We start from the raw sequence: 108438 nt of genomic DNA on the forward strand, positions 1-108438 counted from the left end.
TGGTGCCTTGCAAATGCACACACAGGCAGCCTGGCACTCTGCCCTTGGCCGAAACACCAGCAGGCTCCTGGGCTGGGGCAGGCCAGCTGGCAGTGCTGTGCAGCCTGCGGCGGGCCTCTGCTTGTCCCCGCACCGCTGCTGCTACCACCCGCTGCTCGGCCAGCCCCAAACAGCCCCTCTGCTCGGCCAGCCCCGCTGCTCGGCCAGCATCTCAGCCCCACTCCCCCTAGCAGCATCCCAGCGTGCTGGTTTCATTCCCACTGGCGTCAACAGCCAAAACCCTTTGGAAATACTCACAGTGGGTGAGTACGTGGTGTGAGTAGGGCACATTTTTGCCCTCTGATTTTATTCTGCTCCATCCAATTTAGCCTGTGCAGTGGTTAATCTCCTAAACTCTGTTAGGGTACTACTCGGTTTGCCTGTTCTGAGGAGACTGGCAATTGAAAAATGGAATTGATCAAAAGGGGCAAAAGTTATCCTGAAGAGCAGGTTGGCTGATAGCTTTCCCTCAGCCAGAGGGGAGCAGGACAGCATATTTAACACAGAGAGAAAGATGAAACACCAGTTTTGACACTGCAGCAACAAATGCTCTTCCACAATGCTTTCCATCCCAAGGGCTGGTAAGATTCCTGCTACAGAAATGAAGTGGAGACCCTTACCCCCACCTTCTTGTCCCAGGGCCCAGGATTCCCAGCGCTTGATGCCTGGGTGACTGTTTCCTATAAGGCACCGTTTGGCCAGACTTTGTTCAACACCATCCTGATCCCTGTGGTCATTTCCCCTAGGATATAAGCCCATTACAAACCCTAATTACAGAGCCCACTTTAGCTCAGACTGGACAGACACAAGTTTTCCAGCAGAGGAGGCCTCTCCTTTCAGTCCTGGGGGAACTGGCCTAGACAACCACTGCCACAAAACGAGCAGAGACAGATTGTGCCTTTAAGGCCTGGGACCATATTCTCCACCAGGTCACTCATGCAAACACTGTGTGGAAGGGAAGGTGAGCAGGGAACCTGCAGCCTCAGGGCCAAGTCTGTACAGCGGTGTGGCCATTTCTCCCCCCTACCCACCCCATCCCACAATGATTCAATGGTGGCTCACCAGGTGTGTTAGAAAAAACTATTTGACCCTCACTGAGGAAAAATCCCCTTGCCTCTGATTTAACAGATCTAACATTTTCAGCACAGAGATTCAGGCTCTTTGTCCATTTTACATTTCCACTTAGTTCTTTGAGAGTTTACCTATGTAAAGGCTGAGAAATTAACTTCCACTGTAACCCAGTATGTACAAAATAGGCTCCACTAAGAGCCATGGGAGCACTGTTACTGATTTTGCTTGGGCCATCATTCCACACTTTTTCTATTGACAGAGGAGAGAGAAAGCCCCCACTTTTTCCCCTGCCCCCATTCTCACTAGTGCTTGCATGTTCTCCAAATCTACAGCACAATTTGCACGGGAAATTCTTTGTTATTTTTCCTTTCCTGTAGTAGCACAGATTTGACATGCAACAACCTTGGCCTTTTTGATGTCAGATATGACTCATGAGATAGACACTGGCTTTACTGATTAATCTTACTTATGCACATGTCTTATTTCTCCCTTATGACTTGCCAAGAGCATTTATTTCTGCTACACTAGGAACAAAATCTCAGCAATGTCTCCGGAGCATTACATATTGCAGACTCTGTCTCTTTGGCCCTCTGCATTAATTTTCTTCAAATGACACCAAGGGGCCAATATGTTAAGTTTGCACTATTGGTCTGACAAAATTTTGGCTTCTATTTATAATCGTTTGTGTAAAATGCATCAGTTTGGGTTAGCTTAGACCTATTGTGGAGGGAATTGGTCTAGCACAGATCATTCTAAAATTGCTTTCACTTTCTGTACTTGCTGAGGTTTGTGTTTTTGATACGGTGCAAATTGTATCAGGGATACTGACAACTCTCTGATGTGCAATTGGAGGTGTACACTAGAAGGCTCTATTAATACTAGCTTTGGTCTCCTCTCCTTCTTAAGAGGATTTCTTTATAGAATTAGATATTGATCCTGCCCTGGTTATTGAGGTGGATTCACAGCTGCATGACTCCATGGCCTATTGGCATAAACAGCCTAAAATCAGATGAATACTATAAGCAACAATATAAGAGATGCAAGAAGGGCAATTTCAATTACAGATGTGGGGAAAAAATCACAGAAAGGATAGTCAAACATTGTGGCAGGGATCTAGAGGGGCCCAGGAATCTCCATCCCTGGGGATATTCAAGGCTCAACTGGACATGGCTTGGATCTAATAATCTGCTTTGAGCGTAGATAACCTTCAGAAATCCCTTCCAGCCTCAGCTATTCTGTATTATGAGAAGGGCCCCTTAGTTAAATACAAACTGGAGTGTATTAGGCAGTGTATAACACCTCTGTTCCACAACAGCGCTCAGTCTTTGTAGTTTTGTCATCTCTGAGGAAGGCCCATCAGATGTGCAATCTTTATAAACATGTGCCATCATACAGAACAGGGAAGACCCAACTCCCCAGATTTTCAAGTCATACACCAATGCACATACCAATTCCTACTCCTATGAACCACAGGTTACACACCTCAGAAGGCTCTGCACACCTCTGCACTACAGCTGGACAGTGCTGGGCTGAGAGACCAACAAATACAAGAGCACCCTCTGCCTCAAGAGCCTCTGCTGGCCTCTAGGCAGATGAGGTCTTCAGGCACCAGCACAGCCCTGCAGCCAGTCACACAACATAAACCCCAGCACAGGAGTCAGGCCTGAACCACTTGTATGCTGCACAGAGGCTGGCGATTCCCCACTGCCTGAGTAAGACTGCTCTGGAGCAAAGCAGTGCCAGGCTTTATTCAGATTAGAAGAAAGACAGGGTAAAAGAAACAGATTTGGCAAATATGCTGTATTTAAAGATAATATTTGTTCTATTTTTCTTAAGCATCCAGGTACAAAAATCTAAGATCACTCCTTACACAGTCTTCTCCCAGGTTTGGGAATATCTTATTTGTATATGACCCATGCTGCAGGGCTTCTGACATTTCTTTAGGCTAACTAAACTCTAATAAATTTAGCTGTATTGAAGTTCTTTGATATTTAGTCTAAGCTTTGTTTTTGTTTCACTTTGTCGTAACACTTCTGATTATAAATGAATGCTGTCCCCAGATATTCTACAGGGAGAAGGACTGTAAAGCAGTGTGTTTTTATCCAAAACATTAGGAGAACACCAAAGTTCCCTAACAGATAGAGGTACAGGTTGGATCCGATTCAATAACAGAAAAAAATCCTCTCCTCCTTACATGGTTGTTTCTGGATATGTCGAAACAAGTCTTGCAAGCTTCCTCTTGTTGCCAGAGCTGTGAGGAATTGCAGTCAAGTAGATCAGATTGCTCATCTTGTGGACACTTCCAGGACAATTTATTCAGACCATTCCTGGAAGAAACTTGGAAGCCTGCTGAATGCTGGCAAAGTCATACTGGTGTCAGCAGCCTACCCACGGACACTTTCTCTCCAATACTTCTGTACAGTGCATGTGAAGTGCTGCCATCTGCGCTAACCCAGCAGTGCTGGGAGCACTGTGTTTCCAGCACTGCCGGATTCCCTGATGGTAGGGAAAAAGTTGTGCCATGCTACCATTCCATTACACAGAAAGGATACAAATAAAACATCAGATAAAAACCTTGGGCTCGGTAAGCCAATCCCAGATCTACTTTCAATTATTCTTGCTACAAGATGTAGGAATGGTGAAGAGTTGTGCCAAAGTCCTGAATGGACTGAATAAAGACTTATATTTTAATACAGAACTTAACGGCTTACAGTTCCTACTATGTGGCCAGACAGAAAGCAGAGCAATATCTTTTGTATCCAACTAGTCAAAGACGCTACTCTGCCTTGCTTTACTTAACCAAATATCAAAATACAAACCAGAGCTCCTACCTCCTAGAGGTATAAGACTGTATACCCTACTGTTTATCGGGAATTAAACAAAGTAAATCTAAGTTAAAAACATGGGACTATTCACTAAGGAATGTTGATCTAAAGCTTTGTCTTTTGATCACTTCACAAGTAACTAAGAAAAGAAACTGAAGAAGTAAGTGATTGATCCATGTTCGGAAAAAATATTGTATTTATACATACAGCAAGAAAATATAGCCACACTAGAACTCTCCCTTGCAAAAATATACTGACATGGACAGGGTACCCAACACCTCACCCCTTCGTCTTTCTTGCTACATCATAAATAATATTTGGCAGCTTTTGGTATTTAGGAAATAAAAGCTTTTATACATGTGCTTATGAAAAGCCCAACAAATTTTTGGAACTTTTAACTGGATCTTGCCATAACGAAAAGCCTCTTAGCAGAGACTCTATAGAGCCTGGATCTACTCCAGTGAAGTCTATGGAAGGTTGCTTATAGAGTTTAACTCTCCAGGATCAAATCTAAAAAGATTCATTCACACAAAGAGCCTCAGTGAAGCCAAATAACTAGGCTTAATCTAGGCTGCCCTGAGATATTTCATTATAGATGTGACCAATTCCCTTTGAAGATAAGGGGATACTTTAGCTGATGGACTCTATTTTGCTTTTGGCTAGATCTGTGTAAATCTGGAGTAATGACATTGACTTCATAACAATCTCAACCCAGATTTACAGTGATGTCACCAGGAGTGGCATATGAGCCCTGGTGGATTGAAAACGAACACTGAACCTTTGAAATGAAACAGAATCATAGAGTAACAAATGGGAAGATATTTTCTCAATTGCACTTGTGATTATTTTTAATTTGTAGTTAATTATTAATGTAGCCACTAAAGTCTAAGCATTCAAATAAATCAGCATAATTTATGTGAGGAGGTGACCATAGCTAATTAACTCCAATCGTTGGTGTGTTTTTCTTTCCTGGGTAACCAAGGCCCCTAATGCCTGGGTGAGCCAGAAAGTCTGGTCTGCTTTGATATTATTTAGATATTTGGAATTTGTAGCATATTGAAAGGCCCACATTTTCCTCATTATAGGTCTTTACAATTCAAAAACATCCAAAAATGAGGTGCATGGAAAATTCTGCTTTTTCTTAGGTAGACTCCTAATATTTTTTTCCAAATTGTTTGAATTTTTGAACAAAAAAAAGCACCAAAAACATATGGAAAGAGAAAACTTTAGATGTAAAATGTCCATATCCTTGAAAAGTCTCTTCTTCAGAGAGAAAAGCATTTCTGAGATACCTTTTTTCCACCAGATTTGTAATGCCAAATTATTAAGCCAACAGCGAATATGTTAGGGTTATGCCATACTTCTGAATGTTATTTAATGTACCATTAAGAAATCACTTGAGTTCCTGGCAAACTCTACTCATTCCTTTACAAAAGTTCAAGGTTTAGGGGGACCATTATCATAATCTAGTCTGATCTTCCACTAAACAGAGAGTCAAGCATTGAGAGGGAATATTTTGTGGATATCATTAGTAGTGAGGCTTTGTATACCCAGTCTGGACATTGAAGACTGCCTAGTGCCATTTGGAAGTTGTACTATTCTTCTACTCTTAACCTACCAAACTAAATTGGTGGTGATTCTTACAGTAAATTTATTTACTCAGTCATCTTAGGAAATTAGACGATAGGGAGCTAGAATTATACAACAGAATAGCCATTTACCTCATGGATGATCGTCACCTTTTCACCCCACTCTAACTTTAATCAGATACTGCCTGCCATTAGATCATTGCCTCTAGAGGCACTTGATGGAGGTATGGTACCTTTTAAACCTCCCAATACATGTAGTTAAACCTCTAGACTGAGTGAGATCCCTCACTGAGGCTCACCTTGGGTCATTATGGCACAGAAGGCAGTCTACAAGGGCATTACTATTTCATCAGAGGTGTCAGTAGCCAGGACATTTACCCAGATCCTATTTCAGCCTCCAACAGACTCTTTGCCTCAGAAGATGTCATGGTGTCAGGAGATCCAGGGAAAAATCCAGAGCTGAGGAGAAAGCCAGCCTTAGAACAGATCACACAGGGGCGATACCAAACACATTCTATCACAGACAAAAATATTAGCAAGCCATTGTAAAGCAGCAAGATAGAAGATGTTTCCCAATTATTCCTACAACTGATATTCTGGGCCTAGCCTGTAATCATGAGCTTTACAACAGTTTAATCAACCTCTTGGCCTCATCCTTCTAATTCCAACTTCATGCCCCCAGATTTATTTTAAACAGTCCAGCTGAAATGATTTTCTTGGCCTGTTATTTGACCATGTCATGTACATTAAACCTGAGCCAAAGTCAGATCCAGTTCCAGACTGGTTTTAGGCCCAAAGAATGCTTGTGCTTTCATTAGACAGAACATTAACAACTAATAACAATGCAATAGTTTGCAATAACTAGTGAGCTATTCAAAAACACAGTCACAGATGAGGCAAAAGAAGGAACTAATCCTCTTGCTGATATGGGCTTAGAATTGATATAGTATGAAAACAGTTTGATCATCAGAGACATGCAGACTGATCCAAAATGCAGCAGGGTTTGTTTGGCACCAAGCTTCCAACTTTGACTTCTTCCTAATGAAAATCAGCATTGTATATATTTCTGTATCTTTCCCCTAGCTTACATAAACTGATTTTAACCAATTTAAAAAACAAAACCCTCTCAAACTACCAAAGTTCAGGGGCCTCTGTTTTTGCAGCTCCAACATTTTTACTAAGACATCTCCTACTTTGTGACATTTTAATTATTCACAGCACCAGGGCTCTGCAAGAGGAACATGCGGTGTATTCTCCATTCACTCATTCATTAGTTTTAATTAAACCCTTTAATTTTATTTATGCTGTCATGGACTGATTAACAATTTGCAGCACAAACCAGGAAGTTTTAAACAGCACCTTGAGAAATCTTCCTTGCTCTAAACAGAGATCCGCTATAATAACTACAGATCTGCAGGATTGTGTTCTGAAAGGGAAAAGGAACCACATCAGCAGCTTTCCCAGCACAATTTTCTTTTAGCTGTTTAACAAAACATATCTCAAGGCCTTGAGGTGCGAATCACAAATGATGAGGTGTCCAAGGAGTTCCACAGAATGAAACTGCAGACAGGTGCTGTGCAAGCTCCTTTATTAGAAGCAGTGGATGGCTGAGTTGGCGCAGCAGGATGCGTCAGGAACAGTGGATGAAGCCCCACTTCAGCAGAGACTCAGGACATTTTAAGCGTTGCCAAAAGGACAAAGAGCACTGCCTGGAACTTGTTAAAGGATAAATTCAGACAACAACATAAGACACTCTAAACAGGATCTTGATAGCTGTAACTTACACATTTTATTATTCTTTTAAATTCCTGCCATCCATTTGAAGAGTCTGTAACTTGCACCTTCTGACAACAGACCTGTCTCTTAAGACCTTCACTGTAGTGATCTTAGAGCACCTGGGCCCATCAGCATGTATGCTATACCTCACTACAATTCAAAGACTTAAATCTACTGAAAAGAGCCACCCATATACCTCCGCACTGCCCTGCTCAGCAATTAATTCTGGTCCCCAGATCCTGTAGCAGCCCTTCTTTCAGTCTTCACATCTGTTCTCCCCTCTCTGGCCACATTTCGTTCTCACAGCTGCTTCTGTTCCCATTTGTGCACCTCAGCTCTGCCTCTCTTGGTTCTTCAATGGTGTTTCATCTCTGCTACCTGCCTGGAAAATACTACCTCACGGCACTTCTTTCCCCCTTTCCCTGCCAGGAGTAGCTGTGTTCTCCAGCTGAGGGAAGGGGATATAAATGTAGGAGAACAAAAAAAAAGCATCTCCATTGAACTGAGCTTAGCAGATAGTTTAGCTCCTGGGATTTTCCAGCAAAGCTACTTCCCTTCTCTATGAACCATCTTTACTCCTGTGAGAATAATGCGTGAGGGAAAGGAGACGCAATCATACTCCCTCCCCACCTTGGTGGAATTAACTTGTAGGATTTTTAGCTACCTTACTTTACTTTACTCCCTTACTTTAGAAATGCAACTCTCCACTCGGCAAAATACATGCCTTATACCCCACTACGTTACACCCACCGCTGTGAAGCCCTCAGATGAGTATTTAAATTTTTGTGCGGTCCTTTCAATCGGCCTAGCAGTATGTAGTGTACAGACGAGGAAGCAGTCCTACTATGGGTGAGGAAGCCATGCACTATCTACCTCTTACATGGTACAGAATCTGTGCTGTAACCGGAGGAGCTAATAGGATGAAAGGGGAGAGGGAAAGCCTCCTTAGGGACCACAACAATCCCCACCTACCCACCTCCATTAAGTCAATCACTATAATTTTGCGTAGAGTCTTGCAATTAGGGAGAAATAAATACAGAGCGAGGCACAGACATCTCATCTTCTTGGCCTCTGCTTTGAGTACAAACCGAGGCCAGACAGGGAGATCGGTTTGAGTGTGTCAGTGTAAAGTGAACTAAAACAACACAAGTCTTTATCCTCTGGCACAGCCTTCAAAATCCGCTCACACAAGAATTCAGCAACGAGCTATTTATAGAGGCTGAACTACCTCCAGGCCCTCTGCATACGGCTCTCCCGGGAGCGCCCAGCTAAGACAAAGCAGAGCAGGGCGAGCTGAATCTGCCTGCCTCATCATGAAGGTTGAATTTCACTCTGGCCGAGAGCATTCTGGGCAACAAATGAGGCCTCCCATAATGTATTCCAATAAAAACAGAGGCTTTAAAAAGAAATCAGTGTTTTGTTCCTTTCCAAGAGACATAAATCGTTGCAAATTGCGCTATTTTAGAAGCCTTTGTGATTTCTTTTAGGCGATGACTCCCTCTAGTGTCAAAGCAGGCAGATGGATGGCCTCTATTGGGTCTGTCTCCCAGCCTGGTTTTGGAGGTGACAGAGTTACCTGAATATCTATACCCTTCTCTTCCTGACACCATTTGAGAGTTCAAACATGGTCTCAGCATGTACTTAAAACTAATATATGTTTTCTTTTTATACAGGGCCTTAAAAAGTGCTGAGAGCTATAAAAGATAGAGAGCAAAGACAAAACATGAACCAGTGACCTGGCTGCAAGCTCAGGAATGTTCCTCTACAAGATGATTTGGCTAGGAAGTCACTTGTTCTCTTCCCCTGCAGAAACATGCAGCCCAGATAAGCAAAAAGATGGAGTTTTCCTAAAAATCTGTTATTCTCAAGAACTTTATTTTTATGTCCCGCAATGGACATATATTCCAGCAATGCCTGGTGGTAACATATCCAGGAGGAAATACAGATGAGCAATTTAACTAGGGTAAAGTAGTAGGAGAAACCTTGACTTCTGGAATTTGTTAGGAGCAGATTTCTGCTATTTATTTCTTAAATACACCACAGTAGGAAGAGGAGGGAGAAAAAAAAAAAGAAAAAAAAAAAAAAAAAACAATAAAAAGATTAAAAAGTTGTATTTCTCTGCAATATAAAAAGCAAAAACTACTGTTGCTTGCCAACTACACAATTATTTTCAAAGGGCTTAGCAGCTCTCTTAAGTTGATATATTAGCTTTATTACACTGGTGTGGCTCTGAGAGATACTTGCCACTCAACTTGCTGGTACAAAGAGATCCAGATGCTTTATTACTGTGGATGGAATTCCCATTTCTGCCAATGCTGCCAGCAATTCTGTGTCCTCCTGAGAAGTAATGCAGCCCCTAAATCATTTATTATCTATTTCCATCACAACTCCACAGTGTTAGCATTTTGTTTTAAAAGTGTCAGTGGGCCTCAGTGTACAGCATTTTCACCGCTAGAACAGAAACCTCCTAAGGTGTTGGCTCAGACCCACAGCTGATAGTTCATCGAGAAAGGACTGAAAACTAGAGAATCTAAATCAATATGCACTAAAATCTGCCACTGACATCTGTTTTTTAAAAGAACAGTGCTGCCTTTGTGCACTAGAATACTCCATACCTGCCTAACCGAACCCTTTAGCATAGTGTTGGGATTTTCAGCTTTTAAAAGTTGTCTCAGGAAGGACAAGTGTTCCCAGGTGATCATCTCAGCTGCAGTGGCAGCATTTCTAGGAACACGCACAGCACAGATAACTGCTCAGAGAAGTTCCAGCTGGAACCATGGGTGTCCATGCCACTGAAGACCTCTAAGCAAGTAAGGGAAAGTTTGTCCCCCTGAAATTCAGCGTCAATATTTTACAAAGTTGCATTTGAGATTTCTTTTAAAATTCCATTTGAGTTTTTCCCTCTACTATTATTTAAAAGGCCAACCTCTCATTTAAGCACACTTTTTTTTTCTTTTTTTTTTTCTTTTTTAAAATCTGCTGTGTTTCAGGCTACTTGAAGTGTGTTTTTCATAGCAAGGGGAATTAGTCCCTAGATTAACTTACCAAGACTTGTAGCGGATTTTCTGCTGTTCAGTGTATTGAAATCAAAATGTCATGTCTTGCTAAGCCACGTGTGCTACCTCCACTCCAAGACACAGGCTTGATGTAGGAATTACTGAGTGAGAATTTTTACTGTGTGTCATAGAAGAGGTCAGAAAAAATGATCTAATGGTCCCATCTGGCCTTAGGCTCTATGAATCTATGAATAAATGAAAATCTTAGGCCTAAGCACTCTGGGACAAGGAAGGTCTTTAAATATTTAGCAAAGCACTGCCACCACTGGGACTGCTCCATAAATAGGAGTAGCAGTCGCATGCCTGAGGCTCAGCTATCTCAGATCACCTTAATGCATGTATACAGTTGTGTGATGACAGCTCAAAGAAGATGTTCAAATGCTGGGGTCACGTAATTCTGAAAATATAAAGGTTCAGATTAACTTTTTATTGGCTGGTCAGTCAAGCCTTTCTGTGTGGTGGCTCCTTTGCTATTAATTGTAGTTCATGTACAGGATTTCCTCAGAACAAAATAAATATCATGTCCTGTCCCAAAGTCCTTCCTTAGTCTTCAGTTTAGCAAAATATATACTGAAATCTGTGAAGGAAAGGCCTAATTAAAAAATCAAGAATGATGATTTGGCCAAGTGTCAGCAGGGCACACCCTTAACAGCATAACCAGGCCACTTAGGGACCTGAGAGGACCATCGCCTGCTAGGAACCAGGGGTTTTATACACAGCAGGTTATTACTGGGTATGTTAGGTACATTGCTGGAACATGTATATAGGCTGGGTGGTGAGTGGGTGGAGAGCAGCCCTGTGGAGAAGGGCTTGGGGGTACTAGTGAATCAGAAGCTCAGCATGAACCAGCAACAAACACTTGCAGCCCAGAAAGCCCGCCATATCCTGGGCTGCATGGCCAGCATGGCCAGCAGGGCGAGGGAGGGGATTCTCCCCCTCTGCTCTGCTCTCATGAGACCCCATCTGGAGCCCTGCGTTCAGCTCTGGGGCCCCCAGCACAAGAAGAACGTGGACCTGTTGGAGTGGCTCCAGAGGAGGGTCACAAAGATGACTGAAGGGCTGGAGCACCTCTCCTATGAAGAAAGGCTGAGAAAGTTGGGATTATTTTGCCTAGAGAAGAGAAGGCTCTGGTGAAACCTCATAGAGGCCTTCTAGTACTTAAAAGGGACCTACAGGAAAGCTGGGGAGGGACTTGGGGAGTGTAGTGATAGGACAAGGGATAATGGTTTTAAACTATAAAAGGCTAGGTTTAGATTAGATATAAGGAAGAAAATCCTTACTCAGAGAGTGGTGAGGCACTGGACCAGGTTGTCCAGAGAAGCTGTGGATGCCCCATCCCTGAAGGTGCTCAAGGCCAGGTTGGATGGGGCTTTGGGCAACCTGGTCTGGCAGGAGGTGTCTCTACCCAATGCAGGGGGATTGGAACTAGAAGGTCTTTAAGGTCCCTTTCAACCAAAACTATTTTATTATTCTATGATTCTATGTTTCTTATAGTATTCCCATGCCATGACTCTCAGGATAACATTTTAGAATAGGAAACTGAATAAAAATGATAGAATAAAAATTAAACCACTGCCCCTTTCCATCTCATCATTGACAATAGACTACAGAACCTGTTTTTTCATTACCCAGTTCAGAATCACAGAAAAAAATTGCTTCCTTTCCAAGTTGTTATTCTGTTTGAGCTTTCTTGGAAGCCTAGTTGCTGGTCCTCACAGACCACCAGAAGTGACAGCTGAGCACTGAGCTCTTGCTTTACAAACTCTGCCAGGATCCTTTCCAGCCAGTAATCCTGCAAAGCTGACAGAAAGGAAGGAGGTCCACACAGTCTAATTTGCCAGCCGTACCAGTTCAAGTAAAAAAGCCTAATTACTGTATATCAAAAGCTGCCAGAACCAGCTCCAGCAAGGATTAAGTGTCATCATTAATGCTTTCATGCTAGAGGGGTGAAGATTTGGACTACATTAACAATATTTTAAAAACTAACCAAACAAGCAGAACTTGTCCAGCCCAAAAAAACACACTGCCAGTGATTTAGCAGAGTAGCTGCACTGCAGCTAGCAGTTGTTTACATGTAAAAAAAAAAAAAAAATGAAGGTAGATACAATGGAATGCTATAGTAAAATACTGAGAAACATGGATGCATGGGACTCCACCTGCGACTATGTGAAAGGATTAGAAACCACATATGTATGTAGCTGACAGCAGAACTGAACTTGTGGTTCATGGGAGGATAATTTTCTCTGTGAAAATGACTACATAGGAAATATAACTTCAAAGCCATTCTGTTATATAACACTGATTTTGTAGTTTTTTAAAACCTTTTTAGAGGACAGCTCCAGGAAATAGTTGAGGTTGGGAACACATTAAAGCTACAGATCTCACCTGTTTAGGCAGAACTATGTGTTAAGGTAAGAGAAAGAAAGGCATAGTGTTGTAAATGCACCAAGGATGAACCACCACAGAATGAACTTCAAAGGTCTATAGGAATCTATCCTTTCTATGACTTTAATGGAACCACATTGATTTTCAGCTGCTGGGAGACTTGGTTTCGGCAGACTTCAGTCAAACAGACTACATACACACCACCTGGGAGCATGACTCAGTTTGCAAAAGACTAGTTGCACAACAGGTTTATTAATATGCTTATTAATTATATGTCATTGCCAGCATATATGGCATTTCACAGACAGATGACAGTGATCAGTCTCTGCCTGAAAGGCCTGCTACATTTTTATACCATGGTTTCAGAGCACTCTCACAAAGACCATATATCCCCTCACTTACAGAGCATAATAGTGCTCTCGATGAGCAAGCTCTACCAGGGATGTTTGGAGTCCTAGTCAGGACAACAGCATAACTGTTTTGTTCTGCAAGTACCTGCCTCAAAGCCATAGTATTTAATGTTGGATTATAGCCTCCCGCTTCTGGACTTAATACTAAGAACATCAGCAATCCGTGAATATATAACAAAATCTTTACTCATTTTCCTCTCAAGCTTGAGAAAGAAGCAGCTCTTCATTTGAAAACTCCTCTCCTGGCAAATAATACAACGCTCTTATTTTATTATTCCACGACAACTTGTCTTTCCCCCCTCACTAATCAGTTTCTGGAGAACTGAGCCTACCCCTCCATAATGCAGTTTAGTTTTGACAACAGTTTGATGTTGCTCTGTCCTTAAATGTCCCCCGGTTGCTGCCTTTCTCACTCTGCTGGAAGACTTTGCACTCCACATTTTCAGTTGTTTCAGCAATTACAAAACATCATTCCTTGTATTTAGAACACGGCAACAAAGGTTAAAAATAAGCCTCCTCATTCAAGTCTTTAAATGCTAAGTAAACAATTTTTGCAGTAGTAGCATATTTCAGAGCAAAAGAAACAAAGGAGTATTTAAATTAAGCACTTTTTTTTTTTTTTTCCTGCTGACCTTTCAGGTCTTGGCCTTATAGACCTTAAACGACCAGTTCTGTCGAATTCCGGAGAATTCTGGAGATTGGGAACAGGATGGAATAAGGGAATAGAAGGATGGGAAAGGAACATCTTCAGTCAAGGTCTTGTAATCTTTGTTCAGGATAAAGCCAGGCCAACAACAACTTTGAGAGTTATTCATTCAAGAGAGTTATTCATTCAAGCTTGACACCAGTGGCTACTAAAGGAAATGGTTTAATTTCACATAGAGCGGGCACGTGGAAACTCAGTAGGATGTAATATTTTTTTTATGCAGCTGTCAGTGCTGGTGATTTATGAGAAAAAGCAACAGAACTCCTACTCTTGGAGCTAATGTGTAGGGACTCTGTGGGTGTGTTAGATATGCGACAAATTTGTCAAAAATGTTTCAAGGACATTTGAAATGCTTGAATCACTCGGCACTTCATTTATCAACAGAGTTTTACCACAGCAGTGGTAAAACGCAGCTCCATCAACACGCTGTAGAAACATGGTTGAGAAAATGTCAGACAACAATTGCCTATAGAGACTAGGACTTTCCCAGTACAAGAGACATCATGGAGCCACTAGAGAGTGTCCAGCGAAGGGCTGTGAAGGAGATGGCTGAAGGACTGGAGTATCTCCTGTGAGGAAAGGCTGAGAGCTGGGACTGCTTCGCCGCAAGAAGAGAAGGCTCAAGGGTGACCTTATCAATGTGTACACCCTAAAGAAAGGGTGTAACGAAGACAAAAACCCAAAGTCTAATGAATATCTTCTCTCCCTGTACATCCTATGTCCTTAAGCATTCATGATTAAACATTATGTCATCATGCACAAACATGACTTTTGCTACTCCTCTAAACTACTGTAACATTTCTACAACCCAATCTTGACAATCTTCTACACGCAGGGTGACCAATTGGTAAGAACCAGGATTTGTTTGGATCAAAGGTGCACTATAAATGCATTTCCAGTACCAGACAAGCTTTCTTTCCCTGCTGGTGTGTAGCATTTTGTTGAAGTTAAGTGTGGGAAGGATAAGGCATTGTGACTTACTTTTACCCACACCTGAAAAATTTACAAAAGAATATTTCTTTAAACATCTGCATCATTTCAAGTCACTGCAAAGAGACGACACTAAGTACACACAGAGCAGGGCAACTAACGGGCAGCCAAAGAAAGAAATTCTGTGGTCGATCTGAATGGCAAATTGTTCCCTGAAGCTGAGTTCAGCTCTTAACTGCTTCAGTATGTATTTACCAAAAAAATAAATATCCAAATCTACTACGTATTTGTCCTTTCTCAGTTGGCCCAAGGCTGAGAGGAAAATAAGTATATAAATAAATGAGTAAATCGGTCCTGCTGGCCAAAAGAGGAGGAGCTGGGTGCAGGTCCCTCACGGCACTGCGGTGGGGAGTCTGAAGGAAGGGGAAGAATGGACAGAAAGCCCAATGAGCCCCCCAAAAGGTTTTTATTTTCTGCTTTTGTCACTGCCAGAGGATCAGGGAGAAAACGGAAGGGCACGAGGAAGATAAAGGACACCTTCCCCCTACTATGGCTTTCTACCCCCCCGGCTCCCTGCCGGGGCAGGCCCGGCAGCGCGGCGCAGGCGCGGCCGGCTGAGGAAGTGACGGCAGAACGGCGGCAGTGGGCGGCTGGCGGTGGCGGAGCGGCGGCGGCGGGAGAGGTGAGCGCTGCGCCCGGGGGCAGGGGGGGAGCCCGGCGGGGGCGGCGGGGCCGGGCCGTTGCGTGTCCCCGGGGCCGGTAGGAAGAAGCGGGGGGAGGCCGCGGAAGGCCGCCTGCATGGATAAGGTCTGCGCGCAGTTGAGCGCGCCCTGCGCCCGCCCGGAGCTGAGCACAAACGCGTCCTGGCGCAGGCTGGAGGGCTGCGAGCGGCGGCAGCGCCGGGCGCCCCGGTCCCTGTGCCGAGGTGTGCCGTCGCCTGTGCGGGCTGCTGCTGCTCCGGGCCGGTCCTCGGGCTGCAGCCTGCGGCGGCTGTCAGCGGTGCTGGGCTGGCAAGTGCCCTGGTCGGATGTTCAGGTACCTCTGTCTTCCCTTGGCTGCGTTTCCTTGCGTTGCAGCACTGGAGGTTTCTCTCTTCTCCAGTCGCTTTCTTTGGCTTCTCCCTCGTAGTTTCTTGTCTTGTCAAAAAAGAGGCTGTAAGAGATGGACGTGGGTTTCTGGCTGTATTCTTACCATCAGCAAACAGAGAAACACAACCGCTTTTCCATTTAGGTTTGACGCGTCTCCACGTCTGCCTCCAAGAGTCAACTTGACTGTTTTGCCATTCCGTCCCGCTGAAAACTTATGTCAGGCTGTTTCACATGCTCAGTAAATGTCAGTGGGGTTGTTGTTGTTTGCTTCTTGGTTGGTTGGTGTTTTTTTAAACTAGAGTCTTATCCTGTTTTGAATGCTTATATTTTTGGTTTTGGGGTATGTTACGTTGCACGTGTTTTGTTGTAGTCTTCTGGAGCGTGACCGTTCAGGCAAGACTCAGTTCACTCTCTGATAACGAAGTAGTAGTTGCAGGCAATCTTCTTAATACAAGCATTTTCCAGGACTATTCCATGTTGTACTCTTATTTAAGAAGTTTAAGAATTTCTCAGAAAGAAATATGCATATTGTTTTGCTTCTATTTGGTCGTAACCTTTGTGAGAAAGTGTGCAAATATTCTTATGACAATGTGGTTCTTATCATTCTTTGTTGCCTTTGAACAGAGGATGCCAACAGAAAACAACCACCTAGCAGACAATATTCAAGAACAAAACAGTGGTACTACTGTAAGCAATAATCACCTCCATAATGCTGAAGAATCAGGAACTGAACAAGAAAATGGCGTGTGCAACAGTGACCTGGGTAATAGTTCTGGAATTCACAACTCTCCCAGCCAACCATCCACTTCTATGGCGGTTCCTTTGGAGGTGCCCAGAAGAGGACAACCCCTGTTACATATCAACAGGCAGCAGATTCAGTCTGTTTCTTATAGCGCACAGGCTGCTGAACTCAAAGGTTTAGGAGTTGATGTCTATGACCAGGATGTATTGGAGCAAGGAGTTCTTCAGCAAGTAGATAATGCAATTAACGAAGCTAACAAAGCAACAAAAATAGCTGATGCTGAGAAGGAGTATCAGTCGGTGCTGGATGACTTAAGGTAAGTTTTGTGTCCTTACTTAATGTTCTTTTCTGTTACTGGCAATCAAATGAGGCCCAATATCTCATGTTTTAAAAAATCAGAGCATAAAAAGGTGTTTTCAAAGCACTAGAGCACATGTACTTTTCTGAATCATCCACCTTTTGGAAGAAAAAAACGCACATCAGAACAGTGAAGCATAGCTCTTATTTGACTCGTTCAGTCATGCATCAAGGCAGTAGAGACATATGACATAGAGCGCATCTCCTTTTTCTGCTTTGTTGCCTACCTTGCCAAGATACATGTCTGTTTCCTGGCCAGTGGAGAGCTGCATTATACTCTGTTATTCAAAGTAATATTCAGAAAAGTACCACTTCTTCAGTCCTGCATGCTTCATGTGGTTACCCGCTTCTGGTTGCTTTCTGTAACTTGTTACAGTTATTTTCCATAGCTTGGATGAATTGGTAACATCAGTGTACTGCATCTAAGACAACTTTACAACAAATGTTTGCACAAAGTACTTAAGGACACCTTCAAATAATCAAATGCTTAACTAGGAGCCACAAGTCTAATAAGATTATCCAGTCACTGAAAGAGGGATGCACAGCACTGTTACTTGGTATTGTCTTGATTTTCTTTAAAAAGTGTCATATAATTTTTTTCTTACCCCTCTATTTTCAAATTCCATGTACAGTCTTAAAATTAGATTTACATGAGGATGCAAATGGTTTGCACAGACCTGCAGAACCACTGCTGTAGAAGAGTGCAAGTCTAAAAGTTGATTTTGAGGAAAAAAAGCAGAGATATAGCTGACTTGTTGAATAGAGGGACCAACAGAAGTGAAAATGTGAGTAGAGCATGATAGAGTTGATCAGAGTCCTCTAACGCTGAGTGTTTTTTTTTTTGAGTAGTTGGTATAGAGTTCATAGTAGAAGCAAAATTTGTGTGAATGTTATCTCATAATGTAAGTAGATGAAGGAGAAGAAAAAAGTTGGAGTTAAATCCCGCAGTTCTGTTAAATAACGCTTTGTGGAAGAGGATAGTAGCAGTAAGTGGTAAGAGATCTTTGGGCCAAGGAAGCAAAGGCCAATAGGTCAGACACCATCTGCAAAAGGATGCTGTACCTAAAAGCAAAAAAAAAAAAAAAAAAAGAGGAAAAAAAAAAAAAAAAGGTGTGCAGAGCACTGATACTGAGAAGGGGCATTTCTTTAAGGCAGCATACAGGGGGAATTACGGCTGCTTTACAGGTGTTGTTAAGTTTTCTATGATGTTTTTCATAATGCTTTGAGATGCTTATTTGTATATCTTTCTTAAATATTCTGCTGTTTCAGTCAACAAGCACAGGTTTATTGCTTCTGACAGTGGGGCGGTACCTCATTCTTGCAAACAAATTCAGCAGCAGTAACAGATTATACTAGATTTTAGTATGTGGTTCAACTGGAATTTCCTATTGTATGGAGAGAGATGGAAAATGGTTGTGCATAAATAAAAAAAAAAAAAGTTTAATGTACATGTGCTGTTAATTCTTTCAGCTAGTTTGTCTTCCTGAAACTGTATAGGTAAAACAAACGGGCTTCCTATATAACAGCGTGGAACTATTAAAACAGGTTTCCAAAATGAAAACACATTATTTCCCATTTAGATTATTTAATGGTATCATAGAATCATGTAGGTTGGAAAAGACCTTCATGGTCATCAAGTTCAATCATCCATCTGACCTACTGAGTCCCATTACTAAACCATGTCTTTCAGTGCTACATCCACAGTGTCAGGACAATGCACGGAGTGGAGGGAGCAAGCTCCAGATCCATCTACTGAGTTCAAAAATTCATTTAATATTAAGTCCTCTCATCGAGAACTTACCTAAGAGCAGATACTACACTTGATCTTAACTGATCCTGCGCCACTTCCATCCCTGGCACTTGTCCCTGCAACCTGTGTTTTATTGCATTGTATTTTGTTTATCTTTAATGATGAAATCAACCACTGTCACTTCCTTGTGAGCATTATCATATTTGTAACTTTTGAATACTAAATATTGCAGTGGTTTGTCCTTTCTTTTGAAATTTTAGTATAAGCAAAACTTTGTTTATGAATATTTAATGATGTGAAGTTTTTAAAGTGTTCAGTATTTCTAGTGATGTTTAACTATAAGATGCTTATTTAGAAACTTACCTTTAGTCTTTTTTAAATCTTCCCTTGAACATTCTGGAATTTCTGAACTGTCTGAATTGCAGATGTTCTATTTTTCCTTAGTAGAGCTGAACAGTACATTGCAATCTTTTTGTTTTTCAGATCATGCACATCATCTCTGAAACAAATAAATAAAATTATTGAGCAACTTTCACCTCAAGCTGCCAACAACAAAGATATAAACAGAAAACTAGATTCTGTGAAACGGCAAAAATATAACAAGGTGATTAGATTACATTAATTTCCTGCTGACAATACTTACATTTGACTTAAGTTTTGGCTTATGTGATATACTTCCTTTTTAATGATAGATGATCAGAGTCAATCAAAAATTGCTGTTCCTTCCCTTTGTACGTGGTTTAATTTTCTACCAAAAAATGTAAATAAGTAAAGATGTGAAAGAGAGAGAGTTCTTTTTGGGGGGGTGGGGCAGGGTGGGAGTGATTGTAAATTTCAGATCAAGCTGTAAAGCTGATGTTCCAGGGCTTGCTTGGATTTCTGATTTGCATTAATTTTAATTAATCCTTCCCAGTAGTATTTAGAGAAATAGCAATGCATTGTTAGGGTATGATGTAGTTGATCTAAATCTCTGCTCCCATGGTCTTCGTCCCCCATCTTCCTTTCCCTAAGTCCTCTCTCACTGTCTCTATCTTTCCTGTACAATACACATCATTCCCCTCTGTGAGCTGTTCTGACTTACTGACTTGGCAGAAGCTGCTCTAGATTTTTCCTGCCAGAATAGTAAGTCAAAGGAGCTTGTAGAGCAACCTAGCAGGCATCAGTGTAATGTGAGCAGTAGACCTATACAGCTGTGAATAGGAAGGAGACTTGAGAGAAGGGGAACTTGTCCTGGTCAGGAATATAGCTATAGCTCTTAGATCTGCTCACTGTCTCATGGAAATGCACCCTAATAATTTCTCTAATGACCACCTAACTGAAAAGCTTTCAGACACTTCTTCCCACTCTCAGGCCACCTGCCACTGACTCCATTCAGTGTTTTTTTTATATTTTATTATTCTTTTGATCATTTCAGAAACTTGGATAATGTAGTGCTCACAACTTGTCCGTTAAAGAGAGTGAGGGGGGACTGTACTGAATAGCGGTGCAGGACTAGAAATGAGTAGCTGGTAGTAGCAGAAAGAGATGCATTAAACTGCACTTAACCTCTGAAGTGTTATCAAGTAATTGTACGCTATTTTCTTGTTTTCATATTACTTGAGTAATTTATGCAAGTGTTGGTTGCAGATGAAGTTCATATCTCGTTGGAAATCCATTGTTAGCCATCTTTGGAAATCCATTGCTAGCCATCTCTAATGGCGTTTGAACGGTAACTATCAATCCCTGTATGAAAACTAAAATCTGTAAAAGTGGTTCCAGTAACCTCACGAGTCTGGTTAAATTACAGTGTGTTTGAAGGCAGGCACTGTATTTGAAGCTGGTCTCCGACAACTTGCATGTGGAAGTGACTTTTAGTACTTGTCCTTTTGTAGTATATTGTAGTATAGAAGAATACACTTACACTTTGTGGTTTGAAAAGTACTACATAAGGGCATGGGAAGGCTAGTGATTCTTTATTCACACAAAAAAAAGTACTCTTTGTGCTGTGAACTTCTTTTTTTTACCTCAATTATGTGCCTATGTAGGTGAGGAAATATTTTGGGAGTGGAGTTACACATGTGGAAAGTTGCATTGGCTATGTCTTTGTTTTACTGTTTGGAATTTCTTGTTTATAAATGAAAGTTAGCAATACCAAGGAATTGCAACATTGCTAGTAAATACCCAGTTGAGGATATTGCAATCAGATAAAAGGTGTAGCAGAAGAGCTAGGTATGAATCATTTTCTTAGTGTTAATGAGCTGTGCTTTTTAAGACATCTGTAATGTTGAATTTTTCACTTATTTTTCAAAAATATTTAACTTTGTGGGTTTTGCTGTTAAATTAGCTGTGATCGTTCATGAATTAACTATAGAAATGTATATTGACTGATGGATTTACATTTTCCGTTTCTAAGCAAACATTCTAAAACTTCTGGGATGATAAATAAATCTTATTAAATCTTACAGCTGATTTTAGTGGCTGATTACCCAGTAATCCAGTCTTGCAAATCATGAACAAATTATTTGATATTCTCTGCATATCTCGCAAGTGCAATTAATGGGCTTCCTTTGCTAGTATCAACATAGTTATAAAATGACTTTGAAAGATGGACATAAAAATGCGTAACGAACATGTGAAATCTGTGTGTTAAATAATCTGATCATACTGCATGTGTATTCAAAGGTAAGTTACTCACAAAATTGTTTGTGTTCTATGAGTCAATGCCCTACAGACACATGGTGACAATTTTTTGCACTTTTTTTAAAATTGAATACTTTGAACATTTGAATATGACTTTCTGTTGGAAAATACTGCAAATATTCTAACTTAAGTATTGTTTAAAAGGATAGCAGGTCTATGAATCAGACTAAAAATTAAATGATGTATCTAATTCTCATTCAAGGAGCAGCAGCTAAAGAAGATCAACGCAAAACAAAAACGTCTCCAAGCAATTCTTGGTAGAACAGAGATTCTTGATAAAATAAATGAGATTGAATTTGAGGATGATGAAGGTATGGGAGAAAGCAGGAAGTCCTCTTTTACTTTGGTGTAATGCCTTTTGTTGTTTGAAGGTAACTTGCAAGATCCTTGTCAATAAGGACATAAATTTCAGTGGTTTGTTTTCAAAGAGAGACTTAAGAACGCTTATTCTCTGCACCTGCAGAATTGCAGATCTTGGCATATTCATGTGGGGAGTTTTAAAAAATGGATGTTAATCCATGTTCAGCTCAGTAGGGATGGCTGATGCACATTAGAGTATTGGGCTTAATAAATTGGAAATCTTAACATTTTTTTCACAGCTAATTTGATAAAGATGACTAACATCATGATTGAATTACATTTTATATGCTGTATGCTATCAATCAGCATTAACAAAATTGTTTTTTCTTATTGTTGGGAAACAGCATTAGAAATGGAGGGAGGAAGTGTTTCATTTTTTTCAGGCTGCATTACATTTAGGAATAAAATAAAAGAAAGAACTTCTTCCAGAACAATATATTTGTTCTCTCAGTGTTTCTTATGCAAACGATTTTCACTGTTTACTTTCTCACTGCCCTCTGCAAACTGAGCTTGGATTTTGTAACTCCAGCTTGGCTCTATCTTGCCCACCACTGTTATCTGCAGTATTCGGCAGGGCAAGCTTGGACACATACAGTGTTGTTGCCCTGTGCATTTACCCCCCTTCAGCTATCCTGTTGCAGAGGTGTAACACCTGTCTGCTGTGTGTCCACCGCAGATGTGGATTCCAGATCTCACAGAGCTCTTTTTTTCTCTCCTGGCTCAACAAAACTTACTGGGTGTGAAAACCTCAGTAAAGTTTCTTAGCAGAAAATCATCTTAAGCCTTTTTTCTTGTAGCAGGCTCATGCAGTAAGACTCAGGCACCCAGTGTGCTGAAATGTAGTTAGAAAATGAATGGAGTCCATGACAGAAGAAGTGGGGTTCAGCAGTTCCAGGGATTCAAGAAACTGAGGGGCTGGAAAGGAAGGGGTTTCATACCTGATGCATTATTGTTACTCATTAAACATGCTTTGGTGATAAATATGGTGTTTTTAATGGGACAGTAGCATGCCATGCTGATGATTCTGGTATAGCTACTCTGGAATTTTAGACCTTTAACACGTTTCAGGCTGGAATTTCCTTTCAGCTTCTTGAATTCAAGAGATTTCATTCCTCTATAACCATATGCTTCAGATACCAGTTATAACTTCAGTTAACTGTGTTAATAAGTATAGTAACTGTGTATGCAGTTTAACTGAAGCGTTCTTTTATGGCAATGCAATATGCAGCCAATCTGACTTTTAACGTCGTAATCCTAACATTAGCCTATTAGTATTGTAAAGTAGGAAGATAGTGTGTTGTTGGTTGATTGGTTTGTTTGTTTGTTTTGAAGCATGTGGGAAGACAATCTTCTATGTATACCTTAACATTTGTGTCTCTGTCCTGGTATGGTTAATGGAAATGTCAAATTTCAAGTTTATGAATAGGACTGAAAAGTCAGTAATAAAAATAGAAATGGACAGTGTTGCTCTGTATGCAGTCTGTGGTTTCTTGCAGTGAACATGATATGTTGAATTGAAAGCATAGGGACACATTAGAGTTCATGTGGTGTTGAGGGTTATTCATTTATGGTTGGTTTTGCTGCTGCTGTGGTAGTTCCAACGGTATTAGCATTTTGATAGTGGATGTAATGTTTCCTATAAGAATTTTTAGAAGAAGTTTGAAGTTAAAAAAAAAAAAGTCCTTTGGCTTTCTGTTTTATTGCTTTCTGGCTTTTTTGAACTTCTTCTATTGTATGTTAGCTTGGAGTTGTGTATAAAAGCGGAATGGATTTAAAGTTTGAAAAAAAAAAAGTTGTTACTGTGTTTGAGTTATTCAGGACACGTGAAAGGTATGGTGGATGTTCTGATTTTTTTTGTTCCAGAACCTGGTCCATCGTCTCTTGGCAGTATGCTTATGCCCGTTCAGGAAACAGAGTGGGAGGAACTTATTCGTACTGGCCAGATGACCCCTTTTGGAACTAAAATACCTCAGAAGCCAGAGAGGAAGGCACGACGATTAATGCTAAATGAAGCATCTGATTTCGAGAAGTATTTAGCAGACCAAGCTAAGTTGTCATCTGAGAGAAAGAAGTTATCCCTTCACAAAGGAGCAAAGAAGAAAGTTCAAGCCAAAAATGTTCAGTGCATAGCTCCCACGTCTACTACAAAGGAAAAAAAGGGTAAATCCCTGTCAAAAACAGATAAGCGGTTAAAAAAACACTTGAAGAAACTTCAGAAGCATGCCCTTCAGATTCAGTCAAAAGCAGGGATTCCAAAAGAAAAGAAATATCCTGAGACCAAGAAGTTGAAGCGTGAACAGGAGGACGATAGTGGAGAGTCTGAGTATGTACCTGATGAGGAGCTCTTTGATCCAGAAGAAGTCGAAGAGGAGGAAGAATGGGTACCTTCTCATGCTAATGATTCTGATTATGAACTCAAGAATTTGTCAAGAAAGGGAAAATATTTGGTGAAGAGAGATTCTAAAGAAACTGAAGAGGATGCTGACTACTTTCCAAGTTCTGAGGAGGAAGAGCCTACAATAGGGAAGCGCAAAGTAAAGAGATGGAGAGATGATGGAGATGAAGACTATTATAAACAGAGACTAAGGTTAGTCCTAGACATTTTATTAGTAACATTAACAAATGATATTGCACATGTGAAAGGCAGTCTATAATACACAGGTAGGAATTGGAGTAAGGAAAAGGAGACGGTCAGAAGAATCATAGCCTTCCAAAAAGGAATCAGGCTTACCTCTTAATTATAACGACTTTGCTATTTAATTTTTCTGATTGTTATAGGGTCCTTCAAAAATAAGTTATTTCAGTATTCGATTTGTTTGTTATTTGCAGAGCTGTGAATGTGCCAACAACAAAGTGTATATATAAAGCGACATTTACTTGGCAGCGTTACTGTTTACTTAAGTGGTGCTTTTGTCTGCAGGTCTTTATATCTACTTTTCAAATATACATGATTTGTTCTGTTTGATAGGCAAAATTACATGGAGACTGACCTTTCAGAGGGAGAGCACTTTTACAGTGTGAGAGAAATCTTTGGCTTGGTTTGGGATGAGGTGTTTTTTTTTTTTTTTCCAGCTTTAGTTAACAGCTAGTCAAGAAGAAATTCCTTGAACAAGTCATGATTATGTACTATTTTTGTAGAATCCATTCGTTTATTGAAATATGAGGCAAATATGTATAGTGTATCTGGCTAACAGGTTTTTTGAACATCAGTATAAAATGGATCTTGAATTTAAACTTGTGAAAATTCATACTAGAAAGGACATCATCTGCATTATTTGATTAGCAAGTGATATTTCTTGCATAGTTTAGGTAAGTAGTAAATGGATATTCATATTGCTATGACTCAAATCTAAGAAGAGCTGCCCTGTTTGACAGTGATTTTTACCTCTTCTTGCTCTTAATGAGGGTGATGTCCTTATCTAAAGAGGTAGTGGAAATAGTAGTAGTAGTTTTCTTTTGCTACAATAACCTCAGGTTGTAAACTGTGTAAGATTTATAAGGTAAGTCAGCATCTTCTATTAAATAGACTATTATAATTAGGTGGTTAAGTGTAGCTAAAATGTCAGGAACACAAGTTACTTCTGAAAATGGCAGTTGAAACACCAGCTGCTTATCTGTAGTTTATGAAATTTATATAGCCTGGGTGTCAATGGTTTCTCTGTAGCTACAGTGTGCGGATGAGATGTCTTCTCTATGGATAGCATAGCTGTTGAGTTCCTAACAATAAGACTGCAATGTTTCCATTTTCACTACTGCTCGGAAAACATTTTTAAGGGCCAACAAAGTGATGTGTAGTTTGTTAAGCTCTTAAAATGCTAACTAGACATGCCAGTAAAGTTAAGGAATAGTTTCTACACACTGGGAGCCAAAAGATCAAGATCAACTAAAACAAATAAAACTATTTTAGTGTTCTCTAACTGCTGGCATGTTATGTCTTTTCTGCTGTAACTGTTGAGCTTCATATAATGAATGTCAGCCTGTTGATAGCATGCTTACTTTTAATTCGTTACTTTTTGTGAATGTCCTTCAAGTAGTTTATAGCCCTTCATAAAAGCATAGATTCCAAGCTGAAAACAGGTGTCCTACAGTGAAAGGAACAATAGATATTAGGGCTGTTGGTGCAGAGTGACTGATGTAGTGAAAAGGCATAGCATAATGCCTAGTTAACGGTTGGGAGACTTAAATTTTACTTCTGTAAAAATATAAAACCCTACAGAGTTAAATGAAGCTGTATCAGAGAAGCAGATGTATAAATATCTATCTTTTCATGTTGTGAGAGCCTGAGCTGCTTGGAGGAAGAGGTATATTCTGATAGCAGAAGTACTTGCATGTTTCAGAATTGTTCCTGGTGACAGAACTGTAAGTAGGAAGAGCCCAACTTGACTTTCACATCTGAGATTACTAAGGCAGATCAGGAGCTGAGATGAGGTGTTAGTATCCTGGGATTGCCAGCCTGCTTTTCAAAGTTAAAGCATAGTTTTATTGCTCTTGAATAGAAGATTTCAACAGGACCCTAATCTGAACAGTGTCCATAGGGTCAAAAAGAAATGTGTTTTTATTCGATGCATTAAAAAAAAATTAATTGTATTTAATTGGTAAAATATTTACTATTTTATTGAATAAAACTATGTTCTTCACATTTGAATTAGACCAGTATTAAATCATTTTTAATTCAGTGTTTTCATCAAGAGTAATTTATTTTGATTGAAAGTTTTAATATGACTCTCAGTTTAAATTCATTCAAACACGTTTTTTAATAACGTTAAGATTGTGACAATTTATCCTTAGCAAAGTCATATCATAGACTACATTTCTTTTGGTTACTAAAGTTACAATAAAAGCCTAAATGAATTTTAGAAATATCAATAACTGTAATTGCCACCAAAACACTACATCTCTTAAAAATTTCATAGCTACAGTTATTGTGGCTGTTAAGCTGCAGCTGTCCACATTGACGTTTTTATGCTGACACCCCCAGGTAATCTTCATTATGGGAAATGCCATGAGAAAATAAAGTGTAGTGAATTAAGAAACATATTAAGAATGCTATAGAAATTCTGTCATTTGCTTACATTTATGTCTTATTTCACATCAGTTTTACTTTTGAATGCAAATGAATGGGTGAGATTATGGTATATTTTACCCCTGAGATAGGCAAGGGAAAGTCCTTTAGGATTACTTTAGTCCTCCGAACATCTAGTCTTGTGCTTGGCGCTGAATAAAGTCCTACACTCCTAAAGATTGAAAATGAGTTTCCTTAACATTAAAACTTTTCAGGGATGGGACTTGAAGAGATTGGTCTGTGTCAAGGGGAAAATACGGTGATGTTGTTAAAGCATGATAATTAGCTAACTGCAGGACTGCTCAGCTTCTCCAGAAGAGACTGACTGCTTCCAGAAGAGGAGCTGGTGCATCTGCAGGAAGCAGGGCGGGCAGGAGAGCGCCCCGTTCCTTGCTTGCCTCCTAAAGGCAACTTGCAGCAGTCAGCGTAGTTGTTGCTCAAAGCAAGGCGTGATCAGTGGAAAGGGAAAAGGCTAGCTTTTCACTAGCTTTACAGTACACATACTTAGTAATTTAAATTCTCTTCCCTTGCATGGGTCTTGCCTTTGTTTGCTTACCATTACTGGAGCAGCAATGGTGTGCAGAGACACAGGGAAAAATCAGAGGATCACAGAATGGTCTTTAACATCCCTTCCAACCCAAACCACCCACTTCCAACCCCCCTGCCACAGACAGGGACACCTCCCACTAGATCAGGTTGCTCAAAGCCCCATTCAGCCTCACCTGAAACACTTCCTTGCCTTAAACACATCCACAGCTTCTCTGGGCAACCTGTGGACAACTACAGTGTCTCACCACCCTCTGAGTGAAGAATTTCTTCCCTTATATCTACTCTAAATCTCCTCTCTTTTAGCTTAAAGCCATTACTCCTTGCCCTATCACCACACTCCCTGACGAAGAGTCCCTCCCCAGCTTTCCTGTAGCCCCCGTTAGGCACTGGAAGGCTGCTGTAAGGTCTCCCTGGAGCCTCTCTCCTCCAGGCTGAACAACCCCAAATCCCTCAGCCTGTCCTCACAAGAGAGGTGCTCCAGCCCCTTGATCATTTTTGTGGCCCTCCTCTGGACTCGTTCTAATATGTCTCTGTCCTCCTTGTGCTGGGGGCCCCAGAGCTGAAGGCTCCAGGTGGGGTCTCACAAGAGCAGAGCAGAGGGGGAGAATCCCCTCCCTCGCCCTGCTGGCCATGCTGCCGTGTGGTTGACCATACCACACAGCTTGCTGCCATCAGCAGACTTGCTGAGGGTGCGCTCAGTCTCACTGTCCATGTCACCAGCAATGGTGTTAAACGGTGCTGGTCCCAGTGCTGACCCCTGAGGAGCACCACTTGTCACTGACCTCCACCTGACAACTGAGCTGTTGACTGCAACTCCTTGAGTATGACCATCTGGCCAATTCCTTACCCACCAGGTAGTCCGTCCATCAAATCCCTGTCTCTCCAATTTAGAGACAAGTATATCATCTGGGGGACAGTGTCAAATGCTTTGCACAAGTCCCGGAGGATGATGCCAATTGCTCTTCCCCTATCAACCAGTGCTGTACCCCCATCGTAGAAGGACACCAGATTTGTCAGATTATTCTTTGTATTATTCTTATTGTCAGATTATTCTTGTATTATTCTTTCAAGGTTTTACAGCTGTGGAAGCTGCAAACGACGCAGGTTTTTTACATATTAATCAACATTCTCCTTTGCTGTATTAAAATGGAAAGTGTAAATATGATCAAATAATTTTAGGTCCTTTTATGTAGTTAACATGTTACACTGTTAACATCGCTAATACAATAGCTGCATGAGGCAATAGCTTGGAAATAAAAAAAATAATAGCGATCCTAAGGTCACTGTTCCCATAGCAGCTGCCAGCATGTATAAGCCCACTGCTTCAGGGAAGGAATTATATCTCACATTGGGGGAGATAAGTGCCATATCTATGTTTTCTTGTGTATTTTGTATAGTTTTTGGAGTACTGTTATCTGAATAGCTCTTCATTCAAGTGCTGTCAAGTGCTGCGAGGAAAGGCTAGAAAAGCTGCTTCTTTCCATGTCTCCCAAGTGACATCCAAGCAGCTGAGTTGCTGGAAGTTGTGGCTATCAGTGCACAAAATAGTTGATAAAAAGAATCAAAGAAAAATAAAATTAGCTAAAAAAATAGGTTGTGTTTTTCTCAAGTCAGATCAGTTTTTGTATGGTAGCTGTCTTTGAAGTATCCGTATCACTGAATCTCTCATTGTTTCAGAGTTATAAATTTAAAAAGGATTAAATATTACCTTTTGTGGAAGACATTTTCTTAGAGCATCCTAACTGCTCTTTAAAATGACAAATCCAAGACACAAATGAAGATATATTTTGGCTCACTCACTGAGTACACCTTTCATTCTAAGCTCAAGTGTGTAATTGTCTACATCAGTCTTAATTTACTTGCAGAGACTTGTGGTACTAACTGCATTTATTTCATCTGTTAGGACGTACCAATTAAATCCACCCATACAGACCATAAAAAGTTAGATCAGAAAAGTAATGCTGAATGCTTCAATTTAGCAAATTAGAATAATCTGTAAGGGGTTCTTAGCTGTCTAAAATAGAAAACATATTGTGCTTCAAAAATGCAAACTATATTAAACACTCAGCTTGGTTCCTGACTGTATTTTAAAAAGAAAAAAAATCAAATTGTGTTCATTACTGTTTTGGATGCAGAATTTCTTTCTAGGGTATTGCAATAAGTGGGAAATGGGCTTAGTATCTGAATGCAATCTTACAGTAAGGAAGATTTAATTGTATGATATATGGCTTTGATACTGTACTTGCAGGATGAAATTGTACTTACATTAGTGACCCATGGACAGCATAAAAGTAAATTTCTCAAGGGTCATGCTTCTGTTCTCAAGAGACTTTGGTGATACAATAAAACCTATGTTTCCTGATTGTTAGGCACGTTAATGAAATTTAACTGAGATTCATAAGGATATTTTTAATTTTGTCAATATATTACGTAGTAATTAAGTCAAATTATGAGCTACTGCTGTTTCTCCCTCTAAAGTTTGACTTAAGGGAAAGGGTACAGAAGCAGACTCGCCAACTGGTATAGCAAATACTATCTTCCCATTTCGTTGCCCATTTAGAATATTTTCACTTTCCTAAAGAAAATAGTGAAATGTTACTGTAAAATAGCTTAATACAATATCTTGTATCAAGTTCACAGCTTTTCAGAAACTGAATAACTTCTTCAAACTGCAGTTTATTATAGTGGTGGTAAAAAAAAAAAAAAATGCTGCTTTCTCTTTAAACTTAGGGGAAAATATCAAAAACCTCCAGACCTTTAAAAGAGATGCTATAGCAGTCTTTTAATTCTACAGTTTGTGTTATTACACGTTTCAGTAAGGTAGCAAATACAATGTGTATAGAAAAGGAAAATTTGGGTCAGAATTTATTAGTTCAAATTCTAGATATACTTATTTTCTAGGTATCTAATGATTTCAAGAGATATCTTGACATTGGTCAAAATTACTGCAGAAAATGTTGGTGGAATTCCTGAACGGCTTTGAGCTTTTTTTTAACCTGAAGAAGTTTCTTCTTGGTTGTTTGTGGATCATTTTTTCTAACATACACTAGAGGGCAATCTGCTTCTTCCCAGGGGAGACTGAAGCTCTAGCGTTGGCTGGTGGCGATTCTGACATACAGAATTAGAGGCAGGCTCTTGTACAAAATACTGCTTCGCTTGTCAGTTGTATTCGATTTGAATTTAATATGGATTCTTAACCCAGCTGTCACTTCAGAAGCTTTGTGATTTGAAATTGTTTTCGTCGTAGTGTGATAAGTAGGTGTTTTCTTTCTTGTTTTGAGTCTTATCTTAACGCAGTCAGATAAAGTAACCCAGTTCTGACACGTGTCAGTTGTTTCTGGAGCTCAGAACAATAATTGATAACAACTTCATAGTACTGGACAAAAATAAATGTGTTTTTATGCTGTGCCTCTAGAATGTATCAGCCTTTTTGGATGAGTTAGCCCGTGAGCATGAATGCTGTTTTCCTGAATCAAGGACTAGCAGACTGCTAGTCTAAGAGAGAGATTTTCGTTCCTATGCTAGGCTATTTATGTAAAAGTATTTGTGGTGAAAAATTTCTTACACTTTTAGTAAGTTTTTTTTTTACTACTTCACTGGGTACATGATTTCATGTAATGAAATAACAACCTGAGAGCTTACAAATAAATATTTGCAACTCAGTCTCTAATCAGAAAACTGTCAACAGTTCCTCATATTTTTCCCTGCATATGCTGCTTTTGCATATGCTCCATCACAATTTTTACTTCTGAAGGTGACTGAACGTAAGAGATCAAAACACATTGCTGTAAAGCTGGCTCTCTGAACTTGTCCAGTATTGTGTTTTCCTAGTTAATTCCTCAGTGTAATTTTTTTTTGCAGTTATTGTAACTTTCATGTATTTGGAGATGGTGGTATTCATTTTCACTTCATAAAACAGCACCACGGTTCCGCGTTTGGAACTGCTTCCATAAAGGCAGGCTGTAAGTATTTTCCCAAGATATTGGTATAAAGCTGATTTAGAAAGCTACCGTAACTACCTTTATCCCATGAGAAAGTATGTGATTGCTGTTTGTGTATCCAGCGTTGAATTTCTTCCCTGTTCCTAATCTGAGGTTTTTATACAAATTTGAGGGACGCGGAAGCCTTTAAGTGAAGCACCTGAAAGTTTTGCCAAAGTAAGTGGTCAGAAAGAGAGAGAAACTTACTAATGCTGCCCCTAGGGAAAACACAGCTTGAGGTTAAGTCTTGCTATGAGCTCACAGGTCCTGCGGGAGACGACTATGAATGACCTAAGACGAGCCTCTTTTACGGTTTTCACCTTATTTAATACTGGAAAATGCAGAATAATGTCCCTAGGAAGGCAGGCACCACTGTTTTCCTTGCCCCCAAATCTGCTTATTTGTTAAAATAAATAAATAAAATACAAGGGGAAAACTAGTCCTTCATTTTCATTTCGTTTTTTCTTTCAGTCACTAATCAAATTTTATCTTAAACTGTTTTAACTGGGAGGGTTTTTCGCTCATGGAGAAGGCATTTCTCATATCAGCTGGAGGGTGTCACAGTACTGTACGTGTCATTGTGCCAATAGTGTCTGCTCTTAATGTGATAGAGATGGGTAGCATGGGTGAAGTCTTAAAGACTTAGAGCAATGTGTGAAATGTTTCATAGTGTCTTCTGGATTATTTTGCCAAGTTTGAAGTGCAAAATACCAAGAAAGAGCAGCAGTTTTATGGGCAGTTGTTTGAGAAGTTCTAATGGTAACTTGTGTCTCCATCCTTTTGGGTGGTTAGGTCAGGATATAAATCAAGATAATGACAGTGTGTTTAAATTTTGTTTCTGCAGCTGATGATACTGCCAGCTATGGGACAGAAATTAACCAACGGCTTTAAGATTGTTTCTTTTTTCCTGACATAGATAAAATTGGACCAACAGCTTTGAAAACGCTCACTTAACCCATAACCTTAAAGTGCATTGTGTTGTGTAGCAAGGCTGAAATTAAAATACTCTTTACATCTCCATTGATGCAGTTTATGTCCTTTCAAGTATTCAGCTTTGAAGATTATATACATTTTTTCTCTCCCTAAAAATATGTACTTCTTTTTTGCATATATTTTACAGAAAAATCAGAATTAATAACTTTAAAAAAAAGGTAGTGAATCTCCTCACTTTTTAAAATAGCTCATAAATCCTTCTTTCCAGAAGATGGATTTTTCTTTAAGAACTCTGATAGTTCATTTACCTTGCCATCCTTCTGCTGCTACAGCTGTCCAGCCAACAGCAGGAGCCTAGGCCGTTTTTGTAACGGGTAAATGGGAGACGTAAGTTGTTACCAGGAGGGAAACAGGACTGTGCACTCAGCTGTAATGTTTGCCATTTGGAAACTGGAGGTGTACTGGAAAACTGCGGCATCCCACTAAGCCCTCCTCCATCTAGATATTGCAGGATTGTTCTGGAGTGTATTCTCCAGGGTTTCTTCAATGTGGAGTTAAGACTGGACAGATGAGCTTCTCATCCCATCAGTGCTATTTATAGTTCTTTGGGACCTGAACAATTTCCATCCTTATATTTTATGTTTGAGATGCTTTTCGACTGTCAAGGCTTCTCTTTCTTCTTCAGCCTCATTCAGGCTAACACCTTTATGTGTGAATTAATTATAAATATGGGAAAAGTATTCAAATAATGATGGCTTAAATTGGAGTGCACACTTGATTTGAAAGTATTTTGGCTGGTTTGGGAAGGATGAGGCTGTTCACTTGGGAGAGGGTTTCAGTTAGAAGAAATTTTACTGGTCCATATATCTCGGGTATCTGAAAGGAGGTACACAAATCATTTCATCCTTACAGATGCAACGAACTTTTTATTAGATGAAATCTGTCTGCTTGCAGAGCAGTAGCACAAGGACATTTTCCATCTGTTCTATAACTTACACTTTCTGTAGGGATTTTGTCAGGTTATACAATGTGTTTGTATTGTCTGCAGTGAATACACTTTCACGGGAGAATTCCAGCAAAATCCAAGTTGTCTGTGAAGTGCTGTTGGTGGTTTGGTATTTACTTGTTTTGGTACTGCAGTCATTTCCTCCCAGCTGGCAGTAAGCATGCACTTTGCTATTACAGGTAGATGGTTTTTGGGGGTCGCTAAAACAAATGCATCTTGGACGTTGAAGATCCTTTGGTACCCTTTCTAAAAGGGGGCACAGGGTGGGAAGGCAATTCTGTAGCCTGCCTAGAGTCCAAATACAGCCGTCAGGCTGCATACCATAAATCACTCTGTAATTTCAAAATGTTAAAATACTCAGTGACTACTTAACAGCTTTTAGAGCACATCATCCCTAAGACAGTGATGTTTCCAGCTGAGTCCTCTGTATACAATTATATGTTGCTAAACATTTCTCTAGGTGAAAGAAACCATTTTAAATATTTGTTTAAATTGAGAAAAATAACTTCAAAGTACTTCAGCTTTATTGCTTTTTTTGTTGTTCTATTGTTGATTTTGATGGTTTTTTTTTAAATGGAGGTTTAGGAATTTAAGGTAGCCAGTTTCTTTTAATGGTGCTGTTGATTATATTGTATTTAGTATTTCTGTCTGTAGATGATTGTAACTAGCTATAAAACTCTGAAAGCTTTTAACTAATCAGGATTGCATGAACATTTTCATGTAAAATATTTTGAGTTGCATAACTCTGTCCTCCAATGGATTATTATTTCAGATCATCACATCTGAGAGTGTGTGTATATATATATATTTAATTTATTGTTTTCTACTCAATGCAAAATTCTGTGTAGTATTCACATAGGTTTTTTTCTATTCCGTGTGTAACTCTAGGAGATGGCAAAAAGAACGCCTGAAGGACAAAGAACATCAGGTCTCTGAGGAAGTTTCTGATGAAAGCGACACTGAATTTGAAGAGGGTTTCAAAGTTCCAGGATTTCTCTTCAAAAAGCTTTTTAAGTATGCATTGTATACTTTATTTTAATGTTAAGTTGCCTTATGCTGTTAGTAATGATATTAGTAACAGTGATGCTGATTTCCAGATACCCTTTGCTGCAACTTCTGGTACAACTGTTTCTGTTAAAAAAGCTGCAGGAGCAAACCTCAGAGGTTATTTATTGTAAGCACAAAATGCAGCTTTATGAAAATAGAGTTAATAAGTGACTTGTGAGCATTGTGTTTATTAGCCAAACTAAGGATTGAGAAGCTCTCCTCGTCTCTTTTTGTAAACTTTTTATTAGCTTTCTTTTAATCTGTGTGCAGAGTGATAGGAGAATCACTTTACTTTGAAGATGCAGTGTTGGCAAATTGTGATAAATGAAAGCAAGGAATATAGGTGTTTCTGTGATTGGGTAGAGAGTGATTGAAATTTTCTGCCAGCAAAAAATATAGTCAACTTTTTTTATGAGTAGTTCTATGATCATATTATAAGATCTTTAAAACATTACTGTGGTGTCCAATGACGCTTTCAAGCAACTCATCTTGATCTCAAAAAGCTGTATACAAGAGGCAGCCCAAACAAGTTAGCAGCTGACAAGTTAACTTTATCCATAATCTTTCCCTAACTTTCAAGCATCATTGGCTTGTATTCATTTTTGTTGGCAACATTTCACACAGAAGGAAAACCATCTCCTCTTTCAAAAGCTAACTCTGAAGTCTTATAATTAGTCCAGTAGAAAGCTATGGTTTCTAACAGGCACGCATGGAGTCCCTTCCAACAGGACCACTTAGTCTTAACCTCAGAGAAATTATTACTGTTGTCCTGCAATTCTTCAGAAGGAAAGCACTAGCTCTGAAATGGAATTGAATTAATGACTTGGTTGCCAGGACCATACACAGCCAATATGTGGTTTCCAGTTGTTTATGCGAAGGTACTGCAGGAGTAATCATCCTGAGAACGGATGTGTGGTCTGAGCAACCCAAAGGGAATCGAAATAAGGCAGACAACTAGAAATTAATCTTAGAGATATCAGCCTCACTAATGAAGGGTATCCCTGTAAGCATGAGTCAGTTGGCAAAACTTCCTAAGTGGTTAGAAAGATCAATTGAGTTGAATGATTTTTCTGACTTCTAACTTAAATGCTGAAATCTCCAGCGTAGGAAGGCCCATAGTCGATAGGCATTAAACTTTTGAGTTCTGAACAAGTTTAGTAGAAAACATGGAAGTATATTGACCCAAGCAGGAGGTGTATAGCACTATTCTGTTAAGTGACCTTTCTGCATATTTGAATGGAAATCCAAAGAAGTTATATCACAGTAGAAACAGTAGATCTTTAAGTTTGTTGTCGTGGTGGTTTGGTTTTGTTTTTTATTAATGCACTTCTCTCTGCTTTGAGGAACATTCATCAAGATGTACTTAGCTAGTATCAGTGGTGCTACTATGGAGCAGAACTAAACACAGTGAGCAAGACTGACTTAAAAGCATCGCCTTACACTGTCTGCACTTAGCCTGAGAGAAGTCTGTGCAAACATGAAACAAGCTTTCTTCCTTACATGCTTTCAGTGCATGATTTCCCTAACATGACTACTGCAATGCAATTTTGTCTCAGCAGCAATGCAAATAAACACTGTTAGCTACAGTAGTAAATTTTGAGGGATGCATCAGAGGGTAATTGCTGATGTGAAATGCAATGCAAACATAACTGTCTAGAAAACTGGGCAACATTTTTCTTCGACTGTATTTTTTCAGTGAAAAACAAACAAAAAAAGTCTAATGAAAGCATAAGATTAAAGAGAATTGATTATCTCTCCATATAACTGTAAAAAATTATTTGGGAGAAACTTTTAAAGTTTTTCTTAACCTTTTCAATTGTTGCAATTTTTGCATGCTTAGATGTTTTTACAAAGAATTGGCATAGCAAATCACCTTTATGTGTTCCTCACAAGCTAATATTAATGTTTTTCTGTGTACTTTCATAGCCATTTAAATTAATGTTCTGTCCCTGAAAAAAAAAAAAAAGAGCTTTAGAAATGTATTTACAGGACGTTATTTAAAAGTATGTTCCTGTTTTTGTTTGTTCCATGTTCTAAGATACTTATCTCTGGCCTTAGCATACAGCATTCTTGTGTAGGAAAGGTTCTGGGAGTTGAAATCATCTATGTAGCTTCATGAATGCTGTTTAGTATCATATCCAGTAAACAGAAAATAAAAATCTATGCAATTAAAGTTTCATATTTAAGTAGATGCTTGAAATCTCGTGTAGGGCATTGTTCCTGTGTAGGGAGTGGAAAGACACCATAGGTGGATACTGTATTTCCTTAATGATGAGTAATATTCAGAGCTATTGAAGTATGAAAGGTTAGAAGAAGAAGAAGAAAAAAGTCTTAAATTACTCTTCAGGCTTGTTTGGAAAGCCTATCTAAGTTTGTCTTAGTGCATGAGATTGACTTAGGAAAGGGAAGCACTTTGTGACCCAGAATGACTGAGAATTTCATTTCATTGCAGAAAGTTGTGTGATTTTTTTGCTATTATCTTTCCATCCTTTAAAAAAATAAAGCTTTTGCTTTTTTTAATCTTCAGGGTCCAAAGGTTTTCCTGGTAAATTTTAATCTATTATTGTGCCTGTTTAAACCTGTTACGGTTAGTAATAGCTAATAATTTGCTCTTCACATTTTGTTCATCTGAATCTGTTTGGTGAAAGCGCCTGTGTCTTCTCTATTTTTAGATATCCTTGGAGCAGAATTTCTCCCAAACTTTATAAACGGTATTCTCTTTCTTTTTGAGAAGAAAGGGGAAGATGGAGAAAAATGCTTATAAATGCAGCTGACTTTTAAACACTAGATGTAATCCTAAGAAATAATACAAAATAACATCAGGAAATTATTGAGTAGTTGTCCTCTGAAGATATATGCTGAAAATTAGTCTGGAGTAGCTTCTGACTCAAATTAAGATTCTTTTTTTCTACATTTTTTCAATATTTCCATAAGAAAATGTTCTGACCTTTATAAAATATTGTAACAAGTAGCATCTTCACCTGGTTATGGCCAATCCTGAAAACAATTTTGTAGTTGTTTAATTTAGATTCCTGCGTTCATTAAGGTGAATTCATCCCTAATAAAGGGATTTTTAAGGGCTTCTTGGTATAATGCATTTGAGATATCAGCAGTTAGAATGATGTCTGAACCATTAGATGTGTTCTTTGATCATCTTTTTCTAACTACTCAGGCTGTTTGTTTGTTTCCTTTCAGCATTCATCTAAATCCATACAGATCACAACATAAATTGATTTTAATAGGGCATTGTAGATACTGGTGTCATTAGCTGTCAGTACTCCTAAACATTCTTTGTTGAAAGAAAAACACTTGAAATATGCATACAAGAGAATGCCCCCAAAATGACCAATTCCTATTTTACAAAAAAAAAATATGTTTTGCTCTTTGCTGTGCTTGGCACTCCAGCAATGCATGCCATCAAGAAAATAATACTGGTAACCTTGGTCTTCTAAATTACAAGACACAGAAATGCTGAAACATGGATTTTCTTTGAAATTATTTAAATATGCTGTTGCTTCACTTTTTTGTTGTTTTCAATTTAACCCCCTTCCCTTTTCCAAAAGGTTCTATTCCTGCTGCTGGCACTATTTCGTATCATTGTAAAAAAGCATGTTTTAAAATTATTCTCAGTCCAGCACCCTACCTCCACCTTTTTAGCTTGCCGTTGTAAATGTTGGTTTCTAATCTACTGCTTTTAACTAGAATGTATTTAACATTGTTGCTTGTACAATTTCCAGTGGGTGACTGGGAATAGAAACTACCCTGATATTCTCACACGATAACACACTGCAGCATCCTGTTCACTGGAATAGCTTCTATTGTTTTGCCTTCCTAAACGTTTTGCCTTGTTGACTTATTTATTCATTAAAAGAGATTAAATGTTATTAAATGAATTTACGTAAAAAGAAAGCGTAGTGTGACAGATATGATCAGTTTTGAGAGTGGAGAGTGAAGTCAAGCTGTAAGTCAAGCTTCTCCTTCAGTTTAAGGTATATGTTCCAAATAATATAATTCATGAGACCCATGCATGTCTCCTCGTCTGAAAAGATAATTATGCTTTGTTAAGAGTAGCTTTCCAAGTTACTTTTAACACTTAAAATATACATGAAATAAAATACCCTCTAATTACCATGACTATCAGTTTAATTAGAAATGTTTTAGCATTGCATAAAGAATGAAAGTCACATGTAATGTTTGAGCACATCAAAAATGTATGACCTAGTAAATACAGCACTCATGTAAAACATACATCCAGCATGTTACTGTAACTAGTATAAGAACCTTGCCAAATGATTAATTCATGAGTACTTTCTGTTACGATCTGTATTATCAAACATTTGCTATCTTCTTTTCCTTGTTTTTAGGTACCAGCAGACAGGTGTTAGGTGGCTCTGGGAATTGCACTGCCAGCAGGCAGGAGGAATTCTGGGAGATGAGATGGGATTGGGCAAGACCATCCAGATAATTGCCTTCTTGGCAGGTCTGAGCTACAGCAAGATCAGGACTCGTGGTTCAAATTACAGGCAAGTGCTCCTCTGCAGACTGTCAGTCTGTGGAGCTCAATTAATATTTCATCAGATGTATTGCTGGTGGAGGAGGGTCCTGTGAATTATTAATGACATTTCAATTACAATATTCCTTTAATTCTTTTAGTGGGGGACATCAAAGGAAAAATTTTACGAGACAATGGAGCTGTAGGGCAGGAAAAATTAAACATGTAACACTTTTAATGAATTCCAGGCATTGATGCTTCATTTTGCAGATGAGCCGCACTAGATATTTTGGGTCAATACAGTGTCTAAGGTTAGCTTCCACAAATGGATTGTTTACAAACTCAATTACATTAATATCAATAGTTTACACAATATGGAATTTTAAATTAGATGTAATACCTTTAGTTTCATTTATTAAATTTTACATTAAAATATTTGTTCTGGCAAGACACCAGGTGAATGCTTTACAGGAAGCAGCAAGCTGATTTGCGATGAAAGTTAGAGTTTCTGATCGGCAGGGAATTATCTATGCCAGAAAAATAGTAGTAGTAATAAAAACTGTAACTTACACAGAGGAATTTCCATCTTTGTTGTTTTCAAAACTATATTCAAGTGACTGGCTTACAAAAGCTATCATATTCTTTTTTTATTATTGAACAATACTATGAAATTCTTTCTTTATAGGTGAAATTACCGGAAAGGATACTTGTTGGCATTCTTGGATTTACAAATGCATGCATGAATAATACTTGAATTTTCTAGTTTTGGTGGCTCTTTATCTGATGTGAATTACGACATGCAATTAAGCAAATATTGCAGTACTATACGGAACAAAAATGTTAACTATATATAGAGGGACATTCAGATTATGTTCAGCATGTACTTGAATTGTAAAATAATGCTTTAAAGAGAAAACATTACTGTCTTTTGGAAGAATTGTATTCTCCATTTGCTTTCAATTGTAGCCTTTCTATACAAAACTGCCATGCTGTACTCCATCACTCAAGCCAGTTGATTTACTTTGATATGACTGCCTGTTTTAAGGATGCTGCTCTACAGATGACTTTGTGCAGGTATATTACCTGCCCTAGTTGGAGGCCCACTGAGTTGATAAAATTCCTTCAGGAACACCTCTTGACATGGTTACACAGTTAGAGTCACTAGGACAGTGCAGTGAGACTACAATGAATCTTTGAAGAGGCCAAAATATAATTAAACACCTACGTTGCAATGTTCTTTCTGCACATGAAAGCATGCGTTCTGTTCTTTCTGGTGCATCTAATTAGCAAGTCCACCACCAGAGTAACTCCATGGAAGAAAACAAGCTTTTTTTTATTATTATGAAACTTTTTATTCTCATTTTGCCTGTGTGTCTAAACAATTTGGTCTTTGCATGTTCAAGTAATTTCCACAGCTGCACTCTGAACTAGGAAAGTACTAACACTAGGTGGTTAGCTTCTGTCTGACAGTTGTGTAGTCTAGTAAGCAGAAGACCTCCTGGTCAGTGTGGTTGAGAAGCAGGCTTTGTTAAGAGTGGGCATAGTTGTGTTGTTAACATGTCCAAGGGACTTGATACCTCATTGCCTTGATGTGTAGAGGGAGCTAGTGTACTGCTGTATGAATCTGGCACTGCAGCCTTTCCTGTAGTTTCTCTCTGCCTCGGCTCTCATTCTGTAAAATGGAGACGGTCGTAGTGTTGTTACTGTGCAGAAGAGCAAAGATTGTTGTATTTGGTAGCACTTGGCTATTAAGACAATAGGGCCATTTTGGAACGTTCGAAATACACGGCTATATTTTTTATTCATGAAATTTTCTGCAGAAATATCCTTCAAAATAAAGGAGTAGAAATTTCCTTTTGTAAACTGATTCTGATTCTGAGATTTATAGAGGGAAATGTCTTCTATTGAACAAGTTGAGGTAGGTGCAAGAAGCAAGGGGACTTTCACACCAATGGTCTGTTCACAAGAACAAAACACCAGCAAGCTTCGCATAACCCATTTCTAGCTGTATTTAGATTGAAATCTGTTGCTGAAACCTGATGAACAGCTTATGGGTCCATGAGCTTGAGTGCTTTTTTCCAGGTACATTATTGTGTCTAATGAAGAGATCGCCCTTCACTAGACCCTCTTTCATTTATATGAGAGATCAGATGAGAAACTCTGCCATAAAGTTTAGACATGGATTGCTTACTCATATGTGCTCTTCAAGATACTGAGATATATAAACATTAAGGCTTGATATGTACTATGAGTGACAGAGAGATTGATTTCCACAATACTGATACTGAAGTAAATATGACACAATACTGACACAATACTGAAGTAAAAGTCTATTGCCCCTGATTTTTTTTATTACTATTTTTTTGCTCATGTTGCTTGTTCTTTGAGTACTTGTAAACACAGAAGGTTTACAACTTTCTTTTTCTTGGTAGTAAGTTGCAGGAGTAAATCTTATGTGCAACTTTAGGTAAATCCAGTTAAATAAGAGCTAATAAAGAATACTAGCTATGAATTTGGCTTTTATAAATTAGAAGCAACAGAAGAAGATTTGAGTATTTTTTGCGTTTCCAACTTTTAACCTCCCCTTGGATTGCTGGGATTTCTCATCTTTAATTAGACTTTGGAAAGCTTTTGTATAATACTTTTTTTGATGATTAGAGAGATGAACAACATCCAGGTTGTCCTGCGCATGTATAAGCTTTTAATAATCAAGATTATTTCTAAATGTCAGCAGTTTCTGAAGGTGCTAACAGTTTTGTTTTGTTTTTTAAAGCAGAGCATTGCAGGTGTTTGGGATTTTTTTCTTTATTGCTGTATGTACGTGATCTTTAATTTAAACTGTGATCGTTTGAAATGCTTGTTTACTACCACTTGAATAGTGCATAGTTGGCTCGTGACTATTTTGTATCATATGAAGACACAGACCAGGATGTGGTAATTGTAGCTATTGCCTTTGTTTCCAAAGTCATTTTGTTCTAGTTTTTAAGCAGCAAGTATTTTTGAAAAATAACCAAGCTTATATTTTTGTTCCTGCTCTAATATACTTCCTGCATGGTTGATGGTATTTGTTCCTGATGGTAATATTTCTTGTTTGGCTGTCATGCAAGAGATTTTGTCCTCTTTTTAACCGTAAAAGTGTCTCTGAAATTTACATACAGAAAGACTTTATTTCAAACATTTCCTCAGTGAATCTCAGAAACAGTTGTATGAGTATGAGCAGGAAATGGATGAGATGGTTTTAGCCCAGCTCTGACCTCAACTTATTTGGATGTTACATTCTGTTTCTTTATAGTCCTTGTATTATCTTGTGATCTGTAAATTGTGATGATAATAGTATAGTATATTATCACCATGAAGCAAAACACGTTTGAGACCATATGTGCACTTTTTTTGGGTGTAGAAGTAATAAAATGGTTGTTAATAATTTCTTTTTCTCTTAAAGAAATATAGTCACCAAAACCTGATTTGTATTACCATGGGATGCAGTATGAAGTTCCCTTATGCCTTATTGTTTGGAGCTTTTCTGTTTCTGTGTTTATGTTGATAGATTTTATCCATTAACTGCTCACTGCATTCAATAGATAGGCTGTTCTAGCTTTTTCCTTGTTATCTACCTCTGGAAAAAATTATAGAAAAAGAGTGCCAGTTAATTTCCGTAGCTCTTGTATTCCACTCGAATAATCAAGTGTGTCAGATTATTTTAACATAGGGTATTTATTTCATGTTGAAGGTTTGGTTTTTGCTTGTGTGCTTTTAGGTACCAGGGATTGGGTCCAACGGTCATTGTTTGTCCAGCTACTGTGATGCATCAGTGGGTAAAAGAATTCCACACTTGGTGGCCTCCATTTAGGGTCGCCATTCTCCATGAAACTGGTTCTTACACCAACAAAAAGGTAATAATTGACATACATTTTGTAATTCCAGAAACTTGTATTTTTATGTGCTAGCCAAAAAAAAAAAAAAAAAAAAGAGTATCCTCTGTTCCTGAATGTTTCTGTGCAAGCTTGTGATCTTCCTCTGATTATTTTAAAAAGTTACAAAATTCACCGCCTTGTACAGATTTGTTAGGAAACAGGACAAAACGGGAATTGTCATTCCTGGAGTACAATTACATTATAATACATAATAATGTTACTTGAACAAGTTAAACGTAACAGGTTTGTTGTTCAGAGCACTTTGCTTGTGCTGAAATCCACGCTGCCATGACTAGACTGCTTGTAAACCAGATTGCAAGTAGTTCAAGCTTGCTATGGGGCCCCTGCAGGGTTAGACATAGCTCAGCTTTTTATGGAATTGAAGTGCATAATTGTTTTAACATGTTATTTTCCTTTAAAAGTCTATCCATTTATGGTAGCCAACATAGTATGATATCTAATCTACTTTTACAGTGGTGCTCGTGTGCTAGTAACTGCCGTACATGATTTGGTGTGAGAAGGTTTTTAGTCTTTCTGCTGAAGGTAGACAAGTCAACAGTAGAGTTGGTAACTGAGAGAGCCTCTCTGAAAGAACAGAAAAGCTTCAGAAGACTTCTTGAGTTTAATGAGAACTTTACTGCTTTATCTCAATTTCCATAAGGCTTTCCTTGCCTACTGGTTATTTAAAAGCATGTAGTTTCTGCTAGCCGCCTTTACAGTTCAGTGAAAATTTAAGCCCATTTATTCTGTAAATAAATAAATAAAATAATTGGATGCAATCTGTAGTTTAGATACTTAAACCAGAAAGATGCTATGTATCCTCAATTCTCTGAATTCATTGTGGAGAGCCCTCTATACTATTGATTAGTTTGCAAAGCTTCTCTGTAAATTTCCATGAAGTTTCTCTTCACTATGTCTCACTGTCACTCAAAGACATGATCCATCTATTCTTAATGTCCACGTTATAATTATGAAGCAGTTTGCAGTATTATCAGCTGCTTTTGCTGCAGCTGATCAATGTAGGAACCTATTAGTATACATATATGCTTCTGGTACTGGTGAATTCTTTCCTTGCACATTCGTGATATTGATAAATATTTAATACTTTCTGTTTGCACAGGCAAACTAATTTCTTTTCAGTTGACCAATATGTCAGTTAATATCACCTGGTCTCCTTTAATGATAGTGTTACTTTGTTGGTTTTATTTTCCTCAAGCAGTGCCTTTTCCGGCTTTTAATTCTATTGGCCAGTGTCTTTATATGCGTGTTCTTATTCCATTTCTGAAGTTGAAGCTTCAGACAAGTCGGGATTTTCAACCCTTGGTACCTTGCTTGAAGAAAAACAAGGAAAGCTTTTTATTTTTTTCTCTTGGCCTCATATTTCAGGTACTTAACTGGATTTGCAGGATTCAGCAAAGCATTTTTTTTATTTCTCTTTAAATGTTTATTGAATTTCTTGTAATAACATTAAAATGATATGGTGCTTAATTGCACTTGATTAAACATATCGTGAGGTAATCGATGCAGTTACAGCGCATGGCAAAAAAGGAATAGCACACTCTAATGTGCTAATGGCTTCCTGATGTTCAATTAACTTGGTATGTCTTCAAGCCCTAAAAGTCTGTTGACCTCAATAACATGCTTGCACATCTTCCTAAATAAAATTAGTGTGCATGTATTTTGGGGGTATTTGTCAATTAAAGAACTTGACAAACCGAATCTAATTTTTTCCGTCTGTGGGAATAGTCAGGTTTTCATAACTTTACCTCCCCATTGTGCTCCTACAAATACCTACTCAATAACTTAAAGAATTTGGATACCATACGATCACTTTAGATAGGTTCGGTTCTCTTATCCTGCCCTTTTGACAACTGCAACAGGATGCTTTAAATGAGAGTCACTGCTAATGGGGTCATCACCTCATGCACATTTATTCAGTTATTTCTTAACCAAAAGAGGCAAGGCTTATGACTAAAGTAAATTAAAAAAATAGGATCATTAAATGATCTATGTCAGAAAAGACCTTCAAGATCAAGACCTTCAGGTTGAAGGTTGGACCTTCAAGTCCAACCATCACCCTGATCTACTGAGTCCCCTTGCTAAATCATATCTCGTACTGTCACATCCACATGTCTCTTAAATACCTCCAGGAATAATTCCCTGGGCATCCTGTTCCAATGCTTGACCACCCTTGCCATGAAGAAATTCTTCCTAATATTCAGTCTAAACCTTCCTGGTGCAACTTGAGACCATTTCATCATGTCCTGTCACTTGTCACTGAGAAAAGAGACTGACACCCTCCTTGCTGCAAATACTTTCCCATCCTAGTAGTCGTCTTCAGAGATAGCTTGAGGCCATCTGGAAGAAATGTAACACTTGATTTTATTTTATTTTTTTCTGCTTGTGGTCACAGAAGATCGTTTGGTTCTTCTGTGATGATTAATGTGTGTAAGTTTAAAGTGGAGAGAAGAATCAAACTGAAGTAGTAGTCCTCCACCATGAAGTCAGCTTTCAGTTTGAGTATGGTACAGCAATTGTGGCTGAGTCCTTTGGTGATGTTTTATACTATTAACCTCTCGCAGTAGTTTACACTCAAACCTGATGTAGCTTAAAAGTGACTTGCAAATACCAAGTGCTCTGACGCCTCTAAGAATGTGAGAAAATAAAGAAGTAAATCCAGCTTCTTGGATTTACACAAAGACAACATGAACTTCAGTTATCTTGGCTTAACATCTCAAATGTGGGAGGTGGCTGCATTGCTAAGATCAAGGCTGAATTTTTAATATCTTGATCTTTAGAACAAGTATCATTGTGGTTAATTATTCTTTCTGGTGGTAATCAGATTCAATCTGTAAAGCCTTAACTACTTATTTATTCTAGCCAAATGCTGGACAAAATGCAGCCCTCAAAAGCAATTGTCTCTTCATGATGCTTGCACCTATGGAGCCATCTGTTTGAAGATGACTTTGCACACCGTAGATTTTAAGCCTTCTGCCCTCACAGTAGAGTACATAATCTACATGCAAAGAAAATAAACTCAAGAGATTACAGTTCTTGGCATGACTGGATATAGAACCTTTATTTTAGCCAAAGACTCTCTTTCTGTGTTACAGATCAAACTTGGATAAACTTTTTATTATGCCACAACAAATAACATTCCTCCTAAATATGTAGTAAGTGCTCTAGCTTTTTTTATTGCAACATTTACATTATTAAACATTGTAATGTGTTCTTGTGAAGCTTCTTCGTGGTGCCATTTAGATTGTTTTGTTGGGGGCAGGGAAATGATAAAGAGGTTTTATAGGTTGAATTTATGGATCTCTGGACTTAATGGTTGGTTATGAGATAGTGAAAAGGCTGCTGAACAATGCATTTTTGATTGACAAATTATATATAGTTGTGTAAGTGACCAGGTAGGTATCATCTTGGTGAGTTCACACGTGCCTTAAAGGCATCTGAAAGTTTAGAGAATTTCATGGCTATCGTTAGTTAAGTTCTTTAAGTTCAGTCTTACGTGCGTGTTTCTATTTAAGAATATTACCATTATAATGCATAATGAGTACAGGTTCCCTTAATTATTCTTTTAAAAGGACTACTTTAGCTGCTAAAAAGATAAATATTATTTCTCTATGCGTTAACAATTGTGGGTTTGTATCTACAGCAAGGTAATCAACAGGAAGAAAAGGTTTGCTTAAAGGCTTGTCTGTAGAAAACATCAGTGAATTTTTTTAGCCTTAAGAAATGGTACTTGCTGAAAATCTTTTAGCCTTTGTATGTTGCGTGTGTCACAGTGAAGATGGAGCAACACAATCTATGTAATGACCACAATGTTAGGTGAAAATACTGTCTGTAAATTGCAAAGGCCTAAACTATTGTGCTGAACAAATCTGTAAGATCAGCCTTATTCCATTCATTTGCATGTTCCTGTGTTCATTAGGAACACTAGGTCTTCTTTTTAAAGACCAGAGTTCAGAATTTCAAAGCTCAACAACAGCTGTGTTCTTTTGTCATCAGTAGGATTTGTCTCTAATCTGAACTTATTTTTATTTTTTTTTAGTTTAACAGCGTATGCCCTGAAATACTTCATTGAAGTGTATCCCTAAGAGAGAAAAATAATAATAAAATAAAATTTCTGAGTCTAAACAAATGGTAATTGTGAATTAAAGACTACGTCATAAAATATTGCAAATTCTGAAGTGACATGGTATTAAACAGCATGTCCAATATTAAATCCATTATCATATTTTAAAAGATCTGTAATTATTCCAATAACTGCAACTAAAGCTAAAGCACCCTCTATCAAAGTCTCTAGTACAATAAAATGATAGTTAATAGGTGTTGTAGTGTGAGTTGTTAAAATTGTGGTGTTGTATTTCTTCATTGTCAGCACAAATCCTTGTTTATTAAAAATTTAGCTTGAAGGAAACTTTAATTAATTACAGGTTCAGTAAATCCTGACTAGGATTCTGCTGTGGTGTGTTTACAGTGAATGGCCTTCATGTGCCTGCGTTTCACTTCTGTTCTTTCTGCTACCTGACAGCGTGATTTATGGCTGTTGTTTTCTGCTAGTCCACTGCTTGCCCTCTAGGAGGGATTGGTCTCTTGAGCCTCCATAATAACAGCAGCACTTTCACAAAACATCTTTTAATGACAACAGTGTAGCATTCTGTAAGTCAGGCTAATTGCAGACATACCCTATTAATTGCAAAAACTAGGAGAGGTTACATATTTTACAAGCTTTTAATTTGAAATCGCCCGAGATGATTTGTCTTAAGTGTTTGGGTAGAGATGCCTACGATATTCTATGATAGGCCATCGCCGAGGCTCCAGGACACTGTTGCAGACTGTGGGCAATGCACCAGCTCGAATTAAGGTTTAGATGTTCACACCTGCCTAGAACTCCTGCTATGTCTGTAATACATTTTGTTGTAAAGGTTGCATATCCTCTTGAGAATCACAGCATTGACATTAGATGATGTGTCATGTTTTTACCGGGAGATGATAATCAGAAAGTAAAAGTTTTTGCACAGTTAAATGCAGAAAAACATTTTGAATCTTGGGTTATGTCTCTGAGCAAGAAGTCATGGTAAGAAATTTTACAAGATCATGTACTCTTAACACCATATGATTCTTTCAGAAATAGTTTTTTTTTTCATTTAAAGCACTTCTAATAAGTGTTCTTAATGTTTTTGAATATGCAAATATTTTAGGAATGTGATTTTTTCATTGTTGTCGTTCTTTCCTTTAGCAAATTCTGCAGTGGTTCTACTTTAAAAAAAATAAATATATATTTATTTATTTATTTATTTTCTTTTTACACTCACTGTACTTGTTTAATACAGAATTGCCCCCCAGCTCATCTTCTGCTTTTGCCCCTGCATGCTGATACGGCGTACATTAAATCAGTGATAAAACTCCCATTCATTTTGCTCAGGTCCTATGTCATGGACTAATACGTGCAGCTCTTGGAAAACTACTGAATAAATAGTCAATGTACTCTAGGAGTGAATTCATGTGTAAAATAGGGTATGAAATTCATGAAACTGTAAATACGGAATGGGCTTGAGCTTCCACAGATTTTAAGGTAGTTTTGACATCCTCTGACTAAAAGCAGGGATTAATTCTGGGTGCAGCTTGACTATTTTGAGAGTAATCTAAAGCAAAAGTTTAGAATTGGTGGTTACCAGTTTATATATCTTTCACACGTATGGGATTGATGCTTTTATTTTTTATTGGCAATAAGGTAGCAGCTAACAATAGTCCTATTTTCCTGTTTGCTGTGTAAACACAATATAGCAGAAAGGAAGATTATCTTCATAGTTAGGATGCCCCTCTGGGAAAAAGGAAATTTGGTTTTGTTTTCCCTTCCCTATGTAAGCTTCAGTGACCTCATTTATGTCCTGATATGCAAAGATGCTTAAGCACCTAATTCCAGTTGATTTCTGTAGCAGTTAAGCACCTTGATCCAAATAACCGAATCCATCCAAATAAATAAATAAATACAAATTGGTCTGTGCTCTTTCCCTTCCTGTATAGCAGAAGATAATATCAATCTTCTATTAGATTTATATGTTGAGGACAAATGCAGGAAAGATGCAGTTCTCGAATACTGTGGATGCTGTGAAAGTATTCAAGGAAGGTGATGTAGACTGCTCCTGCCCTAGGTAATTCACAGCTAAAAAGGCTAGTTAAAGACATGGGGAAAGGATATAGCTTACAAGAGAAGCATGCAATTTGGTGGTTAAATAAGAAATTATTAATTCTATTAATGAAAAGAGTAGGACAGAATTTAGGATTAACCAGATAATTTTTTGTGATTGTTTTTGTTTTTCACTTTATTTATTTCTAACATTCTATTATATCTTGGATGCAGTACACAAAGGTAGATTTGTGATGTGAGTATAGGAGAACTTGAAGAAACTAGTTATTTTGATCAAATTTCATGTTTGAGTTTCATACGCTGCCTTTGGAAACAAAAATACTGATTGCTTCTTACCAGGCTTCAGGTCAAATTCTGATCTGTTATACCACAATATTCAGGTGCTTCATTCTTTTATAGATAAGTTGAGAGTCCTATGATCAGTTTATTTTACAGTGATTTTCTTTGCGAAATAAATTATTTGCTCTTTCAAAACTTTTTAAGCATACCTTGGACAGCAAACCTGTACTTATGCAAGTCTGAATTTTCAGTCTTGCTCTGTTACTGACAGCATGCACTTTTTGCTTTTAGGTGAAACTAATTCGTGAAATTGCTTCATGCCATGGAATTTTAATTACCTCTTATTCATACATTCGACTGATGCAGGATAACATCCACAGCTATGACTGGCATTATGTGATTTTGGATGAGGGTCACAAAATCCGAAATCCAAATGCTGCAGTAACACTTGCGTGCAAGCAGGTACTTTATCAAAAACAGGTGAAAGATTTTCAGTGTGGCGGGGAGGAGGGCCAAGATCTAATAGCCTTATTAAGTTAGCATAAAAGCACACATTTGACCATTAAGTTAGAATAAAGCATAAATCACAATGTTCTATATTTGACTATTTAATTTACGTAATATTTTAAATGAGTTTACATCATTTATAGAGATTTATAGAGAAAAACATCAGAAATGTTAAATGGAGTAGGAATTTACCATTAGGAACAAATGTTAAATTAATGTTAGTCTTTATTTTCTGCTAACAGTTTGTGGGCAATATATTACAGAAGGTTGTGTATTTCAGTAGCGTGGGACCATATATTATAACATGAGAATTCATTGGTGGTAGAATTGAAAATCCTCTGAAGCAGGAATCACGTTATACCATAAGCCATGAAAATGACTTACTTCTGTCTTTGTTTTAATTTTGCTTTGTTTTAATTACTAGTTCCGCACACCCCATCGCATCATCTTGTCTGGTTCTCCTATGCAAAATAACCTAAAGGAGCTCTGGTCCCTCTTTGACTTTGTATTCCCAGGGAAACTGGGAACGCTACCTGTGTTCATGGAGCAATTTTCTGTTCCAATAACCATGGGAGGATACTCCAATGCCTCTCCTGTGCAGGTAAGTGCATCAAATATATCAGTTCAGTAGAAAAAATGTTATGTTGTTAAGAAACTGACTTTTAAATGTACCTCATGATTTACATTCTAGACACTTTTTCAGTAGAGTCACATGTATATGTTTTACTTATGCGTATGTGAAAAAAAATATTCAACTAAATGAGACCATTTTTTCTATAGAGAGGCGTAGCATATACACAGTTATTTCTTGTCAAGAAAGTTGAAAAAAATATAAGTACTCTCTGATATAAAGTAAAGTTATGCAAGTTGGGGGAGTGGAGGCCTAATCTCATATTTTGATATATTTAAATAGAACTTTCCTCCTTGATTTCAAGCTTCAGCAAATTGTTTCAGATGCTATTGAGGAATGCTTAAAACAGAAAGCTATTTTCATTTTTTAAAACAAAAATAGGTATCAGAAGTCTGAAAGTATATAAACTAATTTGAAAACAAAAATTTTTTGGAATATCTTCTGAATAAATGTTCCTATTAATATTTGCACTTACGGTTCTCTATAACTTCGTAAACACATTTCAAGCTGCCTAATAGATAAATCATATAGTAATCTGTAGACTAAAGTTGTATATAAATGCTAACAAATTTGCTTTCTATTAAATATTATTTTTAATGTTTTGCACATACGCATTTCTAAAGTTTTTTCTTTGAGCTTAAGTGCCTCCCTTGTCCGAAGCTTAGTAATTTAAAATTGGACAGCTAATTTGTTTTTTTACATATCAATAATTTATTGTATTCTTTGTTTTGCTTTAAGAGAAATGAAGGTATTTTTAGCCATTATGTACAGTTAATACCCATCTCACACATCCATTACCCATTATAGAACCATATGCTCCATTTGAGGCCAGAGTGACCTTTAGTTTCTGTGATCATGGAGATTTTCTTGTACCGATTTTTTTTTAATAGTCTCAAGCGGACACTAATCTTCACTTATTGTCTAGTAACCACCATTGCTTCAGGCCTTTTTTTTTTTTTTTTTTTTTTGATCTTTGGTATGTATTAGCACTTAATCATGTGTGGTTTTGGTTCTGTGCAAGTTTATACTCAGGTCAGTTTTTAAAAGAAATCTTATTTCTGGTCTCAGATTCCACTAACTCACTAAAGATAAATGAGTGGTATCTGAGAAAGAGTTATTTATTCAGTGTTATTGTTGCTATCATGAATTTATTGCAATTCATGTTGTATTGAGTAAATAACTGTAGGTCTGCATAAATCATAAAGCATCTCATTTTATGAGGACTTTCCTATTACTAATTATTGAATTTTGCTTTTTGCTAAAATTAATATCAAGAACCAAAGTAGTTTTTGCTTTTTCTTCCTTTTTCAGGTAAAAACTGCATACAAATGTGCATGTGTGTTACGGGACACCATAAACCCCTACTTGCTGAGAAGAATGAAGGCTGATGTTAAAATGAGCCTTTCGCTTCCAGATAAAAATGAACAGGTTTGCTTATCGTTACTATTAAATCTGAGCCCTCTTCCTCCCCCAAATCCAGTCTCTCAAGAACATTTGTCAATAATTTGTGCTAGTAACAGTTGAAATGCTATTTTAACTGTAGATAACCAAATTTTGAATTTCCATATTCTTTAAAGAGTCTGGGCTACTGTTAAGAATGCAATCATAAGCAGATCAAACAAATTATGTTTTTGTTCTTGTCAGTCACAGGGCCCTATGTAAGTTTGACATAAAGCATAATATTGTGTGCCTTTCAGGATGTAAATACGTGATTTTTTTTTCCATTTTAACTCATCAAACCACCTGAAAAATCATTTTAAGCTCACACTCAAATGCTAGTGACAGTACAGGTTACATGTACTAACCTGTTGTTTTCACAGGAAGTTCTGAGAATTTGCAATTTGTAAGGGACAAATTTGTAAGGCACCGTGAGAAGTGTTTCCTATAAAAGTAGCTTTGAGAGAATGTCAGCACTGCACAGTTACCTCATTAAAACTGAAAAATGGCAGCTCCTCCAAAACTAAAATTTGAGAGGAAAAAACAACTGGGAAGTGGCACAGAAAATATGATGAAACCCATCTCAGTGTTTGTATTCGCTCTCTAAAATTCTAACAAATGTTTATTTCTAGTGGTGTCTATACATTATCTGTTAATTCAGTATTTCAGTATGTTAGATGTTTCTGTGAGGTTTATTTGTAGCATTGTAAAACTTTAAAACTTGCTTAGTCTGGAGTTTACAGGTTGGGCTTGAGCTGTTTGTTTTGTTTTGGTAGGTCCTCTTTTGTCGTTTGACAGATGAGCAGCGTCAAGTCTATCAAAATTTCATTGACTCTAAAGAAGTCTACCAGATTCTCAATGGAGACATGCAGGTTGGTATTAATTAAGGTTGATGACAGGTAGAGATTGATGGATTAAGTCATGGATTGACTTCCACATTCTTTTAGCTGGATTCTGAACAGAAAGGAAAACACATTCATCTCAGTTCTGCTTTTGTGGATGTTTGCTTTTTTTCTTAGAACTGTTTCATGGAATACATAGAGTTAGTGGTTCCTATGTAATGGCATGACCAGGTAAAAGTAGGAATGGAATGGGCTTCAGGATATGTTTGTGGTCATGGGAACGAATTACAGCTTGTTAGATGACCTGCAGTAGTTAACTGTATGCATGCTTTCATCCAATTGCAAATGCAAAGCAAAGGAAGAGTAATTTGCCCTGAAAGTACACAACAGGTATGGTAACTTCTTGATGCAACAGTTGATGATTTCAGTCTTAGTATATACCAGAGCAAATAGTAAACATCCTTGTTATTGTCTTCATAGTCACTTCAACATAGTTTGACTCAATCCTCACAACGTAGATGTTGAAATTGCTGTGGCAAGGATGACAGCAGTAATAGAAATACAGTTTCAAATGCCTGCTGTTGCCTGTGTAAAAGGTCTGCTATTCCTTGTTACTCTTACATTTCACACATTTGGTCCGTTTGACATTTGTATACGTGCAGTGGACACTTTTCACTCCCATTTTAGCTGTAGGGCACAGATATATTTTTTTGTAATAAGAATATTTTTTGTTGTTGTTATAATGCATTATTTACTACATTTACTTGTCTTGTGAGCTGTGAAATCTTTTCTCCTCTCATCCTCAGTGGCTCCAGCCAGTTGCATGGTCATTACAGCCTTGTATATTGCAGTGCCAAACAAAGCAGATATTTACCTGACCCTTTTTTTTGACTTTTTTTTCCAGATCTTGCAATGGTACAGGGGACAAGTTTCATTGAGTGGCTAGCAATTTTAGTTATCACAATGAAAATTATTTTAAGGAGCTTGATCTTCAAGAGGCAGCTTATACAAGACTATCTGCAGAAATTTGCTAAGGTGTTACAAAATAGGCTCTCATATTTTCTGGAGATTTGAAAATTTTGTACAGTGAATGTCAGTGCTTTTGTTGGATGTTTTTTTGACGTCACCTGTGAATCCCAGCTGAAAAAACAAAACCTCACTGTTGTACAGATAGACCATAGATTATGTGCTGGCTCATCCAATTTTTAGTGATGGAAGATTGATTCTTTCAAACCTTTTTTTTTAATGAGTGTCCATTCTATCAGATGAATTAATAACACTTGTAATATTATCGAATAAATAACTGAATAGAACTCTTCTAACATGGCATCAAAAGTGATGGTTTTCAACATCATGTGTTTGTTTAAATGTGTTCACTCACCTGTTCTTTGTTACATGCATTCTGGTGGGTATCCTTCCTAGTAAGAATTTTAATATGTTCCTTTAATAGAACAAACTTGATAGATTTTTTTTTTTTTGAATAGGAAAAGTCTGACCATGAGCTGCAGCTAGGGACTGCTTCTGCTAATGTGGAAATTGTTGCAGAATACACTTAACCTTGTCATCAGAATAGGTTCACTGTTATATATTTTCATTGACCTTCTCTTGTACTGCTTTTTCCCAAGAAGTTCCATGATACAAGTGTTGGCATCCATTGGTCTCTCTAAAGAGCAAACCCCTATTAAAAACACTCTTCTTGATGATGATTAGATTAATACGTTATTATTTTTCTTGTTCTTAGCCACAATTCACATAGCTACAAGTATTTGTCAAGAAATAAAAATATTCTTTCTCCTGTATTCTTTAGGTTTTCTCAGGATTAGTAGCTTTGCGGAAGATTTGCAACCACCCTGACCTCTTCTCTGGTGGTCCCAGGATTTTGAAGGGTGTACCAGATGCTGAAGTGGAGGAATCAGATCAGTTTGGATTTTGGAAACGCTCTGGAAAAATGATAGTGGTAGAGTCTTTGCTGAAAATATGGCACAAGCAAGGTCATAGGGTGTTGTTTTTCACTCAGTCAAGACAAGTAAGAGGACCTAATTGTTTTTACTTTAGTTGTTAGTAAAACTGAAAAAGTGTGTATTTCTTCCAACAAGGCTTGTAATTAAAAACAGAGTTGTTCTTTTTTTTGGTGTCCTTCTCATAAAATTAATATTATGTTATTGGGAGAAAAAAAAGCGTAATGTCTTTGGAATAACTGGAGATCATCAGTTCCATAGCTCATAAGCTTTACTGGAATGACAGTGTTGTGGCAAGTGTTGCCCAAATTGAATATACTGGGCCAAAGCTTCCATCTTCTATATAGCTTCTAGCTATATAGAAGCTTCTAGCTTATATATAAAAGCTTCTAGCTTATATATAATACCAGGCTGAAGCAGTGGTGATGTATTTATTGTCCCTTCTGAACAACTTCAGGATAGAACTGGTAGTCTGTTACATCTAATCCTGAGAATTGCATCTTTTGGGCCAGTAGCATAGCCAGTGACCTTCATTCATTTTCCCTGTATATTCATGATTTTGTCTTGGTTCTGTGGATTCCCTGGAATGCTGCACCACTTACTTATTTAAATTATCTTGAGACCACAGCTCATGGTTTCCCACACCAAGTACAAACATTCCAGTCTTGTATTCAGCAATGAAATAACTATTCTTTTCTTTACCCCAATTACATATGTTGATGAATTTTCCGCTCACTTTATATTCACAAGTTGTTGGTTATTTTTCTTGTTTATTTGATTGGCACTGTGATTCTTGTGACTTAATTCTCATGACAGAAATTCTCATGACTTAATCAGAGAGTTGCATAGCCTTCACATCTGGATTTTATTAACTTTTTTTTCCCATCACAACAGATGTTGCAGATCCTTGAAGCCTTTGTGAGAGGCAGAAGCTATTCCTACCTCAGGATGGATGGCACCACAACAATAGCTTCCAGACAGCCCCTTATAACAAGATATAATGAGGTGAGATGTTGTATCCCATGTGCTAATTAGTGGGTATAATACCTAGGCTTACCTTGAGTTCTTGGCACTCCTTTTTGATCTGTTTTTAGAATCATAGATTCATAATATCCTGAGTTGCAAGGGACCCACTAGGATCAAAAAACATACTGCTTCAGGTTTGAGACACAAAACTGGGGAGTTCGGTCAAATGAAACCACTTTCTTAGTGTAAGGGGAAAAGCGTCATCTTTTTTTTCATACAAGTTGGGTTTTCTGCTAAGAAAAAAGGAAAAAGAAAAAGGGTTGAAGGAAGAAAAAAGAATTTTTGTTGGGCAACAGTAAATGAAATCTAGATCAAACTACTTTTATTTGTCAAAAGAGATATTAAATAAATGAGGAAACTTCTTCTTCTTCTTCTTGGCTCCCTTTGGATTTTTGCAAATAATAATAATAAAAGAATCCAGGAAATAATGAAAATGATCTCGTGCTTTGGTAATTCTTTTAGTAAATTCTATCTTGCATTATAGGACAAATCCATATTTATTTTTCTTCTGACAACTCGTGTTGGTGGTATTGGAGTTAACTTAACTGGTGCTGACCGGGTTATTATTTATGATCCTGACTGGAATCCCAGTACAGACACACAGGTAAGTTTGGTCCATTGCATTCCATTTACTAGCTAAGTTGAAATAAAACTGAAGGTGATATGACGTCTATAGCGTTAAAGCAGTATGTTGCTCTTCCCTAAGTTGCTGTTGCCAGCAGTGGTCAATTAGGGGACAGCTCCACATTATGATTGCTCTTGTGGCAAAGCCAATTTAAGCGGTTCCCACCACATCCCCTTTATGCTGTTAGGTCTTACCACTCTTCAGTATTGTCGATTCATATAATCAGAGTTTAGCAAAACAAACAGTTGAAATGGACTGGAGGTTTTTGTATTTTTTTTTCCCAAATAAATAAACAGACTAGATGTTTCTCAAGGAAGAGTACAACTGTTCAGCTGTTGAACAGGCATGACTGTTTGTGGTGGCAATGCAGGGTAAGAAAAGGAGAACAAATAAATGTTGCTTAAATTGGGTTTGTCAATCAATAATGATATGTAGCTGTGTCCTTAGGAGAAGCTGCTTTTAAGCCAACACTTTAACGGAATTGTTCTTTATTTGATGATGCTACGAGACTCTGCATTATCAGATCCCTTAACAGTATGTGGAGCTTACACATACTTTTTTGAGAGTTAAAAGTGATTTCTGGTGGAAATCCTGCATAACTCTGAGATCTGCAAGTGTGCAGTCTGACCTAGAGTGGTCTGTTTTAGTGGTTGGTTCAAGATGTTCAGTAAAAGCTTTCAGTTGAGAAAAAGGAGTAAAATTCAAAGGAAATATATATAAGTAGATCTCTTTCGGAACAAGCTTGTATAAAGTATATATCTGGGATATATACTCAGAACTCAGACGTGAGTTCTAATTTTAAGATACTAATTTATTCTTTGAGATTCCAAATAGAATTCTTGGTACAATTGGATTCTTGTCTTTCTACATAGGTAAACTTTCTAAATTGTTTTCCTCTCCTTCTGAATTAGTTGTCCTAATGCTGTAGAAATACCACAGCTATTAACTTTTTGAACTATTTGTTAAATGTCCAAACTAGGTTTGAAACAGTGGTATCCCTGTCAAATACTTGTCTAGGAGGCTAATGTCTGGTAACCAAACCTTTTGGGTTTCAGGCTCGGGAACGTGCTTGGAGAATAGGCCAAAAGAAACAAGTGACCGTGTACAGGCTTCTCACCGCAGGTACTATTGAAGAGAAGATATACCACAGGTCAGTCAAAATGATTCCTTGAATACAGACCTGTGCTCAAGAAAATGTTTGCAGCTAATCTGAGGTTGTGTAACAGTTAAACACCTGTGTATATGCTCACACGGAATATAACCCCCAACTTTGGTCATGATAGTCATGGAAAACTTTACAATTTCTGCTGAGAAATAGGCTTTCAATATTATACACACTGTGATACTGCCTCTCTGGCTCCGAGACCCCACATGCTAAATACTCCTCGTAAATCTGTTCAGGCAGCTGTGTCCCACCCATTTAGAATTCACTGTAAATTAGAGTATGAGGCATAGACAAGAAAAATGAGCTGCTTATTCAGAACATGAGACTTGAAGAGTCTGAGGTGCAATTTGAAATCAACAATTTTTTTGTTATCCAGAGGATATGTAAGGATGTATGCGGTATGTATGTGTGTTTGCTACTCTTCAAGCCAATTTGATTTTATTCCCAAATTGTTCCAAAATGCAAGAATTAAACCTCCAGAACTGCCAGTCATGATTGTTATTTATTCCAAAATATAGCTAAAGCCTTAAAGTGCTTGCATTTCTGAATCAATTAAATCTTTTTGTTTGCTCTCCATTCAGCTTTCTTAGTAGTTAGCTTCACTCGTATGAATTCCAAATGAACAACATACATGGGAGTCCTCTGGCTAGGCATTGCTATTTAGAACAGGAGTATCCTCTTTGAAAATGCAGATGAATGGAAAGCTCTAAATAATGAAGTACCAGCACTTATTGAGTTCATTTTTTTTCTCTGCTTTACCACATTGACACAAAGCATCCGCTGTTGGTTGGCTTGCATCCCTCTGGCATATACGTGTTTGAGCAACACTGACCACATCAAGGAAGTGGGTTCTAAGGGTCAGGACAGCCGTCAGAAATAAAATTAATTTCCAGACCAGTCAATGGACTTCATGCTTTAAGCAAGTTGTCTTTTCCCCTTGCCTTGTTTTCCTCCTCGCAAATATGTGATCGCCCTTGCAGGAAGCTATGAAGCTCAATTAATTCTGGAAAACTAAAAAGATGGGTGCATTACAGTACCTGGTACCTATATTTGAACATAGTTTTTGCCAGTTGGATTTTAAAATAGCTTCCCTGTTTAAGGCCAGCAGAGCTAAAACAATAATAAACATTTTCTGAGAAGTGATTCCCATCCCTTTTTGGGGATGCATTTTTTTTGTAGAGGAAAACAATGCTTATTTGTAATCAAAAGTTACATAGTATAAACATGGCATAAAAGTTGATCTACCAATACTAGCAGACTTTTTGCAGCTTAATTCCCTCAGAATTTGTTTTGTTCAGTCCTCTATAAATGGGCTGTTTTTTCTCTTCCTTGCAACCCCAATTCTGCTTTCTCTTTTCACTGGTTATCATCCAGTCCTCACCATCAGACTGTGAACTACACTGCTGCTCTTGATTCCTTCAACCAACTGAACTATGAAAATGTCATTTTAACAAGAAATTGTTTTTCACTGAAAGAGCTTTTGGATAGTTTTATTGTGATATATGCAAGCTTTTCAATTTTAATGGACAAAAAAAAATCTAGCTGTGAAGTTATTTATTGCTTAGTTAATGGATGCCTCACAGGACATTTCAAGATGGTGGTTACCTGTTGTGTTATGGGATTGTTGTGAAACAGTAAATCCCCGTGTTTAACAATTTAGTTGGTTGTTTGAAAGTTACTAACTCAAGATTGTCTTTTGGAAACTAACATCATCTTCCCACTGCTTAATCATTCTGCAGGGTAACATTAGTGCTTATACAGTTTTCTTTTTAAGTACTATATTCAGTACTTAAACATAGCTAGACATTGTTTCATGCACAAAGTACTTTTTTTTCTTTTTTTAGACAAATCTTCAAACAGTTTTTAACAAACAGAGTGCTGAAAGACCCTAAGCAGAGGCGCTTTTTCAAATCCAATGATCTTTATGAGCTTTTTACTCTGAGCAGCCCAGATGTGTCTCAGGGGACAGAAACAAGTGCAATTTTTGCAGGTACACTCTTTTCTAATCTCTTTAATAGAAAAAAAAATGTTTGAAGTGTTTGATAAATTGATATTAATTTTATTCATCCCTCAGGTACTGGTTCAGATGTTCAAGTCCCAAAACACCAACTGAAACGGAAACATGAAAAGCCATCTGATGGTGACACTTTGAAAGGTGGTCTCCATCTTGGAAGAAGCAGTTCACCAAAGTACAGCAAGTCATCCAATTCCTACTCAACCAGCCACATGACAAATTCTTCTAAAGCGATAGAAACAAGTGAGGAAACCAAAGGAAATTTGGAAACCTTTAATCAAAATAGCTTTGCAAAAGATAACACACAGGCTGCTACTAATATAAATTTATCAGATAAAAACAAGGAGGAAAACTTGGAAACAGATGACAAATGTATGTCTCAGTCATTGCCAGGTGATGCAGGATCTTCAGAGAATGCCAACTCTCTAAACAGCATGGTGACTGATGAAATACATGGAGCAGCTAATGTAAATATCGAGGGAGATCTTACCCTTGCATGTAGCGCAGCTGGCTCTTGGGAAAAGCAGGTTGCTAAAACTGAAGATGGGCAATTGGATAATAATCATTATAAATGTACCTCAAAAACAAAGCATAGAGTGGATGTGCTGTCACATGAGAGCCACAAAGATAAGTCTAAGAAGAAACATCACAAAGATGCCAGGTTTGAAGGGGAGCGTATTCCTCATCTAGTGAAACAAAAGCGCTACAGAAAGGAGGACAGTGAAGAGAAGGAGGAAGATCCAAAGAAAAATGATGATTATGTCTTGGAGAAACTATTCAAAAAATCAGGTAACTGTTCAACAGTGCCAGACTATTTAAACAGAGGTATACAAAGCTTATGCAAATGAGGAAGGGAGTCATTCTGTTACTGTGGTGGTTAGAGTTAGAATACAAAATGTATTGTATCTGTTCTGTTACTCTAGTGACATGTTAAAATGTTCATTGTTGAAATGCTCAGGTTATGAATTGTACTCATTACCTTGGCACAAACAGCCAGCCTTCCAGAAACTCTTTTGAATGTGAAAGTAATACAGTGGTTCTTCTGGAAATAAGCGAGTAACCAACCTTCATTTAGACAAGAGTTTCACTTCTGTCTGTCCTGTCCATAACAATAGTAATGATCAATTTACCCACATAATTGCTAAGTCTTTTGTGAATAATGACCTCATCAGCACACCAGAAGTGGTTTGCTGTCAAATTGATTGCTCAACTGATAGAAGGGGGATCTCTTACTAGAAATGACTATACTGAAGTGCTGAATATGATCGATCTGAAAATGAAAAAAAAAAAGTGATTGTGGCTTTCACTTAAATGGTAAATATTTAATTTTACAAATTAATGTGTAAATTAGCAGGTGTCCTCCTTCACCTTTTTTTGTGTGCTCTGTTTGCTAGGAGTGCACAGCGTTATGAAGCATGATGCCATTATGGAAGCTTCCAGTGCAGATTATGTACTGGTAGAAGCAGAAGCAAACAGAGTGGCCCAGGATGCCCTGAGAGCCTTAAAAGTCTCTCGACAGCGATGTTTAGGAGCTGCTTCTGGTGTGCCAACCTGGACAGGCACAAGTGGGCTTTCAGGTGCACCAGCAGGAACAAAGTAAGTTCACTTCTCAGACTGCTTACCCAAAAATCAAAGAGTTCCTTAGAATGCTGTAGATTTAAAAAAAAAAAAAAAATTTGCACCTGGTATTTGTAGTAACATGCATCAATGTCGAGTTTCATTTTTTATGTTTAATAAAGACAAAATAATGTATTACTAGGTTAGGAAGTAGTCCATCCTGAGGTACAAAGAAGGCATTCCTGTTGCATGGTAGAGGAGAGAGAGGTTGGCAGAGCACTCTCGAGAACCCTAGAATGCAAACCCAATTGGTGGCTTTGGCAAAAGAATCTTAATCATTTTGAGAGGGATGTTTATGGAGTTAATTCTTTTGCGTGTTTAGGAGTCGGTTTGGTCAAAAAAGAAACCCTATGCTGCTTTCTTCGCGTTCTACTTGTGCGTCACCTGGGAGGAAGAATAAGGTAAGAGACAAAAGCTAGTATTTCTCTTTTAATAGCTGATCTATGTGAAGTTCTGATTCATGCAACAAATCTGATTTATACTGTAGGTGTGTGTCACATGCCTATTTGTCACATGATTATGTATACTTCTAGAATTTTTAGTCTCTCAAGAATGTGATTTTTCATTTTTTGGTATAGCATCTTGATAAGGTCTAATCAGGTACAACAAACTGCAGCATGCTCTGAGATGAGAATTATACTGCCTCTTTATTGTGTATTTCGGATGTACAGCTTCTGTGTACTCACGTGTGTTGTTAAAGTCTAAATGGCAGGCAGATTTTGTTCAACAGATTCAGTGTATCTCAAAATCCATAGTCTGTATGTTTATTTGCAGGATGCGGATACAATAAAGAAAGAAAATGTAAAGAGTAGTAGTTCCAGTGCGCACTTTGATGGAAAATCAGAAATGGGAGAATCGTCATCCAGTGCACTAGAGTCTTCATCCTTATTAGCTAAGATGAGGGCAAGAAACCACCTTATTTTACCACAAAGGACAGAGAGTGAGGGAGATGAGAATTTTCATCAAGCACCCGCTCCAGCCACAGGTTCAACAGAGTACGATGAATTGCTGGTGGATGTGCGGAACTTCATAGCATTCCAGGCCCGTGTGGACGGTGAGGCTAGTACTCAGGAAATACTGCAGGAATTTGACTCCAAACTGCCTGCGGCACAGTCTTGCGTCTTTAGAGAACTTCTCCGCAATCTCTGCACCTTCCATAGGAGCCCTAACGGTGAGGGTGTCTGGAGACTGAAGCCAGAATTCCGCTGACCTCTGTCGAAAGAAGGCACCTATCTGCGCTTGGCCAATACTCTGCTTTCAGAGACTTGGTGTTTGTCTCTTGAAATGAGAAATTATTTCATGTTTGTGACTTAATAATTGACTTGAGCGGACAGTGAAGCAGCATTCGTTGCAGGCTTAGATCTGACTTCATTTCTGATTTAAGCTATTTATATGAAAGTGCCATCTACCTCATAGGTGAAACAATACAAAATATCAGCACCTTTTCTTTAAAAGAAATCTTAATATAAACGGGATGAAGAACACCTACTGACATTTTACTGCAATAAAAACCATGGATGTTGCCGTGGGCTATAAGACTTTTATTTGATTTCTGTGAAATTCCAAGAACTACTTTCTCAATTTTCTATATGTTACTTGAGTAGTCATTAGGCACATAGTGTACCATCCAAATTAAATAAATAAATAAAGATAGTGGTCAGCATGAGAGATTTCACTTGTACTGACAAAGGTATCTAAATCATTAAGAAGCTTTCATTACTAGTGAAAATTTGCTTTTAATGTTGCTGCTTCCATTGTTGCCAGCATCTAACAAATGAGTGTAACTTACATCACTAATTAACTTGGAAAATAATTTTTTTGCCACAAATGTTTAATCACAGAAATGGAAAGTCTGGCAGGATATTGAGACGACTGAAAGTTGCTAATTATGGAAAACTGATTAGATTATGGAAAGCTCATTTACCTCATAATCATTGATTTCGTCACAGTCCTGTACACAGTTAGCAGTTGCTTGGTACAGTACTTCTTACCAGTGGGGTAGCAGTAACTATTGTGTTTGTCACAGGTTGTGGACTGATAATTGAGATCCCATGAAACGTTTGCAGGTCTCATTGTAATTGACACTGAAATTTTTCCAGTTCCCTGTTAGCACTTAGTCTTCATCAAAGTACGAGATTGTGAAATGTTATTTGGTCAGAGAGGGAACGATTTCACTGTATTTTGCTGCACATAATCACTTGTGGTTAGGCAGAGTCATAATAGGAGCATACACAGAAGTCACAGGTCATACCTATTCTGTAGATAGGCAAAAATCTTGGTCTTCCTGCCAGTCAGACAAGCTCTAAGTCAATACCTGTTTTTTTCCAAGGAAGGAAACAGTGGATTATTTGTAGCAAACCCAAGTACTATGCTGGGTCTGTCTTCAGAGTGCTGGTGTGCTAGGTGAAGAAATCTTGAGGGAAAAAAAAAAAGGTTATGAGAGCAAAATGATGGTCTTACACATTTTTGCAGCAACATTAAACTACTGTGTGATTTAAACTAGCAACAGTTAAATGTGCCTAATGTCCTTCCTGTCTCTAAACTATTGAGAAAAGGGAAACCTGAGTTACCTTTATTTTATTTTGTACAGTATGAAATTATCTTGTTTATTTCAAGTACAAATATTGAAAGGTGAACGGTGAAGCAAGAGTACAAATTGGGTTCCTTTGTGCTAAAGAAAGGTGGTCTTTAAGATGGCTTCCAATGGCTTTTCTTCCTTTTGCTCTGTGTTAAAGGTTCTGTGAATATTTGTAAAAAAGTGGCCCCTCACTGTTTCAAAAACTGGTTAGTTATCTTTTCACAGACTGGGATTGGAGAGGACAGACAGTAGAAGAATCTGATTTTCTTCCTGATGGTATTTGAAAGTGGGACTGTTGCACCTTTTCCTGACATCTTTTTCTGTTTCCATTTGTATTTATTTATATTCTTTCTTTCAGGGGAAAGATGAAACCAAGAATCTAAATTGCAATCACAAAACAAAAAATGCTTAGAAAATTGTAGATCTGTTGATATGACTTAAAATGGATTAGTAAAAGAGTAAAAGCACCCCAGTCTTGCTTTTCTCTCCAAAGCTACAGGGGATTTCAGTTGGATTTGTGTAACATTCCTCCCCCCCCCCCACACACACACACATCCTTATTCATGTCCCAGGAACAATCCAGGAATTCGGCTGACAAAGCTGCTGTTGTCACCTTAGTTGTCAGTTCTGGTGTCCTGTTTTATTTACTACTTTCAGTCTTAAAGACATAGTTTCTGTACTAAGGAAAGTTTGGAACTTCTTACTGATGATCTGTTGATGTAAATGGACTCGCATGTGCTTTTATAAACCCTTGGCTTTTACGGACTTATTAAAAAAAGCAAAAGCAAAAATCTGTTCTAGAAGTCTTCCTGTGTTGTGGGGAGGATGGAGTGGGGGAGACATCTTTTCCTGCAGTGTGGCTCTGTGACTAAATGATTCTAATTATCTTTAAGTACAATTCCATTTTTCATACAACTTCAAATTATGCATCCTAGCAACTAGATTTTTCCAGTACTAGTGGATATTTGAAAGACTGAATGAATATTGGTATAACACTCAATTATATGTGTATTTTTAAGTGATTCATTTAAAAAAAAAAAAAGTGTAAGATTAAAGGTCTACAGACTGATTTTTTTGGTGAAAGTCATTCTGGAATAGCTGAGACATTTACAGTAGAAGGGTTATTTAGACTAATCCTCCTCTTATTCTAGAATAGGTGTTTTATCTTTTGTTGTTATTTCTTTAATTTACCTGTGTAACATGAATTCCCTTCATATCTTTACAGAAGATCTGAAGCAGTTCCTGACTAATATGATGTAGTCAATGCGTTTACCATCAAATAGTTTATAAATATGTAATATTTTCAAAAGCTTGTACTTCTGCCTTTTCAGTTTTCAAGTATTCAATGCTGCAGTCAGTAGTTGTTAGTTTATTTGTGTTATATTTTTTCTTACCTCAACAAAAAGGAGATAAAGATCAAAATACAGATGTTAATTTAGGAATGAAGTTGAAATCATTAAATCTTATTAAGGCAAGCCATTTCAGCATGCAACAGCATAATCTTCAGTAACAAACAAACAAAAAAAGCTACACTACAAGGAACTACTGAAAATTTATTTCCTGTAAAGACACTGAAAGCCGCTATGCACCATGGTACTCCAAAATTGTCGTGCATTTGCATGCATGACATGTCATGCCAATGTAGATAATGTGACTTACTAACTACACAACTCAGCAGGGGAAAAATAAATAAAAGGCTAGAAAGCTAAATAGCAAAAACTTAGATTGTTCCATAAGCAGTTGTGGGGACTGTGTACACATTTTCCTGGATAAAATGTTCCATATTGGTATCTCAACCGCAGAAGTTAAAACTTATAATTATTCTCCTTCGTATTTCAGGCCATAAGTATCTGTAAGGGAGGTGAGCTCTAGTGTTTTTTTATGATGTTTTGCTTACCTCTCTTTCAAGTATTTATTCTCATTTTTTCATTCTTTTGCTGAACAGTTGAGTAGGTTGACTGTACAAAACTTTCTTGGTGTAAGAACTAATGCCCCACCAAACAAGAAAGGTTAGCAAGATGCTGAATGCATAGGATAGAAATGGTAATTAAAAATGGAGAAGAGTATTTTTAAATACTTAACTTAATGCTCTCTCAGCCTCTTCTCGGAGGGCTACACCACGTGGAGGACTGAGTCTACTACAGCTAATACATGTTATCCTTGGAAGTAAAGTGAGATGCTGCATGTACATGATTGAAATAGTCATTGTTAATTTTTCTCTAATTTCTGTGTGCTCATGGATACTGCTGTATGGAAAGGACAATTACAGGTGAGTTGTGTTCCTGGAAAGAGAGTCTGTTGCACAAGTTTTTTTGTTTGTTTTCAGGAAGAATAATCCTATGGGCTCCACTTTTGGCTGAACTTCAGATAAAATTTGAGATGTTCAAAAAAAAACAAAAAAACAAAAACATGGAGATAGCTGATGGCAACACTTTTGGTAGCTATTTGAAGACACTTTCACGTCTTGGTTTCCTATTCTTGGTAATTCCAACATAAAAAGCTAAGTAGGAAGTACTCTTGGTCATACTGATGTTAATCTGCAGTTGAAGCGGGATGGATGTGTGTGTGTTATTTACCTGTTAACTCTGATGGTGAATGAATACTGCCAGGATCAATAATTCCCCATTATTAGTATGTAAGGAAAAAAAAACAAAAAACTTTAGGAGGAAGAATGTTTGGCATTTGCTAAGATTGCACAGACATATAAGATCTGTTCAGTACACCATGATACCGTTGTATAACTGAAACCAAGAAAGGAAGCCTCATAACAGCATTGGTGAAGAAGTAGGGAATTTTCCAATGTATTTTAAAATACTACATACTGAGATCTTTTTATATGAGATCTTTTTATTGATTTTTTTTTTAAAGTCACACTTTCTCAGTGGAGGAAAAAAAAATGCCCAGGCAGGCATCCTACAAGTAGAAAAAGCAGTGTGAAAGTTACTGTTACAGGTTGTGTCCCTCAAGGAAAGCTGTCACAAGAAGCAGCATTTATGCAACTAATTTGACAAGTCTTTGAGAAAACAGCAACTTATGTTTTTCAAAATGGTAACACTTTGCTCCAACAGTTATCTAGCATGATGCAGTTTCTCATGTTGATTGTAGCTGTGCTTTCTCAGATGATACATAAAGATGGTGAAAAGATGAGATGTTAAGAGACCCTGTAGAAATTTTATCCAAACTTGGCTCACTCCCAATGTATTGTCCAAGAAATTACTTCAACCACCAGGAAAATCTAGGAAGGAATAAAATTTGGTAGCATAGTCACTGAGATAGTTTAAAATGTGGCGTAATCTGTTTGGTTTTGTAGGAGCAGGGAGATCTGGATTCTACTGCTATAAACTGCCGAGTGACTTTGGATGAGATACTTTACTGCCCGCTGCATTGGCTTCATCTGATTGATGCAGTCTTTAGGGGAAGGCAAGAAATCTTTCACATCCTTTGGAAATGGTTCAGGAAATGATTGCAGAATACAAAGAAGTCCTAGCTGGAATAACAAAGGTAATATGGCATCTTATTGTCTGGATCATGAATTCAGCAACTGTAGTTCACACAAAACTATCATACAAAACGCTGACAGTACAGTTTTTGGAGGGCTTGAGTAGGACACATGCCTTGGAGTCAGGATGTGCTGGCAAGTCTGCACTTGGGAGTTTTTCTCCCCCTTGGGAGAGGTATTTATATATTAGATACATGGCAAAACCTCTCTGCTACTTAGGTCCATTTATAATTTCCCTGTTCCAACATTCAAGCTAAATGCTGAATGCACATTTACTGACTCAGTGGCTCTCTCCATCTATCCATTCCTCAAGGGACTGCTATTCTAGGCTCTGAGGTGACGTCAGCGCTCCTACTTCACACGGTATCGCTGATGTGGTACAGTTCAGTTCCTTAGCTGACACTGAGAAGATGAAGTTTTCCTTAGTAATTCTAAACTTTGGTTGGTGGCCCTGGTTTTGCTCCTCTACTAAGATCGGAAGTAAAGGGGAGTCTAAACCCACCCACACAAAGGTCATTCCTCTTTTCCTTTCAAAATGCGTATAAGGCAGCTGCTATGAAGCAAGTAAAACAACTTGGTGTTCCTGCTCCCTGCCTGCAAAAGCCACAGGGAAGACTGCAGTGTATTATGCTGTGCTCAGGGCATGGAAAATTACCCTTTTTATCCAGAAAGAAGAGATTATTGTGAGTCACTCAACCAGGAACTACAGAACCTAGACAGAGAAGTGTCAGGCAGCTGCGCTGAGAAAGATACAACTTCCAAGCTGCTCTATCCACTGGTTATGAAAATTAAACAAATACTGGTAACTTACAGAAGAGAGGGAAGTATATTCAGAGCCGAGCTCTTTATTTCTGGATGTCTGGGTTGGACTTACATTTAAATCTAAATTTGCTAAGGCTCTGAAATATGCAATGAAGACTTCCAAGTAAACTTTGCTCTGCCCACCAGCAATACACAGGATAACCACACTGTTTCAGTATTGACGTCCCATACTAATTGTAATGTCATCACAGATGAAACAACAGGCCACATAATAAATCCCACTGCTCTTACCCATAAGCTATGCCTGTAAGTCAGACAATTTTGAACTCTGCAGACCCTCCAAGCTGTTTATCCAGTCGCTTGAGAGAGGGAGAAGGAAAAACAATGCCAATGCTGAAATCTTTAGAGAATCCACCTATAATTTTATGTTGTTAACTATCTATCATAGTTCCCTACAGATTCCCCACTTTTCCTGGGCTCCCAGAGCCACACTGCTCACAACATGTAAGTTGAGAGAACGTACTATTTTTATGATACAGTATAGGGAGGTTGAAGCCTTGCACTAATTGCAAACTAGTATGTAGTATCATCAGTGGAGCTATGACCAACTCTTCTATAAGGCTTACATAAGTGGTGAGTCATACAGTCTTACGAAAGAATAGGGAGCGAGGCTTTCATTATGTTGTTTGCCTAATCAGAAATGTGAAAATAAAAGAACACAGCACTCAGTGGGTTATCTTTGGCTAACAGTAGGCTGGAATTTCTGCAGTTGCACTACTATGATTGAGGCATTTCATTGTTTGTGGTCCCAGCTTATATTAAACAGAGAGGATTTTTTCATAAATCTTTGCCTCTAGGGCAGAGTTAAGGTTGTTTGGGAACCCTAGCTATGCGTTTCCAGGCATTAATGTCTAGAAGCAGCACCACGGGAGTAGAAATGGAGGTACATGCCTAGGGAGGATACTAGGAGTAAATGAAGAGGCCCAAGGGCAGGGTAGGGTTTGTGAGGATGAGCATGTAAAGAAGCAGTGGAGTGGAAGCTGAACTATTAGGATGACTGAAAAACCGTCTAGTGATGATTTCTTGCATCTTACTAGTGTTTTTTCCATGCTCTCAGGCAAGTAGTTGCAATAAATGGTATTTCAACCACCACTGCTGTTACCCATGAGCCGAGATACCTACAGACCATAGAAGACAACTGGAGGGTTCTGAGGATCAAAGTTGGCTGCAGCTTTTCGTGCAGTAACAGCGCTCTTTAAACTGGCCTGGTTAACCCATTGCAGCTTCTCATTTTCCTCTGTCAGCCCTCTGCACTTCATGTGGTGAACTGGACCAGCAACCTGGCAGAAAATAAATAAATAAATAAATAAAGCATAGCAACAATAACTATCCATTTTTTTTCCAAACATTTGGCTGCAGCAATCGCTGAAGACTGGAAGGAGTGACAGCAGGAAGGAGTCTGGAGCTGAAGAGCCACACCACTAACTGGCTCGGGAGCTTCAGAGCAGCAAAAGGTGAGTGTAGCAGAGCTGTTCGGATGATCCAGGTTGTACCTTTTTATTATTATTATTATTTTAAATGGGTAATTTGGGAGTGGGTGGGGAGCCTAATTAGCGCAGCTACAGCCTCTTTGACACCACCTCCTTCCCCCGTGGGCCCGTATTCTTGCTCAGTGCCAGCGCTCCCATCCCACGTAGCCTAAGCAGGGAAGGCCAGACCTCTCCACCTGCCCCATACCTTTCCTCTCCTTTCTGCCTGGAAGGGGAGCGATGGCCCAGGCGGCACAACCACCACCGGCAGCGCGGGGCGAGCCCTCAGCGAGGTAAAATCGCCCCGGGGCGGCCGCTGGGCGGGCTCGGGCTGCCCGTGCCGAGGGCGGGGGAGAGGCAGCGCCGCGGGCGGGCGGCCCTCCGCCGCTACCGCCCCCGCCGCCGTGCCCCGCGGAGCCGTTCGGGGCCTCGACGGCCCGGGCGAGGCGTGGGGCCCGTCCGCCGGCCATGGCGGGCCCTCGGCCGTGGCTGGGCCTGGCCTGGCTGCTGGGCATGGCGGCGGCGAGCGCCCTGCCCCTGGCCGCCGGCCCGCGGGACGAGGTGCTGGCCGCGGCGCTGCAGCGGCTGCGGGAGGTCTTCGACATCGAGGAGCTGCCCCCCGACGTGCTGCCCCGCAAGAAGCCGCCGCAGTTCATGGTGGATCTCTTCAACAAGGTGGCCGACGCCAACGGCATCACCCGCGCCCCCGGCCTGCTGGAGGGCGACGTGGTGCGCAGCTTCGAGGACCGGGACGGGCCGGGGGCGCCGGGGGGCGGCGGGGCCGTGGCCCGAGGGGCGCCTCGGGAAGGGTCTTGCGAGGTTCGGCTGCACCAGCAGCGCTTCTACTTCGACATCAGCGCCATCGAGAGGGGCGAGCAGATGCTGAAGGCCGAGTTCCGAGTTTTCAAGCTGAAGAGGAAGCGCGTGGCCAGGTCCGAGGGGCAGCACTTCTGCAAAGTAAGTGGGGAGGCGACCGGCCGGTTACGCGTTTACTTCGGTTTTGTCCTTAATAATACTGGGAGAAAACGAGAAAGGAATGGCGAGCGGAACCACTTACTACATAAACCTGCTTTATTTTTATTAGATTATTGTCCTCAGTGTGGAATAACACTTTCTCTTTGCCTCAAGCATGTGAAGAAGTAGCGGCAGGGGTTTGGCTTGGCACTGTTCTGGCCTTTTGTCCCTGTGGCAGTCAGCTATCCCTAAAGATGCCCTTGTCAGACCTATTTCAAGCCGCACCATGCTTTTCTGGGGTTAGATATTTTGAAATTCAGATGGAAATTCGACTGCTTGTCTCTTAAAATACTGCTACTACTAATAGCAGTATAGGATTCGTGGGAAGATAAGGTTTTATAGAGGGCTCTTATTAATGTATCTGTACCTTTGGCAAAGGGCAAACTCAGACTTCTTGCAAACCTGAGGGCAAAGGTGCAGAGTAAGGGAAGATTTTGACAGTATCAGATGTTCCAAAGAGAAAGACAAGGGTCAATCGGGTTCTTCTTCTATAGTGTCAAACATTCTGGTAATTGTTTTAAACAGTCCAGTGTCCTGCCTCTGTACACATCTCAAAGTAGGTGTACGGACTGATACTTGTTTTTTTGTTGAACCTACCTAACAACAACTTTTTGGTATGATGTGACAAAAAAAAAAAAGTGTATAATCTTGATCCTTCTTGTTTTGCTGGAAAAACAATTACTGTCACCTCTTACTGTAATATTGTATTGTTCTTTTCAAGGTGGAATTGTACGAACTCTTGGAGGGTGGAAGTAAGCCACAAAAAAAACATCTCATTGCATCGAGATTATTGTCTCTGTACACAGAAGGCTGGGAAGTATTCAACGTCACACAGACAGTAAGCAGCGATTTCTGTCTTCAGTTTTTAGTTCTAAATCTTCTGCTACAGCAGCAGTCAGCTCATAACTCCAGCATTGCCCTCAGTGCTGGGTTATGTGCTCAATTCAAATGGAAGGACAGCAGAAGTGGGAGAAGCTTTCTCTCTGTCTACTTCTGAAATACACATGGTGCTGCCTGGATTAAAGAAGTGTTTATTTGCTGCTAGCACCACAGACATGATGAGAATTGAGTAACCCAAACCTAGTCAATAGGAGAGACATCAGGCCAAGTATGTCAGTGTGATTAAAGCATGTTAGTCTGTAGGCTGTCAAAGGAGATGGCATTGATTGTGGGGTAAGAGTAGGTTTTAATTTCTCTCTTTTTATCCTTGTCAAATTATCGCAGAGCAGAAGTACAGTGTACTTTAACATTGTGTTTCTGGAATTTATAATGGTTGGAATACTTTTTGTTTTAACTTTGTCTGAAGAATTCAGTAATTGCTAGTTTGAAGATTTGTTTTGTAGATATCCATAAACTATATCAATATTTGAATGCTTTTCCATAGCAAAAACACAAATAAGGTTTAAAATAGCTTCTGAGGTTTAAATCTTGTATTCTGACCATGGTTTTAGTTGCCTAAGCTTTATAATCAGATAGAACAGCATGCTCGAATGATTGGTTTAAGTTGCATCGTAGTTCATAATAGCCTTGCTTGAGAGGGGCCTGGCCTTATCTATTGGGCTGTAGCTGTAACAATTAGATTAAGTAAATTTGCTTCAAATATGTTTTTCTTCTTTTTTTTTCTTCTTTTCTTTTCTTAAATTTTCTTCAAATGCCACGTTTGTGTTAAGATTTAAATGAGTTTTAATAGTATGAAAAGTCTGGAGAGTTCATATTATTCTGTTAATAAGATTACTAGGAAAAATAAGGTTCTGGCTAAAGTCAGAGGATTTATTTCAATGTTAATTTTAACTCCTAGACTCATCTATTCAGTAGTAAATTTCCCTAAAATTAATTATTTTCATATAAATGCATCTTTGGAGAATGTATATGGTATTTTTAAATGCTGAATTATTGGTTTAAATATTTAACTCAATTCAGCCTTTACTATACAGTTACCTCGCTTATATGATAATAAATGTTCTTACACTCCCATGGACTGTTCCCTTTTCTTAATACAAATGATCCTTAATCATAATGCAGTAGTAAGATTATTGAAACAATATTTTCTCATTTTGTTTTCATTACCAGGTTTCCAAGTGGGTCGGAAACAGCAACTCCAACCACGGCTTTTTGATAACTGCAACACATGCATTCAGCAATAAAATTGAGCACAACCTGGTTACATTTGCGAAGAGCCAAGGCAATTTGCAGGAGAGTAGAAATGCTCTCCTTGTCCTCTTCACCAACAGTAATAAACGAAGGTCTTCCAGCTTTGTACCCTCTTCCACAAGTAAGTTCACACAACAGCAGTTCTATTTTAGGATATGAGCTGTTATCTTCTGTTACCTTCTGTTGCCTCATGTATACCTCATCTCAGTATTTATGCTCAGGGTTGAGCCTGGTGGAAGTTCATCTTTATCACCGACCAGAGTTTGCTTTGATAGTTCTTGCTTGTAGTTCACCTGACATAACTTCTAAGTCACCTCTACTCAAAGAAGTTGTGTTTTCAGGAAATACTCAAAGCCTAGAGGGAGCCTGGTTTATTTTGTTTGTAGAGAGGTGGGAGTTCTCACTCTTTTATAATTATTATTTATTTTACCTTTGTGGTGAAGTTTGCATGAAAATTGTAGTTTTTTGGCTTAGGCTGAAAAAACTCAGTGACCTGGAAAACTGTGAAAATGCTGGTAAAGCAACTGTTAGTACAGTTATTAAGTGCAGTTTTCAAGAGTAGAAGAGGTTGTTAGGTAAGCAATTTAAACCTTTCTGTCCTTGGCTTGGTTTTTAAGGACCTGTTTAACTTCATTGACTAATTAGCATTGTGACTAAAGGCTTTTTTCCATCAAAGACAACGCCCTCTTCCATTAAATTACAAAACACTAGTTTTACCTCTCCCACTGGTCTTCTAGTAAAACCAGCTAAGGCTGTGTTTTAGAGTCTGAGATAAATGTGAGGAGCAAAAGCTGGAAGGAGGAGGAAAATAATGATTGTTTTGGGTTTGGAGGGTCTGTTTGGTAAATCATTGCATTTGCACATTAGAAAGAAACTAGGTAGGACTTGTGTCAATATGAAGAACTAGATGGTGAAACGGATACCAAAAAGAAGTAGGCTGGACTGTTCATTTTTGTTCTCAACAGGAAACTATTGTAGTGGAATCCTAAATCCCAATTTAATCAATGTCAACCTCTGTTGTATGTGATACTATGCCAGAATCAAAAAACCGATTACTCTTTCTCAATGAGAAAACTCTGTAAACCTACCTGTTGCTTGTGATCAGTGCATCTACAAAGATTTGTTCTAGCAGCCTATATGTCAGTGGTTTTCAGCCTGTGTTTATGGATGTTGAGGTCTCCATGAATATTTATCAAGGGTTCTCAGAAGATACCTTAAGAAAGCAAACCAATTGTCATGGAGCTACATTCTCTAGCAGAGTTCTCTAAGCCTAGTTTTATTTTTTCAGATCTGAAAATTGAAGGAAAAAAAAAATTTTCAAAAATACTCCCTTACAGGAAAGCACCATTTTGCAAGTGTATGGGTAGTTACTGGGAGAACACCAGAGAGAGAAAACACCTGTGATCTCCGCCCTTTGTTAGCACTTCTCAGCACGTGTGATGTAGGAGTAGCCATACAAAGGCCATTAATTACATTCTGACCACAGATAGCCCTGAAAGGGGCCTGTGAAGTTTAGAGAATATAAACTTAAGTATATCAGTAAGCTTTTATGTTTCTGTTGAATTTAGACCTTTTAGGCCACAAAAGGAACAGAGATTCAGCAGTTTCTGAAATGTGTCTGAAATGGCAATTGAATACACACCTCTTCCAGTACTTTCACAATTTGTCATTTTAAAATCTGCTCTGAAGGCTTTGATGTAAATTTCTGAAATAGGTTTTCTTGCAGAATGCTGTACTTAAAGAATAAATGAACTTACTGTGAAAAAGATTAACACACAACTTCCTTTCTGAACCAGAGCTGAGCCCTGCCAAAAATGACGCTTTGTTAGGTGTGCCTCATGAACCTCAGATCATTGAAAACAACAATGCAAGCAGGAGGAGGGGACCTCGGGCTGCAGCAGCATCTTCTACCAAAAGCCAGGTTACAGCATGTCATCGGAGGGAACTCTACGTTGACTTCCATGCTATTGGTTGGTCAGGGTGGATTATTTACCCAAGTGGATACAATGCATTTTACTGCAGAGGATCTTGTCTTTTCCCCTTGGGGGAAAGTCAAAATGCAACAAACCATGCCACTGTTCAGTCCATAGTCCATACGCTTAAATTGTCTCAAGATGTCAGCACACCCTGCTGTGTTCCGGATGAACTGAAATCCCTCAATCTCCTCTACTTTGATGACAAAGAGAATGTGGTCCTTAAGAATTACAAAGACATGGTGGCAACAAGCTGTGGTTGTCATTAACAGAACATTTTTTGGTACATATTTGGCATGCACTTGGATTCAGTTTCCCATTTGCCACTGAAGATACCAAGGTAAATGGCATTTCAGATTATGGCTCGGGAGAGCCGGAAGCTCACCAGTGCTTCAAACCCTTCTCTCTCCGTGGCAGTGCAGAAAGGAGTTTAACACTGGCTTTCCAAGAGCTATCGGCTTCTAGTGAGTATGCTGACCTGCATGGAAAGCTCTGTGCCTGTAAACCAGAGGAAACCATTAGAAACAATTTGTTATGTGAAAGAGTCCGAACACATTAAGATCCTGTTCTGTATGTGGAGACTCGGAATATCCTAAGTAATAGGTATGTCATCCTGCCTCAATCCACTGTGGAGGTGCAAGTCTCTTAGTAACATAACCTTATTTAGCTTTGGCTGTTCATGATCCAGTGGGGATGTATGTTCCTACACAGAGCTTTGAGGATAAGTGTTTGCCCAGAGCTAACCTCAGAGGCCTCTTCTGAGTAATGCATAAACTACAGATGGTAATGCACTTCTTCCCCCTTTTCCATCTGCAGTTCTGCCAAATGCAGGGACCTCCTTGTAAGTCCTTCTGGGACTTGCTAGTGCTAGGCAATCCAAGGGAAACAGGTCAGTATATATCTGGGCATCAGCAAACTTGGCTTCTGACTCAGTGCTGCAGCTCTGTATGATGGAGGGTCAGTCAGTCCCATTCTGAGTCAAAATTCTTCCACCATGGTTTGCTGTGGCTGTTACGCTCTCTGGCGGCAGAGGTTTCCCTTGAGTGTGCATTGTACAGTGAGTGGCTGTACAATGGGATCCTAAGCTTGGGCTGGAACTTCCCTAGTTCAGTTGGATGGAAAAAAAAAAGATCAAACCTCGGAGGTCTGAGAACATGCTGGATGCTGCCCTGGTCCTGCGCCAAAGGCAAGTTTGATGGAAAGTACTCAACCGATTCCCTTTCATTCTTCCTTAAAGCATAGGACACAGGCTTAGAAGGGGTTCCCTGAGGTCTTCAAGTCTTGCTACTACTTAATGCAGGCAAACAGCCTGCAGTTCTTCAGTCAACTCACTGAGTTGTAACTTAAGCCTGTTCAGGTTTCTTGTCTCTATTAATCCTTGAAGGAGGCCAACATCTCGCAGAACTTAGATAGAAACTTCATGGAGAATATTTTTATTCCGATGTGATACATGTTAAAAAAAAATAATAACAGAAAAAATATTTATGTAAATGTTTTTTCTTTGTGTAAATACTGATGACTGTAATTAAGAAAATTATTTAAAAACAATACTTGGAGTATATTAACTTAATCTGTAATACAAAACATTAATTTTCAAATAAAATTATGCAGTGTAACATTGCATTTGTGTGTGTGTGTCTGTACTGTATTTGAACCACCTTCCCAAAGGTGGACCCAAAGGTCCATGAATCAAATGCTTTGCCAGAAGAGAGGACATTCTCAGTGGCCTTGATGGGCACTGAATCAAGACCTCTGACTCCGTGTCAGGAGTAGAACAAATAAACAGAAGCGTTTCCCTTCAGGCAGGATCCAGTAGTTATTTCTGATGTGAAATTGGCATTGAAGCTTCTTGTAACTCTCACTGTAGTTAGGTGCAGATACTAAAGCTCTTCAGGGTTCTTCATACATGGTGTTTGTAACAAAACCTGCCTGAAGTAGGTCTTGACCTTCATACCTGAGATGCTTTCAGTTTTCTTGGTCTGTAAGGCCTTATTTGTGGGTATGTTGTGATATCTTGTGATGCCTTTATTAACATTTCAGTAAATTAGAAAGCTAAGATGAAATAAATGCTGTTATTCACATTATAATATATGGATGGGAAGACTGTACCCCCTATGTGTAGACCAGGGACGTACTTACCAGAACTACAGCCTGGAATGGGTGGGGTAGAGGGCCCTGAGCAAGACAAGAATTTAGTCAGGATGGCATGCATGAGTCAGTGTGGAGAGAAGGGTTTTCTCCTGCCTAGTTACTTCTGTTAATAAAACATTGCAGAGGTTGTTTTAAGTGGCCAGCGGGGCTTAGATACTGATGTCAGAACAGCTCTGAGAGTGACCAAGAACAGAACTGCCGCTCTGAGAGCAGCAGTAAAGGCGAAAGTGCTCAGTCCAGACTAGAACAGGCAGTGGAGCGTTCAGGAAGCTCATTTCTGTTGGGGACAAAAGGCTCGATTCCCCCAAGCTAAGGGAAATAAGCTGTGATGATGGGGTTCCTGTGTTTCCCTCCAGCAGACTGCGGGATGAACTGTGGGCGTATGAGCTATACAGTGCAGGCACAGGGAATCCAGTAGAAATGAAGGTTTCAAATGGACTGTGCGTACCCAGCATGACAGGACAAATGTGTTTATGCTTTCTGCAGAGCAACTTTTCGTTGCCACTGCCATGCTGACCACATCGCTGCATGTTCAGAATTCCTAGAGAAAAAGCCAAATCTTCCTAGGTAAGATTTGTGGTTGGTTGTTTCTTTCTTTTTTTTTTTTAAAAAAAAAAAAAAGTTTATAGTAAGCCTAGTAAGGTGGAATAAAAGTCTGATAGCAGGCTGGTGCTGCCTGCTGCATTAGCCGCTTTCAGTTATTGGATTCAGTGCCACTGGCAAAGGCACCTTGGAAAGAGAAAAGGGTCATAATCTGGCTTTACTGGTTTATTTCCCAGGTTGCTCTTTTGCATTACTTCCATTTCACCACAAAGTATCTGTGGCATTTTAAGTCTGTAGGAACCACACCTTGGGAGTGGGAAAACACACCTATAGTGAGAGTCCAGACAAGGGTGTTTCTGAATGGTGACTTCAGCTGTTGTTATCTATGCTTGTTTTAGTAGGGACCCTAGGAACTGAAGCCAGCAGTTTTCACTGCCAAGTAACACTGGCAGAAGGACTGTATGTGGAACAAACTGGCTGGGGCAGCTTCGGCATACAACACGCTCCAGTCTTCTGTCCATAACCTGACAAGTGTTTATAGAACCATAAGCTGCATAGCAGCTGCATCATAGCAGCAAGCTTTCATTGCTCAGTTCAGAGAATTATCCTTTTTTTTTTTTTCCAGGATATCCTAATGAGTTTCCTTGTGTTTCAGATGCTAGGAAAAAAGGACAAATTTTCCATTGAAATGGAGGTAAAATTGATAAATAAATGATGGCCACACTGAATATTAGTTAACACAGTGCTGCACCACAATAGGTTAAATATGCACAGTCAAGCTAGGAGCGCTCAGTAGTTTTGCACACATTAAATTATTATTTTTTTCTGCGCCACTCAACATAGTCTCATTATGCCCCATTAAACCCTGATAATTAAAACAAAATATATTGGAATTGTTTATCCTGGACTTTGTAAGGAAATGAGGTTCATAATAATGCCAGGGGAAAAAATTTACACTGCACCGAAACTTGTAATTAGAATAACAATTAAGCATAAGTATTCTGCTGCTTTTTTTTTAAAAACATATATATATTTTTTTTTTTTTTATTTAAGGGTGCATTTTCTTGCTATTAGTCAACAGAAATAAATAAGAATTCTGGAAAAGAAATGCAACAAGCAGAACATGGCATGTTTAGGTGGCATGCCAAAAAGCAACAGCTTCAAAGGGAATGTAGCTAGTCTTCAGAATGGACTGTCTGGAGCAGGACTGGTGGCACAGATTGTGTTGTTACTTCACATTACATCGCAGCAGCACCAAGAGAGAGCAAGATTGGGAGCAAAATTCTCTGGTAAACACTGTACCGGTACTGATGAGGAGCATATCTGCCCCTGACAAGCTCACCTTGTAAAGAGCTGAAACAAAATGGAATGACTGCAGGTTTTATATGCAGGGTGCTATACCTCACTCGCCCAAATTCAGAGGTATGCAGAGGAGAGCCCTGCACTGAAAGAGTGAGAGCCTGGCAGCATCGCCACTGCCGCCAACTCCAGGCCTCACCAAAGGCACAGTGACAGCACACGTAGGGCTGTCTGCACTGGTTCAGCTGGTGGCTGGAAGCAGTCCCCACTTTGCCATTCTTCGTGGTGCATCTGTATGGCATCCAGCTCTGCAGCTTGAGGTTTGCTGGCTTGGGTCTCTGACAGACCATGGGGCTCTGCATCCTCTCAGTTGCACGGCATCAGTGTGATTCTCCTCTGGTAAATAACACAACTTGTGTTTTACTTCCACAGGCACGTGGAAAGCAGGATTTCAGAGGCAGAAATAGATTATGAGATCCATTCCTGAGACGATGCCTAGGAAGTAAATGCAACCACATGCTAAAGCTGCAGGGTTGGGCTTGATGCCATGGCACAGAGTTCCAGATTTGGAACTGAAGAGGTCCGGGTGAGTGAGGTGCACACAGTCATGCTCATTATTGTGTGGCATGGGGAGGGCACCAAACCTGGCCCAGTCACCTCTGTGGTGGGATGTTAAGCAGGATCTGGGTATGTTCTAGGGGAGAGCTAATGGTAAAGAGCACAAATCCATAAGAGATCAGATTTCCACAGTTCTCTGTAGAACAAGTGGTTCCACAAGTGGGATTTTCTACAAGTGGGATTTCTGTGGTGCTCCTGTCATGAGGAATAGAGGAAGGTGCTTCTTGGCACTGAAGCAAGAGAGGGGTATGCTGTGCTGGGGGTGTCCTGTGGATGATGAGGCAGAAGGGATTGGCCTGGAGGAACTGGTCAGGAATGGTTTCCTTTGTGAGGGCAAGATAACTGAAATGTGCCTGGCCTGAGGAAACCGGAGCACAGCAGTTCTGCATGCAGCTGCTAGGCCTCTGCTCTGCGGGCCTTTAACATGATATGAGGCACCCGGTTAGGAGTGAGCTGAGTTGTCTCTGCTTCGCTTGGGGTGTTTACTATGGGCCCGTTCTCCTTGTAGGAAAAGTGGCATTTCTGTGTTTACTTAAAAGATCTCCAGAAGTAGTACGTGGTTCATAGTCCTGGAGCTTGTCTCCTGAAAGCAGAGGAGCAGAGCTGGGTGCCTGGGCGTTTCCACAGGTACTGAACACTCCAGATCATCTCCAGTCCAGCTCCTTTAAGATCCCATGTGCACCATTTACAAATACATACATGCAAATACTTCACATGTGGGTTCGTTTTTATACACACCCGTGGGTATATTACATTCCTGTTTGCACAGAGGCAGCCTTCCTCCTGGTTCATGGACCAGGATGGTGTTACTTATCTGAGGTGGGGTGCTCAGGGCTGATTCGAGAACATTGCCACTTCCAAGGGAAGCATTTCAATGGCTTTGAAGAAAACTATGTCACACCTAGGTCATTTCTCCCCTTCTGGTGTTGAGTGTAGCTCACCTTCAAGGAGAGTAGTTAGCAGGTGTGAAATGACCTGTTGTGAATGAGACTATTGTGCCTTAAAGCAGCTAATTGAACGTTTTCTTTCTTCTTACTGGCTTTATTGCTAGAAGCCATTCAGAGAACAAGAAGGACTGCTAACTTCTTGTTGTCACAAGGATGCGTGCAGTTATAGATTCATGCAGATATTAACTGCCCTAATTCAGAGCTAGATCACAGCCTGCTTTAGTTGTGGAAAACAAAAGCTTTGCTTCTAAGTGGGAAAATGACCTGTTTCTGAGAAGTGATTGACCTTTAACTGACACCAGTGATGCTGTAAATCCAGGCCTCATGACACAAAGCAGTGTTATGGCATAAGTCCCAGTATACTGGTTCGGATCCGCTCACAGAAATCGTGCTTGGTTAACTTTGAACTATCAGGTTAGACAGAATCATCAGGCAGTGTAAAACCAGTGTCTATAGCTGCAAGTCAGTATAGGTTCTGTTCCGTGTCTTCCAGGTCGCTTGAAAGGAGTCATTTGTTCCCTCTCAGGTGCAAGACTTTGCATTTCTTGAACTGAGCGTGGTGCTTGTTGCTTCCCATCCTGAGTAACTTTACATTTCCTAGATGTGGTATTTAGTTTTAGCACTGGGTTTTGACAGAGTTTCTCCGCTTATTTTCTTACAAAGATTTTGTCTTGTTAAAAACAAACAAACAAAAAATAAACAAACCTCACTTTTCTTTTAAGATTATGGCAATGCAAAACCATTTCTAAATTCTCAAGACTCTATAGAAATCCACTGTTCCTGAGTGAACCTATTTACGTTTATGTATTACCCTGGGAATTTCACACAGGTCGGCTTGGTAATTGCCTAGCTTGTGAAATGAAAGTAGTTGACTTATTTTATTTTCAGTTGGTACTGTACAATTATGCAAAATTTTGCTTTCTGTTTTTCTGGTGGAAAATGGGTCAGCAAATAACTAATACATCCATATCACTTCTGAGATGTCTTGAGGTCTCCTAGGATTATTTCTCCCAGAATATAATAATCTCCTGCTTCCAAATATCATTTATAGTTATTATTGTAGTAAGTCTTTCTGACTCACAAGGGTACATTTTGTGAGGTGCTGCATATTCAGCCCTTGTTTTACACTTGTAGAGTCGAACCCAAGACTGATTTCCGGTTGGTACAACCCTGGCAACGAGCTGTCCCCAAGTGATGTTTTCAAACAGGCCTTAGAGCCTTGGGAGCTCAAAATTGCTGTGCAGGTGGATGGGAGTCAGAGGTTGCACACCGTGTCCATTTCCAGCTGCCCACCAGCTCCCTCCTCTGGAGGATGCTGCAACCACTGATGTTCTGCACATGAGGCAGGTCCACAGCCACCAAGTTTCCATCTGGTTCCTCCTACTGGTTTACAGACGTGTACAGAAGCAGCTCAGAAGCTGTTCAAAGACAGCAGTCTTTGGTGAGTGGACAGGACAGAGCACGGCATGGGGTCACACCTGAGGGCACCACTGGCTTTGTGACTCCACACCTTCCAGCCTCACTGCTTTCCTCCTGGGCGCAGGTACCTGAGGCTGTTCAGGGTCAAGCAGTCAAATCAGCTGTCATAATTTTTGCTTCACAAAAAGCTAAAAGAAGCACTTTACACATTGAAATGTTCCAGAGTTCCATAATAATTTATTTTATTTCAACAACGTTATTTTTACATTTGTAATTTGAAGTGATTTTAGCATTTTCTTCATTGCAAGTGCCTTTTGGACATTTGCAAAAGTTTTATGAATTTTGGAACAAAATGTCAAAAGGGCTTTTTTTTTCTTTTTTTTTTCTTTTTTTTTTCTGTGAACAGTTTCAGTGTTCAGAGATCAACATTAAATCTTCAAAAAGAAAATAAAAATATTTTGAGCAGGTTTCTACTAATTTTGGGCTGCAAAAGAGATGCATTCTGACATTTGTGATTGCAAATCAAATGCACCTATAAAATGTGAATGTAAAGTTTGAAAATATAAATGTAATTTGCTCAGGACAGGCCAAGAAAATAAACCTAAATTTAAATAAATAAATAAATGATGGTTTGAACATTGCAAATCCTAAATAAACTCCAGAGAATGTCAGGCAGTGTAAATAAACTGATTAACAGCAAGACTATGGGCATTCCACTTCTCCTCTTGTTTCTCAGATGACAGCCCCTGCATATATCACTTCCTTCTTGAGCAAGGCCAGCCGTAGGTACAAGAAGTCCATCAGCTGCCCAGAGCTTTGTGCTCCTCAGGGTTACCCAGCCTTGCCTTTTTCACCACACACTGTCTTGAGATCAGCACATCTTTGTAACTTCTGTGCGCTATTTATCTATACATAAGACCACAAATTAGTTTATACCTCTTTCATTGATAGGTAGTGACCTTGCAAGTACCATGATGTATGATAACTTGTTCCTGTTTAAAGCTCTGCCTGAAGCCTTTCAGACTTATTTCTTATGTAGACCAAGTGCTACAAAGTGCCTAAAACTGTGAAAGGACCTGGATTTTAGGGTAAGAAACTGAGACAGAGGGCACAGAAGGGGTGGAGGGAGGGCTTTGTGGTCCTGATTTAAGAAAATATGTTGGGAAAGATAAGATTCATTAAACTAGAGCTGAAAGATGGCGTGGATGGTCTCTCAAGCTGAATTTTTTTTAGAATGCTGTAGGACCCTGCCTCTAAATTTTGCATGGCACTGCATTGCCTAATTCATAAGCTCAAAGAACAAATTATGATTTCCTCCTTTCCTTCATTCATGTAATATTCAGCTTGTTTAAATGGTTCCATCTCATTCTCTGAGTCAACAAATCTCTGGATATCAGTGAATACCATTATCAGTGTTTCAGCAACGCCTTTCCTTAGAAATGTCTAGTGCAGAGCATCCAGATCATTGGAAATAACTCCAGAGGGATTTGGATGGAGAAAGGCCTAGTCCTAGTTTCCCATGAAATCAACTACTAAATATTAGAGCAGGAATGAACTTGGCTTGAACTTGAGAATGGTTAGAAGGGTAGGGCTGAAGGACTGAGGAGGTGTTACATATAAACTGTCACCCATCCATCATGAGAAGAAGAAAAAGGGGGAGAGGAATTTCATCGAATAAGCACAAGGGTTTACCTTCTTGATATTGAAATGAAGAGTTGGCTTTATCCCACTTGTCAAGGAACAAGGTCATGACAGCAGCAAAATACCTAAGTATCATAAACACAGTGCTGGGCCATCTCCATACTAACCTAAAGATCTAAGGCAAGGTTATTCTGCCAGAAGTCCAATTATCCTGTCCTGTTCACATAAGGAGTCATGGAGAAGTAAAGAGACCATGTCTCTGGAAAGATGTTTTCAGGGTGTTTGTAAATCACGGATAGTTTCTTGACAATAGTCAGCATCTTTGAAAAGCAGGTATTTGTTTTATGGGCTTTACATGGATCAGGATATACTTAAGAATATTATATTCCTGTTCCTAAAAGTACTTCTTTTAAACAAAGCAGGAATAAACAATAGTATGAGTGATGTATATATAGGTCAAAGGCCAGTTCTTTCCAAACATCTGGAAAATTACAGATAAATTGTCAAGTTCATGGTAAAATAAGGACATGTGTCTTTCAATTTTTAACTCTGACCTTCATAGCTTTCAATCTTCTATTAGTTCTGTGTACCTTTTGGGATAGGAAATCACTTTTCTGCCTTTGACCAGGGTAAATAGTATCAATAATCATGTCATCCGTATTTGTGTAAAATCTGTTGAATTTTAAAAAACAATGGATTCTAGCAAGCCAGAGCAGCAGCTTCTAGGGAAAAACAAAAAACAAAACAAAACAAAAATTTTTTTTCTAAAGCCAAGGTCAAATGAATAAGATACTGACTTATACACTCTGAGTCCACTGCTCTCTTCTGCAGTATTTGTCCATTATGGACACCTTGAGGAAAGTGTCAGTCTTTCTGTACCTCATTTTCCTACCTTCAAGTATTGCTACTACATTTTTTCACTCTTATAGCTGTTCCCTTGGAAGTCTTTTCTCACAAATCTTGATTAGAAGACTCATTTTAGTGGGAAAGAGCACATCTGGGAAGAAGCATCTTCATATGATGTTTCCAAAAAACAAACAAACAAAAAAAAAAAGAAAAACAGACAGTCCCCCTGAAAACCGGTGTTGTTTTGCCTCAACAAATCCTGGCATAGTTCCAGCCTCACTGAGTCACTTCAAACGGTAACAAGCACAGGGACCAGGCACAGGTTGGGTGAAGGCACAGCCCCACGTAGAGAACTGCTGCTATTGAATGGGCCTCCTGGCAGACGAATCATCTGTGCCTCTAGAGATGCCTCAGAGTATTTTCTTGTTCTCTGTGGAGTGTGAAGGCAAAGCATGGGTTATGGGCTGCCTTCTGCATGTTTTTACGGTGCTGGCCATGGGGTATAGTTCTGGGCAGTACTGAAAGACAGTGCACAGTTCTCTCAGATACAGTAATGGCATGGAGGAGGGAGGGTTGGGAGAAGGTGTGATAATGTTGGTGTGACCAGCATTGAATGAGTATAATACTTGTGGAGACATAAACCAGGGAGGTCATGGAATCAGGCCTGGCACACTGAATGACTTCTTGGTGATATGGAATTTCAGCTAATATCCTTCCCTCCCATCCGCTTCTTCTGCCATGTTCTGAAATTTCTATCTAAGTCCATTGATTGCTCAACCCTGTCCCACACCTTGATTAGAGACTTTCCTCTTCTGTGTTGCGTGTTCCCATACCTAAGGATCATGTAGTTTCAGTCCAGACTGAAGCTCTCAAATGAGAAAAAATATATCCATCATATGCGCTCCCCATTAGAGGGAAAAAAAAAAAAAAAGGAAGAAAAAAAAAAGCTTACTTTCATTATAAGTGGGACCAGGAACGTAAAAGTTCAATTACCAGAATGCATTTGCTTTGTACATTTTAAACCTGCCATAGCTAGTATAACCGGCACATGCAGTTCTGTCTAATTGCTGCTTTCCAGCTTGGCCTAATTGATGCTCTGATTTGCAGTCACCTACCTCTACATGAGCCTGTGTTTCATTACATTTTACCCTTGCTCCCGAAATCCTAAAATCCCCATGGGGAGAAATAGATTACAGCAATACAGAGCTTTTGTGTGTGAACTGACAATTCTTTCTCCCCTATACTTTTCTTCATCTACATGTGAACAATGAAAACACAGTGGGCTGACTAAGGGATGTATTTGTTACACTCAAATGCTCCTTATTTAGGCAGGCATAACTCTTCTTGAACTCAGTAGGAGTTTTAAACTCTGAATGAAAACGGCAGTGGGATAAAATCAGCTCAGAGATATTTTAATAACCTAATTGGGATGCTTATGTTACAAAACTGTGTTATTCAATCTCTAGTCATAACTAGAAAGAAAGTTACTTGCTGAAGAACGTGTCAGTATTTTCCGTGGAGAATGATTTAAATAAAACCTTTAGAAATATGGAAATCTCATGGTTTTAGCTTTAAATAAGCATTTCAATCATAATTTTTTAAAGAAAAAAACCACCTAATGTCTCCTGCAGCTTTGATTTCAAACACGTCACATTCTTCATTAAAGCAATCATTGTTAAAACAGAGGGACATAAAGCAACATAGGATTTATTCCTTCATTAAACTGATGATCCGTATATGAAGCCAATTAACATTATGAGTCTGGTGAACATCAAGTGTAAAGAGGTTACAGAAAATTAAAAGCAGTCACCTTGGTCTTTAGATAAAGAAAGAACACTTTTACATTATAAATTATAAGAGTGTCCAAGCGGGACAAATCGGCAAATTTGGTTAATTGGAAAATACATTTTACTGCACATGAATTAGGGTAAAATAACCTTTTAGCTGCTAGCTTTTTTTGTGGTCAGGTATTGAGAATCATGGGAAAGGAAGTGTTTGGATATGGAAAGACAAGAGAGCCATTTCATCAAACTTGAGCTATTCAGACTTTCTTGAGTGTTACAAACGATCCCCTCAAAGCTGAGAGCTCTGAGGGAAAACGTCCATTCAGTTCCTGCGCTGATCAGCCCAGTGCTGGGTTTTACTGTCACGGGAGGAAAATGAGAAGAGATGTGTTTGTGTGTGCAGCACAGGACAGTTTTACTGTAAGACAGACACAATCACCAAAACATCCATCCAGAATTATACCGGGCTTCTCCTTGCAGACCTGTTACCTAATACTGACAATAGCAATGACGACGATGATGATAAGCGTCAAAGCGTGGGGCAGACTTTAACAACTTTGCAAAGAAGGGGTTTTCTGGCTGAAATACAGTAGCTCACCTCTGTGTGTTATTTCCTGCTTCGGACCGCTTTTAATGCTGCCCTTTGGTAGCTAGGAGAGAGGAGCTATCAGAGGAACGCTGCCCACGACTCGAAGCGGTTTCTAGTTATTTTCGGGGGTCCCAGCTTCGCAGGAAAGCGTTTATAAAAGGGGGGCACGGAGAGAGGCAGCGGCGGCGCTGACAGCGCTCCTGCCCGCGGGGAAGGGGCTTTCCCCGTGCTACACCCCGGCGGGCCGGGCCATGCCGTGCCGTACCGTGCCGAACCGTGCCGGGCCGGACAATGCCGGGCAGGACAATGCCGGGCCGGACAATGCCGGGCCGTGCCATGCCGTGCAGTGCCGGACAATGCCGTGCCGGACAGTGCCGAGCCGAGCCGAGCCGAGCCGAGCCGTGCCGGGCGCGGAGCTCTCCCGGGTGCTGAACCGCGCCGCAGCCGCCGCCCCCGGGCTCCGGCCGCCGGCGAGCGGCAGAGCCCAGCCTCCGAAGCGGCAACTTTTAATTATCGTCAACCCCGCGCCTCGTGCATTAAAATTAAAGAGGCACCGAGGTGGCGAGAGGTGGGGGATTTTATATTGCTTGGTTATCTCCTTGTTTTGCAGCTGCTGCTCCTTGGGAGAAAGTTGAGCCGACCGGCTCCCTGTCCTCCTGCTTCTATTTAAAAAGCAGCACTTGGAGCACTTCCCCGGGCTCCATTTCCCCCTCGCTGCCTCCCGTAATGCGCTGAACTTGCAGGCTTCAAACTGCCGGAGAAAGTGAGTCTTGGAGCCAAAAGAGCAATGCAGCCCCCTGACTAGAGCAAGGCCTGAGAGTGCCGTAATGAAGTTATTATTATTTTATTAGGGGTTCTTATGATAAAACACTCACTTTCACTCTCTCCGCGACGTCAGAGGAAGGAAAAGGCACGTCTGTCTCCGTGCAAAGGGATCCTGCGGTACTGGCCCTGCATGGATATTAAAGGCTGGGATGCAGAGGCTGGCAGGGGAGATCCAGGCGGTACCTCTGGGTTATGTTCTTCTTTTTAAGGTTAATTGACCTAAAGCATGTGCTGCTATTTTAAGGAGTGTGGTCAGATTCAGAACATTGGTCTTGCGTGGTGCTGCTGTAAAAGCCGGCTCGATTCATAGCAGACTTCGCAGTTCAGAGACTTGCCTGGATGGTAAGTCAATAGTATTTGTTGTCAAACAGTGATTTCCCTAAAAGCCCTTATGTATGTGTATACATATAAATATATATAAGCATGTATGAATGTAGCTTTCTAAACCTATTACTGGTATGCTAAAATTGTAGGTGAATGGGTAAGATAAGATCAGATCTGTTTGGCTCTTTGCTTTTGCCTTGTTTTGCTAAAATAATTCTTTACAAGACTGAAACATAATTTCAGCGTGACTATACATTAGGGGGATTTCTACATCTATGCCTAGTGTGACAGGCAGACAGAGCAGGTGATATTTCTAGAGCCTATTAGTGTTTATTTAATGAGATCATATACGCAGAACAACTTTCCAAAGACATCGTCTCTTTAAAATCTCTATCCATTTCTGCACCTGTATCGTCTGTATCCATCTCCTTTGCTCTGGTATGAACGTGCTACCTCTTTAAACTCCCATCAGATCTAAGAGAGCCTGTGTAGATTTGCTCGCCCTTCCTGCACAGAACATTACAATGTTTATAAAATATTAAATTTGTGTAGTCTGCCGGAGAAGCAATTGTTCCAAAATAAAATCAGCAGTCTAGACGAAACATAGACACCAGAACTTATCAACAGTTGTCTGACTTACATCTTCTGATGCATCTTGAGTGGGTCATAATACCAACTTTATTTTCAGTGGTGCATAAATTAATTACACGCATTTAATAACCAAAATATCATTATATTCCCCCTTTAATATCATAAAGGCTTTACGCCAGGGAAGCACTTAATGTGCAGGGGGCCATAACAGGCTATTATCCTTGTGTAATGCTATTACAGAACCAATTATGCGCCATTATACTTGCTTTTTTTGCAGTTTATGTGATTTGATCCAATCCCGCGTCCCTGACTTGAAAATTTCATCTGGGTACTTTAAAGTCTAATTTTCACCCGGGCTGAGGCAAGGGCCATCTCTCTCCGCTGAGCCTATGCCTCGGATGCATTTTAAAAGTAATTGCAAAGGGTCCCGCCGCATATCATTTGCAGACGGGAAGCGAGCATAAATCCAGAGACCCCTCGCTGTGAACAAAATCAAACTTTGCTGCCGTACGATCGCTTGGAAAGGCAAGGCGTGTGCAGAGCGGCCCCCCAAAACCCATCCAGCGGCAATTAGCCGCCGCTTTGTCAGCGCCGGGGTCCAGGCAGGGCTGGCACGGCTCCGCACGGCTCGGCACGGAGCAGCACGGCACGGCACGGCACGGAGCGCTGCATCCCCCCCCGGCCCCGCAGCCCCGGGGCACCCCGGATTTGGGGGGGCGCCGGGGGCCGCCGAGCCCCGGAGCGCGAACGCTCGGAAAAGAATGGGATTTTGTTGCTGCTCCTCGCATTCCTGGTGTTTGCTGAGAAATGACGGGTTTTTTTCTTTTCATCTTTTTTTTTTTTTTTTTTTTTTTTCTCCTCTACACACCACGTGGGCCATTTGTAGGGCCCAATAGACCTATCCAAGTTACTCACTGTAGACAGCGCTGGAAATAATCAGATTAAGGCCAATTATGCGTGAGATTATAAAGGCAAGTGCTGAGAGGCAGAGCATGCTGTAGACAGATATAAAGACATCTGGCCACTTCCAGAACTCCACAGAGCCCTTCTGTCTCTGCAGCCAACAACTCACAGCGCCTTATTCCAGTGCAAAATACCCCCAAACCTTACTGGTGATTTTTACTTCTGTTCGGTTTAGGTATGGATTGCTATTTTTATTTACCTTCTGGATTTTCTTACATGACTGCATAGAAATTTGAATAGTTTGTTGTTGTTGTTGCTGAAGACATTGGTTTCCAACCCGAACGCAGCTCCCAGCATGTTGGATGCTTTTAAAAGAAGACAGCTTTTAGGTTTTATTGCTGTTTCATTTAGGCAAAATAGTTTAGATTTTTTTAAAGCAATTCATTCTTAGCTGTAAGATTATTTTTTTTATTATTTTATGTAATGTAATTATTTGCTCTGGAAGTAAATACTTGATATATACATAGATAGATGTGTAGATAGAAGAACGGGAGATAGATGATCAGCTATCTGGAGGGGAAAAGAAAAAGAAAAGAGGAAAAAAGAAAAGAGGAAAAGAAAAAAATAAAAAGAAGCAACAAACTTTTACTGGTTCTGGTCACTGTGCACCTACCATGGAGTTTTCTGCCTTTGGCTTTTGTAGCGCGCTGCACGCAGCGTTAGGCACGACTTTCTCGGCCTCCTCTGGGACGGGCTCTGGGCTCGTCAGGGAGTTTCTCGGGGTGCTTTCTCCTGGTTCCTCACCTTTCTTTTCTCTCCCTCTCTGTCTCCAGGTCTGCAGGAGACCCCTCGGCGCTGTCTGGCAGGGAAGCCCCTCGCAGCGCTGGGCAGCGGGCGGCAGCCCGGCCGCGGGGCCATGTTCTACTTCCACTGCCCCCCGCAGCTGGAGGGTGAGTGCGGCTGGGGGCTGGGGGTCCAAGTCGCAGGGGTGCAGGGGCTGGGGGCGAGGGATGCTCAGCACTGGCCTGGCACGGGCAGCTGCCTGCCGGGAGGAGAGCGGAGCTGTACGGAGGCGCCTCATCTTTTTCCAAGGGCAAACACAACCCTACTCCCCCCCTCCCCGCGCGCCCAGCTTTCCCCTCTTGTCACAGGGCGGAAAGAAGGATTGCATGTTTTTTTTTTTTTCTTTTTAATTTGATTCCTGTTGGAAAGGCCTTGTTTTTACACCCCCCCGCCCTCGTTTTGCCACCTGCCTCCCCTCTGTGGATAGCGATCCCGCAGTTGAGCCTCGGGCGATGAAAGAGATGCTTTTCTCCCCTCCCAGCACAGATGTTGGTGTCATGGCTGTAATCGGGACACTTTCAGGACGTGGTCACGCCTCCTCCCTCCAGCCAAAGGGACCGCATAAATCTTTAATGTTATTTTACAAACATTCTGCGGGAGGATGGGGAAAGACGAGGCACGGCTGAAAAAAAAAAAAAAAAAGAGAGAGAGAGAAAAAAACATTTGGGAGGGTTCTTCCTTGTGTTTTTGACCGGGGGCTTTTGTTTAATGTTTCTTGTGTTTTTGTTTCTTTCCTTTTCTTTTAAAAAACCGGCAGCCTACGGGCTTTCCCCGGGTCCCCCCGCATGTTTCCCGGCCGCGCACCTTCCCGTGCCGGGCCAGGTCTGTGACCCCCAGTCCCTCCTGCCCGCCCTCCAGAAAAGGTTTTTTCCCTCCGAAGCGCTGCCAGGAGCCGCGGCGCTGCCGCCCCGGGTGCCCCCACAGGAGCCTGGCGCTGCCCGGGGGGAGCCGGCCCCGCGAAGCCGCCCCGGCCGGGGCCGGGGTCCCTGCGGTCCCCGCCGTGCTGCCGGGCTCCTGAGCGCCTTTCTTCGTTAGTTTTTGGCCGAGAGCTTTGCAAACGTGCTTTTGTTCGCTCGGTCGGTTGTGGTTTGGTTTAGGTGTTTTTTTTTTTTTTTTTTTCCTGGAGCCCGGTTTTGGCTGCGGGCGGTGGAGGGTGACACCGCCCGGCGTGGGGCATCCCAAGTGAAAACTGGCACAAATCCCAAACCGCCTCCTCTGCCCCCTGAACCAACCAAACCCCAGAGGCGGCTCCAGAAGGGCCCTTTACCGGGCAGCCTTTGGGCGGCTTGGGGCACCCCGGGGAGACCCGGAGAGAAGCGAGGGGGCTCCGGGGTCACCGGGACAGTGTTTTATCCGGTGCTGAGCATCGCCCGGGGCCGCAGGGAGCCGTCCGTCCGTGCGAGGAGGGGTTAGGGCCGTTCTCCCGGTGATGCTGCGGGGTGAGCACGGCGTCGAGGCGCCCCCGGTCCCCGAGCGGCCGCGGCGAGGGGAGCGGGGCCGGGGTCTGGGGGGCTCCCGCCGGGCAGCTCTGCGGGCTCGGTCCTGGGGACCCTCAGCGGTGGTTTTGTGGGCTTGGGGACTTGTCCGATCCTGTTTGCTCGGTGGGCTGGGGGGACGGGGACAGGGACAGGGGAATGGCCAGGTGCCGGGGCAGCGCTGCCGCCCCCCTTGTCCGCTCCTCAGCCGCCCCGGCTGCCCCTAACGCGGCTCTCGGCCCGCAGGCGCGGCCCCCTTCGGAGCTCACTCCGCCGGCGACTTCGACGACGGGTTCCTGCGGAGGAAGCAGCGCCGCAACCGCACCACCTTCACCCTGCAGCAGGTAGGAGCCTGCCCCCCGAGCTGCCCCCCGGGCTGCCCCCGAGCTGCCCCCTGAGCTGTCCCCCTGCCAGCCCTCTGCCCGGTCCCCCGCATAAACCCTGGGTCTGCCGGCCACAAGCTCCCCGGTACGGCTGCCCCCAGCCCGCGGCTCCCCCTGCCCGCCTCCCGTGCCCTGACATCTTCGCTTTCCTTCCCTCCACCAGCTCGAAGCCCTGGAAGCAGTTTTTGCTCAAACCCACTACCCCGATGTGTTCACTAGGGAAGAGCTGGCGATGAAAATCAACCTCACGGAGGCCAGGGTGCAGGTAAACATGCCGGGGAATTATTTAACTCTCGGGTATTCAAACTGGCAAACTTTTTTTTTTTTTTTTTTGACATCAAGACTGCAGAGTGCACATTTGGCCAAAGAACGCAAATGAAGACGATCTGTCATTTTCATGATGCACTTTAATAACATCAACATAATGTGGAATATTAGATTAGGTTGATTAATCGGTCATTCATAATTAACTAGTGATAATGTTCTACACTAATTTGTCCGCGTCTCCAAGGTACTAAATTACATCAATGCACATCCATTTCCTTGCTTTTGGAGGGGGGTGTGTGTGGAGAAAAGAGCTGAGACGTGATTCTCCAAAGCAACTATGACCACTGTCAAGCAGTGGGGTTAGTCAACTGCGGGGAGCCCAGCTGCTAGCAAGAAATTGCTGCACCTCCTCAACTTTTCTCCCTTTTGCCTACTTTCCAAACACTTAATTTAGATGGCTAAAACGCTTGTAGAACAATTCTTACACCTTTAATATGATCCAATAAATGCCATTGTCCATGATCGCTCCCCCCTTCACCACACCTTCCTTCCTTCTTTACTTCCTTCCCTCCCTGTTTTTTTCTCCCTTTTTTTGACCCAGGTGTGCGTTTGTTTTCCATACTTAGAGATTAACTTTGTGTAAGTGCTTACAAGCTCTGCTCAGAACAGCAGTCCTGCAGTTGTAAGAGATGGATTCATATAACTCTGCAGGCATCCACCGCTGATTTGCAAGCCATTTTTTGAACACGATTATGTATTCATTTTATTTATGGGACTTTTCTGCATGCTGTTTCTGTGTTTTTTTTTTTTATTTAGGTGCTCGGGGTTAAGACTATGCAAAGATCTAATTGTAAGAAATATAATAGCTTGCCTTTTGTTCCCTAGGGTCATGTTAGTATCTCTTAAAACCCAATGGCTGAAGAGAGATAATGGAATTCACTGCAGTAAATTGGGGATTGTAAACAAATTATTTCTCCTATAATCAGATTATGCGATCCTGATTATTAAATCTGAACATGAATCATTGGTCATATGTGGGCAAATTAAACTGATTATTATTTGGAAATGAAAATCTCCTTTTGCCAGTGCATTGTAGGTACTGGCTTAAAAAAATAATAAAAAATGCCATTTTAGCTATTGGTGCCTAAAGACTGAACTGCAAATTGAGATAAATGGGACAATTATTGAGCATTCAGAAGTGGAAGATCATAACTTCTTCCTGAAAGGTGCAAGGGTGAGATAGGGGTGGTGACAATTAGATTGCTGAGGACTGGTGTTTAGCCTTGTTGTTGGCTATTATGCAAACAGACAATAGATGCAAGCATTTGTTTAGCCTGCTTTCATGCAGGGACATGGGGAAACACAGAGGATGGGAGATATGTTTACATTTATACCCCTTGCTCATTCAAATATGATTAATGTGCTATAAAGCAGAGTCTTAATCGAAGATGATGTTGTCAAACAATAACTAAATAGGGAAATAAACGACTTCATCATGCTCTTTCCTCAGAAGCAGGCGAACTGTCAGTGCAAAGTCATTAAAATATGATAATGAAAAATAGCTCAATTAAATGTTGTTATAGCTGTGACCTTCATTCAATTAAGACGCAAGGAAGTGTCTGCATTTTGCTTTGCATTTAACTGCTCTAAATTTAGAATATAGATAAAATCATTATTCAACGTTTGCTGATACATGCAATTAAAAGGCAGCTAACTAAAATGGAGTTGTAGGAGGAGAATAATAATAATAACAATCTTGCCTATACTTGAAGTCATGTATTAAAACGTGGATTTCTTGACCTCAAGACAGGCTCAGCTTTTTCCACCTAAAATAAGATGCTTTCAGAGCATCAGCCCCAAGGTAAATGAAAAAAGTGTTTGGACTCAAAGTCAGGCAGCAAAATCAAGAGCATGAACATTTCTATTGCGTAACAGGGAAAAATAAGGTTTGGAAAGTGGTGTGTATTAAAATGCAGGATGATCTTCCTGAAAGAGTATCTACCTCTTTTTGAGTCATCTAAATGCAGAGTGGACAAATACATCAGAGGAATAACAGCAAGTATCAAGCCTCTCCAGGGAATGGGATGGCTGAGATGCCCTAGTATGTACTTCTCATTTCTGACCTCCCTGACTCTAGCAGGAGCTCACCTAAAGACTTCCATACGGTTTTGCCAGGGTGCTTAGATACATATTTAAGTCCTTCCAAGGATAGAAGGATTTTAGACATGTTAAAACATAGAATTCAGTGAGAATGAAATGTGTGTAAAGGCAAGCACGCGTTTAAATATTTTGCTAACTGGCACAGTAACATCAAAGATTTTTTTTCTCTTAAATATCTCTTTTGACTGTCTTTAGACATTCCTGGCTTGTTTTCCAGACACAGAAATATTCTGGATAGAAATATTAATATTAAGGCTCAGCTAGAATAACAACAGGGACATAAAATCAGAGGAAATTCTAGCCAAACTTCAAAATGACTGATCTCACTAGAGTAACAGTTCAGCAACAGTTGACTTGTTTTGCATATGGCTAAATGTGGTATTCAGCCTGGATTGCTCTCCTGCTCCAGGTGTGGTTCCAAAATCGAAGAGCTAAATGGAGGAAAACAGAGAGGGGGACTTCCGACCAAGAGGGCTCTAAGGAAGCAATGGCTGAGGTGGCACCTCCTGTCAGGAATTTAAATTCCCCTTCTCCAGCAGATCAAACCAGGAATAAAAAAGAGAGCCTGGAGATCCAGCAGAGGTAAGAGTAACACATGCCGTCAACTGCCTCTCTTTGGGGCAAGCATGCATCATATATATGTACATACGTACAGACTTGACTGATGCTAAGCTTTGACCTAGACAGTATCGTTTTCAGGCACAGCTCTGAGCATGTTTGTGTATATGCACATATGTTGTCTTTGGAGTCAGCTAGTTCTGTTTTGAAAGTTGTTTTCTCTTCCCCATCAGCCTGAGCCGAGCAGTCGGTCCCACAGGACCTTTCTTCCCCTCCTGCCTGCCAGGGACTCTTCTCAACACGGCCACCTACGCACAAGCTTTATCTCACGTCGCCTCTCTAAAAGGTAAGTCACTTTGTTTAACTTCAGATATAAACTCAAAGAGCAGATTGTTCATGTTGAGTGGTATGCTCTCCCCTAAGCCAGCGGAGAAGCCTCTGGGAAATGTTGGATCCTTCTTTCTGTTGTGACGGGTGATAATTGCATTGACTGATGCTGCAGGTACAGAAGCTAGTCTCCTCTGGTAGATCGTAGTGTGGTTTGTGGTGAAGTTCTGTCGTTTTAGTCAGTTACTTTTAGTGAGATCAGGTTTTGTCTCAATTTGCAAGGCAGGTGGGGTTTGGTCCTTTAGAGTTTTCTTTGCATGAGCTTTTTTTAAGAGTCAAATTTATTCTAATAAATTAGTTATACACGTCCTTTTGCATTATACATTACCTGGCACCGTTGCTGATGCCTCATCCACTCTTTGCATGCAGTTTCCTTTGCAGTATGTTTTTGCACAACGCTAGACCTTTCTTTTCTTGACCAGTCAGTCCCCTCTGAGATCTTGAACACAGAGTGTATGAGGGGACAGGGGAGCATACAAAGCAATTCCACATTACCTTGGACCCAGGCAACAGGAAACTTGCATCCAGTGTCCATATCCTTTCAGGTTGCCAAAAAGCAGCAGTATGCATCTTTTAAAAATAAATCACCAGCTGATCCATTAGCTGTTCCTAGTCTAACAATTTCTTAGACTAAGGGTGTAGGCAGGATGAATTCAATTTATAGATTTATAGGATGTAAGGTCTCATAGCTCTGCCAAGCGCAAAGTGGCATATACCTTTGCTCTATGCCCCAGTGCAGTGCAATATATTGTGAGGAAAATTTCCTCATTTAGGACCTCCTGCTCTGAAAATTAAAGTCTTCTAAAATCTCTATGTTCCCTGCCATACCACATGCTCCTTGAGAGTATTTTCAATTAAATCAGTACAGTCAAGGTATAGTTCTGAAGCAAATGCTTGGAAGTGCTGAGATTTGCATTAAGTCCAGCATCTTGTCCCTGTTCTCCCCTTCTTCATGTCCTTCCAAAAAAAGCAGAAGACACAGCATAAAGCAGGTGCCAGTTAGGTAGGCGTAGGACCTGTGATTTTGAACCAAGAAAGGCCACAGAGGTGTGATCTGAGCCCTAGAACTTAAAGGATGATTGTCAACCTAAACCCTGTAAGCATGCAGTGGCTGTTGGACTGCGCAAAGCCCCTTGATCTCTGCCCTGTGACCGTGAGCTCCTGGGGCAGAGACTTTCAGCTTCTCCCACTGGACAGGAACAGCCTCTCGGGAATAGATACAGGTGGAATTCTGGGGGCAACCAGGTTAGTCACTTGCAAATACAGTCCTGGGAAGGTTGAAGGGTGTGGAAGTAGGACTGTGTTCAGTGAATAATTTCAGGTGGAAGTAAGGGCTGCTTTTTTCCTTAAAATTTACAGTTTAATTTGTTATCACGTTTCATGTTTAAATTTAGCTAAATTTTAAGAAAAATAATGCCAATAAATTGAAGCTCAGCAAAATGAAGTGAAAATGAACAAATGAAAAAGTTGTCACGAGTATTTTAAAAGTTTTATTTATTTGGAAGACTTCCCAACATTGTTTTCTGTGATTGTACAGCTTGGCCACCAAATTGAGAAATTAATAATTTGCTCCTTTCTGCATGATAGCAGTTTTACAGCTAAGGGCAGGAAAAATCCTATTCCTGAATCTCAGGGAGAGATGATCATTAGATAGTTGCCCAGACTAAGAGACATTCCCTGAAAAACTGGTCCCAAATGAAAATACAGATTTTTTATAATTTGACTAGAGATGGACAGTTATCAGGTGCATGTATATTCTCTTGATGAATGTTCTCAGCTATACATGCAGTTTCTTGCTAAGATGCCTGGTTTACATTTCCTGTGTGAAACTAGAAATCTCTGGATATATGCAAGGAAATGGGGATATTGGTGTGTATTGAGCTTTTAAGAAATCCAGTTACAGATTTTCATATCTGCATATCCAACTACCATGAGCTTTGTGGAGCTGCGTATGCCTGTCGGCATATTGTTATGCTTGCACGGAACTGGTATATTGAGCTGCTCCTTTCTTCTGCAGCTAGGTCTCAGTAATGTCAAAGTTTGGCTTTAGCGTTACGAGGGAAGAATTTTAGTGTTGTTCTGTAAGGTGGCAAGTTTGATTTATACAAGTAGGGAATAACTGTGTCATCTTTCTTGTGGTATTTACATGTGGAATACGGTCTCCTCTTTCCTTGGCTCATCTCCATAAGTTCCCCTTTCCCTGTTTCTCCAAGATCAATTCACCTGGGCTGGGACAGGGGCTGTGCACGGCAGACCTGTGCTTCAATCTCATTAATTGGCAGTGACAAACAGGACTGTTTCTAAAGTGCTGCAGAGACCAGAAGGAGTACAGACATGATTCACATACTGTTTGCTTTGGTATGGAAACACCAAATGAGTGGCGGTCCATCTAAACTATGCATTTGAGAGCACAGCCAAGCTCGCACGTAGGCCTGAAGGAAGAGATAATGGTTGTAGGAAGGAAGGAAAGGACAGGGAGAGACTCAGTGTTCACAAAGCCTTTATATGACCTTCTTCGTCTCACTCAGTTCAGTTAGTTTGATTCTCCCTTCTCATTTCCCCCTTTAAGGTAGGGGCAGATATGTACAACTTCAGGTCCATCGAAGAAAATCTAACCCTACATTTAGGCGGACATTACTTGGTGTCCTTACGTATCTTAATGAAGTCTCCTAAGCATCTCCCTTGAGAATCTAGTCTCATTTTGCAACTGAAATGCTGACAGAGCTCTGCCACAGTGAATCTGAGAGTGTAGGACTTTAAGCAACACAAAATCCTATCAAACTCAACACAGGACATAACGTTCCAAGCTGTTGGGTTTTTTGGATTACTTAAATTCAACAAGTAGTAAGATTTTTCCAAGATTTTTCACATTTTATGGAGGAGTTAAATGACCAAGAGCTCCTTCTGGCATCTCTCTTGTGCTGACCACAGTTTGAAACTACCAGGAATTCTTTGTGCTTTTGAAAGCAAAATAATTCCTCCAGAATCAAAGCACCATTTCACTACCCGTGAATGCATGACCCTACTTACTTCTATGCAAATTTCAAACGAAATGCTGACAAAGAGGTCCTCTGTGTGAATCCTGTAAATAGATACATATTCTCTCCATTGGGAGAACAATCCTGGCCAGTAAAGGGAACTGCATTCTCCAGTAAGACCGTAAAGGTTGTCTGCAAACAAAAGGCACTCTCAGGACGCCATATACCACTGGGAAGTTTAGGTTATTTTCTTTTGAGGAGATAAGATGTGCTTTGTTGGGCTTGTGAGCCAACACTTTGTTGGTGTCAGTGAGTAATATTTGACTGATGCTTTAGAAGGAGACAATTAAAATCAATACAGTGCATAACAAGTGATGATAGTGATGTAACTAATTAACAATTATTTTATGCTCTCAGGAACAATTTTCATTCTGCCACCTGAGAATTCTCTGTCTTCTGTAAAGAAACTAATACCTCTCTTTCTCTTTCTCTGACTTTGATTGCTTGGCTCCAGCCCCAGATTTCCAAGGCTGCATAAAGTGGCTAGGGCACATGCTATCTGGATCTAATTCATAATCTAAGGATATGATAAGCATAGTTTCCCAGATGAAGTCAGTCTAGTAAAGACAAGAAATCTCATGACAGCCTAGCACAGGGCAACAGGTTTGCTTTTGGACAGCCTTTGCTTTGGCGTGGCTCTGCAACCCTTCAGCAGGCAGCGCTCATCTGAGTCCCATGGGTGTCAATTGTAGGTAACTTCTGGATATTGCTGGAGCATGAGATTGGATCTGCTCTGGTGACTGAGCAGAAAACTCTTCTCCCTAAGTAATACGTCCCATGAACCCTGCTATCTCTAAAACTGAGATTTTTTTTTTTCTTCAAATGGCTGGTGTTACCACCATAAGATGTTCTGTGAAGAAAGCAGTCCAGCAATACAATAGAGATTACAACAGTAACTCAGAGCATAGACTGTTTCTGAGAAGGGTATATCACCATTGGGCAGTTTTTCTCTGTTGCTGTTCAAGATTCTCTATTCGATAATACAACAGACTTCTTTCTTCCCTTAGGTGTCCTCTCCCTTTCTGAAGTTTAGCACATCAGAGGCTGCTTTCAGTAGCAAGAGTCTCTGAACTACCATATTACCTCACTATATATATTTTTCAGGAAATGCAATTTCTCATTTGAAAAATTAGCATAAGATCGTAATTTTGTTGGGATACCTGGCTTCTTACTTCAATGTTTTAGTTCTTCACCACTGGCCATAGTCAGGAAGAAGTTTGGCTTATACAGAAGAAATTTCTGTTGTTCATTACTGTATGAAATTGTCCTAATTTGACAACTATGCTACTTCATTGTGGTGACTTTGACATTTCCATGATCTCCAAGATGAATCACTTACTGTAAACCATGCATCTGCAGTCCATTTAGTAGATTTAATTGCAGACCTCAAATATGAGGGGAAAATACTTGTTTTATTTATGGGCTATATAACAATAGAGTCATCAGGAGAAGCTAGTGTTCTGTGCAGAGAGAGACCTCAAAGTACCTTCTTAATGGATGACAGCATGAATGCAATTCATTAATGTAGAAGATGTTATTAATGGGTGTAAACAAGAATCTCCGGTTTTTAGCGGAAGTGTTCTACCATTCTGGTGGCTGAAGCCAAAAATGTATCTGTTTCATTCCGCTGAAATTTCCCCAGACCCTGTGATTCAAAGTGCAGTGTATGAGAAGAAAAATAATTACACTTGCCAGTGAATTACTTTCATAATTCACCCACAGCTCTGCTCTGTGCAAGTTATATCTCCGTTGGTTTTCACGGCACCTCCACACCGCTCGCTGCTAGAAAAGCAGGACTGCATTATGCCCATCAAAGTGGATATTCCAGGGCACCATTGATTAGGCTCTTTTCTGGTTTGTTGCTGCTGTGGTTGCTGTTGTTCATATTAGGGAGGCTTAATTGCAGTATCCAGGGCAAAAACAAACAAACAAAAAAAGACAACTAAAGCTGTCCATCCATTACATTTCAATTTCTATTATGGAAAGATGAAGAGAATTTGCCCAACATCATTTGGTTAGAGAAAGACTGAGAAAGAAGTGTTCAAGGACCTGACTTACCCTCGAACTGGTGTTTACTGAATTGAAGCACCAAAACTCTGCAGGTCCTTTGTTTTCTTTGTCATTCAGTAGTACTTGATTATGGACTTACTGACTTTTCTCAACATGTGACCTCGGTAAATTCTTGTAACACAGCAAGTATAGCAAGCATGTTCTGTTTGGCCAATGCATTTTCCCTAGTTCACCTGCCTCTGTGACTTTAGGGAATATAAAACATACTAGTTCAGTGCAGATACTCAGACCTTGAGCAAGTTGCATTGATTCCTGTACCATAAGTCCTCAACTCTGGCACTGCTATACTTCACAGGTAGATTTTTTTCTCCTTTACCACAAATGATAGAGAATATGCTGATAGTGGGAGCGTCTGAGAGTCATATGAAGAAGATTGGTGCTGGCCTGTTCCTCCAGTCCAAATCCTGATTAGATGAGCAGAACTTAGCTGAGCAGGGCTTCCCATTGACCTCTTTTAGAGTGACACATAAGCAGCATTTAGGGTCAGATCATGTGTTTGGGAAAGGCTGTTGATATGGATGGAAAGAATGGTAAAGGGTTGCAGAGCTAAGAGTATTCAAAGAACTGGTTTTGTTCTTCCAGCACTTATGGGCTTTACTGCCAGCTTTCCTGTCCAAACAGGCAAGGTTCTGACTTCTGATTTTTTTTTATTTTTTTTTTAATTTTTTTTTGGAACTGTACTGATGGCACAAATAAAGGATGATGAAATCCACCATTTCCAGTGTCAAGTTATTCATACAAAAACGCTCCAGCTAGAGCTAGCTCCTTGTTTGCATTGGACACATAGGGTTCACAAGCCAAGGAGATACAAAACTATAACATTTGGACTCTGCTGTCAGCTCTGCAGTGCTCTTCCAGCTTCTGGGCAGCACAGGATGCCTTCCACACTTAGCTAGCTTAAGCACTAGGAGGAACCATCTAGCACAACTTTAGCAGCCTTGGGGCTACTCTAAATTACACTGGGAGCAGCTGGTGCCTCCCCATTTCAGTATTTAAGCTCATGCCTCTCTTGTTCTTCTGAGCCTCTTGATTCAGAGCTCAAAAGGTTTGGATAAAGCCACCTTTGTTTTTCCTGCTTGTGCCTCAGGCTTTAATAGACAAAATGTTGGCATCATATATGAAGAGCAAGAGGGAGATCCCCTTGGAATCAGCCCTCCCTGGTAAATGGCACTGTGAACTCAAGGTTTTTGCTGACCTTCCAACCCTTATGAAAATGACTTCAGAGTTTCTGAGGAATTAGAGCTCAAGCAAACCACTGTGACTACAGGAAACTTTATTTAAATCAAGCATAATATTTTCACTGCAAAGAAAACAGCATACAATGGCAGGTGAGGATTTTTAAATCCAAATTTTTCTTCACTTCCCTCCATGTTTAGCTTGCTGTTCATCTGTTCACATCAAATGCTGATATGCACAAATACTGCAAGAGGCAATGAACTGAGGTTTTGCGTTTTGGAAAGACCATCTATTAAATCCTTTAAACTGTTGAGTTGAAATAAAAAATAGATATTTTAAATACCCCACTCTAATCTGAAACTGAACCTTGGAACTGCACAAAAGGGTCCACAACCAAAATTGTAGATCAAATATCATTACAATTGAAATGTGATGTTGGCAGAGACAAGACAGAACTAATTTAATTTTTCCTGTCAGTCTCTGTAGTAGATCAATTAAACTGCCAAGTGGATCAAATATTTCAGACTGTATTTATTACATTAAGTATTTATGTTCAGGCTGAGCATTTAAAGTATGATCTCATATAGGAATACGAGGAGGTTCAGATCAATTCAGCAGAATTTGCTCTAAGTTAATGGAAATCTAATTGTGTATTTTAATTTTGTGTACAATAGGCAGTAAGTTCCTGAAAGAAAGAAAACAGTTCCTTGTCTGTACTGTAGCAATCTGATCCAAATCCCATTAAAGAGATATCAGGCTGTGAGACGTTAGCAGAAGCCGGATCAGGCTCTAAGGCTAAAGGTCTAACCCTCACTGATCTTGATGTGAGTTAGGTGCTTAAACTCTTCTGAGGGTACTAAGTAAGTAGGAACAATTCCTTCCTTCCCCACTGTGAGGTCAGGGCTACTGCAATAAGATGTAAAAAAAACCACTGATGTCTGCTACATGTGGATGCATCTTTCTTGGGTCACATCCCTGTCCATTGTGGGCTGACTGATTGGCAGGTGGAGACCTTGGGCTGCTGATTCTCATGTCGTTTGTCCTGGCTTTTGTGCCAGCAAAGTCGAATAGATTTCACTGGATTTACTGCCTGCAGACATGGGCAATTGCAAAGTAGTTTCAACCCTCCTTTTGCATTCACAGGAAACAATACTAAATCCTAGTCTTTTGTACTCTCGCAGGACCCTGGAGCAAATGACGCTAGTTACTCTACATTTTTTCAGGTGGGAGCTGTTGTTTGCCATTCTTCTAACTTCAGTGAAAATGCAAGGAATGGTTTATGAGTGAATTAATGCTAGAGATATCCTGGTTTCCACCACAGGTAACTCTGCACCCTCAGGTTGCAGAGCCACAGGGTACTATCAGGTCTAATTATTAAGCAAAGAGCTTAGATTGGTACTGAAGACTGTTAAATATTTTATCCCCCTGTAACAATGGAATGAAAATTATTCTTGGGGCCTGGAGTTGATTTCTGCTCTTTAGAAAAGGCGAAGGCTCTTATCTACCTCTCCCCACTGCCTGCTTAGCAGGCAACGTGCTCGTTTCTGGTGGAGTCTCACTCTGTGTAAGAGAGCAGCAGTGCAAAGACAGCAGATGCGCAGGGAGGCCTCTATGTCCCCCATTACAGAACCTGACCTTAAGGTAGTGGGGCTTAATAGCAGTGAAAAAGATGGACTTTCTGCAGCTGAAAGACCTGCAAACTGCAGGGGTTCTGACGTGCCAATCCTCCTCTCCTCCCTCTTGTTAAAACAGTGGCCATCTAGCATCCCTGAAGTGGCTGCATTTCAACAGGACAAAAATGACTAAATGAGCATGGTTGTTGGTGGCAAGAACTATACATTGTGTTACTCAGTGGATTTTGTTATATGTCCTCCCTTTTGTCATGCTTAAACAGCCACAAAATTCAGGTTTGAGTTTCCTAGTTCTAAAATCAAAAAATGGAGGATACCATTCAAGTAGTAAAATTTGCTTGTGTGATTCATTCATATGCCTAAACCTGTGGAAGTGTTGTTGTGCTTATCAGATGCTTTATCAGGGGAGTATTACAAGAGTAACTATATAACTTTTCAGTTATATTAATAACTTTTCCCTTGTAGTATCTTTTTTTTTTTTTTTTAATACAGGGAGTATTTTCTCCTGAAACTTACCTGCAGAGTTTTGATTTCTGACAATTGTTGTTGAGAAGTCTTGCCAACATCCTAAAAACAAACAACTCTCTGCTTTTGTCCCTACCAAGTGGGTGCTGACCCATTGCTATCGAGAGCAGAAGTGTAAGAGAAAGACTACCTTCTCCCTGCAGGCTATTAGTACTATCACTTAGTCATGAGCCATTTAACTCAAATATTAACTGCAGAAATTAAAGCAAGTCCTTGGCTTGGAAAGATCAGAGGAAGACATTGTGTCGTGTCAGGTTGTGTGCGGCCCCACTGTTGCCTGCTGGGGGGTTGCGTATCAGCAAAGGATGGGCTTCTGCCAGGGGCATAGAAGAGGATGTGGAGTTCGTGTGGCCGCTGAGACACCTGGATGTCCCCCAACATTTCTCACCAGAGAGCAAATCAAAGTGGTAGCTCAGCTGCCCTGCCCTGCCTCTCCTCCTCACTCTGACACATTCTGCTCTGTTCAACAGATGCATCTAAGCAAGGTGACTAGGGTGGCTTCTTGGATGGACTGCATGCCCTGTCTGGGGCTCACCCCGGACTTCCGGGAGTCCCAGCATTATCACAGATGAGCCAGAGTGGTTCAGCTTAGGCAGGTAGCCGGTGGAAGGAGGACTGCCCCTGGCAGTGGGGTGCATGCAGTACTTTTGGTTTAAAAAAGCCCATTTCACACTCTTTCCAGTGCTTTGTTGCCTGCTTGAGACAGCCCATGTATCTTAGATGCCAGGTTGGAGATGGTCTGGCCTATCCCTCCTGATGGGACTCTAAGCCGTCTCAGCAGCAGCAGCAGCTTTAGGCGGCCTTGGTTCACTTTTGGAGGCCCTCCTCTTCGAGGCATCATCCCTAAGCAGCACAGAGTTTGGCTGGTGAAGATAGAACAGACTCATGCAGGTAGATGTGATGCCAGTAGCTGGCAGGGCCTCGCCAGGAAAAAGGCTGTCTCATCTTACAGTGAGATAGGAGAAGGCCATTAGTTCCTGCGTAACAACCGGGATATTTTCACATTTTTCTCTGCAGTAATCTTTCAGGTGCAGATAAGTGGTGGAAGCCCCATACTCACCCAACGAATGCTGCTGCCCAGATTGGTCAGACTTGTGGAGCTGGAGGGCAGGAGATACCTCCAGCATGAGGCTAATCATGCTGCAGAGCAGCAGCTTGGGGTGGGAACTGGGGACAAGTTCAGCCTTCCTTGTGGGGAGATCTCATGTGATACAAGTTTCACCACTCGCTTCTGAGCCTGCTTGCCCTCACTTGCTCTATTTGTCACCCTGGATGGCTCACAATGTAGGATCCTTCTCAGTGGGCCTCAGCAGAGCAGGATTTGGCATCCACATACCCACCAAAGGTCAAATGGAGATGGGGCTTTTGCCATTTGAGATCCCAACCCCATCTCTGTCCTCTGTAGGTTGACCACTGAGGGAAAGGCACCACACGGTGTGATGCCAGCAGGTGTGGGTCACCCCGCCGAGGTCAGAGAACCACCCCCACGAGGACGCCCTGCTGGTGGGGCCATCCCTTCCCCAGCAATGACACTGCCTTGTCTCCTTCCTCCCCAGGGAGCCCACTGTGCTCGTGCTGCGTTCCGGACCCCATGGGCCTCTCCTTCCTGCCCACCTACGGCTGCCAAAGCAACCGCACCGCCAGCGTGGCTGCACTGCGTATGAAGGCCCGGGAGCACTCGGAGGCCGTGCTGCAGTCTGCCAACCTCCTGCCCGCCGCCGGCAGCCCTGCGCCTCCTGCCAAACCCGGCCCGGAGGGCAGCCAGGACAAGCAGCCCTCTCCAGCCAAGGAGCACATGGAAGGGGAGAAGAGCGTATGAGGCCGGACCGACACCGGCCCCATGGCCTGAGGCAAGGAACCCACCGCCAGGGCTTTGCCACCAGGGGAACTGCAGTGTGGCCGTGCCCCAGCAGGACGTCACAGGGCCACCAGGGACCTGGCAAGTCTGAGTGGCCTCTCTGGCTGCCTTTCATGCACTTCTGCTTCTTTTGTGCCGCTGTAGGTTCGTTCTCCTGATTTATCGGCACTATCTGTGTTTGGAAATACTCTTGAAACTGTTTTTAGCTCCTCTTCCACATCCCAGGAATGCTGAAATGCCCGGGACCCTGGTTTCCTCCTGCACATCTCATCTCGCTCCCCAGGGCCGTGTATCTCAGCAGCAGGGCCAACCCCAGACCTTTCTGGGGCTGTATCCCATGTGGGCTTGGAACCATCTTCACCTGGTTTTGACCTTCCCAAAAGCAAGCATTACCCTTGTAGGGGTCAGGGCTCCTCCTCGGGGGGCCACCACCACCAGTAACCCACCATGCAGCATGAGATGGGGGGCTGGCAGCAGGGCAGCGCTACCAGATACGGGTTCTGGGGCAGCAGAGGCTTCCAGGCACTATTTACCCCCACCCTACACAGGTGAATGAATGTGCAGGTATACACCAGCCTTGCCTGATGTTTTCTGACAGCTTTTGACTTCAACCAAATCTATCCCAGGCAAGCCAGGTGTAAGAGAAGCAAAAATAGAACAAAACTCTTCATATTTTTTCCTTTTCCCTTCCTTTCCCTGAAAGTCAAACTTTCCATGGAGTAGATTACTGGGAAATTGCAGAGATCAGCTTACCCATGAATAAAATCCTTGCACTTGTCTCTATGTGAACATTAGTCTTGACATTCCCTGGGTTAGACTTAAAAGACACACAACTCCAGAGCAGCGCTCAGAGCTTCAAACGGTAATGCTGGCATTTTAATGGAGAGTGCAGTTATGTCTAGATCTGCACAAAGCTGGGGATGTTTTAGTGTCATTCTCTTGGAAAGAAAGACTGGAAAACAAAATCATCCTGCATTGCAATACTGCAAATATGTCCTTGCATGTCGTGTTTTTAATAAAGAGGAAATAAAGCTTGGAAGGATATTCCTTTATGCCATCCAAAATCAGACTCTTTCATTCACTGAAGGCTGGTTGGAATAACTCTAGATCTGAAAATATCTTAATTATTATACAGTGGACACAGTGCAAAGGAGAAATTGATGCCTCAGGAAATGCGCTTTTATCTCTGACCCAAAACTTCCCAAAGGAAAGTTGAGTAAGATCAGATGCTCCAAGGCAGGTGTTGTATCCGGGGTGCCCCACATTTCTTCCACGCGTAATGCAGATGCAGATTTAAGCTTGGTGATATGGACTTGCTTTTCTCAGTTGCCTTTTGCAGATTCCATAGAATTGTCCACAGACGTCCCTGGAGAAAAGGATGAAACCACTGCTCTGAGACTTGATCAACTAATGTGGAGGCCAGTGAAAAGATTCCTGTCAGCTCCGAAGGTCTTCTGAGCAGGTCTTTTGTGAGAACAGTGCTCAGGTCTGTCCTGCTTCTAACAAGAGTCCATTACAGTCCTAGGAGAGGTGGTTTTTATCCCAGAGGTTGATTTTGGCAGAGATCCTCTCCTAGCAGAGCCCGTAGGTTCCATTTAGCATTTCAGGTCTTTCTGCCACTCCCCATTCAGGGCTGACTCCATGGGTTGTGCCAAAGATCTCCTGCAATCCATGGTGCACACCTTTTTGTGCTGGGTTGCACTCAGCTTCTCATGGAGCCTGAGCTTGATGATGTGCTTGGAAAGGCAGCTCCAAGCAAGGTGGGCAGCAAAAATTTTGCCCCCCTACCCAAGTGATCTCAGCCCACAAAGTCACAGAGCCTGGGACTACTCCCGGGCTCACAGGAGCCTCTGGTGGTGCACACCTACCTTTCTCCAGGCAGGGTTTGGTGTCAGGTCCCATTCAAAGTGTGGAAGCCCTGGTCTTCAAGGGATGGCTTGACAGCACCAAGTACCTTCATTGTGCTGGGAGTGAAGGGTGCCAGGCATCCCCCCAGGGTGGGATTCATTTCCTCTGGACACGAGCCATCAGGGAGGGCAGCGCTGCATCTGTCCTCGGGCCCAAGTACAACAAAAAGCCAGAGAGGACCCACATCTGTCAAACGGAGTCATTTTGCTTTACATGTGTCACACCGTGTGCTTTTTTTTCTGGCAATCCTGAACTTGCAGGAGTGAACATGCAGCAATCTGTGTTCTTTTAGTGTGTTCTAGCTTCAGGAGCTGCACTGCTGAACTGTAAATGGAGACTGTTTCCCTGACTGCAAATTATGGCTTAGTTTGAACGACAGCAACAACCTTTTTCTTCCACCAAAATAAATAGATTGCTATGTGCTTTGTTGCAGTGGGCAGTTGGAGAAGAGAGAATCACTGGTTTCTTAGTGATTGTCCCAGTCATAATTTGTTTTTGAGATTTCCATGGCCCCCAAAAAAAGATTAGAAAAAATAATTCCACTCCAAAGAGGCAGGCCCAACTTCATTTCAACATAATTACCTTGCATTCAGTTGAACTTCAGCCCTTCTGTACACTAACTCTTCAATCTAATTGTTTGATTAAACTCGTATTTCCTCCAGAAAGGTACATAAATAAGTGAATTGTTGAGCAAATTAAGAATACTTAACAGCATTGCATCTGAAAAGTAGTTACGCTGATTAAATTTTCTGTCCTTGAGGATTTTCAGGAAATTACTTTTGATCGTCAATAACACAATTAAGTAAACTACACGCACATTAGCATGAATAATTGATAAGAAATTATGTATTACCACGAAGCACTGATTTAATAATTCATGATGCGACACTCTAGTGACTGTGCAAAACTGGATAACATCGACAAGTCTGCCTGATGTTGCTGGAAATGCTGCAATTACAAACAAGTCCATAGTTTCGTTGTACAATAAAAAAAAGTATCTGATGCATGCTGTAGTTTCTGTTTGTTTAATACATGAATAAATTTAGAAAGAACACCCTGAAAAGTTCCTGTCCTGTTTTCATTCAGATCAATCCCTCTGTCCAGTTGTCTCTGATGACTGTCCAGTTCTGCTTAGACCACAGGGATGTTGCAGAGTGATGTCGCAG

The 108438-nt window shown here is 40.4% G+C and overlaps 2 protein-coding genes, 1 long non-coding RNA gene and 1 pseudogene across 7 annotated transcripts; 2 read left to right on the forward strand and 2 right to left on the reverse strand.

The window, feature by feature from the left end:
• The first annotated feature begins 15202 nt into the window (after positions 1–15202).
• Positions 15203–64376, forward strand: ERCC6 (ERCC excision repair 6, chromatin remodeling factor). 3 transcript variants are annotated; one of them, XM_013196930.3, is made up of 21 exons: positions 15203–15469; positions 16500–16933; positions 19208–19328; positions 21606–21714; positions 23627–24350; positions 34182–34307; positions 38705–38863; positions 42590–42725; positions 49477–49647; positions 50117–50293; positions 51635–51751; positions 52537–52632; positions 54410–54628; positions 55455–55565; positions 56071–56190; positions 57267–57361; positions 59221–59366; positions 59451–60179; positions 60785–60986; positions 61330–61408; positions 61782–64376. In XM_013196930.3, exons 1-21 carry the CDS (start codon positions 15218–15220, stop codon positions 62214–62216), a joined length of 4758 nt encoding a protein of 1585 aa, XP_013052384.3. In that variant the 5' UTR covers positions 15203–15217; the 3' UTR covers positions 62217–64376. The 3 variants fall into 3 exon arrangements, with proteins under 3 accessions (XP_013052384.3, XP_013052521.3, XP_013052448.3); XM_013197067.3 differs by lacking the exon at positions 15203–15469 and adding an exon at positions 15529–15822; XM_013196994.3 differs by lacking the exon at positions 15203–15469 and adding an exon at positions 15954–16119.
• On the reverse strand, positions 18654–18809 carry LOC125183409 (U2 spliceosomal RNA; annotated as a pseudogene).
• Positions 64377–66451: 2075 nt separating the features above from the next.
• LOC136791223 (uncharacterized) lies at positions 66452–69720 on the reverse strand. 2 transcript variants are annotated; one of them, XR_010832728.1, is made up of 3 exons: positions 69584–69720; positions 69029–69186; positions 66452–66820 (listed from the first exon to the last, which is right to left on the reverse strand). It is a non-coding gene; the product is annotated as an uncharacterized lncRNA (long non-coding RNA). The 2 variants fall into 2 exon arrangements; XR_010832727.1 differs by lacking the exon at positions 66452–66820 and adding an exon at positions 66932–67072.
• DRGX (dorsal root ganglia homeobox) lies at positions 69371–105745 on the forward strand. 2 transcript variants are annotated; one of them, XM_048069194.2, is made up of 9 exons: positions 69371–70332; positions 71111–71227; positions 72460–72661; positions 89827–89943; positions 91558–91655; positions 91858–91959; positions 94531–94703; positions 94913–95025; positions 105063–105745. In XM_048069194.2, the coding sequence occupies exons 1-9, from the start codon at positions 69844–69846 to the stop codon at positions 105323–105325; spliced, it is 1674 nt and encodes a 557-aa protein (XP_047925151.2). In that variant the 5' UTR covers positions 69371–69843; the 3' UTR covers positions 105326–105745. The 2 variants fall into 2 exon arrangements, with proteins under 2 accessions (XP_047925151.2, XP_047925153.1); XM_048069196.2 differs by lacking the exons at positions 69371–70332; positions 71111–71227; positions 72460–72661 and adding an exon at positions 88896–89228.
• The last annotated feature ends 2693 nt before the right edge of the window (positions 105746–108438 follow it).

The sequence above is a fragment of the Anser cygnoides genome, chromosome 7 (genome assembly GCF_040182565.1).
Source record: "Anser cygnoides isolate HZ-2024a breed goose chromosome 7, Taihu_goose_T2T_genome, whole genome shotgun sequence".
Classification (NCBI taxonomy): domain Eukaryota; kingdom Metazoa; phylum Chordata; class Aves; order Anseriformes; family Anatidae; genus Anser; species Anser cygnoides.

What these genes read in the sequence shown, in the direction of transcription:
- ERCC6 (XM_013196930.3), top strand. Translation starts at nt 15,218, where the DNA reads ATGGACAGAAAGCCCAATGAGCCCCCCAAAAGGTTTTTATTTTCTGCT. An exon ending in CCAATGCCTCTCCTGTGCAG is followed by an intron (nt 50,294 to 51,634) that starts GTAAGTGCATCA and finishes TTCCTTTTTCAG; the next exon opens with GTAAAAACTGCATACAAATG. An exon ending in GGTGCACCAGCAGGAACAAA is followed by an intron (nt 60,987 to 61,329) that starts GTAAGTTCACTT and finishes TTGCGTGTTTAG; the next exon opens with GAGTCGGTTTGGTCAAAAAA.
- DRGX (XM_048069194.2), top strand. Translation starts at nt 69,844, where the DNA reads ATGGCGGGCCCTCGGCCGTGGCTGGGCCTGGCCTGGCTGCTGGGCATG. An exon ending in CTTTGTACCCTCTTCCACAA is followed by an intron (nt 72,662 to 89,826) that starts GTAAGTTCACAC and finishes CTCTGTCTCCAG; the next exon opens with GTCTGCAGGAGACCCCTCGG. An exon ending in CTGCCCCCCGCAGCTGGAGG is followed by an intron (nt 89,944 to 91,557) that starts GTGAGTGCGGCT and finishes CTCGGCCCGCAG; the next exon opens with GCGCGGCCCCCTTCGGAGCT.